At 43.5% G+C, this 135,481-nt stretch overlaps 1 protein-coding gene across 1 annotated transcript; it reads left to right on the forward strand.

The window, feature by feature from the left end:
• The first annotated feature begins 32,230 nt into the window (after positions 1 to 32,230).
• Positions 32,231 to 118,598, forward strand: LOC143988773 (serotransferrin-A-like). Its single transcript, XM_077488622.1, has 17 exons — positions 32,231 to 32,398; positions 40,716 to 40,876; positions 44,719 to 44,827; positions 47,706 to 47,897; positions 50,240 to 50,378; positions 60,246 to 60,298; positions 66,380 to 66,543; positions 70,769 to 70,922; positions 74,273 to 74,421; positions 76,646 to 76,739; positions 91,931 to 91,966; positions 92,361 to 92,519; positions 98,364 to 98,499; positions 99,209 to 99,273; positions 112,537 to 112,721; positions 115,888 to 116,074; positions 118,424 to 118,598. The coding sequence occupies exons 1-17, from the start codon at positions 32,356 to 32,358 to the stop codon at positions 118,462 to 118,464; spliced, it is 2,067 nt and encodes a 688-aa protein (XP_077344748.1). The 5' UTR covers positions 32,231 to 32,355; the 3' UTR covers positions 118,465 to 118,598.
• The last annotated feature ends 16,883 nt before the right edge of the window (positions 118,599 to 135,481 follow it).

Raw genomic sequence — 135,481 nt, forward strand, 5'->3', positions numbered from 1 at the left:
AGTGTCATGTGACTTGTTAGCGTTACAAGGTCTCAGGTGCGAATGGGGAGCAGGTGTGTTAAATTTGTTGTTATCACTCTCACTCTCTCATACTGGTCACTGGAAGTTCAACATGACACCTCATGGCAAAGAACTCTCTGAGGATTTCAAAAAAATAAGAATTGTTGCTCTACATAAAGATTGCCTAGGCTAAAAGAAGATTTCCAAGACCCTGAAACTGAGTTGAAGCATGGTAGCCAAGACCATACAATGGTTTAACATACATAGTTACATAGTTAGTAAGGTTGAATAAAGACACCAGTCCATCTAGTTCAACCTGAGTGAGTGTCTACAATTGTCCCTATCCCTGTACATTGCACACTCACATCAGTCCCTACCCTCAAGGAGCCCACAATCCAAGGTCCCCATTCATATACTAGGGCCAATTTTGGACAGAAGCCAATTAACCTACCTGCATGTCTTTGGAGTGAACAAGACAGGTTCCATTCAGAATAGGCCTCGCCATGGTCGACTAAAGAAGTTGAGTGCACGTGCTCAGCATCATATCCAGAGGTTGTCTTTGGGAAGTAGATCTATGAGTGCTACCAGCATTGCTGCAGAGGTTGAAGAGGTGGGAGTCAGCCTGTCAGTGCTCAGACCATATTCCATGCACTGCATCAAATTGGTCTGCATGGCTGTCATCCCAGAAGGAAGCCTCTTCTAAAGATGATGCACAAGAAAGCCGTAAACAGTTTGCTTAAGACAAGCAGACTAAGGACATGCATTACTGGAGCCATGTCCTGTGGTCTGATGAGACCAAGATAAACTTATTTGGTTCAGAGGGTGTCAAGGGTGTGTGGTGACAACCACGTGAGGGGTCAAGCATGGTGGTAGGAATGTCATGGTCTGGGGCTACATGGGTGCTCCCGAAACTGGGGAGCTACAGTTCATTGAGGGAACCATGAATACCAACATATACTGTGACATACTGAAGCGGAGCATGATCCCCTCCCTTTGCAGACTGGGCCAAAGGGCAGTATTTCAACATGATAACGACCCCAAACACACCTTCAAGGTGACCACTGCCTTGCTAAAGAAGCTGAAGGTAAAGGTGATAGACTGGCCAAGCATGTCTCCAGACCTAAACCCTATTGAGCATCTGTGGGACATCCTCAAACGGAAGGTGGAGGAGAGCAAGGTCTCTAACATCCACCAGCTCTGTGATGTTCTCATGGAGGAGTGGAAGAGGACTCCAGTGGCAACCTGTGAAGCTCTAGTGAACTCCATGCTCAAGAGGGTTAAGGCAGTGCTGGAAAATAATGGTGGTCACACACAATATTAACACTTTTGGGCCCAATTTGGACATTTTCACTTAGGGGTATACTCTCTTTTGTTGCCAACAATTTAGAAATTAATCATCATGTGTTTGAGTTATTTTGAGGGGACAGCAAATCTACACTGTTATACAAGCTGCACACTCACTTGCTTCACATTGTAGAAAAGTGTCATTTCTTCAGTGTTGTCACATGAAAATATATAATAAAGTATTTACAAAAATGTGACAGGTGTACTCATTTGTGTGGGATACTGTTTTAACAATGTTTAAACAAAAGATATTATATTTTAAAATATTTTTTGTATGGGTGTGCCTATGAAGTCTATTTTCTTTATATGCCAAACAATTTTATATTTCCTTAGATCTGTGAACCAAATCAAAACAGGTCCTTGGAAAACCTAAGTAAGTATTTCGTAATAACTTTGGCCCAGGTATTGTCAGATAAGTAGCCCCCGTTGCCTGGGTAAAATTGCCAGCGACAGGATCACTAAGAGGCCACCTAACCTCAGCTATGGAGTCACCTTTTGTCACCCTGCTAGAAATCTGATTGTTGACTTTGTGGGAAAGAACACTTTTACTCCTGAACCCTTCATAGTTCCCTAAAGCCCCGTACACACGAGCGGACTTTTCAACATCCAAAGTCTGACGGAATGATTCCGGCAGACTATTCGATTGTGTGTGGGCTGCAACGGACTTTTGATTTGCAAAAGTCTGACAGACTTTAGAAAATGGAACATGCTTCAAATTTTTCCGACGGAACTCCGCCGGACCCAGTTCCTACCGAAAAATTCGCTCGTGTGTATGCTATTCCGACAGACTAAAACCGACGCTAGGGCAGCTATTGGCTACTGGCTATGAACTTCCTTATTCGAGTCCAGTCATACGTCATCACGTTCGAATCCGTCGGAGTTTGGTGTGATTGTGTGTGGCCAAGTCCGCTCATTCGGAAAGTCCGTCAGAACTCTGTCAGAACTCCGGCAGAACTCCTTCGGAAGTCTGTCGGACATAAGTCTGGTCGTGTGTACGCGGCATAAGGCCGCGTACACACGGGCGGACTGTCTGCCCAACTTAGTCTGCCGAAACACATTTGAGCGGACAGTCCGCTCGTGTGTGGGCTTCAGCGGACTTTTTCAGCGGACAGTCTGACGAACAAAGTCTTACGGAATTTCCGTAAGATTGTCCGTCCAAACTTGGTTTGAGCGGACAGTCCGCCCGTGTGTGTGCCAGTCCGCTGTACTTTCGAAATGAGCGGACTTTTCCCGCCCGGAGAAAAGTCTGCTCATTTCGAGCGGGTATCCAGGTAGGCGGAGCACGCGACGGAGACGTCGCGGGCCCCGCCGCCTGGTATGAACTTAAAGGGGAACCCCAACGCCGAAAAAAATCGGCGTGGGGGTGCCCCCCAAGTCCACAACAGACCCTTGTCCGAGCACGCTACCCGGCCGGCCAGGAAAGGGGGGCGAGCGAGCGCCCCCCCCTCCTGAGCCGTACCAGGCCGCGTGCCCTCAACATGGGGGGTGCCTTGGGGAAGGGGGGGCCGCGCAGCCCCCCCACCCCAAAGCACCTTGCCCCCATGTTGATGAGGACAAGGGCCTCTTCCCGACAACCCTGGCCGTTGGTTGTCGGGGTCTGCGGGCGGGGGGCTTATCGGAATCCAGGAGCCCCCTTTAATAAGGGGGCCCCCGGATACCGGCCCCCCACCCTATGTGAATGAGTATGGGGTACAATGTACCCCTACCCATTCACCTGTAAAATAAAAGTACCAAAAAAAAACACAACACACGAGATAAAATATTTTATTGCACAGCTCCGGGGGTCTTCCGTCTTCGGGGGTCTTCTCGCCGGACTCCTCCGCTATCTTCTTGTAGCTCTTTTGCTAGCGGAGGAGTCCGGCTTTCTTCCTCCCCGCCGCCGGCCTCTTCTCCCGTCTTCGGGGGTCTTGTCCCCCTCTTCGGTTCTTCTGCCGGGCCACCGCGCCTTCTTATAGCTCTTTTACAGGCGGTGGCCCGGTCTTCTGTCGCCGCTGTCGCCGCCGCCGCCGCCGCCTTCCGTTCTTCTTCTTCTTCTCCAGGAGATGTTGCCTCGACGATCTCTCCGGCCGGAATGCCAGGGCCGCGCTGCACGGCCACTTATATAGTGACAATGGGGCGGTGTCACATGGTATATGTCACATGGGTTGGTCACATGGGTTGATGTCACATGGGGACTATGACATCGTAAGGGGGCGGGGTCACCATGTGACACCAACCCATGTGACATATACCATGTGACACCGCCCTATTGTCACTATATAAGTGGCCGCGCAGCGCGGCTCTGAGAGATCGTCGAGGCAACATCTCCTGGAGAAGAAGAAGAAGAAGAACGGAAGGCGGCGGCGGCGACAGCGGCGACAGAAGACCGGGCCACCGCCTGTAAAAGAGCTATAAGAAGGCGCGGTGGCCCGGCAGAAGAACCGAAGAGGGGGACAAGACCCCCGAAGTCGGGAGAAGAGGCCGGCGGCGGGGAGGAAGAAAGCCGGACTCCTCCGCTAGCAAAAGAGCTACAAGAAGATAGCGGAGGAGTCCGGCGAGAAGACCCCCGAAGACGGAAGACCCCCGGAGCTGTGCAATAAAATATTTTATCTCGTGTGTTGTGTTTTTTTTTGGTACTTTTATTTTACAGGTGAATGGGTAGGGGTACATTGTACCCCATACTCATTCACATAGGGTGGGGGGCCGGTATCCGGGGGCCCCCTTATTAAAGGGGGCTCCCGGATTCCAATAAGCCCCCCGCCCGCAGACCCCGACAACCAACGGCCAGGGTTATCGGGAAGAGGCCCTTGTCCTCATCAACATGGGGACAAGGTGCTTTGGGGTGGGGGGGCCGCGCGGCCCCCCCTTCCCCAAGGCACCCCCCATGTTGAGGGCACGCGGCCTGGTACGGCTCAGGAGGGGGGTGCGCTCGCTCGCCCCCCTTTCCTGGCCGGCCGGGTAGCGTGCTCGGACAAGGGTCTGTTGTGGACTTGGTGGGGACCCCCACGCCGATTTTTTTCGGCGTTGGGGTTCCCCTTTAAGTCCATTCCAGGCGGCGGGGCCAGCGACGTCTCCTTCGCGGGCCCCGCCTACCTGGAGACGCGCTCGAAATGAGCGGACTTTTCTCCGCGTGTGTGGGCGAGTCCGTTCATTTCAAAAGTAGAGCGGATTGTATGGCGGACTTAGTCCGCCATATTAGTCCGCTCAAAAAGTGCCGTGTGTGGGCAAGTCCGTTCATTCAAAAGTTTGGACGGACTGTCTGTCGGATTGTCTGACGAACTTAGTTGGCCAGACAATCCGCCCGTGTGTACGCGGCCTTAGTCTACCATCCTATACAGACAGCCCCGATGAAGAGACTATTGTGCAAACCCCAAAAACGTGGTCGTTTTTTCCTGGTTTGTAATGCAATAAACACATTTGAACAACCACTAGTGTGGCCCTCCTGTTTATTACCAAATTTTAAGTCTTTTTGTGGCCCCAGTTTCATAACAGATTTCAGGTTTTTATTGCTGTCTGTGTGTTTGTTAGGGAGATTTACTTTCTCTCTTTATTCATTGTCACCAGCATTGTTAATTTCACTGTCAAATTTTCGATTTAGTTTTTAGCGATAGTCTTTTGACGAAAATGCCATTTTAGATTTAGTTGTATTTTGATCATCTTAATTGTTTTAGTTTTAGTCTTTTAGTATTTTAGTTTCCAGTACATTTTAGCCAACTTTAGTTAAGTTGTAATGCATTGTTTAAGCAATTCTCTAGAATTGCCAAACTCATTATATACTCCCTGGAGTAAAAAAATCTAATAACATGTTATTTATGGTATTAAGATTTGAACATGCACAAAAGACACAGATTTAGCCATTGTGATATATAACGTTTTTATAAATTAAACCAAACAAAAATATTGCTTTCTGACAAACAGATGTGCAAATATAGAATACAAAAAATAAAATAAAAACTGTAAACTCTATTGGCTATAATGCCATTTCACGCATTACTTGAATATAATACCAACATTAAATATTAGGGAAAAAAAAGGAAAAGCCTTTTTCTTAAATTTTCTTTCTTTCAGCAGCTTAGTAGATGATTTTGATATCAAATTTCAATTTTATTTTAGTCAGTCTTTTCACTAAAATGCCATTTTAGTTTTAATCATATTTTAGTCAACTAAAATAGTGTTAATTTAGTACATGAAAATATTTTCGAAATTAACACTGGTCACAAGGACTGAAAGTGAAAGAAAATCCAACATTTTGATTTGTAACCTGAACAGGAATATTTGAACAGGAAATCTTCTAAAAGATGTTTGTTTTGATGACAACCAACTAATTGAAATTTCCCTTCCTTTGGGAAGATTGCTTGTCACTTAAAGAGGTTGAACACCTCCGAATTTTTTTAACCCCCCCCCCCCCAAACCTGCAAGACAAAGGCATAATGAGCTAGCTCATTATGAAATAAATATTTACCTTAGGATGATGCCCTCCAGTGGCACCCGCACTACGCTCACATGGCCGACATCTTTCCCGGAGTTACTTCCAGGTTTGTGGGCTATGGTACTGTGATTGGGCCGTTCCTTCAGTGCACAAGCGCCAATGACATCGGCACCAGCATATATAGTAAATATCTCTAAAACAGTGCAAGTTTAGGAGAGTAGAGTACCTACAGGTAAGCCTTACTATAGGGTTACCTGTAGATACAATTAAAGAGGAAGACTTTACTTCCTCTTTAACCAGTCGCCGACCGCCGCACGACGATGTACGTCGACAGCATGGCACGGGCAGGCATATGGGCGTACCTGTACGTCCCTGCCTTCCCGCGGGTCGGGGGCCCGATCGGGCCCCCGCCCGGTGCCTGCGGCGGTCGGTTTTCGTCCGGGAGCGATCCGGGACGAGGGGGCGGCCATTCATTCATGGCCACCCCCTCGCGATCGCTCCCGACGAATAGAAATCCCCCGTGACATCACTTCCTCTCCTGTAATGTAAACACAGGAGAGGAAGTGATGTATTCTCTCCTCCGTGTCGGTATTTTTCGTTCCGACACGGAGGAGAGCGGATCGGTGAGTTGCACCAACACTCTACACACACAGTAGAACATGCCAGGCACACTCACACCCCCCCGATCACCCCCCCAATTACCCCTGCCCCCCAGTCACAGTGACACCAATGTCATTTTTTATTTTTTTTGCATTGGTGTCATTTGTGACTGTAATAACTGTTAGGGCAGTTAGGGTTAGCCCCCTTTAGTTCTAATGTACCCCCCTAACCCCCCCAATAAAGGTTTAACCCCGTGATCACCCCCCGTCGCCAGTGTCACTAAGGCTGGGTTCACATTGCAGCGGTTTATGAGAACGAATGTGATTCGCACCGCACTGCAGTGCAAATCACATCCGATCTCTGTGCGATTCGAGTTCAGCCATTCGCCGCACCCGCCACACCCGCCGCAAATTCGCACGGGACCCTTTTTTTGGCCCGCAGCAGAATCGGATCGCATGGGTGTTCACACCATGCGATCCGAGTTTGCAGATCGCACTGCGATATGCGAACTGATCTGGGGGTGTCAGTAACATTTCACTGACACTCCCAGCAGTTCGCATAGGGCAGTGTGAACTGCCGCCGGGAGGCATGCGATGCGGGAACCCGCCGCGGATTTGTGGCGTTTCCGCATCACTCCAGTGTGAACCCAGCCTAATAAGCGATCATTTTTCTGATCGCCGTATTAGTGTCACAGGTGACGCTAGTTAGGCCGGTAGGTATTTAGGTTCGCCGCAGCTTTTTATAGCGCCAGGGACCCCCATATACTACCGCATAAAGCCCCCTGATTGCCCCCTAGTTAACCCTTTCACCAGTGATCACCATATAACTGTTACAGGTGACGCTGGTTGGTTAGTTATTTTTTTATAGTTTCAGGGCACCCGCCATTTATTACCTAATAAAGGTTTAACCCCCTGATCACCCGGCGGGTGTCATTTGTGACTAATAACTGTTAGGGCAGTTAGGGTTAGCCCCCTTTAGTTCTAAGGTACCCCCTAACCCCCCCAATAAAGGTTTAACCCCGTGATCACCCCCCGTCGCCAGTGTCACTAAGGCTGGGTTCACATTGCAGCGGTTTATGAGAACGGATGTGATTCGCACCGCACTGCAGTTCAAATCACATCCGATCTCTGTGCGATTCGAGTTCAGCTATACAGATAGTATGGCTGAATTCGTGTCGCACCCGCCGCACCCGCCGCAAACTCGCACGGGACCCTTTTTTTGGTCCGCAGCAGAATTGGATCGCATGGGTGTTCACACCATGCGATCCAAGTTTGCAGATCGCACTGCGATATGCGAACTGATCTGGGGGTGTCATTAACATTTCACTGACACTCCCAGCAGTTCGCATAGGGCAGTGTGAACTGCCGCCGGGAGGCATGCGATGCGGGAACCCGCCGCGCATTCGTGGCGTTCCCGCATCGCTCCAGTGTGAACCCAGCCTAATAAGCGATCGTTTTTCTGATCGCTGTATTAGTGTCACAGGTGACGCTAGTTAGGCAGGTAGGTATTTAGGTTCGCCGCAGCTTTTTATAGCGCCAGGGACCCCCATATACTACCGCATAAAGCCCCCTGATTGCCCCCTAGTTAACCCTTTCACCAGTGATCACCATATAACTGTTACAGGTGACGCTGGTTGGTTAGTTATTTTTTTATAGTTTCAGGGCACCCGCCATTTATTACCTAGTCTCACTAGTGTACCCCTAAATTTAGGGGTGTCTACTTTCCAAAATGGGGTCATTTGGGGGGGGGTTGTGTCATCTTGGCATTTTATGGCCTTCAAAACTGTAACGCCCTTAGAAAGCCTGAAGGCGGTGCTTGGTTTTCGGGGCCCCGTACGCGGCTAGGCTCCCAAAAAGTCCCACATATGTGGTATCCCCGTACTCAGGAGAAGCAGCAGAATTTATTTTGGGGTGTTATTTCACATATGCCCATGGCATGCGTGAGCAATATATCATTTAGTGACAACTTTGTGAAAAAAAAAAAAAAAAAAAAAGTTTGTAATTTTCCCGCAACTTGTGGCAAAATATAAAATATTCCATGGACTCAACATGCCTCTCAGCAAATAGCTTGGGGTGTCTACTTTCTAAAATGGGGTCATTTGTGGGGGTTTTGTGCCATCTTGGCATTTTATGGCCTTCAAAACTGTAATAGGTAGTGAGAAGTGAACTCAAAAATTTACGCCCTTAGAAAGCCTGAAGGCGGTGCTTGGTTTTCGGGGCCCCGTACGCGGCTAGGCTCCCAAAAAGTCCCACATATGTGGTATCCCCGTACTCAGGAGAAGCAGCAGAATTTATTTTGGGGTGTCATTTCACATATGCCCATGGCATGCATGAGCAATATATCATTTAGTGACAACTTTGTGAAAAAAAAAAAAAAAAAAAAAAGTTTGTAATTTTCCCGCAACTTGTGGCAAAATATAAAATATTCCATGAACTCAACATGCCTCTCAGCAAATAGCTTGGGGTGTCTACTTTCTAAAATGGGGTCATTTGTGGGGGTTTTGTGCCATCTTGGCATTTTATGGCCTTCAAAACTGTAATAGGTAGTGAGAAGTGAACTCAAAAATTGACGCCCTTAGAAAGCCTGAAGGCGGTGCTTGGTTTTCGGGGCCCCGTACGCGGCTAGGCTCCCAAAAAGTCCCACATATGTGGTATCCCCGTACTCAGGAGAAGCAGCAGAATTTATTTTGGGGTGTCATTTCACATATGCCCATAGCATGTGTGAGCAATATATCATTTAGTGACAACTTTGTGTAAAAAAAAAAAAAAATTTTTTTTTGTCATTATTCAATCGCTTGAGGCAAAAAAATAAAATATTCAATGGGCTCAACATGCCTCTTATCAATTTCCTTAGGGGGTCTACTTTCCAAAATGGGGTCATTTGGGGGGGTTTTGTACTGCCCTGCCAATTTAGCACCTCAAGAAATGAGATAGGCAGTCGTAAACTAAAAGCTGCGTAAATTCCAGAAAACGTACCTTAGTTTGTAGATGTGACAACTTTTGCGCAAACCAATAAATATACAATTATTGACTTTTTTTTTACCAAAGACATGTGGCTGAATACATTTTGGCCTAAATGTATGACTAAAATTGAGTTTATTGGATTTTTCTAATAACAAAAAGTAGAAAATATCATTTTTTTTCAAAATTTGCGGTCTTTTTACGTTTATATCGCAAAAAATAAAAATCACAGAGGCAATCAAATACCATCAAAAGAAAGCTCTATTTGTGGGAAGAAAAGGACGCAAATTTTGTTTGGGTACAACATTGCATGACCGCGCAATTACCAGTTAAAGCAGCGCAGTGCCAAAGTGTAAAAAGACCTCTGGTCATTTACCAGCAAAATGGTCCGGTCTGAAGGTGGTTAAGCTGGGTACACACTACGTTTTTTTTTCTTCATGCAATTCAGCGGGTGGCACAAATTTTTTCCAGCATGCATGTCCGACAGAAGTCGGGCGAATGGCCAGCTTCTATTGAAAAGACCGACATACACACAGGCATGTTGTGTATACACTGTTGTGTATACAGGGCAGGAAGTAAAGTATATCAACCCAATGAAACACAGATTGACAAAAAAACCTGAGAGGCATTTAAAACCATTGCTTACTCAATTCATCAATTAAAATTTATTAAACTATGTAAAAATTGTATTATTTTTTTTAAATTCCTGCCCTTTTGCTTCTATAGTCACCCTAAAATTGTGATAGTAGGGGTGTGTGTCTGATTTTAGTAAATTTGCATGTTCACAACCCTGAGCTTGATGTGTACATTTTGCTTTCTTTTAGTAAATCTGCTTTTCCAATAAAAACATCCTCGTTAGAGACCATAAAGTTTTAGTAATCCAGGCCCATAGATAGGTGGATTATGATTGCATATACAGTACGTTTTTATACACTATGTCAAAGATCAATTGTAGCTACATTCATTTGTCCTGCAATGTGTTTTAAATATAATAAAATTGATAAATTATGCACTAGATATGCTACATTATCAATATTCAATATTTATTTAAAAAAAAAACACAATTACTACTCACACACAGTACAATAAAACTACAGTTAGGCTGCGTTCACACCTGAGCGTAGCGTCTTTAAGCGCTTTTCCATTGTTTTTTGTCAGATTTTGGTGCGTTTTTGCGCGTTTGCATGCAGCGTTTTTGGGCTCTGCCGGGTTTTTTTTATTAGACAATATCTAGCCATTTGTTGCTAGGTATTTCAGCTTTTTTAGCTTTTCCATTAGCTTTTATTTCTTCTTTAATTATTATTCATTTATTATAATGTTTTTACGTTAAGGTAGGGGGTTCCAGTTCAATTTAGGTTAGGGTTAGGATTAGGAGTTGGAATTAGGGTTATTCATTTTTATTTTATTTATTTATTATTTTATTATTATTATTATTATTATTATTATTATTATACTAATAACAATCAATGAATACATGTAAAATAAATAAAAAACATGAATAAAAAATAAATGAATTCAATAAATTAATACTAAGTAAAAATAAATAAATTAACTCTTACCCCTTAAAAAATAAAATAATAATAAATAACTAAACACCCTAACCCTAACACAAAACAAATTATTATTATTATTATTCATAATGTATTTTTTTTGTTGAGTTTGGGTGTTATAATAATAATAATAATAATAATAATAATAATAATGCATTTAATATTTTTTTAAGGTTAGAGGTTAATTATTATTTATGAATGTATTATTACATATTATTCCTTTATTTTACTTATTTAAGATGATTTTTAGTTATTTGTGTATTTATTTTACATTTATTTATTCATATATTATTACTATTTAATTTTTAATTTTTTTTCTTTTGAGCAGAAAATCGCTCAGAAACATGCAAAAACATGCAAATGGTGCGTTTCTATTAATTTACATGGGAATACAAACGCGCCAAAGACACCCAAATGTGCCTGCTTCTAGCAACAAAAAAATCTCCAGAACTTGTTTGAGCTTTATGCGTTTGGCTTCAGGCGACTTGGAGAGGAGATGTTCAACATTTACATCCGCCCACTCCTCCAAATCATCAGATGCTCAGACCTCTGCTTCCACTCGTACGCTGATGACACGCAACTTTATTTCCGTATCACTGGACAAAGATCACCACCAACAACTAGAAAATTGCCTCAATTCAATAGAAGACTGGATGACCACCAATTCCCTCAAACTCAATGAATCAAAGACAGAGCTTCTTATCCTACACCCAAATCATTATTCCGTAACCAAAACCTCCTGGACACCACCCACCATCTTTGGGCAGACCATCTTCCCTAAAACCAAGGACAAGAGTCTCGGGGTTATTTTAGACTCACAAATGTCAATGGATGCACAAAGATGAGCAGTAGTCAGTGGATCTCACCATCTGCTACGCATGCTACGCAGGCTCATCCCTTTTATCCCAAAGAATGACAAAGCAGTGGTAGTTGGAACAGTCATTAATTGACGACTGGACTACGCAAACTCACTTTACATAGGATTACCACAATATCACAATATCTTGCGCGATTACAACTTATCCAAAACACGGCGGCAAGGCTGATAACAGGAAAAAAACCCTGGGAATCAATCTCTCCTTCCCTGAGGTACCTACATTGGCTAACAATAAACAATCGGATCACATTCAAGACCCTTTGCCTTACCCACAAATGCGTACATAGAGACGCTCCTCAATACCTAGCTGAGAAAATAAATCATTACACACCAAATCGCAGTCTTCGATCAGCCAAGAAAAACCTCCTCCTCGTGCCCAAATCCCGGTACAAATCTAAGGGGATCGGAGATTCGCTGTCCAAGGACCTCGGCTATGGAATGCTCTACCAACCAACATTCGCCTGGAAGAAAACCACCTGGCTTTTAGGAAAAAACCTCAAGACCTTCCTCTTCTAGCTGATGATCAAAGCTCTTCACAGTGCCTTGAGGCGATTCAGTTCGCGTTGTGGGCTATACAAATATCTCATTCATTCATTCATTCATTCATGTGAACCATCTCCTTAAAGAATAATTGATTTTTTCTCCTCCAGCGTTTTTGAGCTTCAAGCTTCAAGCAGATAATTGCTCAGGTGTGAATGGGGCCTAAGTAAAAAAGTTTCAAGACAAACATATCAAAGTTAATCTATTCACTTAAAGCATATGTAAACATTTTTTTTTTTTTAAACAAACATGTCATACTTATCTCCTCTGTTCAGTTGGTTTTACACAGAGTGGCCTGATCCTCCTCTTCTGGGGTCCCTCAGCAGCATTGCTGGCTTCTCCTCTTGAGTGCTCCCGTGTCCTGTTGCCGCGCCCATTGACATAGGCAGCAGGACTCGGCTCCGCCGCCCTAATCCTGTGTCATTTGATTTAATTGACAGCAGCTGGAACCAATGGCTGTGCTTCTATTAATCTATCCAATCAGGTCCCGAGACACTGGCAGGAGTGGGTGGGGTTCTCCTTGTTAAAGTGGGCTTCCAGATTCCGATAAGCCCCCCCGTCCGCATACCCCCACAACCACCAGGCAAGGATTGTGGGGATGAGGCCCTTGTCCCCATCAATATGGGGACAAGGTTTTTTTGGGATCAGACCCCAAAGCACCCTCCCTTTGTTGAGGCCATGTAGCCTAAAACGGTTCAGGAAGGAGGGCACTCTTTCGCCCCCCCCCCCTCTTTTCCTGCCAGGTTGCATGCTCAGATAAGGGTCTGGTATGGATTTTGTGGGGGACTCCTATGCCATTTTTTTGTTAATTTTGTTGAAGGGTTCCAGTTAAAATCCATACCAGACCTAAAGGGTCTGGTATGTATTTTGGGGGGACCACTACGCCATTTTTTTTTTATTTGGTGCAGGGTTCCCCTTCATTTCCATACCAGGCCTGAAGGGCCTGGTGTGGATTTTGGGGGTTTTCCTCACGCAATTTTTTTTATTTATTTTTGGTTTGGGGTACCCCTTAATATTCATACCAGACCCAAAGGGCCTGGTAATGGACTGGGGGGAACCCATGCCGTTTTTTTCAATGAGTTTTATCTATATTGCCGAGACCCGGCAATTCATTACAGCCATGATCAGTTTTAAATGACAATTTTTCCTTTAGAAATGTCATTTTGCTGTGGTACTGTTCTAAACATGGGAAAAATGCGCCACTTTACAGGCATACTATAGACACCCCCCAGGCATGATATTTAAAGGAATATTTCATTTTTTATTGTTTCACTTTAAGCATTAAAACAAATCACTGCTCCCTAAAAAAGTCAGTTTTAAAAAAAATAATTGCATTGATATATGTCCCCTGGGGCAGGACCCGGGTCCCCAAACACTTTTTATGGCAATAACTTGCATATAAGCCTTTAAAAATTAGCACTTTTGATTTTCCATGTTTGTGTCCCATAGACTTTATGGTGTTCATGTGTTCGTCCGCTTTTTTTGCCTGGGGGGGGGGGGGGATTTTGGGTGTTCGGCACTCATCCTTATTACTAACACTGCAAAATATAACAGATTCCCATGGCACCTGGTTGTTAGGGGGCCGGCATTCGCCAGCATCTTAACAACCATGATTCATCACACCTCCCATTCAGCTATCAGTTGGGGATTCCCCGCTAACAAATGAATGGAACAAATTAGCCCCATAGGGCTCAGGAGGAGTGACCCTTTTCTTTTCATCCTTTTTGGTTACTACCGTCATCTACGTGTTTGTTTCCTTTTTTCTTTCTCTTCCTTTTTCCTTTTCTCCTGTGGAACCCCATCTAACTTTGTTTGCATGTGCTTTCTTTTGCTGCCTCCAAAAGGCCTTACTGGATTTATTCTAAAAGATGATGTCATGCAATCTGCAGTTCTTGTAAATGTTGTCTCATTGTAGCAACAATACTGCTGGGATTTTTTGAACTTTTTTTGTCATACGCATTTTTTCAGCCATTAGCATACAAATTGATGTCACTGATTTGTTATGTGCAAATATTATTGAAAAAAAGTGCAAAAGAGACGTATCAGCTCCCGTTGTGGGCTGCTATCGATCTACTTGAAGTAGACCCCATCCTAATCTCCTCTTTACCCTGGCTCCCACCAAAACACCGCCCTACGATTACGGGGCCCTGTATGCTTCACACTTTGCTAGTCAGGGACTCAGTGAAGTATTCTGCAGGGTTGGCTTCTCCCCATCTCCCGCTGCTGCGACTCCTTCGTTGCCCTCTTTTCCCCCTGGGTCTTGATAACTCAGCACAATTCAATTGGTGGACCCTAAATGGTTTTGCAGATGTTCATTCACTACTTACTCCTACTAGAATACTATCATTCGCAGCTCTGTGCTCGTCTCACGATATACCTTTAAGGGAGCATTTTAGATATCTCCAGATCCGTCACTTCCTCCAAAGCCTTATCAAATCCCAGGATCTGTAGATCCAGGCCTCACTCTCCTGGTCTGATATCTTTAATATATTCAGCCTCGATCTCCATGAAGAAACCCCCGGTGCGATCCCATCATCTGCAGTGGGAGAGGGAATTGGGGAAGAGGCTTGATCTGGAGGACTGGCAGGCAATGACCCTGGCCTTATCCAAATGCTCATGCAATGTCACGATCCTGGAGAATGCCTACAAGGTCCTGTACCGGTGGCACTATACCCCGACACGCTTAGCCCGCTTTGTCCCCACCTGTTCCTCTCTCAGTTTCAGGGGGTGTGACCAGGAAGGCACTATGGCCCATATTTGGTGGATGTGCCCGAGAGTGTGCAGACTATGAGTCAGGGTTTACACGTTACTTCGCAGTCTACTCTGTGTAAACCTAAAGAAAGATCAGTTCGAGGCTCTTCTTGGTAAATCAATCTCAGTACTACTACGCCCCGAACGGCAACTGGCGCAGCATCTTTTTATCGCAACTAAGCTGACAATAGCGTGAGCATGGAGAACCCCGGCCCTTAGCTTTGAGGCAGTCAAAAACCGACTGAACGATGCTATGGTCAATGAAAAATTATCTTCTGTTCTCTCCGACACTCATACCAAATTTCTTAGAGTCTGGCAACCCTGGATTGAGTACCACCATTCTCCCAGATTTAATGTCACTTTGTTGTCACTGTAGGAGCTTGGCAGGGCACACCCCGTAGGCCCGTCCTCCTCTTCCTTTCCCCCCCTCCTCTTTCCGACTTCCCCCTCTTCTCTCCTGACCCCGCTAATCCTCTTTGGCTTTCCACACCATATATCCCTTCCCATCTACTCTTTACCCTTTACATTTCTCCTTTTTCCTTCCCTCTTCTTTCATCTCTCCACTTTTCTAGATATGATTACTATAGGCTTCTTGCATACTGCAGGCCAAGTTTGTGTTACAGTTATGTGAAACCCAGGGTCTGTTCGGATCCAGGGAATGTGTACATGGTTAGATGACAATCTGCTTGAATTATACTCCACTGTGAATTACCTGTACTGAAACCTTAATGTAATGTATGTATTGGCTCATAAACTTGTTACTTTACAATAAAAATCTTTGTAAAAGAAAAAAAGTGCAAAAAAACTATGTGACCAAGGATGGATAACTGATATCTCTGACCAAATGTGGATATGGCCATATTTGGGTTGGTCAAAAGACATGCTCATATTATTTGGTCTATGACCATGGCCATATTTGGTGAATGATTTTGACCCACACAAGCTAACATCCCCTGTAGATTTGTGTATATTTCAGTTGTCAGACAGGTATCTGTCATTCAGAGAGGTGAAACGATGGTTGCGCTTCACACGTCTCTGCATGTTTTCTCTTTCAGTGGGAATCAGGCATCGTTGATCGTGATTGGTGCAGATCTACGTCACTGGACGACGTGATTGATTTGCATCATGTGACTTGGGAGTGATGGGATTATGGAAGTTTTTTGTTTTTTTTGTTTAGGATTTGTCAAATGTGTATGTCTTTATTTAATTTTATTTTTTATTTTTTTGTGAATAAGTATGCAAACTATATACTCATTACTCAGTAACCATACTCTTTCACATAAGTGGGTGGTGGATATCTGGGGTCCCCTTATTTTAAAGGAAGCCTCCAGATTCCAAAAAAAAACAAAACACTCCAGATCTGCAAAGATGTAATCTTATGTCAGGCTAAACTAGAGAGCCCTTTATGAAGCTGAATTCCCAGGATAAAGGGCACAGACCATGTGGCGACTAACTGGAGCCACCTTGAATAATCCTGACCCTCTACTTCAGGTCCTGTAGCATGGTGCATATAGCCTTTGGGCCTGTGATAGCATCCTCTAATGTGAGTGGTAGCTGAAGCCTAGGAATAGATGTTGTCAGGGAGCATGTCTGAATGGGCAAAGCTATAGAGGGGAAATTGGCAGTTTACTAATGGAAGGACCTTGTCACCCCAGACTCTTATCTGGGGGTCCTGTGCCTCGGATAGTCTAAGGCTTAGAGACTAAGTATACATTTGGAAGTGGTACCAATTCTGTGGTGCTCCCAAGGTGTGAAATAAAAGGGAGGATGGATAAAATTTGTGAGTTGTGCTCTGCAGTGGGCGGGGAGAGTTTTCAGAGAGGTGATCCAAGTCACATAAAAGGTTAAGGGCTTCCTGCCTGTGTTTATTTGGTCAGCATACACAGTAACAGAAAGGATTCCGGCACTAGGGTATAAAACACAGTCCCAAAACAAAAGTCCAGCAAAAACAAATGCAAGGCTTCTTGGCTAATAAATAGACCCCACCAGGTCTACTCCAGTCCTGCAGGCATGTTCCCTCACAGCCTGCTTGTCTCCATTCACAGTACTCACCTGATTAACCCAGTGAAATCCAATTATACCCCAGGTGGGAAGCAATGTGTGGCCAGTGCTTAACCCCTAGCATCCTGCTAAAGACCTTTTATTCCACCCATTTACCTTATGAACCACTGACAGGGGCTGTATGTCACAACTGGAAAGACTGCTACAGAATGTTTTTTGATGCTTTTGGCATTCCGAGCCAAGATTCTGATAGTATGTCAAGTGTAATATGTCATGAGAAGAACCATGAAGTTGCAGTAACATGCTGAATATTAGTGTGGACAGTCCTTTATTTCAAGTGTTAGGTCTCTTACTGGAGAATATGTGAGTGGGCCTCTGGCCGGGAGAAATATGACCAGGATGATGACTGCATAACAGGTTTATGGCTGGTGTATCCAAGAGGAAGCGGGGCAGGACTTGGCACCAATACCTGCCCAGTCCAGATCCCCTACACTCAGACTTCCTCATCCATGAGCCAGGGATGTAAGGGAATAGGCTTAGATTAGAGTTTGGTATGGATTCTGTGGGAAACCTTACATCATTTTTTTGTGTGAGCGTTCCCCTTTAAAAAACATACCAGACCTGGTATAGGTATGGGACCACAATGCCTCTTTCTTATATTTCATTCTTTCTTGGGTTTTCCTATTAAAATCCATAATAGACCCTCATCAAGGATACGGATTCTGATATAGATTTTGAGTGGGAATTGAGTGCCATAGGCACTATTTTCTATAGATAATGGGGTACCACCACCACCATTCCTGTTGAACTGATAGAGCAAGCAGAAGGAAGGGGATTGTGGACAGGAAGGGTGATTGGTGTGGCAGGGCTGCATTATTTTAACCGATCCCCTGTGGCTCCCCTGCAGAGGCTGAAATCAGACTTATCCTCCTCTCTCACCTGCAGGTTTTCTGCTGCTGCAGGAGGGTGGCAGGGGATCAGTTCCAGAAAATGAACCCCTTTCTGCTCATGATCCCAATTCCCTCTGCTGCTCGGGTCCCCTTATGTGCCCCTTTCCCCCTTAATGCTGTCAACTTCCCCTCCTCCTCCACAGAGGGATCGTTTCAGAATGGAGAGCCTCTTATTTTTCTGAATGAATTCTTTCATAACTGTAGCATAGGAAACTGTGCTTCAGTTAATATATTTCAGTTTGTGAATGAACAGGAGCCTCTGTAAAATGTGTTTCCTGGTAATTCATCTGCAGTGCAGCTGAAGCTGCAGAGAAAGACTTGGGGATCTCTCTTCAATTCATGTTTAGATGCCTGATGGCATTGTGAAACAAAAATGTAAAAGTTGTAAGGGCTTAATCACACAGGTACTCTGGTCATGTGAATACCGTAAGTGGTTTGCTTGTATGGCTGGAGCCGTCTGTTACTCTATGGAGATGCAGCAGCTGTACGAACACAGCTGTGAGTTATAATTTGACAGGTGTGGGTGAGTGGCCATGAATATACACTGTTTGTTTTTGGGGTTGTACACCTGCCCCCACACACCTGTCAGTTAGGACCAGTGGTGTTCATACCACTAGGTTGTTCCCTCTATGGGCTGGAGCTGTCTACCATAGGATGCCTGTAGACAGCTCCAGCCACGTTAAAAAAAAGATTCACAATGTACAGGCCACAGCACCCATGTGAATGAGCCCCAAGACCTCAATAGCAGACAGAGGGGGAGATTTACTAAAACTGGTGCACTAAGAGTCTGGTGCAGCTGTGCATAGTAACTAATCAGCTTGTAGGTTTTAGCCTAAGTTCACACTGATGCGGGTTTTAAATCGTGCGAGTTCAGCTGATTTCAATCTCGCATGTCAGTCCAACTTCAGAAGCGATTTCAGAGACATCTGCACGGGTTCCTGCACAGATGTCTATTGAAATTGCCCCCAAGGTCCCCAAAAGTAGTGCAGGAACTATTTCTGGGAATCGGTGCAGCGTCGCAAAATCAGCGCCACACCGATTCGGACAGTGCTGTTGCCGGCAATGTCAAAACCCCATGTGAGCATGGGCTTATTGTCAAAGCTTCATTGAACAAGCTGAAGTTAGAAAATGATTAGTTATTATGCACAGCTGCACCGGATTCTTTGCGCACCACTTTTAGTAAATTTCCCACCACAGAGTTTTATTTATTAACTCAATTCTGTTTTATCTTTTAGATTTAGCATTGATTGTGTAAGTTATGTTGTGTTTGTGCCTGCTAATAATGATTTTAGTGTATTCTTAGGGAAAATATCACTGTGATATTTTCAGGGTCGGGTAGCTTTGGATACACCCCTGCATTTGACTAACAGCTATGAGTCTGCTGCAGCTGCTAACATCACATTCCAAATTGCAGAGGCCAACAGCAATCTCAGTGCTTGTGGTTTATTACACAATGGAGGTTTAAAATGCTTAAAATAAATAATAAAATATGCTCTTATAAATGTATTGTAATATATTTGTCGAAATGAATGGCCTAGCAGCTGGGTCTTTTGAGGTAAATAGATGGACATTATGTATTTATTATACATATTGACACATTGTAGTTTATTTGTACCATCTATGACACTAACACACACACTGTGTTTTTTTTCCATATCCAGTATAATGTATGTGGTGAGGGATTGTATATAAGCATTATATTGTACCCAGTTATGTGAACATTTTATAACAAGCATTAAAATTCACTGGAAATGGAAGGTGGAAATTATACCATTTGTATAAGGCCTGATGCACACTTATGCAGGTTGCAGTTTGATAATTCCAGGTGCATTTTGCGTTTTTCAATACATGTTTTTGATCCATTGCAGTCTATGGAACCAAGAACCAGAAAAATGTCTATAAAATGCACAGATGTGAACTACATCCATAGCAAACCATGTTAAATGGACTGTAGTGTGTTTCTGCAAAACTGAAAATGCTGTACAGCCTCATACACATGATCAGACTTTCCGCTAACAAAACCGTGTTATTTTGTCCAAAGGTTCTTGGCTCAAACTTGTCTTGCACACACACGGTTACACAAATGTTGGCCAACAATTACAAACATAGTGACGTACTACGTTGTTTTTCAGCTCTTTAGCGCCACCCTTTGCGCTCCTTCTGCTAATTTCATGTTAGTAGAAGTTTGGTGAAGTTTAGTGCTTTTCAGTATGCACTTTTCATTTCGTGCTCTTTAGTTTGTTTCTGAACGGCCGTTTGTCAACCATGTTGCGGAATCGGAGGAGATAACCTGTTATTTATTATTAGCTTTGGAGTTATTGCTTTGACATTATTTTTTTGGTTGAATAATGATTTGATTTGGTATATTTTCTATATTTTTGAATGCATAGAATGCACTTTTTGGTTAAGTTCTATTGGCAGATAGCATGTCTATTTTTTTTTAATGCACAATAAAAAAACTTGTGTAGAATAACACTTGGCTGTGTGTTTTACTTCAATTGACAGTTTGGGAGTAGGCAGTTACATTTTAAAAAATACAATGTAAAATTGACAAGGGACACCAATATAGTTGTATCTATGATCTTATAAACTACGGAATAATGGTGTTGTGGTAACTTGCACAAATAAAAAAAAAATAATAATAACTTTATTCTTGATATCACTAGAAAAAAAAAAGCCTTTGAAAATTTGTTTGCAATAACTCCATCAGTATCACTAGAAATGCAGCTTCATTATTATCCCATTAAAGGAGAAGAGAATTGTGCGCTGCATTTGGAGATTTCATAATTTTCCACGTCAGGAATGTTTATTCTCCATTCTACAAACGCTAGTTTACAAGACCGACGGACTTGTGTACACACGATTGGAAAAACACACATTTGTTGGTGTAAAATTTGAAAATATGATAGCCAACATTTGTTGGTAGAAAGTCTGAAACAATTTTCCGATGGAGCATACACACAGTCGGATTTTCCACCAACAGCCTGATATCCAACTTTTTCTGTTGGAAAGTCAGATCGTGTGTACAGGGCTTTAAACAAGCATAGGTGTGAATCAGGCCTAAGTGTGGCTTCTGTTATTGTTAATAGTAATTGGGCATTGCAGATTGCAGTGTAAAGTGCAGAAGTTCTTCCTAATATTATATTAATCAGTATTAGTTATTAACAATACTGGTCTGTACAAGCAGCACAGCAGTACTTATTTATTTGAAATGTGGTTTCACATGCTCATTAATGAGAACATGAAGAAATGTCCCCATTAATATTGGCTAATTTAAAGATTTGCGAAACCAGGGAATCATCCTTCCCTTCTGCCAAAAGGACAAACTGCTTGAGTGTTTGCACAGAGAAACGTCATAATGGGTAAAATATTAACAGGCAGTGGTGGGCTGAGGAAAGGAGACATTAGTGTGTTATATACAACAGAAAGTTATAGGAACTTTAAAAAGATTTTAAAATCCATGAACCTCTTCATTTTTAAAACAGGTTACATAAAAATATCTAATTTTGTTCTCAAACTGATTTGTGGCTTGGAATCAGACATCCTACCAGACTCAATTCATCTTGTAGAGCCCACATCTTTTCATGGCAGAATCACCATGCAGATTGAAAATACATTTTGAAATAACATCAACACGTAAACTCCAGAGAGATTAGAGATTTTCCTTTTTCATTGTTCCCCTCACCCTAACTAAAGTACCCCCCCTTTAAAAAAAATCCCGCGCCGTAGACAGCGGTGCCCGTCTTCGGGCAAATATCTCTTAAACCGTATAGGTTTGGGAGATATTTCTTGGACCTACAGGTAAGCCTTGTACCTGTAGGTCAAAGTGGTTTGTAAGGGTTTACAACCACTTTAAGGAGCAAGGCCAGGAAGCCAGGCACGGTGTTCTTAACAGCCGATGACTCGTCAGCTGTCAGTGAGTTTGCCTGCTGGCAGCTGATAAATAAAATAAAAAAATGCCCCCTCTACAGTCCATACCAGGCCATTCGGGGCCCCAGAGCACCCACCTCACATGTTGAGGGCATGTGGCCTGGTATGGTTCAGGAGGGGGGCATTCACTCGTCCCCCCCTTTCCTGACTTGCCTGGCTGCATGCCTGGATAAGGGTCTGGTATGGATTTTGGACATTTTTTAAAACATGTTGGCACGGTGTTCCCCTCCAAATCTATACCAGACCTGGAGGAGCTGTAATGTATTTTTTTAATAGCCGAGTGCCGGCAATTGTAACCACAAGTTTTTTTTCTGAAGCATGTTTTAAAGCATGTTTTATGCATGCTAAAGATGCACCACTTTACAGGCACATTAAGGTACCCCCCCCCCCCCCCGCACTATATTTAAAGGAATTTTTCATTTTTATTGTTGCACTTGAAGCATAATTAAAATTACTGCTCCTGAAAAACTATTGTTTTTTAAAAAAATGTGTGCATTGTATGGGGGTCCAGGTACTGTCCTGGAGGTACTCCTCCAGGGCAGTACCTGGACCCCCATACCCCTTTTATGGTCAATTACTTGCATACAAGCCTTCAAAATGGGGACTTTTGGATTTTTCGGCTCCCATAGATTTCAATGGGGATCGCCGTTTGGGTTAGAACATTTCCCCTGTTCAGGAGTTATGCTGCGGGTGTTTGGCTCATGTCTATTTGAGTCTAGTCTGTATTGTGGTGCAAATCAGGGGTTGTATAAAAGACAGGCTGGGCTCACAGCAAATGGTTAGAAAGAGGCTGACTGTCATGCTGCCCAAAAAGGACTGGTGGCACAGCATTGAGAAAGCTGGGGACAGTATTGGGGTGTGGAGAGGGTAAGTAAAGTGGGGCATTTATTTTTAATATAGTAGGGGGTGGCACAAAATTGTAAAAAAAGGAAAATTGGAGTTCAATTTTAACACTTTATTCAATATTAGTATGGAAATGGTATAATTTCTGTGCCAACCCGAAGAGTGAGAAGCCAACACAACAATGAGACTAATTGTGTTGTTGTTTTAGATATTCAATATTAGTGATTAAGTTTAGTTTTTTAACATTAAAAAATTCAGGCTTTGTTTATCAGATTAAATGTCTAAACCAGTTCCAACTCTTTATACTCTCAATGAAGGCAGGTCTGGGGTGTTCCTCCACATTGCTAAGTTTGAAGCCACAAGCTGATCAGTTCTGCCAAAATATAAAACAAAATCCTTTAATTAAATTCATGTAAAAACAATGCAAGGCAGATACCGAAAACACGTTCCTCCAAATAATCTAGAGGTAGCTGGTTTCTGTACCTGCTTTCAATTGCTTTAAAGGATTAAAATAAATACATTTGTTTTGTTTTCTGGTTTCTTTATTTAGAAGTCCAGTCAAATACTATCTAAGCTCAAACCTGTTCTCACTCCCATTCTAAGTCCTATACTAACTACCCTGTAAAAGAAAAATGTATATACTTTTTTAAAGGCGCTTTGGTTCATTCACATGATCTCCCCAGTGGCCGGTTTCCATGAAGAAAAGAGATTTCCAACAATTGTTGCAATGCCTATGCGTGACATCACCCATAGACTTCCTATGGGGCATCCATTGCTGGCTGTACTTACTTTACACTGAAGCTGGCACTGGGAGCTGATCACATGATGGGACCAGAGAGCCCTCACAATAGGTAAGTATACACATATTTTCATTACAGGATAGTTAGTATAGGGCTCAGAATGGGGTGGGTGCAGGTTTAAGCTTAGATATTATTTGGCTGGACTTCTAGTTTATCCCACCCTAGCGGTAATCCCGAGTCTGGCTCGGGGTAGGAATATACTGATAGGGGCGGTAACCCCGAGCCAGACTCGGGATGGCTTCGCTCGATGCAGGGGAGGACACAGGGAGAGTTACTCCCCTTGTCCCCTGGATCCAGCGATGTCCGCCGCGCTGTGTGATCGAGCCGTCCTGCGCTCGATTCACAGTGCCGAATGCCGCCGAGCTCCGTTCCCTGCGGCGTTACGGCGTACGGGAGCGGAGAACGCCCCGTACGCCGGGGCGTTCTTACAGATTACAGTGCTGTATTAAAAAATACACACCCCCTTTGTCCCTAGTGGTCTGTGCAATGCCCTGCATGCACTTTTATATTATAAATACTGTTTTTTACTGCCTGGAGTTTGGAGATTGTCCATAGCAACCAAAAAGTGTAAATTTTTCAGTGTTTTAGGATTTGATTACATTATTGAATCATTTTTATTATTCTTTATTATATTATAAACTTTATCATACCCGGGATGTCTGCTAGACTCTGGTTTGAACAGACTTAAGAGCGTTATTCCTAAGAATTACAGGACTACAAAATAAAAGCCAGATTTCCGTGCAAAATAATTGTACCGCTTTCAGCACCTAATTCTAGACTGAATCATACCGCCAGGGAGGGTAATTTATCAGGGACCAAGCATAATTGCTCCTCATGCTTTCAGTCCCAGCACCAAACAAAACTTTCCTAGCAGTTTAGGTCCAAATGTACCCAAAAGCCCATTTGTGCAGGATTTTTACATATTCACAAGGCTAGCACAAAAGCTCTAATTTCCTCGGTTTATAACCATATGAGATTGTGGCTGTGCTAGTAGCCTGTACGTGTCATAGGGACAAGAGTGGATTATGAAATTCTTTCTGTATACATTCTGATGTTGTGCAAGAACAAAATATTGTAGCTTACCAGTTCTTAGTCATGCTGGCTACATTAGTTTTCTTTTTGCAGGCTAAGAATTTTTCCAGCAAGCACTAAAGCATCTGTTGATCCTGCTAGAAATGCAGAGAAATACCAGGGATAAAAATGACAGGAGACAGCTTTGTACAATTCAGGCGCCCGGCACCCGAAAAGGTGCTGGACACCTGAATAGGGGGTGCCAGCAGTGGCCATGGATAGATTTATGTAATGCATGAACCTATCCATAAGTAATATAGGGGGGTGACACCCGTGCACCCTTAATGAATGGGCCGGCACTGAATGTATACATCACTTGTAATGGGAATAGTGCATGACAGGTCCTCTTTACAGTGAGATCTGGGGTCAATAGGTCCCCAGATCTCACCTCTAGGCTGGGAAAATAAAAAGATTATCCTGGCTTCCCAGCCACGGTGGCGGCATTTTTTCAAATGCAGAGGCCAGGCGTGACGTCATAACATTGCGCCTGGCCTCCGAACAATCATAGAGATTTTGTGGACCATCTGACCCGCCAGAAATCTCTATGGTTATCATCCGGTGCTGGTCGGTTCCTTCTCCAGTTCACCGATGGCAGGGGTGAGCCGGAAGAAGCACTGGTGGGCGGCGGGAGGGAGGGGACGTACCCCCCACACTGCCTGTAAGAACAATCAAGTGGCCACTATGATTGTTCTTATGGTGAAGGGAATCGCTGGCTGAAAAAGAAGATATCTGAATGATGCCTGTAACTGCAGACATCGTTCAGATATCATCGCTTAAAGTCAACAACATCATATGACGTTGGGAGGGTGGGAAGCGTTTAAAGTTCATGCACGTGTAAAGCCAGGCATCCTGATACTTTTGGTAATATAGTGTAGCTAGCAAGGAAGATATTTTTCAGTGGAGCTTACAGGAAATGACAGGTGCTCTGCATTTCTGGCAGGCTCAACAGGTATTTTCTATAGTTGCTGAAAATGTAGCTTGACAAAAAAAAGAAAACTAGTGCAGCCACCACATCTGTATGGTGAAATATATTGCATTTGTGTTCCTGTTTTTAGTTATCCATTAAAGTATATCCAAACCCCAAAACAAAATTGTACTATATTGCAGTATACCAATCTAAAGTTCAACTTTAAATTTGATGCCCATTCGTTTTCTTTGTTTACACACTTGTTATCTAAAGCCTCATACACACGGTCGTATTTTCCACAGACAAAACCTCAGACTTTTGCCCTAATCTTGTCTTGCATATAAACGGCACACAATTGTCGGTCAACAAGCAGGAACGTAGTGACATACTAAGTGGTTTTTCAGCTCTTTAACGCCACCCTTTGGGCTCCTTCAGCTAATTTCATGTTAGTAGAAGTTTGGTGAGTGTTGATTCACGCTTTTCATTTCCCGCTTTTCAGTTAATTTCTGAACGGGCGTTCGTCAACCAGCCATGTTGCAGATAATGTGTTATTTTTTATTGGCCTTTGACCTTTTTGCTTTGACCAAAGTCCAGTCCAGGAACAGGAGGAGGAGGATTTCTTAGACCAAAAATTGGTTGCTTTATTAATTGTGACCAATTATGTCATATGCCTTTGCTGCGGGAGCTCCAGAAAAATAATCCGGATGTTTTTCGGAATTATCTCCAGATGACAGACCCCTGCTTTCACCAACTCTTGGCATTGTTGACCCCCTATATTAAGAAGCAGGACATATGCATGAGGCTTTTATTTTATTTTTTGGTTGAATAATGATTTGATTTGGTATATTTTCTATATTTTTGGATGCATAGAATGCCCTTTTTGGTTAAGTTCTATTGGCAGATAGCATGTCTAATTGTATTTGTTTTCTTTTTTTAATGCACAATAAAATTCAATAAAATCTTTCATCTTAAAAACTACAGGATAATAGTATTGTGCTAACTTGCAAAAAACAAAACAAAAAAAAAAAAAAAACAACAAGCATAATAATATTATTCTTGATATCACTAGAAAAAAAAAACCTTTGAAAATTTGTTTGAAATAACTCCATCAGTATCACCAGTAAAGCAGCTTCATTATTATCCCATTAACCACTTAAAGTAGAAGTAAACCCATGGATTTAAACAGTTAAAAAAAAAAGGCATGCCAGGAATGCTAACTGCACATTGGCTGTGCTCTCAGCCAAACTATCAAACCATCCAATGGTGTCATAACGAATCACATGTGCAGCACCATAGCAGTTGAAGATTAAACAGAGGCAAAGATGGCAGCTTCCTTGGCTGAAGACGATAGGGGAGTTTACTTCCACTTTAAGGACCGCCTCACGCCGATATACATTGGCAGAATGGCACGGCTGGGCACAAGCACGTACCTGTACATTGCTTTTTAAGTGCCCAGCCGTGGGTTGGGAGCGCGCCGCCAGCTGGGTGCTCCATGACCGTGGCCACGGGACCAGCCGACCCGATCTCCACTGGTGTCCCGCGATCGGGTCACAGAGATGAAGAACGAGGAGAGGTCTGTGTAAACAAACCTCTCCCCATGCTTCCCTGTGTGGCTGTCACCGATCATCTCTTCCCTTTTATAGGGAAGGATGATCAGTGACGTCACATGACGTCACATGCAAGGCCACGCCCCCTACAATAAATAAACCACATAACGTCATACATAACACCTACACTGCCTCCTAGTGGTTAACTCCTTCACTGCCAGTGCCATTTACACAGGAATCAGTGCATTTAAATAGCACTGATTGCTGTATAAATGACAATGGTTCCAAAAATGTGTCAAAAATGTCCGATGTGTCCACCATAATGTCGCAGTCACAATAAAAATCGCTGATCGCCACCATTACTAGTAAAAAAAAAAAAATATTAATAAAAATGCTATAAAGCTATCCCCTATTTTGTAAACGCTATAACTTTTGTGCAAACCAATCAATAATCTCTAATTGCGATTTTTTTTTACCAAAAATATGTAGAAGAATACATATCGGCCTAAACTGAGGAAAAAAATATTGAATTTTTTTCAAAATTGTCACTCTATTTTTGTTAATAGCGCAAAAAATAAAAACCACAGAGGTGATCAAATACCACCAAAAGAAAGCTCAATTTGTGGGAAAAAAAAGGACGGAAATTTTGTTTTGGAGCCACATTCGCATGACCGCGCAATTATCAGTTAAAGCGACGCAGTGCCGAATTGCAAAAAGGGGCTTGGTCCTTTGGCTGCAAATTGGTCCGGGGCTTAAGTTGGTAAAGAAGAAGAGAAATGTGCACTGCATTTCAAGATTTCATAATTTGTCGTGTCACAAATGTTAATTCTCCATTAGGAACGCCAGTTTACAAGACCGACCTTGCTTCCGAGCATGTGCATTTCTACTTTGGACTTTTGTACAGACATGCTCGGAAAATCAGCGAATCTCCATTTGTCTGCGGAAAATTTTAAAGCCTGTCATCCAACATTTGTCCACGGAAAATCCAACAATAATTATCTGATGGAGCGTAAAAACGGTCTGATTTTCCACCAACAGCTTGTCATCACACATTTTCTGTCCGAAAACCTGACCGTGTGTACATGGCTTTAGGCCACTTTTATAAAGGCTGTCCAATCAGGTTCACCTGTCTGTTTTTCAGCCCTATGGAGTGGCAGATGTCAGCGGTGACATGTCCGCTGGAATCCGCCGCTATCTGATCCGGTCCTGTCCACCAAATCCAGACGGATGGTGGTCCTATTTACCATCCGTCTTACAGATCGGATGGGATGGGATGAAAATGGAAACACGGTACTTTTTGATCTGATCTCCCCTTAGAGGAGAACAAGACTCTGAAGGGTCTGTCTCTGCAGAGTGAGTAGAGATGGACCTGTCATCTGCCAGCTCAGCGGGGATCAACGGAGCAATCCCTGCTGAGCAAGCAGAGTCCATCAAATGGATCTGCCCCATGTGAAAGGGGCCTTAGGGTGACTGCACTCTGTGGAGGAGCTTAACAATACAACCCTTGCACATCAGCATTGTGAACCTGTGAAAAGCGTAGTGTTAAATGCACAAGCAAATTTAGATGGACTTGACTTCCAAGTTAAAGCCGAACTCCAGCTAACACTTTTTTAAGCAGCGACAGCAATAGTTTTTTTCTTTTTTAGGATAAAGATTTTACATAACTGAATCAAAGCTGACCAATGTAAGCACGTCTGTCAGCGTTAAATGGTTTGTCTCAACCCTCTTACTGATTTTGCTATACAGTTTGTTAAAGGAAGTTGAAAAATAAAAGGACCTCCAGGCTGGATCACCAGGTGAAAATAATATACTAAAGCCTAGTAAAAAAACAAATGCAGCCACCATGTTTAACCACTTACCGACCAGCCACTGTCGGTTTACGGCGGCAGATCAGCACGTTCCCGTAAATCAATGTAGGTGTACGTCGGCTCCTTTAAGGATGGCTGGGAACTCGATGCTGGTGGCTGGCGGCCGCAATGTCCAACGAACCCCTCCCCCCTCGTGGTCGCAGGAACGACAGCCAGAATAGGGTCTGTCAATGTAAACAGACAGATCCCGATAGGAGAGTTAGAGAGAGATTTGCTGTTCCTAGTAATTAGGAACAGCGATCTTTCCCCTCCTCCAGTCAGCCCAGCCCCCATACAGTTAGAAACACTCCCAGGGAACACACTTAATCCCTCTATCGCCCCCCAGTGTTAACCCCTTCCCTGTCAGTGACATTTATACAGTAATCAGTGGCTATTTTTAGCTCTGATCACTGTATAAATGTTAATGATCCCAAAAAAGTGTCAAAAGTGTCCGATCTGTCTGCCGCAATGTCACAGTAAAAATCGTAGATCACCACCATTACTCATAAAAAAAATAATAAAAATAGATCCCCTATTTTGTAGATGGATATACATACATATTGGCCTAAACTGATGAAGAAATTTGTTTATTTATTTATTTTTTGGGGGATATTTACTATAGCAACATTTTTAAATTGTCACTTTATGTTTATAACGGCAAAAATAAGAACCACAGAGGTGATCAAATACCACCAAAAGAAAGCTCTATTTGTGGGGAAAAAAGGACCCTGGAAAGCATTGCACCAGCGATCAGCAGATCACTAATGCCATGCAGATCTCCTGCAGACTGTCAGTGTATCTGTGTGCTTGTACATACCATACTAATACTCCCTGAGCTTTGGTTCACATTGATGTCAAATCACATGCCAAATCGGTGGCCATTTCTGGCAATGGCACTGTCCAGATCAGTGCAGCGCCGCATCTGCAGCGCTGCACCGATTCTCAAAAGTAGTTTCTGTACTACTTTTGCTGATCTTGGGGTTCAATTTCCATTGACATCTGTGCAGAAACCCTGAAATACATGTTCGCTGAACTCGCATGATTTCATTCTCGCAGTCAGTGTGAACCAGGGCTAAAGAGGAGACTTAACTACCGCAGCTGTGGTTGTTCATTGATAACTACAAGCCAACAGCTGCTAAGGATGTCGGGACTTGTAGTTCATTCAGACACACAGAGCTGTGTGTCTGAATGACATAGCAATGTGGGCGTAGCCCCTCACGGCCACCCTGTTTTCAGTGACAGCTAGTAAAGGGAACTTCTCCCCGTACTGCTGCCACAGGGAGGGGAGCAGCGGGTGGCAGCTGCAGCACTGAGAACATGTTCCATGTTCCACCCTAAAATCGGATAGAACATGGAACATGTTCCCAAAAGTGAACTTATCCTTTAAGGATTAGAAAGCTGCAATATATGACATGTTTGTTTTTGGGTTTAGGTGCGTGTTAAGAAGGTTTGTAATACTGAACACAAATTAATGATGATAGATGCTTATTAATATTACAGACAACTGTTAACTGCATAACAGGTGGTTTATACAAACATAGTCAAATTGTAGGCTGGCGCTACTTACCAGAACACTGCCATTTTAAGTGTAACTATGATATTTATGAAGGTTGATCATTTGATCTAATGTTGAAAACATCTAATATCCTAGTGGTTGTGGTTGGAGACATTTTTGGTTATTATAAATGGTTGCAACCATTGATAAAATTGAGGACCTAATATTTAAAAACATGTTGTAATGAACTATTTTGTTTTTGTCCATAAGTGTATACTGTATGTATATTACTACATCACATGGTTGATACCCTAAGCTTTTTTAGCAGTTAATTCTTGTTATAATAATCTTTAAAACCTGGGTATCCTAATCTTGCAATTGATTAGGGTTATTTATAATCTGGCATTTGTATTGACAGTGGGATATTTTTTTTCTGGATGACTATGATCTTCTGTTTACACAGTATAACCACTTACGGACAACCGCATGCCGATATAAGTCCTAGGCTGCCATAACCCTGGTATCCTCTTCTTTGGCTGGCAGTCCGCTTTCTGATAATAGTGGTTTCTGTGGCGGATTCGCCGCAAGATCACTTTTATTGGTGGCGGGAGAGGGCCCTTACTGGAGCCATCGGCAGGGCGATCAGATCCTCTCACGTCAGTGGTATGGAGACGAGTGAGGGGAAGATGGCATCCACCCGTCTCTATACAATTGCAGGGCGGAAGCGATGTCAAAATGTCACTTCCGTCCATAGCTCTTAAAGAGCAATTTTTTTATTTATTTTTTTAATTACAACATTTTATTTTATTTCTTTTTTATTTCATTTTAGTGTGAATATGAAATCTGAGGTCTTTTTGACCTCAGATCTCATATTTGAGAGGTCCTGTCATGCTATTTTTTTATTACAAGGGATGTTTACATTCCTTGTAATAAGAATAAAAGTGATACTTTTTTTTTTCAAACATGCCCCGTCTCGCCGAGCATACGTGAGTAGCGCCCGCATATGAAAACGGTGTTCAAACCACAGATGGGAGGTATCACTGCGATCTGTAGAGTGAGAGCAATAATTCTAGCCTCAGACCTCCTTTGTAACTCAAAACATGCAACCTTTAGAATTTTTTAAATGTCGCCTATGGAGATTTTTAAGGGTAAAAGTTTGTCGCCATTTCACAAGCGGGTGCAATTTTGAAGTGTGACATGTTGAGTATCAATTTACTTGGCATAACATTATCTTTCACAATATAAAAAAATTGGGCTAACTTTATTGTTGTCTTATTTTTTAATGCTAAAAGTGTATTTTTTCCAAACAAAAGTACGCTTGTAAGACCGCTGCGCAAATACGGTGTGACAGAAAGTATTGCAACAACCGCCGTTTTATTCTTTAGGGTGTTAGAAAAAAATTTATAATGTTTGGGGGTTCTAAGTAATTTTCTAGCAAAAAAAATATGTTTTTAAACAACAAATCTAAAAAGAGGCTCAGTCCTTAAGTGGATAATAATGTTATGAGATATTTTAAACAATTTGGACTTTGTTAGAAAGGACTTAGTGTGTGTTGTGTGTCCACTCCTATAATAAAACAATGGAGCCCATTATTGGGACGCATGCAAAGCAGAGAAAATCTCTGACCTGTGTCTATGCCAAAGTTATAGCTGGGAATTTCCCTTCTCTTCCCCGTGCTTAATATCCTAATTAAAAGCAAGAGTTCATTCGGTGATTCAAAGAATTTTGAGAAGATGTGTGCCAATACTTCAAATCTGTCTCCAGGAATTACGGGGCAAGGAGGTGGCTGATATTGAGTAACACTATTAGGTAAACATTACAGCAACATGGATTTTGTCCACTCAGCTCCCCTGCTCTTGTATAAAAAGCCAGAGATCTTGTTCGTTATTCCTCCACAAACTGAAGTCTGACCGTTTGGGAGATCTGCAGTGACCATGGCTTCTGCATTACAACTTATTCTTTGTCTGGGGATGGCGGGTAAGCGAAAGACATCTTTTACTTGCAAAAAGATGTTACAATTTTAATCTGTGCTTTTTTTTTTTTTAACAGAAACGTTTTACAGAAAATATAAACTGACTTGCGGGAAACATTTTTTAATGTTGGCGTTATAACAATTTTAAATGCTATTTAAATATACAGTATATATGAGTGTTCGTACAAAGGTCCTTCTAGATTTTTCCATATGGGTATAACTGAGGCTTAAAGAATAATTGAGGGATTTTATAAAAATTGTACTGACAGACATCAGAAAACAGAGTTCCATAGTTAAAGGTAATGTAAAGAGTTATGGGGTTCCATTATTTGATGTACATTCTGGAATTTGGAGACTGCATTTATTATCAGGCAGTACTCAGGGCATCAGAGCTTTGATTGTCAGAGAGGCACGCTTAGACAAAATGATATGGTAGACCTGTGCACCTTGGTATTTCAGATCATTTATGGACAGATTAAACTGCGCCTCTTTTTTTTAAAATGTTCTTAACTTCTGGATAGAGTGGGCAGGGTGATCCCACCATTCAAGTTTTTATTGCTGTCCAAGTTCCCAGTGGGGAGATTTACCCTTCTGTTCATACTAGTGACCATTATCAAATAAAGTGAGATGAAAGCCAACATTTTAGAGTGGTCACAGGAACAAGAAATTAGATCTTCCAAAGAGGATACTGGTTCTAGGAATGACAGCTTAAGACAGAATTCCCATCACTTTGTAAGATTTCCACTAACTTTCTGTTGCCTCTCTGGGACAGGAAATTAAAGAAATTTTTACTTAATGTTGAGCAGACCAAAAAAAAAAATTGGTTGGGAGTTTTAACTCTTTCCTACTCTATCCATAAATATTTTGGCTTTTTAAAGATAAGTTTGTACTTTACTTTTACGCCTTTATAAATGACATTGTGAATGCCTGGCAAACACATAGTAAACATGTTTCAACTGCACCATACACACAATTCGATTTTCTGCAGATTTTTGTCTTCAGATTTACCAAAACCATGTAGTGCAAGGACCTGCCTGATTGCATACAAATTGAAACTCTTACACACGACCGGACTTTCCGGCAGACTAGGTCCGAAGGGATTAGTCCGTCGGAAAATCCGATTGCGTGTGGGCTAGTCCAATCGTTTTTCGAAAAATAAATCAGACGGACCTAGAAATAGAACATGTTTCAAATCTATCCGACGGACTCAATTCCGACGGACCAGTGGCGGCCCGCCCATAGGGGGCGCCCGGCGCCGCCCCCCCCTCTCCCTAAAAAAAAAAAAAAGTTAAAAAAAAAAAAAAAAAACGGGCCCTTTAAGACATTTATAAAAAAAAAAATGTCATTTAACAATTTGACATAGTGTACTGTGGCGCCGGTCACAGTGCACTATGAGAAGCGCCACGTCGATGCAATCACAAGATTGCATCCATGGCGCTTCATTTGCGGGTTAAAAACCCGCCTTGCGGCGCACTGAAGAACGCCGACTAGCTTCCGCCCGTAAAATCACTGTGATTCTACGGGCGGGAGCATTGTCATTCTTAGACAGGCAGTCACTTCCGGCTTTCGGCTGCTTCACAAAACCCGGAAGTGACGTCGGATACCGGCCCCCCCACCCTATGTGAATGAGTATGGGGTACAATGTACCCCTACCCATTCACCTGTGAAAAAAAGTACAAAAAAAAACACAACACAGGGTTAAAATATTTTATTGCACAGCTCCGGGGGTCTTCCGTCTTCGGGGGTCATCTCGCCGGACTCCTCCGCTATCTTCTTGTAGCTCTTTTGCTAGCGGAGGAGCCCGGCTTTCTTCCTCGCCGCCGGCCTCTTCTTCCGACTTCGGGGGTCTTGTCTTCGGTTCTTCTGCCGGGCCACCGCGCCTTCTTATAGCTCTTTTACAGGCGGTGGCCTGGTCTTCTATCGCCGCCGCCGCCCGTTCTTCTTCTTCTTCTCCTTCTTCTCCAGGAGATGTTGCCTCGACGATCTCCCTGGCCGGAATGCCAGGGACGCGCTGCGCTGCCACTTATATAGGGACAATGGGGCGGTGTCACATGGGTTGATGTCACATGGGTTGGTCACATAGGTTGATGTCACAGTCGCCATGTGACATCAACCCATGTGACCAACCCATGTGACATCAACCCATGTGACACCGCCCCATTGTCCCTATATAAGTGGCAGCGCAGCGCGTCCCTGGCATTCCGGCCAGGGAGATCGTCGAGGCAAAATCTCCTGGAGAAGAAGGAGGAGAAGAAGAAGAAGAAGAAGAACGGGCGGCGGCGACAGAAGACCGGGCCACCGCCTGTAAAAGAGCTATAAGAAGGCGCGGTGGCCCGGCAGAAGAACCGAAGAGGGGGACAAGACCCCCGAAGTCAGGAGAAGAGGCCGGCAGCGAGGAAGAAAGTCGGGCTCCTCCGCTAGCAAAAGAGCTACAAGAAGATAGCGGAGGAGTCCGGTCCAGAAGACCCCCAAAGACGGAAGACCCCCGGAGCTGTGCAATAAAATATTTTAACCCTGTGTTGTGTTTTTTTTGTACTTTTTTTTCACAGGTGAATGGGTAGGGGTACATTGTACCCCATACTCATTCACATAGGGTGGGGGGCCGGTATCCGGGGCCCCCTTATTAAAGGGGGCTCCCGGATTCCGATAAGCCCCCCGCCCGCAGACCCCGACAACCAACGGCCAGGGTTGTCGGGAAGAGGCCCTTGTCCTCATCAACATGGGGACAAGGTGCTTTGGGGTGGGGGTGCCGCACGTCCCCCTCCCCCAAGGCACCCCCCCATGTTGAGGGCACACGGCCTGGTATGGCTCAGGAGGGAGGGGGCCGCCCGCTCGTCCCCACCCCCTTTCCTGGCCGGCCGGGTAGCGTGCTCGGATAAGGGTCTGGTGTGGATCTGGGGGGACCCCCACTCCGTTTTTTCGGTGTAGGGGGTTCCCCTTGGAATCCATACCAGACCTAAGGGCCTGGTATGCCCTCGGAGGGGGGAACCCACGCCAATTTTTTTTTCAGATTACATAAGGGGCGTGTTTTATGAGAAGTGGGAGGGGCCAAAATGATGGGCGGGGTCATGATGGGCGGGGTCTGGCGCCCCCCCATCCAAAAACTTCACCAGCCGCCACTGCGACGGACTAAAATCATGATAAAACGTTTGTCTGTGTGCTGGTCCGACGGACCAAATGTGACACAAGGGAAGCTATTGGCTACTGGCTATTGAACTTCCTTGTTTAGTCCCGTTTACGTCATCACGTTCAAAACAAACAGACTTACAAACGGACTTAGTCCGTTCATGTGTGGGCAAGTCCATTCGTTCAGAAAGTGTGTCGGAACTCCGCCGAAAGTCCATCGGGAAGACCGTCGGACCTAGTCTGCCAGAAAGTCCGGTAATGTGTATGCGACATTAAGGTTTGACCTTATATTATATGGTTTTGGTAAATCTGAAGACAAAAATCTGCAGAAAGTCTAATAGTGTGTATGGGCTTTAGGCTGAGTTCACACTATGTGCGACGCAGGGAACATCGGGAAGTCCGGTGCGCTCCTGTTCACTGTTTCGGATCTGGATTCGATCAGAATTTTTGCCTGAGTTTGGACCAGAGATGCATTGGACCCTTCTGCTGTGTGCTCTGCGGCCACCCTGGAGATATGTGAACCAGCTCCATTGAGATGTGATGCAAACTAAATGCGGGTAAACCCGCATCCAATTTGTATCAGTGTGAACCCAGCCTCTATTAGCTGAGTATTAATCGTGCGCTGGAAGCTTTTTGTTGCAGAGAATACAGCCTTACTTTAATGGAGAAATACATTGCATGTCTTTTATCATAGAACAGGAAGAGAACACAAACGAGTACATTGAGCATATATAGACAATACATCCTGTTATATCATAAAATATAAGAACTATAATACTGTATGAACTATAATATTTACTTTAATACCACAGCACCACCTGCTGCATTGATCGGTATAATGCATACAGTATTGTCAGTTTATTAACAACTTTACATTACATGCTGTTGTTCTTTAAATAGCCTCAAGTGATTGTGAACGATCACATTGTAAAGCAACCCATTCAATTTAACATAGAAACGAAAGCCAAAACATTTTTGTGTAGATATAAAAAAAAATTGTAAATACCTTTTTTCCTTTTTTTATAATTGATCATGGGGGAGGAGAAACAGCAGCACACTGAGCTTCCCAGTGAATGGTTGTGCAGCAGGGGCATGTTAGGAGGACAAGTCTGATCATTGGCAGAGAGCAGGCTGAATTCCCAGTATAGCTAGAGAACTGACCTTGCTGTGTCCTCCTGCTTAGTGTGGTCAGTTTTAATAGAAAATCAGAGGGACTGGCAGGATCACCAGGGATTTCACACAAAGGAAGCAATACAAAGAGAATGGGATACTTTCTCATACAAGTACATGGCAAAGCAGGCACATATCAGAACAATCAAGTGTTGGGTTAATAATTGAAACACTTTAAATATATCTAAACAGGCCTAGTACTCTAACCTTTATAATTAAAAGTGGCATTAAACTCAAAAAAACTAAAATGTATTAAATTGCAGCATACCAGTTTTTAGTTGTGGTGGCTGCATTGGTTCTCTCTTTTAGAATTGTTTCCTTTATTTCACCTGATGATGCAGCCAGTAAGTTATTTCTCAACATCCTTTAACAGACCAAGGTGGTTATTTACGAAAGGCAAATCCACTTTGCACTGAAAGTGCACTTGGAAGTGCAGTCGCTCTAAATCTAAGGGGTAGATCTAAAATGAGGGGAAGCTCTGATGATTTTATCATCCAATCATGTGCAAGCTAAAATGCTGTTTTTTATTTTACTTCCAAGTGCACCTTCAGTGGACTTTCAAGTGCACTTGCAGTGCAAAGTGGATTTGCCTTTAGTAAATAACCCCCCAAGTGTTGCTTACAACGATTAGATTTTATTAATTTATGTAAAACCTTCATCCCAAACTGAAAAATCTGTTCAGCTCTAATTTATTAGTGAATTCTATCTAAATCTGTTAGCTCATCTAATGCTACCCTCTCGTAATCCTGACAATACTGATGCCCAAATGTGCCTCCGTTGCTCCTCCATCCAGAGTGCAGACACCCTAATACAGGAAATTTGTAGGTGGCTTGCCCACCTGGTGAAATTAAAGGGAAAATAAGAAAAAAGAAAACTAGTGCAGTCACCACATTTTAAGGATGGGTAAGCTGCAATATAATACATTTTGTTTTTTGGGTTTAGTCCTTTTGCTACCACCAACATATGGCATATGTCTACAGCATTGGGGGTTTTATACACACTCCCAGCTGCTGTAGCAATGTGTGTAAATCTGACAAGCCAACTGTTGGCTGTCTTTAGTGTATGTTTAAAGTGGTTGTAAACCCCTTACAATCACTTTAACCTGCAGGTAAGCCTAGATTAACGCTTACCTGTAGGCGCAAGAAATATCTCCCATTCCTAAAAGTTTTAGGAAATATTTGGAAGAATATGGCACCGATGTCTACGGGTGCAGGCACACTGAGAGTGTCGTTTTTAACGGCGATCATGCCGTTAGTGGCGGCATCAGCAAGCATGTGCGAGAATGACACCATCGTGGGAAGCCACTCCGGGTATCATGGCGGCGATGGAGGTGGTGACTGAGGACTGCTGCGGGGGGCTTCTATCTCAGGTAAGTAATTGATAATGAGCTAGTATGCTATACATACTAGCTCATTATGCGTTTGCCTTGCAGGGTGTCTTTTTATATTTTTTTTCCTAAGAGGCTTTACTTCCTTTTTAAAGGAAATATTGTGCAACCCATTGCACTAATACCGTATGATATAACAAATTGTAATTACCACCATTTTATTCTTCAGGGTCTTTGCTTTTGCAAAATATATAATGTTTGGGTCGGGTGTTAAGTAATCTTCAAGAATAAAATAATTTTTTAAATGTGCGCAAAAACCACTCTGGTGGTGAAAGGGTGAATAGCGCTTTAAGACCTTTCCCCTTGATTTCGAAGTATTAAAGCCAGACACTGCCAAGAGGTCAGTGATGACAACCTCCATATTAGCCTCAGTACAGTCTCCCTTTGATCTTTGTTAGCTAAAAAGTTTACACACAGCAGCATGTATTGCAAAATTTAGTTCACTTGATGGCTCAGCAATTATCACCAGAATATGATTATACTGACATTGGTCTGTGCATTGGACAGCATATAGTGGTGTGTCACTGACACCCCGAATGAACTTTGTTAGGAAGTATGAATATAGTGTAATGAATATTCTAGGTGGTTTGAAGACGGGGTTTTTATTTTCTTGAAAGTAAAGTGATAGGACATGCAGTTGTATATTAGGTTTATGATTAGACACAAAAATCTTGCAACTTATCTCATGCTATAAAAACACTGAACATCAACATGGACAAAAATTGCCTTTCCTATTTTGTTCTAATTAAACATTCACGGTCTATATTTGAAGTACAGTCCTGTTGAGGTTGGGGAAATAATATTTTTTTAATCACTGTTATTAAGAGTGTAAAATCAAAAAAGAGAATACTTAGTGGATGTGTGTATATTTTCTTAATTTATGAGTGGTACCAAAAAAAATGCCAACATGATCTCTTTTTTTTAAAAGGCGAGTAAATATGAAATGCTTAATTTTAATATTTATCATTTTTTTAAACTAGAGTGTAGAGCTTTAGCTTCCGTTCACACTGGAGCGACTTGTCATGCGATTTGACAAGTCAAATTGCATGACAAGTCTCATCCTATTGCTGACAATCACACTGTTCACACTTTGCGGTCCTGTATTGATTTGAAAAGGTAGTGCATGCACTACTTTTGGTGATTTCAGGTGCAACTTTAATAGATATCTGTGCATGAAGCGACACAGATGTCTTCAAAGTCACAGTGAGGTGCAGCTTTGAAATAGTGCGATTTCAGATGAAGTCACACGATTTTAAAGGCACAGTCAATGTGAACAGGGGCTTAGGCTTCTTTTCACATAAGTTTCCCTATCTACTTATTGTTTGTGAAAAACCACTTTGTTTACAGGCTTCATAGCTCAAGCTGCAGTTTACAGACAAAGGTGAATTACCATATGATATCCATTATGATATGGTTTAGTCTGAACTTTTAGGTGGACAAAGAAAGCCAAAAGACAAGCAGTCACTGGTGTGCTGTCTGTGCTCAGGAAATCCTTTGCCATGTGTTAAATGTTTATTTGTATAACAAAAATAGAATGCATGCAAATAATAAGGCCACTTACACACGGGACAGTGGGGAATCTGTCCACTGATCCTCCTCTATAGGCAGTCTGATGGAAAAGGACCACCTGTCCTTTACACCCGACTGCCATCAAATCGAATCCACCAGATGGTTGGGGAGAGGATGGCACCCACTGCTCGATAGAGGGCAATGGATGGTCCAATTGGGTCCACCTAAAAAACAGACAGGAGGACCCGATAGGGCTTTTTCACATTGGTGGACCAAACACAAAACACAGGTAACAGAAGAATGAGTGACCCAAAACCTTTTTATGTATGCAAAAAGTTTAGGCCATCAACTACCAATCTGTTTCTTCTCTTTAGTTTTAGTCAATTTTCTTTATAGACTTTTAGGCTCCATTCACATTAGTGTGATTTGTTAGGCCAATTTGGACATCAAAGTTGCATGACAAGTCGTTCCCCATATTTTCCAATGATAACCATTCATATATGTATGACTTAAAGTCCCAGCAACTTCAAAGTAGTTAATGCACTACTTTGGTCCGATTTTCATGCAACTTGAGGGCCAAAGATTTAAATGTTAGCCCTCAAAGGTTGCATGAAAGTCATACCTGAATGTTATACAGTGCAACAGTTGTCCATTGTCATTGATCAAAGCCAAAGTCGTATACAAGTTGCACACATCCAAAGTTGCGTCAGTGTTGTATCAAAGTTACACCAAAGTTGCACTCCAAAGTCTTGCAACTTTGGAGTCGTACAAGTTTGAATGGAGCCTTAAAAAAGATAAATAGTAAAAACACAATCCTGCTAACTTCTTCTGACATTTTGTGCCCCCACTGGGGCTCAATTACAGAGACTAAGCCCTAATGCATCAGGGGAAGGTTTAGTGTCTTCACCTCTAACGTTATGTTATTGGGAAGAAACAGATAAGTGACAGCCTAACCTTTTTGTGTACATGGATTGTGGAAGGAGGGCACACCCGAGATTGGCTGGCACCCCCAGCTGGTGTGTGTGTGTCTGGTGAGTGGTGAAGATTAAGCAGAATCACAAGTTTGTAGACAAAACCATTGTAGTTTTTTCTTTTCTGAAGCCATTATCATCCATTGTGTCTTCATACAGCCCTGTGCCTCGCAACTCCAGTAAACAACGTCCGCTGGTGTGTAAAATCCGAGATTGAGCTGAAAAAATGCAAAGATGTGAGCCAAACCTGTGGAGGTGATCAGGGAACCCTCAGCTGTGTTCTCAAAAGCAGCGTTGATGAATGCCTCAAAGCAATTTCAGTAAGTTAATTTTGAAGATTTGGTGAAAGACTTCCTAAATCATGTAAATGAAAAGAAAATCCAAATTAAAAAAAAGCAGGGGTACTCACGCCACGTACTTCCATTCACTTGCCTCTAGGGAGCATAAAAGAGCAACTGACATTTCTGAAAAAACTTGTTGCTTTATTAAGGGTTCTGTTTATACAGAGATGAAATAAAACATTATTTTAAATCTTCACTGAAATTTCCGTCGCACAAAATTTGAGATCTGGTTCTCATTTTTTCCGACAACAAAATCCGTTGTCGGAGATTCCAATCGCGTGTAGACAATACCGACGCACAAAGTGCCATGCATGATCCGAATCAAGAAGAAGAGGAGCACTGGCTATTGAAATTCATTTTCCTGGGCTTGTCATATGTGTTGTACGTCACCGCGTTCTTGACGTTCGGAATTTCCGACCAACTTTGTGTGACCGTGTGTATGCAAGACAAGTTTGAGCCAACATCTGTTGGAAAAAATCCCATGGATTTTGTTGTCGGAATGTGCAATCGTGTGTACGCGACATTACTCTGCTTTCTTTAGACGGGAAAAGGTTGGCTAAATCTGACAGTATCACTTAAAGGGATTCTTGAAATGATACATTAAGAAGTAGATCGAGATTCATCCATTCCCGTTCATGATACATCAGTCTAACAATTGACTTTTCGTGAACGGATTTGTTGGAAAGTTTTGCAGCGCTGGTCAATGTATTCTAATAAGAGAGGAGTCCTGCTGTCAGAATACATTGATACAGTTGGGGGAATCGGTACAGTATTTTCGTTCAGCCCGCTGGCTGAGCGTAGGAAAACTGAGCCATGTGTGGCCAACTTAACTCTTTGAATTTGTGTGTACTTTAAAACAACTAACAAGCTTAATAATTTTATATTTGAAGTGATACTACACCTTAAATAAAAAATAAAAAAACAACACATAGTGCTGTAACGTTTAGCGCTTATTTCGCTTGCAGGTCCATTTTTCTTTTAACTCTGTGACTGCTTTTTCAAAGTCAATACATGAGTAGATTTAATATGCTCATGTATCTCTTTCACCAGATAGCTTAAAGTGTTACTAAACCCAGTAATATGAAAATAGTTCACCTGCCCCCCCCCCTCCCCCCCAGCTTACAAATCTTTTTTTTATATTAAAATACTGCCACTATATACCTTTTTTTCTGATCTGTATATCGCGATTACATGACAAACTGCAGAGTTTCTCCAGTGCTGAGAGTTCAGGTGGGTGGAGATTTCCACTATAGCCTGTATACGCCCACATGTGTGATGCCAATATCATGTGACCTGACTATCTCTGAGAACAAGTAACAGTTCTCTCCAGCATAAAAGACACAACTGAGCATGTGCAGGTTGGCTATTGCCTGCATGTTAGCTGGCCTTCCCAAGCTAGATATTTCAGGGAGGGAAGGATCTGTGCATACAGGATCAAACAGCCTTTTTCCACAATGAAGATGATTAACCCCTTAAGTTCCACAGTGAGTATAACAAGCATGCTATGCTGCATATACAAACAGATTTTACTGTTGTGGGTTTAGTAACACTTTAACTTCCTTATGCTGCACCAATTTGGAAGGATACACCCAGGTGACTTTTAAGCCTTTCCCCTCCCCCCAACCACTCTTGTTCCCCCACCTGCCCCCCTCTTACCCAGTTCTTCCTTTTTACCCTCTTTTCTCACTTTTTATTTATTATTTCTCTCCTTGGTTTCTCTAACTGGTTTCTAGTTAATACGATCATTGTTCATGAGTCCCTTTTGTACTGAACAATTAAGATTTAAAGGGTTATAGAGAGCTATGTTGTGATTTGATGCTTGACCTCTCATGCATTTAAGCATTTTTCTCCACAAACAATACTACTTTACTTACTCTGGAACATGAAAGGAACAGCGTGAGATCCTAACTCAATGTTTTATTAATATATGTGAAAGATAAGTGAAATTACTGCGCTTACCCAAGCATAAATTGAAGTAGCCAACATAAAAATCAACAAAATTTAGGGAATGGAAACAAAACTTAGCGCTAGAAGTGCGAATAAACATATAAAAGTGCAGTATGTCATACAGTGATATGAAACACATAAGGTTAAAACATATAAAGTACTGAATGCAAAAATGCAAATTACAAAAGCCACAACCAGTGATGAATGTGAGTCACTGTATAATAAAAATGAGTTCAAATGGGATTGATAGCCAAAAACATGAGCACAGTCCACTCTTAAAGCAGAAAAAGTATTCAAAAGTGGGAGGAAAACAGCCGTGACCACACACAGAACACCAGGGATGGTGCGTCCTCCACCCGGGATGAGGGGTAAATACTCTTACCGGATGTAGTGGACTCACATGCCAGCGGTAGTGGGTCGATCACGCTAAGAATGGCAGAACATGGAACTCTGGTAGACCCTGGAACTCCCATGGAAGAGGATGAGACTGGAACTCTGATGTAGATCAATCAGTGTGCAGGCAATGAGTGCAGAACGCTCTCATTCAGAGGAATATGGGGATTATTGAAAGAAAAATGCCTCCATATGGTGTAGATCAAAACGGATGGGTTTATTTAAAAGTACAAACATCAATTCATAGATACAAAAATTGTGATCACAAGATAAAATGATAAAAGCAATGTGGGAAGCTAAAAGGCAAGACCGATGCGTTTCATCCCAATGGACTTCAACTATTATAACTGCCCACTACTGTTCACTTCCCCTTTACTATACCAATACTAGTAGGCTGCAATAATCAATAAGACTGCATATGTCTTCCTAGGGGTACAAATTGTACTGCCAGTGAACAGCGATACTGGACTGGGATACCGTCCTCTATCCAGGACTTTTTTTCAGCTGGACTTGGTGGAACTCAGTTCCACCACCTCTGGCTCAGGTTCTCTGCCAACCACTATCAAGTGTAAACACGGACGTCACCTACAGTGGAGGTACTAGGGCTGGGTGCTTCAGCTTAATACAGCAACAAAAGTAAGATATGTGGACGATGGTGGAGCTTTTAAGGAAGAGGGGTTGCATGGAGAGGCCAGAGCTGAAGGTGGGTGAAAGTGAGATGTGGATGGGGGATGCAGAGGTAAGCGACTGTGGAAGAAGGCTGAACTCTGCACTCTTTGTAGTGCACCCCCAAACTCTGCACTCTGTATGTGATGCACTCCTGGTGTTTAATGCCCCTTAAGACTCTCTCACTGTTAGTGAAAATTAATCACACTATTAACCCACTGTGTGATGAGGTTTGGAGGGTGTGTGTGTGTGTGGGGGGGGGGGAGGGGGGTTTGGGGGGCTGTGATTGAGTTCCTGCACCTATTTTCTGAGGAAAAAAAGCCCTGCCTCTATCTTTTATACCAAAAACTAATATTCTGTGGTAGAGGGCTGTGGTTTCATGGCCTGAAGACTCCCTTTTTTGTCAGAATAAACCTATCATTGAGGACATTGCACTACATGGATTGAGGGGAGACAATTACACAACCGAGTCCTGAGTCTCATATGTTAGGGCTCTTTTTTCTTTTTCTGCAGCTTTTTTTTTGCTTGTCAGTTCTCAAAAAGAAAAAAACTGGAAAGGTAGAATTATATTATAAAATAAATTCATTGTACCGGTTGAATAGAGAAAGCTTCTGGCATATTAATCTGTGGGGTTTGTTTGAGTCTACCAGCCCCTGTCTAGTTCATAGCATTATATTTAAAAACATTACATTTTGCAAAATCTGTTTATAGCTTTGGACAACATAGGTCAAATATAAGTAAAGTTAGAAACCATTTAGGTACCATTATGATTTTATGCAATTTTTAGTTTGCCACTGAAAGTGCTTCTTTTTCAGGAAGACACAGCGGATGCAATTTGTTTGGATGCTGGAGAAGTTTACAAAGGTTCCTTGAAGCCTTACAACTTGAGACCAGTTGCTGCTGAAAACTATGGCACGGAGAAAGGTAAATTGATCCAAACACTTGAAAAAAATGATGTCAATCATGCAGGCTGCAGGCTACAGGCTACATAAGAGAAACTTGGTTCTCTACTGAATGTTATAGGATAGTATATGCCAGTGAAGAATCCCTTCAAACATGGTGAAAACATACCAACTTAATGCAGAGGGCATCTTGGCTGGACCTAACTAAGGCAGAATTGCCAATCATTGTGTGCAGGTACTGCACAGACCATCAAGAGAAAGCAATGACATATACCAGTGATGGCAAACCTTGGCACCCCAGATATTTTAGAACTACATTTCCCATGATGCTCATGCACTCTGCAGTGTAGTTGAACATCATGGGAAATACAGTTCCAAAACATATGGGGTGCCAAGGTTCGCCATCACTGGTATATGCCATTGCTTTCTCTTAATGGTCTGTGCAATACCTGCATACAATGATTGGCAATTCTGCCTTAGTTAGGTCCAGCCAAGATGCCATCTGCATTACGTTGGTATGTTTTCACTATGTTTGAAGGGATTCTTCCGCTATTCATAAACAATTTTTTGAAAAACCTGCCCCTAGGTTCCCTAGCATATGATTATGATTAGTCTGATTATATAATTCACTACATTTAGGATGATTAAAAGCGACTCAACGTGTAAGGTGCAATAAAACATGTTTCTAAATGCAGGACCTTACCAACTGAAATATGATTGGTTAAGACAGAAAATACATTTCTGGACCACTGAATTGTAACTTGTGTATTGTTTTTGGTTTTTTTGCATTCTACATATTGGTATCTATGACAGAGTTTTTTTGGTATAGAATGACCTCACAATTGCATCTTACCTATATGGTGCAAGGTGTGTTTTTAAATTAACATTTTAAGAGCAACACATAAAAAATTTTAGAGCAAATTTGCATTAATGTTACAAATAAGGCACTACATTGTGTGGAATGGTACTTGTGTTACTGCATTGGGGTGGTAGATCGTAATTTCTATTTTGAATTGGTATATAACACATTTTTTTTGAAGCACTGCATTTTCTGAATGCTATATACATTCAAATTCTATATAATAAAATAAAATATTCTATATACATGTAGCACCCTCTACTTACAAGTAGGTTCTAGATCAGTGTTTCTCAACTCCAGTCCTCAAGGCAGCACCAACAGGTCATGTTTTCAGGTTTTTTCATCATTTTGCATAGGTGATTTGATCAGTTTCACTGCCTTAGTAATTACCACAGCTGTTTCATCTGAGAGAAATCCTGAAAACATGACCTGTTGAGGCGCCTTGAGGACTGGAGTTGAGAAAGACTGTTCTAGATTAGTATTTTTCTAGTTGCAGGTAAATTTAGCCGCAGAAAACTTGCGCGATGACGTGAACGGCACGTACGACGGGACGAGAGATTCGAAGTCCTATACACTGCAATGCAACCTTCGGCGTGTAAATCCTTTCTGAGCATGCGCGGAACTTAGTTTGACGAACAAGCCTACACATGAGCGGACTGTCCGCTCAAACCAAGTTTCAGCGGACAGTCTTACGGAAATTCCGAAAAACTTTGTTCGTCAGAGTGTCCGCTGAAACTGTCCGCTGAAGCCCACACACGAGCGGACTGTCCGCTGAAACACTGTTCAGCGGACAAAGTTGGACGAACAGTCCGCCCGTGTGTACGCGGCCTAATGCTTGTTTACTTTAGCATCTCCCCATTCTTCCTCCCTGTGAGACGAGCGCGGGTATCCCCGCTAACCGACTCATGGAGGTGCCAACTGGTGGGCGTGTGCACCAGCGTGCACGTGCCATTCTGCCAACATTCTTTGGCGCGCGCCGGTCTGGAAGTGGTTAACATGGTGAATGGGAGGTCGGCAGCAGGGTGATTGGCAGATTGCTATAACCAACTCAGCAGCCCTTACGAGGGTACCGCTACATACATTATATCAGGGATATCCAATTAGTGGACCTCCAGCTGTTGCAGAACTACAAGTCCCATGAAGCATAGCAAGATTCTGACACCCACAAACATGACACCCAGAGGCAGAGGCATGATGGGACTTGTAGTTTTGCAACAGCTGGAGGTCCGCTAATTGCATATCCCTGCATTATATTATACTAGCCAATTGTAGAAGCCAATGAGATTGCTATGAATATCACAAAAATACAAAGAATCTATGTAAACAATTATATTTTCAATAGGAGCTCCAGATAGCCTGTGCTAGGCTGTTTATTTAGGAACGTGAATGTTCAATTTTCAAAGTGTGCATTAAAAATACATGTTCTGGTTTTATCTTATGTCACTATTAGGGCTCATTCACATGGGCATACTATATGTACGCCTGTGTGCCTTTGTGTGTGACAATGCTGCCAGCTGTGTCCCAATAGCAATTAACTGAAGGACCTGCATGTAGATACAGAAACAAAACCTGTGAATCCTGTGCAGCCATTAATGGCCCTACATACGGGTGTACGCATAGGTACACCCATGTGAGTGAGCCCTTAATGGGAATATATAGTTCTTTTTACATACATATGTAAAAAAGGTCAGTAAGTAGTGCAAACAGTGCTGTCAATGTCTGCAAATGTGTTGTTTCTGTGGGTAGTTTATAAGGGTATGGGACAAATATACACCCCCCCTTTGGTGGACACTTTTGTATACAATAGCAACTATATTTAGGTGCAAACAAAAAAAATCAATAACATTGATGAAACTCAAAAAATGTGCCTTTTAGAACTATGTAGCACTTTCTTTTTAAGTAATATAGGCCCTATATGCTCATTGATGGCCATAAAAAAAAAATACAATATACACCCTAAATGCAAAGAAAGGGGGAAAAAAAATCACTGTTATTGGTTTCATGTGTATAGATAAAATTTGCAAATTAATTTTCATTTCAGAACCAGATACGTGTTACTATGCAGTGGCTCTGGTAAAGGAGTCAAGTACTTTCATGTTTAAGGACCTTAAGGGCAAGAGGACTTGTCACACTGCAGTCGGAAGGGCAGCGGGTTGGACTTCACCGGTTGGAAGTCTCATCTCACAGGGAGATGTTAAATGGGAGGGACCTGAGAACCAGCCTGTTGAGAAAGGTAAACGCTCTTTCTTTACCTACATGTCTTCAAATAAATAGTCTTCTTCATTTCACAACTTTTCTTTATTTACACCATTATCCTGATTAGGCCAAGAGAGAAAATAGGTCATGGATATATTCATAATTCCTGCTCCCTAAACCTATTGTCTTGTGCTACCCTCACCCCCCCCCCCCCCCCCATCTCATCTAACCTTAGCATCACACTAATGCCCCATACACATGGTCAGATTTCCCGACGGAAAATGTGCAATTGGATCATGTTGTCCGAAAATCCGATCGTGTGTGGGCTTCATCAGACTTTTTCCGTCTATTTTTCTGACGCACAAAGTTTGAGAGCAGGATCTAAAATTTTCCGACAACAAAATCTGATTGTTTAAATTCCAATTGTGTGTAGACAATTCCGATGGACATGGTCAAGCATGCTAAGAATAAGCTAAGAGACAAAAGCTATTGGCTACTGGGCCGTTTATACTCCCGACGTACGTGTTTGACGTCACCTCCATTTTCTGGCGACCTTGTGTATGCAAGACAAGTTTGGCCCAAAATCCGTCTGAAAAAATCAGACGGATGTTGTGATCGGAATGTCCCACCGTGTGTACAGGTCATTAGAATATAAATGTTATAGCTACTCAAACTGGGTCATTACACCTAGAATAAACCAACAGAAGAGTAAGGAAAGCTGTTACCTGACTCTGCTAACAGTTTGCAGGGACAGCAACGATAACAACCTGGGTAAAATTGCTTTGACAAGCGGTAGTGTGAGACCTTTTATTATTCATAGGAATGTTTTATGGATAGGCAGTAACATGATGTATGGGAAGCTGTATCCTGCTCTGGCATCTCTGGCCTTACCTAGGCCATGGGCTTTGTTGGCTGTGTGGAAATAAAGCTCTGGAATTCATCTGGTTAGAATGTAATATTTTGTTGTACAGTGTATGTTAAAAGGTACATTTTAAGTAAAGAACTTTGAAGCAAAATTAGGGTCACAGCTCATCAATGCACCCTGCTCAGTGCCCATCTGCAGTCTCTAAATTGCACATCAATGTACCTTGCTCAGTGCCCATCTGCAGCCATTAAATTGACCAACAATGCAGCCTGTTCAGTGCCCATCTGCAGTGCAGCCTTACCTTTCCCATTATTGTAGCCTTGCCAGTGTTGTATTATCCCTGCTGTCTCCGAGGGAAGAGGAGGAGCGAGCGCCGCTAAATTCAGTCACTCACAGCCACGCTTCCTAGCCCTGCTCATATGATAGACAGGTCAGTGGCCAGGAGGTGTGGCTGTGAGTAACGGAGAGCCAGGTACACAGGAGATTGTGGCTCTATGTAATTCAGCGGCGCTCGCTCCTCTTCCCTCAGAGACAGCAGGGATCGGTGTATAACACTCACCCACAATGTTATATGCCGATAAATACGGTAATTGTAATACATTCGCAAATATATATGGAAAGCACAACTGCCTGGTCCCTTTGTGTAGGGTGGTACCTAACTCTAGTGTACGAGAGTCTCCATACTGGAGTAAATACAGCAATGGATACATTTAGGTAAGGTATGCCTGGAGGCAGCCCATTCCTGTGTGGTGTGGTTAGGACCACATTACACAGAAGGGCCTTGATGAGGCATTATGATTTCCACATATACAGTACTTGTAAATGTGAAACTGAAACCTCTATTAATGTAAATTGTTAGACTGTGTTTTTTTCTCTGGCTAGTTGCCAGGAAAAACTTTTGTTTTGTTTGTTCTTTGTGAAGTCCTTCCATGTGCCCCCTACTTTAAAACTTTGTTATAAACTAAAGTTGGGCACACAGCCAAGACAGCCAAGGCAGCTGATTGGAGGAAAGGCACCCCCCCCCCCCCCCCACCACTACACATAGGTAGAGACTTTCAGCTCTCTCCGTTGTATCGCCCAGAGCTGTGCTAATCTATTCATAGCTACCTTCCCTGACTCCAAACTCCGGCTGCTCTTATCATAATGTGACCGAAACTTGTCAGGCTGATAACAGAGGAACGAAGAAAGAGACAGCTACTAGACACAGGGCTTTGGAGAGAGACAAGAAAACACTGCAGATCTACGCGCACAGCTCAAATTCCATGTATCTGGTTTACATCCACTTTAAAGCATTTAAAAGTAACCTGTATTTTTTTCAAACACAATGATATTTAGGAGAAATTCAGGTTTGATACATTTTCCTACACGATTTTATAAAGGTTGAAAGGTTCTCTTCACTGAAGTATAGTATATTACTTTTTTTAAGACTGCTTGCTAAGTAAGGTGGGGTGGATTTTCCTTGAAATGTCTATACATAGAGTTCTAATGCTTAACATGACATTTCTTGTTTTCAGCTTATGCAGCATTTGTTTCTGGTGGCTGTGCTCCTGGAGCCAAAGACCCAACTCTGTGTAAGAATTGTAAAGGAAAGCAAGATAAAAAGTGCAAGGCATCTGAACTTGAGCCATATTATGGCTACGCTGGAGCCCGCTTGTGAGTATACTGTAACCTTTGCCATCCGATTCACCTAGAGTTCTCAGCTGAAATTGTGGACAGTCATCACTCAATATTATAAAAATTAAGGCTTTCCATAAAAAATGCCACTGGTTATAAACCCTCAAGTGATGTCCTTTCAATGAATGGATTTCTCCATCCACACAAAATTAATAAAGGAATCCCCCTGCTGGGACATTGTCCCAGTTGTACCTTCCAAATTGCTATCCACCTATGACCAGCTTTACTTAGAACACATTGATAAATGAAGCCAATCTGTTAGTACAGACAATCTGAAAAAATAAACCCAAATCCTTAGCTACTGTATCTGTATTTCCACTGGTCCCTGGTAAACAAGATATTTAACTGTTATTAACCAGTACCTTAGCTATGTCTGTTGAGTTGAGTAGTGGTACTGTCAGGCCTGTTAATGCAATTGGCACTGTGGTGCATTGCTCGAAAATAGCGCAAGTGCACTTTTCTTTGGGCTGAGGCTTGTTGAAGAGAGTGCTGGGCATCATTCAGTCCAAAAGACTGATAACATCTTGTGCAGAGAGGAGATACTGCGCTGTGGGGGACATTAAAAAAAAAGATGGCTTTGCTGATCCATTCAAGGGAATGAGCTGTCTAAAAGACCAGTGAGCATAAGTGGACATTAGTTAAAGCAGTTTCATTGTACTGTAGGGCCACCCTGGAGGTTTGTAAATGTCATTAATTCTGGGTTGCTAACTAGAAATGACCCACAAATCTTCCATAATGCTTGTTCACATCTGGACAAATAATTGAAGACATGTGCCTTCCAGGCAGGAGTGGACAGGCACACCATCAAAACAGTTCATGGTCTCCTGGGATGTGCAGGTGGTCTGAATCCAGGTTCAGCACCAGCTGCATACCTAGAAATATCTAGCATTACCAAGAATGCCTAGCAATGTAAGCAAAAGTGTCATTGGCTATATATGGGCAATGATGTCACCTCTAGCCCCACCCCTTCCCTGTTATATGGCTAGTGGCACCCTTGGTATCAGTCATGTGCGCCGGGTTGTTGGGTTGGTGAGTCAGTGGGTGGTAGACATATTGATTGCTGATTAATTTATGCCATATACCTTCACATGGAGGGGAGGGCAGTATCTGGGGGCCCACCAACATGGGGGGCAAGGTGCATTCCCGGGGGTCTCCGCTTGCAAGGCACCCTATATGTGGAGGGCATGTGACCTGGTCTGGTTCAGGAGGGGAAGCGTAAGCATTCCTAACTGGACAGCCAGGCTGCATGCTTGGATTAAGGGTCTAGTGTGGATTTTTTTTTTGCATGAGGTACACCTTTAAAATCAATATCAGATGCCAAAGGTCTGGTATGTGTTTTGGGGGGGAACCCTACACAATTTTTTTTTAATCTTGCTGTAGAATGTACTACAGCAAAAGCAACATTTACAAAGAAAGAAAATGACACAGTTTAAATTGCTGGTAAATGACATTTAATTCAAAAACAACCAAAAAACAGCACACAGACCCCTCCAAACTACATAAGCCTTGTACACATGGTTAGACGATTGAGCTTCTGATTTTTGTCAAAGGGGCATGTGCCAGGATCTTGTCTTGCATACTAACTATCCGCAAATTGTCGTTTGACAAACACAAACGTAGAGACGTACTATGAGAGTATAAGGAGGAAGTTAATTTCTCAAGCGCCACCCTTTGGGCCCCTTCTGCTAATTTCATGTTAGTAGAAGTTTGGTGAGCATTGATTCGCGATTTTCAGATCGTACAAAACAAATGCCTTTTACAATACATTTGGCATAACTGCATGCAAATCAGCTTCATTATTATCCCATTAAAGAAGATGGGAATTTTGACACTTCATCAATTGCCGTGTCACGAATGTTAATTCTAGATTACGAATGGTAGTTTACAAGACTAAGCTCTTCCCAGTCGTTCTTTGATTCCGAGCCTGCGTGGTTGTACTTTTCAACTTTTATGTGGCAGATTTGTGTACTGACCATCCGAAAATCAGATGTGGAGCTGTGGTTCACCAAAAATTTACTAGCCTGACATCCAACATTTGTTGTCCGAAAATTGGAAAACAATTGTCGAAAGGAGCGTACTAACGGTAAAAAGTTCGGACAACAGCCTGTCAAACGACAATCCCCTTCTGATTTTTGTACCGTGTGTACAAGGCTTTAGAGGGTAGCTGGCAGTGAAATGTTTTGTTTCCATTGTAAATGTCAGTTCTGCTGTAGAACTTTCTGTACAACACAGTAAAGGGCCCATCACAGCCATGGCAGGCATTATTTAAAGGTATTGGGTATTTTTAATGTTTCACTTTAACCACCTCAATACAGTGCACTTACACCCCTCTTACTGACCAGACCAATTTTCAGCTTTCAGCACTCTCACAGTTTGAATGACAATTACCCAGTCATGCAACATTGCACCCATATGAAACTTGCGTCCTTTTTTCCACACAAATAGAGCTTTCTTTTAGTGGTATTTAATCACTAGTGGGTTTTTTATTTTTTGTGCTATAAATTAAAAAAGAATTAAATTTTGTGAAAAAATACCTTTTCCTTTGTTTCTGTCATAAAATTTTTCTAATTAGTAATTTTTCTTCATAAATTTTGGCCAAAATTTATACTGCTACATATCTTTGGTAAAAATAACCCACATTAGTGTATATTATTTGGTCTTTGTGAAAGTTATACAGTCTACAAACTATGGTGTCAATCACTGAAAATTGATCACATCTGATCAGGCCTTCAGTACATCAGGTGTATCTCATTTCTTGAGACACTAACAAGTCAGGAAAGTACAAATACCCCCCCAAATGACCCCTTTTCGGGAAGTAGACATTCCAAAGTATTAAGTAAGTAGCATGGTGAGTTTTTTTAAGCTGAAAATTTTTCCCACAATTCTTTGCAAAATGAAGATTTTTTTTGATTTTTTTTTTTTACAAAATTGTCATATTATCAGGTTATTTCTCACACACAGCATATGCATACAACAAATTACACCCCAAAATACATTCTGCTACTCCTCCCGAGTATGGCGATACCACATGTGTAGGACTTTTACACAGCCTGGCCACATACAGAGGACGAACATTGAAGTAGTAACTTCAGGCGTTTTAGGAGCATAAACGACACATCTCATTTCATTCCTACCCATCACACTTTTGAAGGTCCTGAAGCACCAGGACAGTGAAATTACCCACAAAATGACCCCATTTTGGAAAGCAAACACCCCAACTTATATTCTATGAGGCATGGGCTGCAAATAAAAACTCTGGTACTCTGATGGGCTGCAGATAGGTACTCTGGTACTCTGATGTGCTGGTGACAAGTACTTGAGTACTCTGATGGCCTGGTGACAGGTGCTCGGGTACTTGATGGCCTGGTGACAGGTACTCGGGTACTCTGATGGCCTGGTGACAGGTACTCGGGTACTCTGATGGCCTGGTGACAGGTTCTCTCATGGCCTGGTGACAGGTACTTGAGTACTCTGATGGCCTGGTGACAAGTACTTGAGTACTCTGATGGCCTGGTGACAGGTACTGGGGTACTCTGAGGGCCTGGTGACAGGTACTCGGGTACTCTGATGGCCTGGTGACAGGTTCTCTGATGGCCTGGTGACTGGTATTTGGGTACTCTGAAGGGCGGTGATAGGTACTCAGGTACTCATATGGGCTGTGACAGGTACTCGGGTACTCAGATGAACTGTGACAGGTATTCAGGTACTCAGATTAACTGGGACAGGTACTCGGATACTCAGATGAACTGGGACAGGTACTCGGGTACTCAGATGAACTGTGACAGTTACTCGGGTTCTCAGATGGACTGGGACAGGTACTCGGGTACTCTGATGGGCTGTGGCAGGTACTCGGATACTCTGATGGGCTGTGACAGGTACTTGGGTACTTTGATGGGCTGTGACAGGTACTTGGGTACTCTGATGGACTGTGACAGGTACTCGGGTACTCGGATGAACTGTGACAGGGACTCGTATTGACTGTGACAGGTACTTGGGTATTCTCTGATGGGCTGTGACAGGTACTCGGGTACTCAGATGGACTGTGACAGGTACTCGGGTACTTGGATGGACTGTGACATGTACTAGGGTACTCTGATGGACTGTGACAGTTACACGGATACTCTGATGGACTGTGACAGGTACTTGGGTACTTTGATGGCCTGGCGACAAGTACTTGAGTACTCTGATGGCCTGGTGACAGGTACTGGGGTACTCTGATGGCCTGGTGACAGGTACTCGGGTACTCTGATGGCCTGGTGACAGGTTCTCTGTTGGCCTGGTGACTGGTATTTGGGTACTCTGAAGGGCGGTGATAGGTACTCAGGTACTCATATGGGCTGTGACAGGTACTCGGGTACTCAGATGAACTGTGACAGGTATTCAGGTACTCAGATGAACTGGGACGGGTACTCGGATACTCAGATGAACTGGGACAGGTACTTGGGTACTCAGATGAACTGTGACAGGTACTCGGATTGACTGTGACAGGTACTCGGGTATTCTCTGATGGGCTGTGACAGGTACTCGGGTACTCAGATGGACTGTGACAGGTACTCGGGTACTTGGATGGACTGTGACATGTACTAGGGTACTCTGATGGACTGTGACAGTTACACGGATACTCTGATGGACTGTGACAGGTACTTGGGTACTTTGATGGACTGTGACAGGTACTTGGATACTCTGATGGACTGTGAGTGACAGGTACTATGATGGGTGGTGACAGATCCTCTTTATGGGGGGGGGGGCAATCAGTGTGATTTGTGTGTACTGTAAGTGGTAACGAGATGTTAACGCAATCTCCTCCTCACACACGATTGGTGTGTGAGCAGGAGAACCCGGTAACATCTCGTTACCGCGGTTTGTTTACATTTAGTGATCGGCTGTGAAAGGATCACAGCTGATCACGTAGGATCACGGGAACACGCTGCTACCAACGTGCACGCGCAGCGAGCTCACGCCGTGCACAGTGGGGGTGTAACCATCTGTAATCAGCCGTGACTTCATCACGGCCGATCACGTGGTAAACAGCCATGTCCAATGGCTGTTCACCCCCCTCGGTGGTGAGCGGTGTCTCCATGACAGGCCGCCACCGAAGGAACAGGGATGCGCGTGCACGATTAAACGGGAGGACGTCATATGACGGCCTCCTGCCACAATAGGTGCATCATTTGATGGCCGGCGGTCGGCAACCAGTTAAGCATTAAAAAATGACTACTCCTGACCAAATAGAATTTCATTTTTTTGTTTGTTTTTGCATTGGTACACATTCCCTGGTGCAATGCTCCCCCATCCCACATGCTATTTTTGACACCCTCTTGCCTATTGGCTCAAAAAATATGCTTTTTTTTAACAGACAATAATGGTCTTTTTTACTTTGACAGATTCAAACTCTATTAATTTCAATGGGGGTCGGGTTCTGCATATAAAGTTTGCCAAACCTTGCTCAAATCAAACTTATTGCAGTTCAGTTCGTCCCCTCCAATCTTGAATAGAGATTTTTTTTCTCCATCCTCTATGGAATTCTCTGCCAGTCTTACAGTATATGACTTTAAATCTTTAAATCTTTGGATCTGCCATTGAAAGTTTTTTTTTTCAATTTGCTATTTATTGCACATGACCTCTTGTCCTGTGGTATAGTAGTAAAGAAGAAATGGCTGCATCTTGATAGAGTCCAAATTCCGTTTATTAGTCACCAAAAATGACACCAGGAGACACCAACACAGTGAACTGCAAGAGATCCAACATAAGGAATTCTGCACCAATTCATTTTTGATGAAGAATCAGTCGATCACGATTAAATCAATTGCTGCTTCACCTACATAGCCCCTACAAATGTAAGTCCATGAAGAGGCATTAGATTTATTCTTTATTAACTTTAGTGTTTAGTGCTGCTTCGATGTTGTTTGTCCATTAAGAGCAATTGAAGGGTAACATGCTCCAACAATAAAGTTTGCTGAGATCCAGATCTGCCTTCCTGTCAATGGAATCCTTGAAGGACACTGCATTCTCCATAGAAAGGTTGACATGATGACCTAATCTTATAACTGATTTGTCCACCAAGGAAAAAGTGTTCAGGTTAGAGGCTACTTCGTTATTGAAGGGGTAGAGCTCTGAAGGCCTATTATTAAGTATATACAGATAAATGACAACCACCCCAATCTATAACTTGTTTTTACAGTAAGGTGAACGTGGAAGGGGCTTTGCACATTACAAACAATAGACACTTTCCCAGCACACATACCAGCTACCCTGCAACAAAACCAAATTAGCACAACAACAGAGGTTTTAGTTGCATAAATTACACTATTATTAGGCAGAGTTTGTTCTAGTTTTTTGCACTATTCCAAAGTAAATTCCTTTATCTCTTCCATGTATGGAACCCAGATGCTGAACTTTTTAGGGATAATAGTTTCTCATGTTTGTTAGTACACCTTCAATGGTATTCCCCTATTGAATGGCCCCCTGCATTACCATTAGCCGCTGACAGGTCACTGTGGTCAGGGCTGGAAGTGCACCCTGATACCTTAGAGTTGGCATGAGCTGTGTGGATGGTTTGTTTCATTCTTTAATAGAGTAATTGATGGATTGCTTGATAATTGAGACTACATCTGTGGTTGTTGTCTCCTGCTCTTGGGTAGCCTCCAGTAGTAGTATTTTGCAGACCACAGACCCAGCAAGTATTTTTATCTTGATATCTATAGCAAGAGTAGAATCCCGAGTCTGAACAACAAGACTTAAGGTCTTGGTAAAGCAGATCTGGTTTCCTGTTCATTATGCCTGGTCCATAACATGATCTTTGCAAAGGAGTTGTAAGATCATAACATTGTTAGGAATAAGTAAAGTCCTCAATCTTCTCTTTTATTTTTTACACAGCCCTTACTTCAGAGGAGTGGCTATATCTTTTATGTCGGTGCTATCTAACATGTTGACTGGAGTGGAAATAAAAAGGTGTAAGCAAGCATACCAACCGGTAGTCACTTACCCAAATTAAGTATAGGGGGTAAGTGAGAGAGTGGCAGAGATCAGGGGACCACTAATGAGGGTTCTTACTGACAGCAGCACGATTGGTTCCTTTCACTTTCAGTAGAACCAGTGGGGCCCTCTACAGCCCACCACACAGGGCCACCCCCCCCCCCCCCCATTCCCACAAACAATGAGGCTGTATCAATTACTTAACATATGCCAAGGTTGCTTCACTGCTTCACTGGGGTGGACTGGCTATCTGGGCCCTCATGGGTAAAACAAGAAACTGAGCCCCTGCATGGTGTGTAACCTGTCATGGCAAATAGTGGGGTAGCTACTAACTGAGCCTTGCAAAGAGAACCACAGTGAAAATTGAATGTGGCTATGAAAAGTTGCATAAACCTGAGCCTACGCACAGTACACAATGAATTCATTTGGCACGGTCCTTGTACCCCCAAAATACTTTGTAATTATAGATGGAAATGAACATATCATGAACATATCCACAGACCATTGGTTGCTTACTTACAAAAGCAGAAACATGTCCAATGACCAAATCAGTACTATACTGACAACCAGAAACCTGAAGGTGTCGTAGGGTCACTTGTAAAGAAAAACACTGGGTTGTAAAATAATAGCATGTTTCTGTGGCCTATTACAGCCCACAGTCCATGCAGTTAACTTACAGGCAGTGTTAGTGAGAGCCTATCAAAGTCTTGCCCATTCCCTTTGACTGTGCTGTGCTGGACAGCGGTCAGCCAGCCTTGGGGACTGAGCCATAAGATACTACCACTGATGGGCTGTAACCGGTTTGATAGATAGGCTCATGACCTCTTTGCTTACAGGCAGCTCTTGTTGAGTCGGGCCTCCCCACTGGCCCGATAGGGCCCAATATAAGAGGGCTGATCGTAACACCCAATTGGCAGCGCTGGCCAACATACTGCTTTAAAGTGGAACTTCAGTCATTTTTTCATCTTTCCTTCAATTGAACATTCTGCCCTTGCTGTGTTATCATTGGAATCAAAACTGTAATTTGGTGACAGAAAATACCTTATTCTGTATACTTCTTCTTTCTCAGCTTCTAAAATGCCTAGGCGTATGATGCTGTTTCCTGCATTGCACTGACTCCCGGGAGAGAAACATCAGATCTCCCAGCAGTGCTCATTTCTTCTTATCTTTTCGTTCACTCAGCGAGAGTTAGCTGGCAGAGGAGGGGGCGGGGACAAGGACAGGAGGGGGCAGGGACAATGAGTGGAGGGGCGGGGAGACGCAGAAGAGCGGAAGACAACTGAGGATGGCTACAGGGATGGAGGGGGTTGGATAAGGGCGGGGATAGGAGGAGACTGAAAGGATTCGTGTGCTTTCAGAGGAGTAGAATTTCATCCAGTCTAGTGAAAGGAAGAGTTATCTCTTTTTTATGTGGAGATTTCAGCCCTGTACACCTATTACACCCCGGGCCACTCTGCACAATCTCCCCTGGATAAATTCACATTCCTTATCTCATCTGCATAGGAGATCATTTCTCTGGGATTGGGCCCCACCTCCAGGCAGCTCTCTGCAGTCCCCTGACACAGAGCATCTCCCAATTGTCGCAGATTTTGAGGGACTGTCCCTGATTTGGAGCAATGTCCCTCTGATGTTTGTGCTTTGCACATCTAAGGCCTCATGCACACTGGATGTTTTTAATGCTGCTCCTAGGGGCGTCTGGCATTTTTTTGTATGCCTTATGCATGCATGTTAGCCTATGGGGTTGATTTACTAAAGTCAAAAAGACTGTGCACTTTGCAAAGTGCTCCAAACCCTTATGTGTCCATGCACACATTGGGGGTTATTTACAAAAAGGCAAATCCACTTTGCACTGCAAGTGCACTTGGAAGTGCAGTCGCTCTAAATCTAAGGGTTAGATCTGAAATGAGGGGAAGCTCTGCTGATTTTATCATCCAATCATGTGCAAGCTAAAATGTTGTTTTTTATTTTTCTTGCATGTCCCCCTCGGATCTACAGTGACTGCACTTCCAAGTGCACCTTCAGTGGACTTTTAAGTGCACTTGCAGTGCAAAGTGGATTTTCCTTTAGTAAATAACCCCCCAAGTGTTGCTTACAATGATAAGCTTTTATTAATTTATGTAAGACCTTCATCCCAAACTGAAAAATCTGTTCAGCTCTAATTTATTAGTGAATTATATCTAAATCTGATAGCTCATCTAATGTGCACTTGAAAGTGCAGTCGCTCTAAATCTAAGAGGGAGATCTGAAATGAGTGGAAGCTCTGCTGATTTTATCATCCAATCATGTGCAAGCTAAAATGCTGTTTTTTTATTTTTCTTGTATGTCCTCCTCGCATCTACAGCAACTTTACTTCCAAGTGCACTTGCAGTGCAAAGTGGCTTTTCCATTAGTAAATAAACCCCATAGATATTTAGAGTTTAGAGGTTTAAAAAAAACCCACAACCAGCATGTCCAGGAGGAGCGTAGTGTTGATAGAAATTATGCTTGATCCCTTTAAATGCACGTTATTGCTAGGTACATTTAGCGCTAGAGCATTATTTAATTTCAGTGGCCAGAACTAATTATTATTATGACCAATTAAATTAATTAATGCCCAAGCACTTGAAGCGCCTAAACCCAGTACATATGTTTACAAGCGTCAAGCATTTTTTTTCTGCCAAAACACTGCTGCTAGGAGGAAAGGAGTCTAGGAGAGATAGCAAAATATCCAGTGTATAAGAAGCTTAAGGATTGGTAAGCTGCAATATATTACATTTTTGTTTTTGGGTTTAAATACTCTTTAACACAGAACACACAATTCCAGAATACATTTACAATTCGTGAAACACGGTTACAATTGTATCTAAGCAACCTTTTATTTTCTTTGTGCAGATGTTTGAAAGAGGATAGCGGTGAAGTGGCATTTGTGAAGCATGTATTACCAGGTAATTCAAATATATTTACCATAGCCATACAAAGCCTAAACCTACTCCCATTCCCATTTTAATTCCCTGTACACATGACCGGTTTTCCCGTCGGAATGAACTCTGAAGGTTTTTCCGACGGAATTTCGCTCAAGCTGTCTTGCATACACACGATCATACCAAATTCTGACCACCAAGAACACAGTGACGTACAACCTGTACAACGGCACTATAAAAAGGAAGTTCAATAGCCAGTGCGCCACCCTTTTGGCTCCTTCTGCTAATCTCATGTTTATCTCGTGTTAGTAGAAGTTTTGTTAGAGATGATTCGCGCTTTTTTATATATGGAGATCACTAGAAAATAATTTTTAAATAATCCAAAAAAATGGGGGTCTTGATGAAATTAAAAAAAAAAAAGATGACTATAAAAAAATAATTCTAAACATTATTATGGAGATCTGGCTTTTAAAAAATAAAAGATCACGAGAAATAATAAAGAAATACGTTTGTGAGAACTATGTGTGAATATGAGCAGCAAAACAACTTCATTCTTCTAGCATTATAAAGCACAAAAGAATGTGCTGCATTAAAAGATCACAGAATTAGCAGCGTGAGGAATGTGCTATCTCCATTACGCGCGCTAGTTTTACCACACCGATTGCTTCTGTCTCATACTTGCTTCAGAGCATGTGTAATTTTTGGTTCGTCGGAACAGCATACAGACGAGCGGTTTTTCAGATAGGAATTGGTTCCGTCTGAAAAATATAGAACATGTTCTCTATCTAAGTCCGTCTGAATTTCAACATAAAAAGTCCGATGGGGCATACACACGGTCAGAATATACGATGAAAAGATTACGTCTGACTTTTTCTGTCAGAAATTCCGACCATGTATACGTTGCATAAATCTATTCTAACTACCCGGTAGAGCAAAGACTTACCTATTATGGGGGCGCTCCAGTCCGGTCACATGATCTCACCACTCACAAGGAGAGACCATGACCAATCTTTATTACAGGAAGCTCCTGCACAAAGATTAGAATAAAAATACACATGCTTCTTGCATTTAGACAATATTTGCTTTTCCCAGAGTTCAGCTTTAATAATTGTATGTTTGGTTTTATAGTAATAGTTGCAGTTTGTAACAATAATTCTGATGATGGTATTCATGTTACTGTATATTGTGTGAGTTAGACACGTGCACTGCTGAAAAATTTGTTTGTTTTTCCTTTAATTCGTTTTTGTTTTTTTGTTTTTTCTTTTTTCGGGTCATTCGTTATAATCGCAATTCATCAATTCGTCAATTAGTAAATTTGTAAATTAGAAAATCCAAAAATAAGAAAGAAAGTCAGAAAATTTGAAAATCTGAAAACAAGATCGAAAATCCGAAAAGTCTAAATAATAACTAACTAATAATAACTAATTATTAAATTATAGGTATTGGAGCTTTCTTTAAAATTTGGCTATTAGTGAATGTAACAAATACAAATTTATCCAAAGTTACGAATTATCCAAAATAATGTATGCTGCATCTAAACAAATGTAACGGAACAAATTAATAATAAATAATAATAATATAAAGTCTTTATTATTATTGTTATTTATTATTATTCATTTGTTACATTCCATTTGTTTAGATATGGCATTTGTTATTTCGGATAATTCGTAACTTCGGAAAATTTGTATTCGTTACATTCACTAACAGACAAATTTGGAAATTCCAATACCTATAATTTAATAGTTAGTTATTATTTTCGAATTTTCAAATTTACATATTTTTGAATATTCAAAAATTTGTTAAACGTGTTTTTCGTAAATTTTTCTAAATTAGTTAAAAAATGAATTCGGAACTAAACAAATTGCACATGTCTTGTGTGAGTACATATAGAGCTTGGAAAATGAAAATATGAGATGTACTAAGCTGTTGAGGTTAGGTAAGGATTTACAGAAGCAGATTAGTTATGCATAATGCATTTAATTGACCCCCAACAATCCCTTTAAACTGAAAAAGGAAGCTAGAATGGGTTGTACACATGCCACCGCTGTGATGCTTTGCAGCTGTAGAAAAATGATCCCCCTGTCACCTTTGGCGAGCATTACTGCTGCAAAATGTGACTCATTCAAGTGTCTGTCCTGCAACTGTGTGCAATGCACATGGTTGTGGTGGGGTTGTGCAGTATTTACGGGGTTACCACAGGTAGTAATTAGATGACATATCGCCTCTTCACCGCCTTCCAAACGCCTCCGAAAAGTGATCCACTGCAGATTACTTTTCAGAGGGGTGCCAAGGGCTCTGACTATCTTTTGGCTGCTGTAAACTTTTAGTTAAATAATGTGAGAAATTCTACGTGCTACCCAGTGGCGGCCCATGCATAGAGGGCATAAGGGCACCGCCTCCCCTGTCCATGTGTCCGACCCCCTGATCTACATATCAGTGGCACCAGACCATGGATTCCAATGTGGCGGGATTTTTTTTAAGCACCTGATTAGAGCCAGAGACTCTAATAGGACTCAAAAAAGGGTCGGCTCGGAGAGCAGAGCATTGCGCTCCGAGCCCACCCAGCTGTGTGAGGATAAGCTAATGAATTTTCGCTATTATCACACTAAAGTTCCTCCCCGCCAGTGAGACCTGTTTCCCGATTGGCCAAAGAGTCAGTGGATCCAATTGGATGCCTAGCGCTTTGGCAGAAGAAGCTGGAGGAGTGGACTCTGGAGCCACCATGGCTGCTGCCCGCCCTCCAGGAGAGGAGGAGAGGACACCACAACCCCACCATAAGAGCGGGTAAGTGCCGGACCGCCCCTGGGGGGTTGTTTGCCTGCTGCCCCATAAGAAGAACCCACCAGCCTCGACTGGTGCTACCTCTTTAGATAGGCAACTGGGTAATTCTATAATTTAAATTTAAGCAGCTGCTCCCATCTGTTTCATGTGCCCCAGCTATGCAAATGAAAAATGTGTATTTTAAATGTGGCACTTTAAAATACACATTTTTCATTTGTAAACTTTTATTATTTCAACTGGTGCAAGTGGTTGTACTCTACAAATAAGCTGTTACTTAGTGAAACACATCAGAGGAAGAAGCTTAATTGGTCTTCCTTGCACCTAGTGGAATACAATGTAATAAAAAAAAAACCTGTGCTAAGAGGCTGAGCCAGCTGCCAGTCAGTCATCTGTGTGGATCCAAACAGTAAAGTTGGGATCCCTCCAGAGTCTGGACTTAAAAACTATTGGAAGTCAGTGGCAATCATGCTGTGTTATTGCATACTAATAAATTTTTCTGTTATTGACACATAAAGCACGGGAGGGAACATCCCTATTGTTTTATAGCAGCAGCTGCCAGTCCAGAAGGGGCGCAGGGAGGTCGCCCCCCTAATCTCCAAGCGCTGGCTCCTAATTTCCATGAGGGATGCCTAGATTTGTACAAGTTTTTTTTTTTTAAAAGCACATGATTAGAGCCTACGGCTCTAATTGGCTTCAAAAAGGTTGGGTTCGGGGTGCAGAGCATTTTCCTTCCACTTCACAATTATGTGCCACTTTGTGTCGATCACATAAAACGCCAATAAAATCCATTTATGTTTTTGGTAACATGACAAAATGTGGAAAATTTCAAGGGGTATGAATACTTTTTCAAGGCACTGTAACACAATAATTACAGCCACGCTGGTTACAGTGAGACAAGCTAAATTTATCTAAGAAAAACACACACAGCTCCATTGAACACAGGGAGCCAGCACTAAATCTAACTAATCCTAGCACCTATCTAGGCGGTGCTACACAAACATGTCCTGAAACATCTCCGCTCGAAAGGCCCTGCAATACCCCACTTAACGTTGTCACCAATAGTATTGGGAAACAATTTTTTACATTTTTGATCTGTTGCTTCCATTGCCTAGGAAATTTCAGGGTATTTTATCACAGTTACGTGATAGTTTAGGTTTTTGGGATGTGCAAAGAGAGATCGTACATATAATTTAATTAGGTAATGACAGATACAGATAACAAATGTAATTATATTAAAAAATATAACAAGAATACTTAACTAGAGATGCTGTTTCTGCTACGGGTCCCTCCATTGTATTTGGTGTGGCACATATGATCAGAATCAGACACATGCATGATGGCAGCTCTGACAATAATTCCAAGTTTTAGCTGTAGTATATATAGGACTTGAATGTAAGTGTAGCACCCTGGTCTTGAACAAGGATGCTGTCAAATCTAGTTTGCTAGGTGGTAACCAACCTGGCCAATTGTTAGGGGATCTCCTGATTCTTTTCCAAACTCTGAGTTTGATGCACCTCTCTCCTCCACTTGGAATATGAGTGGATAGATTGTTATAGCCAATTGGCAAGGGTTTCCTTGGGCCCTATAGCCTGCTGGGAGAGCCTATTTATTTGGGAGAAGTCAGGTGATCGGGGGGTTGTGTGCCACCTGGGCGGCTGTCTGGGTGGACATGTATTGAAAGCTCCTGGCTGCTAAGCCAGAAGCCTGAGGTCTATTCGGGAGTTCCCTTGTTGCTAGGGAGCCTGAAGCCTACCCAGGATAAGAAGGAGCAGCGTGGGGTTGGGGCTTCGTGTTGGAAGCCTAACTAAGTTGCATGGGTTCTACCAGCTGGAGAACACCTCTTTGTCGAAGGTGAAGGGACAAAGTTTCTAATGGAGGACAATTCCTGTTGCCAAAGTCAAAGCTTGAACAAAGGTCAGAGGTAAAGGGGAAACTGTCGCCCTCAAGGGACAATGCTGCTTTATCAGAGGCAAGAGTTCAGAGTCTGAGAGAGTACCAGAGCAGCCTTGTTCACAAACTGGGGACAGTGAAGAAGTTGGGAAAGTCTCAGTGGAAGTCAAGCTAGGGACTCAGCAGGATAGCAGGGGTGACGCAAGAGAGTTCAGCAGTTGTGCTGAAGAGCCAAATAAGGGACCCAGCAGGTCAGCATGGGGGCCCTCTGAAGATACAGCTGTTGGCTGTGTGAATTTCAAGGGACCCTATGGCAGTGGGAGTCCAAGAAGTCTTTTAAGAGAGACCGTGAGTTTAAGTTCATAAAGCTACAGCAGGAGGCTGTGAGATAGAGGTTAGGTCCTACACATCGGGGATACCAAGATGAAGTCAACATACAAGTTCTTTGAGCCTATAGCTCCTAGCTTTGAGTCTGCTAAGTGGTTTTGCACCTGCCCTAACCTCCCTTTCCCCAGTTCTTTAAGAGAAAATAAATCTCTTTTGTTCTGCATCATCAAAGTGCCTGGTGCCCAACTTAATCTACATTATTCTGCACCCACTATGCCTAGTGACCCACACTGAGAATGGATGTTAGCGCTCCCTGACCCTGAAATCCACCATCATCTCTTCAGAGGTCAGGGGGCCATGGCTACATAAGGAAATTATCAACTCCTCTTCTTGTGAGCAACATGACCTTTTAAGGTCAGGTTGTAATAACATTCCTTTGGTATGAAGTCAGACAAGATAACCAGGATATTAGAGGCTTTCTTAGATATTATGAGTCAACTTTAATAAGGAAATCTGAAATATGCAATTACCCCATGAGAGGATTAGTGGCCCACACACATGCCTTTCAGTCTGCTGCTTTGGCAAGGGCTTATGATACCACCTCCATTGTCTGTGAAAAAGCCTACTAGCATGTTTGGCTTTGCTCCTTCTACAGGACAAGTGCTCAACCACTGCCATGGTGCTAATCTGTTGTCCCAATGCAGCTGGACATCCCCTGTTGCTGTCATGTCACAATGAAGTGGAGGAACTGCGTGATATACCAAAGAGATATTAGCATTTCAGCTTTCACAGAGGCCCAATACATACACTAGCTGTAGATAGTCCATATATTCTAGTGTTTCCCTCATGGATAGTTTCTATGGCTACATATTTGTTTCAGTCTACATCACTGTGCTGGTGACCAACGCCCAAGCACAGGCTACTCCCACCCTGCAGTTGTTGGATGTTGTAGCACTTATGCGTCTTTGTTTTTTTTTGTAATGTTCTGCTAGCTCTCTGTGATATACAAAGTAATAAACATGCATTTATAAAATCAACAAAACACTGGTACAGCAATTTATTTACTGCTTAAGAAATTAACAACTGTACATCTATGTTCATCTGCAGAGGAATTCCGTAAAGGTTATGCGCTGTTGTGCCTGGACAATACTAGGAAGCCAGTTGAAAAGTACAAGGAATGTTTCTGGACAAGAATACCAGCACATGCTGTGGTGACTGTGGACAGGGAAGAGAAAATCAAATCTGTCACTCAGTTCCTTGAGGAAGCACAGGTAAATGCCTTTTTTCCTTCCTTAAATATACAGCTTATATATACAGCTTTTCTGAGTCTATTCCTAGGTAAGAGCAGGAAGCAGCTTGTATCTACAGCAGTGATGTTATCGAGTAACCTATGTTGAGAAAAAGGCAATCCTCTGGGGGATTAATATATATTGCAAGGATTTTAACAAATTTTGTGACCGATTTTTACCTGTTTCTGCTCTGCAGTTAGTTTTAATTTTTCAGGCTATTCTCTCTGTTTTCATCTAGTCATCTGGCCAGTAACACACCTCCTGTGCAGAATTGTCAGTCTGAGGGGAGTGAGTGTTAGATGGACTAGCAAATTAGCTACAAATACACTAACAAATTGGAGTCAAACTTCAGATAAATTAAAATTAAATAGTTTGTCTCATCTCTAACTGAAAGAGGGCGTGTTCTGTTGAAAAAATAACAGACTTACTGGCTGGATAACCTGATGAAAATAAGGGAAAGAAAGCCTAAAAAAGAAAACGAATGCAGCCATCACATCTAAGAACTGGTAAACTGAAACATAATAATTGTTTTCTTTTGGGTTTAATGTGGCTGTAAAGCACACCCAACTACCATGCTTTGGTTCCAAATAAGGATGCTTTTCATGGAAACGATTTTGGCAGGTTGTCAAAGTTTAGCTCAGAAAACAGAAGAGTCAGGTTCCTAATAATAACAGAAAAAGTGAACAAGACAGGTGTACAGGGAAGGAGTTTTGTGGCTAATAAAGGTGTCACAGTTCCATACCTTATGTGAGAGAACCACTGCTCCAGGTAAGTCCACAAATCCAAGAAAACAGCCCCTCTGCTTCACGAATAAAAGGCATTTGAATTTATCTTGGAGTGCGGCTGTCCAGAGTTCTTCAATTTTTTGAAACAGTTCCATACCTCACAACTTTTAGAGATGGGAATGAGGGACACTTATTAGCAAAGGTAGTTAGATATAGGACACACCCCCTGCCACACCCCTTAAAAGAGATTTATACAAAAAAATGTTTTTTTTACCACTGCTATTCTTTTATATTGGCTTTTGAAATTTACAAATGCAGCAATTTAGAAATTGGATGAACGGTTTAGCACTGGGAAACACTTTTTAAGGCATAAAAATGTTCATTTTTTATATACAGTTATATAGATTAGACCACAATGAGGAACAAATGAGGAGGAAAGAGGGACCCTCAGAGGGACTTTGTTCCAAATCAAGGACAGTCCCTTGAAATCAGGGACAGTTGGGAGCTAAGCAGTTCATGTTACCACAAGCGGTACAGGACTCTTGCACAGCCCCGATGTGTCTGATCTTCACAAGAATCACTGATAGTGCAGATGTTGAGCTGGTAACATACCAATATAGGCAAGGCAGATGCTGAAGCAATGGATAGAGAAATCTTAGATGGGTGGTCAGAGCAAATAATTAATATTAGAGACCATAAGCAGTTAATCTGGACTAGGGATGAGCCGAACACCCCCCTGTTTGGTTCGCACCAGAACCTGCGAACAGACCTAAACTTCGTGTGAACTTTAGAACCCTATTTAAGTCTATGGGACTCGAACGTTCACAATCTAAAGTGCTCATTTTAAAGGGTAATATGCAGGTTACTGTCCTAAAAAGTGTTTGGGGACCCGGGTCCTGCCCCAGGGGACATGTCTCAATGCAAAAAAAAGTTTTAAAAATGGCCGTTTTTTCAGGAGCAGGGATTTTAATAATGATTAAAGTGAAACAATAAAAGTGTAATATTCCCCCCTCCCTCCTGAACCGTACCAGGCCACATACCCTCAACATTGGGAGGATGCTTTGGGGGTCTGTGACCCCTCAAAGCACCTTGTCCCCATGTTGATGAGGACAAGGGCCTCATCCTCACAACCCTGGCCGTTGGTTGTGAGGGTCTGCGGGCGGGGGGCTTATCAGAATCTGGAAGCCCCCTTTAACAAGGGGACCCCCAGATCCCGCCCCCCCCTGTTTGAAATGGTAAGGGGGTACAAAAGTACCCCTACCATTTCACAAAGAAAGTGTCAAAATGGTTAAATAAGACAAACACACTTTTGAAAAATTCCTTTATTAAAAATAAAAAAATAAAAAAAAGATTCCAGCGGTGCTAATCCACTCTTGCTATCAAGCGACGGGTCTCCGGGGTCCAGCGATGGATGATCATATCCAGCGACGGGGGATCTCTCAGTCCAGTGCTGTCCATACATCCTTCTTCTGTCTCCACTCCGGAGACACTGCAGAGATCCCAGCGCTGACGTTTCTTATATTAGGAGGGCGGGGCCACCCGTCACCTGACCCCGCCCCTCTGACGCTGGAGAGGGAAACCAGGGGTTCCCCAGTGACGTGTGGGTGACCCCGCCCCCTCTGATGTAACGCAGGTTTCCGTTATATCAGAGGGGGCGGGGTCACCCACACGTCACTGGGGAACCCCTGGCTTCCCTCTCCAGCGTCAGAGGGGCGGGGTCAGGTGACGGGTGGCCCCGCCCTCCTAATATAAGAAACGTCAGCGCTGGGATCTCTGCAGTGTCTCCGGAGTGGAGACAGAAGAAGGATGTATGGACAGCGCTGGACTGAGAGATCCCCCGTCGCTGGATATGATCATCCATCGCTGGACCCCGGAGACCCGTCGCTTGATAGCAAGAGTGGATTAGCACCGCTGGAATCTTTTTTTTATTTTTTTATTCTTAATAAAGGAATTTTTCAAAAGTGTGTTTGTCTTATTTAACCATTTTGACACTTTCTTTGTGAAATGGTAGGGGTACTTTTGTACCCCCTTACCATTTCAAACAGGGGGGGGGGCGGGATCTGGGGGTCCCCTTGTTAAAGGGGGCTTCCAGATTCTGATAAGCCCCCCGCCCGCAGACCCTCACAACCAACGGCCAGGGTTGTGAGGATGAGGCCCTTGTCCTCATCAACATGGGGACAAGGTGCTTTGAGGGGTCACAGACCCCCAAAGCATCCTCCCAATGTTGAGGGTATGTGGCCTGGTACGGTTCAGGAGGGAGGGGGGGCCGCTCTCTCGTCCCCCCCTCTTTTCCTGCGGCCTGCCAGGTTGCGTGCTCGGATAAAGGGTCTGATATGGATTTTTAGGGGGACCCCCACGTCAATTTTTTTTTATTTGATGCGGGGTTCCCCTTAATATCCATATCAGACCTGAAGGGTCTGGTTATGGATATTTAGGGGGACCCCCACGTCAATTTTTTTTTAATTTGACACGGGGTTCCCCTTAATATCCATGTCAGACCTGAAGGGCCTGGTAATTGAATTTAGGGGAACACCCACGCTTTTTTTTTTTTATCAATGAATGAATGAATTGTCGGCTAATACAGAGAACACTCATTGAGTGTTCTCTGTATTACGGGACCCGACAATAGCCGCAAGTGATTTTAAAAGACTTTTTTTCCTGCACAAATGACACTTTGTGCAGGGACAGTTCTAAGCACCAGAAACATGCGCCCCTTCACAGGCATACTATAGATACCCCCCAGCTACGAAATTTAAAGGAATATTACACTTTTATTGTTTCACTTTAATCATTATTAAAATCACTGCTCCTGAAAAAACGTCCGTTTTTAAAACTTTTTTTTGCATTGATCCATGTCCCCTGGGGCAGGACCCGGGTCCCCAAACACTTTTTAGGACAGTAACCTGCATATTACCCTTTAAAATTAGCACTTTAGATTTCTCCCATAGACTTGTATAGGGTGTTCCGGCTTTTCAAATTTGCTGCGAACAGCCCAAATTGTTCACTGTTCGCTGAACAGGCGAACAGGCAATGTTCGAGTAGAACATAAGTTCGACTCGAACTCGAAGCTCATCCCTAATCTGGACCAGTGCAGACAAGCAGAGCCTGTAAGATACCCAGATAATCTACAGAGTAATCCAGAGTATATGGAAGTCAGGCTAAACATGCAAAGGCTGGAAGCCCTGGCTTCACTCTAAAATATTTTAAGAAGTTCAAATATGGAGGATGCAGCACAGCTGCAGTGCATGTGATAGTTCATAAATTGGCTGTGGAGAACAAAATTCAGCAACACTAAATCTCCTATAAACTCCAGGAGAGAAGGAAGAGCTAGTTGTCCACAAGCTGTGACCCAGGTCAGTCATGGCTGGATTGTTACAGGTATTGACTTTTACTTTTTAGACTTCAAAATGGCTGACAGGATTAGTCTTAACATATGTATGTGTACAGTAACCAAAATTACTGTCCATTTCTGTTTATTCTAGAAAAAGTCTGAATGCAAATTGTTCAGTTCTCCTCATGGACATGATCTGATGTTCAAAGACTCTGCAACTAGCATCATTACTCTTCCCAAGGAAATGGACACCTACCTGTTTTTGGGACCAGCATTCACAAGCGCCAGTAAAGCCTTGAGTAATGGTACGTGGCCCACATGTCTCATTTATAATTTACATATTCTCTGTTAACAACAGAAAAACAGAACCAAAAGATTTAAAAAAAAACTACATTGGGGGTACAAGTAAAATATTCATTCATGAACCAATTACCTAAAGTTTATATAAAATAAAGCCTAAAGGATCAATCCGCCCTCAAATTGATATTTCCATTTTCTGTAGATTCCATTTTTTAATTCCTGAAACATTCCTTATATCTAACTGCTGTCTTTGGCTTTAAGATGTGACCAGTTGCTATTGCTGCCATAAGTTTGAGGTCACACTATGCTTTGCATTAGAGAACATGCATTAATGCAGTGTGTTATCGCTTGTTAAAGTGCAAGTGTCTTAAAGTGGATGTAAACCCTCACATATACCCAGTGAAGTGAACAGCCACAGATGATACACATAGATGAAACAAATCTCCCTAAATAAGTTTTACATGTATATCTTCTATCTTCATCTTTATATACTGTTTATAAAGTGCACAGATTTTGTCTTTCTGGTTAGCACTGCAGTGAAGCCTGGGCATACATCCAAGACAGCTGATTGGAGGAAAGGCACACACCCCTTCTCCTCATAGGTAGAGACTTTCAGTTCTGTTTGTTGAATAGTTCAGGGCTCTGCTAATCTATGTATAGCATCCTCCCAAACACAAAACTCAGGCTGCTTTTATCACATGTGATGGAGAACTTGTCAGGAGTTCTCATGGTGATAACAGAAGAAGGAGCAGAAGACAGCTACTGGACATAGTGCTTTGAAGAGAGATAACAAAACACTGCAGATATATGTGCCCAGCTCAAATTTCATGAATTGGGTTTAGATCCACTTTAAGGCAGGCCATTCAATCTTTACTTTAGTGCATCATAAATCAGGTATGATTTTTTTTTTAATGTATCGTACTACAAAGCATAAATTAGACAAATGTGATAAATGAAACTTGTCAGAAATGGTAATATCTACAATAATGTTTTATTACTACTGTATGTAAATAGCAAAATTAATTTGGGTTATTATCAAACACCAATTTTAATGATAAAAAAACTCTTATCCTAAAATAGAACTACAGGAAACAATTTTTTTTTTACCCCTGTCAGGTTTCTTGTTTTCGCCATCTGTGTCTTATTTCGAAGATTTCCCTTCACTTCCTGTCCCATAGCCTAACAGGAAGTGAGAGGAAATCCCTGTAAATTAGGAGAATTCCTTAGGACCCCCAGGTCACCAGAACTAGTTGTCCCCACTGGAAGATTTGCCCTCTATTACTTTTATGGGGACAACCCAAAATTTTGATTTTTTTTTTTTTTTACATTTCACTCTCAATGATAATGGTAAACATAACAAATCAAGAAGGTGACTCTCCTTAAAGCGGAGCTCCACCCTAAAATGAAAATTCCGCTCATCAGAACCCTCTCCCCCTCTGGCACCCTTCAGGGGGGAGGGGGGTGCAGATACCTGTATAATACAGGTATCTGCACCCACTTCCAGGCATAGATAGCCGCAGATTCTGCGGCTTTTACGCCACTTCCTGTCCCTCCCCCCGCTGTCTGCTGGGAAACACACGGGTCCCAGAGACAGCAGGGACTATTCGTATTGTGCAGCATGACTCGCGCAGTGTGCATTAGGGAACCGGGAAGTGAAGCCGCAAGGCTTCACTTCCTGATTCCCATACCGAAGATGGTGGCAGCAGCACCCGAGAGCCGAGCAACAGTTCGGCTTTGGGTGCGACATCATGGGCACGCTGGACAGGTGAGTGTCCTTATTTAAAAAGTCAGCAGCTGCAGTATTTGTAGCTGCTGACTTTAAAAAAAATATATTTTCGGGGGAACTCCCGCTTTAACGGGGGCACAGACAGTAATTAAAACTGACTTTTTTTTTTAACAAGAAAAAATGTTTATTAATTTTTTACAATACAAGCGATGCATATACACAGTTGTTCACAGAAGTTTGTTACATGAATTGTCACAGGATGAATGGGCTGCATGTTTAAGCAGGAGAAAGATGCACAGAGAAGTTACATCACATTAGGAAATGTGTTTGGAGGTAGTAGATTCCAGCAGTACTTAATAAGGAAGTCCGGGGGGGGGGGGGGAGGGAGGGGCGGGGGAAGGCAGGATACATGGCGGTAAAAGAAAGGGGGGAGCCGGATGGGAGGGGAAGAGGAAGAGGGGGGATTAAAACTGACTTTAAGTCAATTGTCTCCATGAACAAATAATATTCAAAAACCTCCAAAAAGAATGCAGTGGTTTACTTGAAGTGTTTACGGAATTGGTATGATGCAGCAAATAGAGTTGTCAGAGCATTCCAACATGGCCATATCCATGTTGTTATAAGAGTGCTCAGCAGGGTTCAAAGAGGAGAAACTTTGGGGCTAAAAATACTTCTGCAATATGTTATATACAATAGTTATTACTGGGGCAGTGGTTGAGGTTTCCTTTGGCGGGTCATAGGTTTTCATTAAAGTGTTACTAAACCCAGGGCCCTGCATTGACTATATCTGGTCTCCCACAGTACACAGAACAAGAAAATGCAATTATTTTAGTAAATATAAACTGCTAAATACCTTTTCTCATCAGCAGTATATAGCAGGCTTGTGACTTCTATCAGTGTCTGGTTAAAGCTTGTAGGAGGAGTTTTCATTCTCCCATGATTGTCCTATGAGGCTGCGGGACCCCTCACCCTCTGTCTGAACAGTGCTGATTGGCCCTGTGCTGATCACATGCATTCTCCCAAGAAAGAAAAAAAATCTCTAGCAATACACACCAACTTGAGCATGTGCAGCTTGCCCCCAAGGCTCTGTTCTATAAACAGATAGATTGGGGACAGTGGAAGAAGAGAGAAGACAGGATCAAACAGCCTTTTTACACAATGCAGAGGATTACCCTTAGGTTCCACAGAGAGTATAACAACCATGCTGATTTTACTATTGTGGGTTTAGTAACACCTTAAAGTGGAAGTAAACTCCCCTATCGTTTTCAGCCAAGGAAGCTGCCATCTTTGCCTATGTTTAATCTTTAACTGCTATGGTGCTGCACATGTGATTCGATATGACACCAGCCATTGGATGGTTTGATAGTTTGGCTGAGAGCACAGCCAATGTGCAGTTAGCATTCCCGGCATGCCTTTTTTAACTGTTTAAATCGATGGGTTTACTTCCACTTTAAGGATGTTCTCCCATCTCTACATTTCAAAATGTGAACATTTTTACGTGTTTCAAAAGCGACCCTGTCATGTGTACAGCACCACTCGTAAAAAACTAAGCTGAACCTAAGCTGCACATTGCTAGCAGTAATAAGTGCTATTGAACTCTAAATACAATTTCCATCACTTTTAATGCAGAGTTGGAGCCACCATCAGATAAATCAATCCGCTGGTGTACACAGGGCACAGAGGAGAAGAATAAATGTGACAATTGGAGTGTTGCAAGCGAAGGAAGCATTGAATGCATTGAGGCTTCCAATGCAGAAGAATGCATTACAAAAGTTCTGGTGAGTGAGACATTTCTAGAATGAATAAGAACACAAGTTGGGATTTATGCTGGAATAGGCCTATTTCAATTACAAAACCCTTGAAGCATTCCCTGCTGCTTATTCACTACAATTTTAACTATTCTATGAAACTATCCAGTCCAGTATCTCAACACACAAAACGATCAAATATGGCCATATTGTTACTGATTTGTGTGTTGATACACTGGAGCACAGTGTACACTCAGAGCATTTGTAATTACTGTCAAAAGCTGTCAAACATGTTGGATTTGCATTGTTTTGGGGAAGGAACACCAAAGATAAAAGTGAAATAATTGAACATTAGTAAAGTGGAGCTTATGTAGACTTGCTAGGATAGGGGATCAAAATGGATGAATAGTATAGAAATATATAAGATCAGAACAGGAAAATTGAAAACCCCAGTAAAATAGAAATATAGGGAGGAAATAGGTAACCCAAATCCTTAACAAAAATTTGTCAGCGCAGAGTAATTCCAAGTCCCTATGACATTATGCAGAACATTTAGTGGCAATTTTGTCATGTATGGAGTTCTCTATTAAGCTGCCTAAGAGCACCCTTTATCTTCTTCTGTAAGAATTACAGCCATGAATGTGCAATAACATTCTCAAATACTAATTTCCTTTAAACTGCTCCTGGGGTCTAAGAGGGTAGTGGAATCTTGAACAGTATTTGGAAATTGACATCTTAGCTAGGAGTTTATACTATATATGTGTAAGGTATGTACATTGTTATAATGCAGTGACATGACAGTATTTGGTTTGGTTTGGTTAGTGAAAGGCTAAGTACAAAAAAAATAGCAAAAGCTATCAGTAGTGTGCGACACTCACACAGTTTGGTCATGTATTAGGAACTTATTCCAGGGTGTTAATGCATTGAACAACTTGGAATGCTGAGAAAGGTAGAGGCTGGGAAGACAGACAATAAGCAGCTGAATTACCTCTTTTACTCCAGAAGTAAAGCTTCCACTTACCTAAAAGAAACCATTTTTGTTCCAACACTAAACTTACATCCCCATACTGATCAATGAAAATGATCGTTTTAGGTGTGACGGTGCTAAATACACTATATGTGCGAGTGTTTGTGTGTGTGTGTGTGTGTGTGTGTGTGTGTGTATATATATATATATATATATATATATATATATATATATTTGCACTGAAGCTTGCTTTAGACAGCCACTGTCACATTTATGTTGAATGTTTATCATTGTCACCATACATATCACCGCAAAATAGTTTTCAGCTTTAAGTAGCAAAAACACACACACATTTTAAAGTGTGCAAAGCAACTCTCCAGGGTAAAGGTAATGTCCCTAAATTCCTCTTCAGAGCAACACTTACATTTAAACATATAATACTATGTACCAATTGGATTTCAATTTCCTTGATCGTGACTTATTTTTTTACATATTTTCATGGTCATTAAACACAATTCATATAAATTAATATACATATAAAAGCAAAATGCAAATGTATTACCCTAAGGTAAAATTGTAAATCATGTAAAAAAAGGTTAAAACATTTTAATATTTGACACTATTTGCTGGGTACAGAGCTCAATCACTTTCACACTGGAGCATTTTTCAGGCACTTTTGGGCTAAAAATAGCGCCTGTAAAGCGCCTGAAAAACACCTCCCCTGCAGCCTCAGTGTGAGAGCCTGAGTGCTTTCACACTGCGGCAGTGCGCTTGCAGGATGCTAGAAAAAGTGTAGACACCGCTCCTGCCCATTGAAATTAATAGGCAGTGCTGCCAAAGTGCCTGAAAAGCGCTTTGGTAGCAGTGCTTTTCGGGCGCATTTAACCCTTTCTTCATCCACGAGTGGGGGTTAAAAGCTTCCCGCTAGCGGCCGAAAAGCGCAGTTAAAATGACGGTAAAGCGCCGCTGAAACTAGCGGCACTTTACCGCTAACGCCCGACACGGCCCAGTGTGAAAGGGCTCTCAGTACAGGGATGATGTTATTGCTATTTATATCTTTTTGAAATAATATTAAAGACTCTCTAAAATGAAAGAAGTAGATATGTACAGTATATGCTATTATTCTTATGTTCATGCCCACTACAAGAGTTTCTTATGCTTGTAAGTAGGTGTTGCGTGTCTGTCTGTGCATACGTGCGTATGCCAAACCTTCAGTTGGCTCCCCTATTTTATTAGGACATTATTGTGCTGGTGTGATGTTTTGCTTTTGTGTATTACATTTTGCAGAAAGGCGAAGCTGATGCTGTTGCTCTTGATGGTGGATACCTATATACAGCAGGAGCATGTGGATTAGTCCCAGCAATGCAAGAGATTTATGATGGTAAGACAAAAAGATATTACAACACTAACATAGTAGTATAGTTAGTGATAATATACAAAGTCATTACAAGCATGGCTACCGCATACTCCACCTTGTAAACACTGTCTGACCTTTTGAATAAGCAGCACTTGCTAGTTGCTTACTTGTTTATTAGCAAGTACGAACTTCTAGAGAAAACCTGTACTGAGTGGAATACATTGCCTGCAGTTGTTGACATTCCCTACCTTTCCACACATTCCTTCATTTTTTTTTTTTACATTAATAGTGTTGCAAAAAGCCGCACCATTTGTATTGTCTGAACTTATAAGGCTTCCCTCATTTAACTACCTTAAAGTGCATCCTTCTTTCTTAAATGATAGATGAGTTCACAGTTTCAACTAACTGCACTATCCTCTTGACTTACTGTAGAAACATGAAAGTTGTAGCTAGACCCCCTGGATATTTGCCAGGTCCTAGGCCCCTACACAGGCAGTTTTATGGGTGATTTAAAAAATAATGAAGATGACCGCGCCAGGATGGTAGCAAAACTCTTAACCCAGCCTGCTGGAACCTCAATCAAAGTAGAAATATATAAAAGACAGCACTGTACACGGGTGAATTAGTGATAAAAAAAATAATATATATATACTGTGATAAAGTCTAATATTATCCTTATTGAAGCCCCTTTATACAGTATCTCACAAAAGAGAGTACACCCCTCACATTTTTGTAAATATTTTATTATATCTTTTCATGTGACAACACTGAAGAAATTACACTTTGCTACAATGTAAAGTATTGAGTGTACAGCTTGTATAACAGTGTAAATTTTCTGTCCCCTCAAAATAACTCAACACACAGCCATTAATGTCTAAACTGCTGGCAACAGAAGTGAGTACACCCCTAAGTGAAAATGTCCAAATTGGGCCCAATTAGCCATTTTCCCTCCTAGTGTCATGTGACTCGTTAGTGTTACAAGGTCTCAAGTGTGAATAGGGAGCATGTGTGTTAAATTTGGTTTTATCGCTCCCACTCTCTTTTGTGAGATACTGTATATTAACAAAATTGCAGTGCTAATGATGTTCAAAAAAAGACTTTGTATCAAAAACAAAACAAAAACACAAAACAAAAAGTGACAAGTGGCAATAATCCAATATACAAGTGTGTAGTTCTGTGAAAAAAACATATATCAAAAACAAAAAATATGTTCAAACTCGATAATGTGTCACAAAAGCGTGTCAATAGTCCAGCAGTTCATATCAAATCACAAGGAAAAATACAATAACTGTATTTTCTACCACGCAAGGTTGTATCATCTACGGGATGGGGAAAGACTTAAAAAGTCTGCATTATGAACATATAGTCCAAAGTTCCAGAAGGGTGAGTAGCAGAAAGTCAGTAATTGCATAAAAATTATGTATTTAGAAAAGAGACTTCTGATAGGGGTGTCGTTTTTTTTTTAGGGGGAGTCCATAGCCTGGGTGGTTTACCACAGGGAGAGTAGCTGGCACTGGCAAGGCAGCACGCTGAAGGGTAGAAGAACCTCTGAGAGAAATATAAAAAGAACAAGCAGTGCCAATCTGAGTGCAGCAGTATTTAAAACACGCTTAATCAAATGGTAATGCACTTACTCAAAGTAAGCTAAAAGCAGGCACATCTAGTAATATCAGATGGAGAATGATTCCAGCATCATTCCACTGAGACCAGGAGCTCCTCGAGTGATGACTTCCTCCTGCGCTCTGCAGTCTAAGCCCAGGACACTGAGTGCTCATTCTTTGGATCCCTGTCATCCATCTGATATTACTAGATATGCCTGCTTTTATCTTACTTTGAGTAAGTGCATTACCATTTGATTAAATGTGATTAACCACTTAAGGATTGCCTCCTGCACATAGACGTCGGCAGAATAGCATGACTGGGCACAAGCACGTACCTGTACGTTGCTCTTTAAGTGCCCAGCCGTGGGTCGGGAGTGACCCGGTCCTGAGCTCCATGACCATCGCCGCAGGACCAGCAGACCCGATCGCCGCTGGTGTCCCGCGATCGGGTCACAGAGCTGAAGAATGAGGAGAGGTCTGTGTAAACAAACCTCTCCTTGTGCTTCCTACTGAGCCTGTCACTGAACGTATGTTCCCTTTACCAAAAATATGTAGAAGAATACGTATCGGCCTAAACTGAGGAAAAAAAAAAAAATTATATTTTTTTGGGGGATATTTATTATAGCAAAATGTAAAAAAATAGATTTTTTTTCAAAATTGTCGCTCTATTTTTGTTTATAGCGCAAAAAATAAAAACCACAGAGGTGATCAAATACCACCAAAAGAACGCTCTATTTGTGGGAAAAAAAGGACGCCAATTTTGTTTGGGAGCCAAGTGGCACGACCGCGCAATTGTCAGACGCAGTGCCGAATTGCAAAAAAGGGCCAGGTCCTTTGGCTGCAAATTGGTCTGGGGCTTAAGTGATTAAATACTGCTGCGCTCAGATTGACGCTGCTTGTTCTTTTTATATCCATATCAAATCACACATACTGTATAGCAAATTCCATGTGTGATCTCAGAGGACGTCCAAGTGCAACGTGACAATTTAATTCTCTCTTCTTATATACTACCACCACACCAAGTGAATTATCCGCCCACGCTTATGATCGAAATCACTCACCAACAATAGTGGCTGGTAATATATGAACCAACAAATGGGTGTTTTACCTTATAGGGCACAATCTTCTCTAATGGCTCTTCTCTGCACTCTTCCACTGATCTCAAGCGAGATCTCCAGAGAGGTGAAACCCAGTATAGGAAAGAAAGCTTGACATAACATAAAATCCTTTAAAACATATCTCCAATTTATTAAAATCATGATACACTCACATTTGGAATTGTCTCCACCGACACCGGTTTGCGAGCATAAAATAATTTAAGCGTCAGCTCTGAATCTTCTGATACCGCGAGCAAACACCCAATCAAACGTGTTGACAACACCTCTAAACCTCCAAAAGTGCCACTTCCCCGGTACAGACATCCAGTGACGAAACATGCATAGGCCCGGGGTTTGGGGGTGTTGTCATCATGTTAGATCAGGTATTGGAAGATTCTGAGCTGACCTGTACATGGTTTTATACTTGCAAACCTCTGTCAGTGGAAACACTTCCAAATATGAGTGTATTGTGATTTTAATAAATTGTTTTTATGCTATGCTGAGTTTTCTTTCCTATATTGGGTTTCAATTCTCTGGAGATATCGCTTGATATATGTGGAAGAGTGCAGAGAAGATCCATTAGAGATTTGCAGATGATTGTGCCCTATAAGGGAAAATGCCCATTTACTGGTTCATATATTACCAACCATTCTTGTTGGCGAGTGATTTTGCTCATAAGTGGTGGCAGATAATTCACTTGATGCGGTGGTAATATATAAGTAAAGAGAAGTAAATTGTCAAGTGGAACTTGGACATCCTCTGAGAACATGGAACACAGAATTTGCTATATGTGTGATTTGATATGAACTGTTGGACTATTGAGATATTTTTGTGAAGCATTAACGAGTTTGAGTATATTTTTTGTTTTCTTCACAGAACCACACTTGTATATTGGATTATTGCCATTTTGTAACTTTTTGTTTTGTGTTTTTGTTTTGTTTATGATACAAAGTCTTTTTTTAAACAACATTAGCACTGCAAGTTTATTAATATATAATAGGGTTTAATAAGGATAATATTAGAATTTAACACATTATATACTGCATATATATATATTTTGCACACAGCCATGTACAGCGCTGTCTTTTTTATATATTTTTACTTGTGGGTGTTTTAGTCTTGGTTGGTTGTCTGTGGGGCCAATGACTTCAATTGTGTGAGTTACAGACCCAGAACTTCATATTTCACTCTGCTGCTTCATGCTTGTTCTTTTTAAATTACTCTATAAGTATTGATGCTAAAGACAGCCAGGCAACTGACATTTTAAAAATGAGATCAGCAATGACAGCCCACATATTTCTCTCGTTTTCCTCTTAAGTGGAACTAAACTATTTCAATCAACTATTTTTAATCCCTATGCTGCTTAGTAAATTGGAGAAATTTGTATGTGAGGCTAGTGGACTTTAACCTCCCTGGCGGTATGATTATGTCAGATTTGTGATGCTCAAAGCGGTAACGTGTTTTGCATGGAAATTTGGCGTTTTATATTGTAGGCCTGTAATTCTTAGAAATAACTCACTTAAATCTGTCCAAACAAGAGTCTAGTAGACATCCGGGTATGATAAAGTTTGAAACACTAAATCATATAATAAATAACTATAAATAATTATAAGAAATAATAATAATATAATAATAATACATTTTATTCAATAATGTAATCAAATAAAAAACACTGAAATTTGCTCAGTTGCAGAATTATCACTGTCGTTACTTTCAGTGTTTGATGACGAATTTCCCCACAAATCACTATCACTCAATTCTGCGAGTGATTCTAATTTATTATCGCTGTTTTCTAGCTGGTCTAAAACTGCTTTTGATGTAAAGGGACACTTTTTGGTTGCTATGAACAATCTAATGTTTCCAGGAAGATAGAACAGTATTTATGATATAAAACTGCATGCAGGGCACTAGACAAAGCACTAGGGACAAAAGGGAGGTGAAATAATGAGATACAGTAATGTAATCTGTAAGATTACAGTGTACTGTATGTGTGGTACCGTAACAACTTAAAATACACACCAGTATAAAACAAGTAGATGTTATTGACTTAACATCAACATGTTAAAACATACATATTTGTTTAAAATATATATTTGTCTGTTCATTCATGGGAGGGTACAACTAACAAAAAATGTCAGTACTAGTTCATCCTATATCAGTTAAATAGTAAGCTAATAGACTATAGGGAGAACTGGTACTGCCATGTTTTGTTAGTTGTACCCTCCCCTGAATGAATACACAAATATATATTTTAAACAAATATGTATGTTTTAACATGTTGATGTTAATTCAATCAAATCTGCTTGTTTTATACTTTTGTGTATTTTAAATTGTTACGGTACCATTAACGTCCACTAGCCTCAAATACAAATGTCTCCAATCTCATAGGATGTAGGTACCCATTTCTAATATTATTAAACTTTTGGCACTCCGATTAAATAGTCTTAGTAAATATAGACAGGAAGGTATATTATATTTACTTGTGTTAAACTTTTTTTTTTCTTCAGTTGTGTTCAGTTTTCTGTCCTAGGCTAAACGGATGTCATACATCCCATATGTCTTCATGGATATTTTGTTTTCTGTCATTTGCAGGAGGGGAGGAGGGGTTTCTCAGCTATGTATGGCCTCCTGTCTGCATGCCTGAGCTAAGGGCAGATGGAATCCAGAAAGCAAATGCTGCATGAAACATCTGCTCTTCAACAAGATAGCCATGGCTATAGATACTGTCTGTGTGTGTAAGGGGGGGTGGGTTCTAAGTGATTTATGAGCAAATTAAATCATGGACGCCTAGATGGATGGGTGAGTTTGCTTTCAATATGAAGAAAAGAATGAAATAGCATTTTCGGTTTGTGGTGCTCAGATACAGTTTAGTTCCACTTTAAGTGCAGTACACCAGTAGTTCCTGTGAGGTATGTGTAGCACTAACCCCTGAAGGAGCTGCTGATTAGATTGGGCTTGCACTCTACCAAGAAACCCCACTAACTTGATTCAATCCCCTTGTCACAGCTGCGGTGAAATGTAATACAGTACAATTTAAAACAATGCAAAGTACCTGTATTATACCCTCAGGATCCACTGGCTTCACCTGGTGGGAAGAAACAGTACGCCACACAATTGGATACTTAATCAGAAATATCTTTACTGCAAAATATTTACACAGGTGATTACAGGAATTGTGCTGTCATCCCAACTTAGAAGGACAGCACAATATATTTCAATATAACACAATACAAAGGGTATATATATATATATATATATATATATATATATATATATATATATATATATATATATATATAGCGATACCCTCACTTAAGAGGGCCGCAAGTTTGGTTTGGGTCCTGAGCACAGCTCCGCCAACCCCCCGGCAATCTGCACTACCCACTTTGGCACAGTTAGTATCTAGCAATACACATTAAATCACTTATACTCTAAATATGTGCGTGTGCGTGGGTGGATAACTCAAGCTCATAGACAATCCTTGAAAGTATATAACTGACTTTACTTATTGTTTTTATAAAAGGAATAACATGAATCAAACATTTGGATTGCAACACATAAACAGGTCCCTGCAGTAACCAGTGATAAAGAAACAGAGTAGTCAGCATAATAAAGTATTTCTATGCAACTCTAGTGCTGCCCTTTTTCAGCTACTTCCCCGCATGGGTAAACTAACACCCAGCACTCTCTACCTATGCAGTCAGGCCTGACTGATCTAGATGGAAGTCCAGTAAAACAATATTCGCTAGCAATCTTTCGGTGGTGCACTTGAAGAACAACTTTGTAATCCAAACGTATAATAAAGATAAAGCATCTGTCTTTAAACAGCTCTCACCACCCGGACAAGTCCAAGTCCGGTTTCTCTGCCTTTTCATCTAGGAACAGGAATCCACCGACCTCCGAGTCTTCAATCCTTCTGGTGTACTGCAGCAAAGATGAGAAAATGTCTCTCAGGTGCAGCTAAGCTGGCAGAGGGCTCTTTGGAAAAGAGCACAAGGCCCAGGCTTTAGGCCTTGTGCCTCAGCAGTTCAGCACAGATCTCCTCTTGCTTGAAGAGAGGGGGGTGTCCAAAGAGGAAGAACTAGGCCTCTCCTACTCCTTATATTTCCTCCCCCATAAGTCTCTGGGGCATAACTCAAAGCATCCTGGGAACCAGCGGGGTTCTGGGAACAGTAGTTTTATAGTTCTTAAAGAGACCCCCGCTACACACTCCCCCCACTTAAACTCTTTGGTCCCCAAAGATAAACTTTTAACACATATCCTGTACCAATTTTGAAAGTGCTGAGTATGATGTTGGTACAGGGAATTTCCACCAGAACTCAGAGGTGGGATTCCCTGTCCCACAGGTCACACTGACATGAGTGGCCTGCCTAACTGTGCCAGAGAGTGAGCTGGGGTTGCCCTCCACCAAATGGTCAGTGGAAGGATTAGAGCGTTCAGCACTTCTTCTAGCAGTCACAACAGAGTCCTCAGAGCTCTCCCCCATTTGAGAGTAGGTTAGCTTCTTGGGGGGTCTCACAACTCGGCGAGCTCTCTGTTCTCTTGGGACTTCAGGCTCTGGCGCCACAGGCTCTACTTCAGGAACACATTCTGACAGCATCACTGGTTCTGGAACATCGGTTCCTTCCTCTTCTGAGTAAATGCTGGGGATATCTTCCCAGCCTTCAGGCACACCACTAGATGGAATGAACTCTGTAGCTTCTGGGTTCAGTGTCCCATCCTGTGTATCCTTAGTAGGTGGGAGATCTATGGCAGAATTTCCTGGAGTTGATGAAGGCCACAGCCACTCAAGCTCTCCTCTTCCACCTTCACCTCGTTGGGTATCTTGTCCATCTCTAACCCGGGAGGTCTGAGACCGAGTGCTAGGTCCCGGGGTATCCAGAATGGAAACAGATTCAGGTGGACTTCTCACTGGAGGTATTCTGACTGCTTCAGTAAGCGGGAGCAAATGATTCCTGTGCCAAGTCTTCAAGGGCCCCACTTTCCCCTCTGGTTTTAGCTTATACACAGGCAATCCAGGTAGCTTTCTGCAAATGACATAGGGCTCCGATCTCCATCTATCAGCAAGCTTGTGCTTCCCAGGGATCCCCAGATTGCGTAGCAGTACACAGTCCCCAGGCTGCAGGTCTTGCACTCGAACCTTCAGATCGAAGTTCCTCTTGTTGCGGGCTCCCCTTTGGTCCGAGGCCGCCTGAGCTCGTTCATGGGCCACTTTCAAATTGTGTCTAAGTCGATCCACATATCCCTTGTGGGAGGTAGCAGAGGCATGGTCTAGGGCAGTGATGGCGAACCTTGGCACCCCAGATGTTTTGGAACTACATTTCCCACGATGCTCATGCACGCTGCAGTGTAGTGGAGCATCATGGGAAATGTAGTTCCAAAACATCTGGGGTGCCAAGGTTCGCCATCACTGGTCTAGGGAAATGCCAAAGGCCAGATCCACCGGCAATCTTGCTTCCCTCCCAAACAGGAGCCGGTAGGGGGAGTAACCCGTCACATCACTTGTGGTGCAGTTGTAAGCGTGCACCAAAGCTGATATGTGTTGGCTCCAGTGTTGCTTCTTCTCTGTCTCTAGAGTTCCAAGCATGTTTAGTAAGGTCCGATTAAACCTCTCAGGTTGGGCATCTCCTTGTGGATGATAAGGTGTAGTCCTGGTCTTCTCTACTCCCAATGAGTCCAGTAGATTCCGGATCAGACGACTCTCAAAGTCCCTTCCTTGGTCTGAGTGGATTCTCTGTGGTAATCCATAGTGGACAAAGTATTTTTCCATGAGCACCTTGGCCACAGTGGAGGCCTTTTGGTCTTTGGTGGGGAAAGCCTGGGCATAACGGGTGAAATGATCGGTTATCACCAGAACATTTCCCAATCCACTCAAATCGGGTTCGAGGCAGAGAAAGTCAATGCACACCAGATCCATTGGACCCTGACTCTGTAGGTGGCCCATTGGGGTAGCTTGATGGGGTAGAGTCTTCCTCTGGATGCATCGAACGGCAATATTCCTCCACTTCTGCCCTCATACAGGGCCAATAGAACCGGCTTCTGACAAGCTGGAAAGTTCTCTCCGCCCCTAGATGGCCATGCTGGTCATGTAAGGCAATTAGTACCGTCTCTCGGTGCTTCTCTGGGAGAAACAACTGCCACTTATCTTCTGAGTTATCAGAGGGGCCCCTTCGGTAGACCACTCCCTGATGTACTTGTAGCTTATCCAACTCTTTCCTCAGCAGGCGAGCCTCCTTGGAAGGGTGATGTCGAAGTCCCTCTGGATTCTCGTTCTCCAAAGCTTCAAGGACCAATCTCCCCATGGGGTCTTCCAATTGGTCATAGCTCAGCTCCTTTCTGGACAGCTTTGGCAGGAGTTCCTCTGCTAGTTGAATTACCCCACAGTAGGGTTGAGGGACTCCCACTGCGGTGACTCCTATCTCCTCTGCTCTGGAGCCCCCTCTTGCTTGAAACTCAGCATCCTGACAGAGTGCTCGCACTCCTTCCGGTGCTACCTGAGTCCAGTCTTCCCAGTCATCGACCATGACATGAGATCTTCGGGACAGGGCATCTGCATCCCTATTTCCAGCCCCTGGTCTGTATTTTAGACTGAAGTTGAATCCGGATAATGCAGCCAACCATCTGTGTCCGGTTGCATCTAACTTTGCAGTAGTGAAGAGGTAGGTCAGAGGATTGTTATCTGTCTTTACGGTAAACTCCGCCCCATAGAGATAGTCCTTCAGTTTGTCTACTACTGCCCATTTGAGGGCCAAGAACTCCAATTTATGAGTGGGGTAGTTCTTCTCCGAGGGAGTCAGGCTCCGGCTCACATAGGCCACTGGTCGCAGCTGCTCTTCATACTCTTGATAGAGCACTCCGCCTAGGCCCTCATGACTGGCATCGACATGTAGCTCATATGGTCTGGTGGGGTCAGCATAGGCCAGGACTGGGGCCGTGGTAAGGCTCCTCTTCAAGGTTCGGAAAGCCTCTTCACACCTTGGGTTCCACTGATCTTGAACCGACTCACCGGCCCTCCTAGGTCCCAAGCCATCCTCTTCTCCTTCAGTCTTGAGCAATTCGTTCAGTGGCTTGGCAATCCGGGCAAACCCATTCACAAATCTTCTATAATAGGAGCAGAACCCCAGGAAAGATCTGAGCTCTGTGACTGTTGCCGGTCTTGGCCAAGAGGTAACTGCCTCCAACTTCTCAGGGTCTGTAGCCACTCCCTTTTCAGACACTATGTGTCCCAGATAGTTCACAGAGGATTGGTAAAACCGGCACTTCTCGGGAGAAAGCTTGAGTCCCTCTTTGCTGAGTCTTCTCAACACCTTCTCCAACCTGGCCTCATGTTCTTCCAAAGTCTTCCCGAAGACAATGACATCGTCCAAGTACACAAGGACTTCTATGAGGTTCATGTCTCCAACGGTCTTCTCCATGAGGCGTTGAAAGGTAGCAGGGGCTCCAGACAGGCCCTGAGGCATTCTGTTGAATTCAAAGAATCCCACTGGGGTTATGAAAGCTGTCTTCTCTCGGTCTTCCTGGTGCATGGGGATTTGGTAGTACCCACTCTTGAGGTCCATTACACTGAACCACTTAGCACCAGCCAAACTCTGTAGGGCATCCTCTATTCTCGGTGTGGTATACTGGTCAGGGATGGTCCTCCTGTTGAGAGTCCTGTAGTCGATACAAAGCCTCAACGACCCATTCTTCTTTCTGACCACCACTATGGGGGAGGCATAGGGACTTCTAGACTCCCGAATCACACCAGTCTTCTTCAACTCCGCAAGCTGCTCCCTCAGATCCTCCAGGTCAGCTAGAGGGACCCGCCTAACCCTTTCCCTGAAGGGTTTGTCTTCTTGGAGGCGGATTCGGTGGGTGGCACTCCTGGCACATCCCACATCAAACTCATCCTTTGAGAAAATCCTCTCCCATCTAGTCAGCTGGGCCTTGGCTCTCTCCTTCAAGGCTCCAGGTAGGTCCGGGTTCTCCATGGAAAGTTTTTCCCAAACATCTCCTCCTGCACCCGTTCCTTTTACTTCTGACCAGCTGACTGGGGCCGCAGGACTCACTTGCCCCAACAGCATTCTGGCAGGGATCTCTATGGGTCTCTCCGTAGGGTTTCTCACACTCACTGGGACTCTTCCTCGAGCCTTCTTCAGGGCCTTGATTGAAATCACTTCCGGTATCACTTCCAGGCCGGAGTGATCCTCCCTTGGATCGGATTCCAGCATGACAAAGGGGCCAGGCTGCTCCCAGGTAAGCTTCACCGTGGCCCTGAGGCAGGCTACCTCTCCGGGCTGCAGCACCACTCCCTCTCTCCCAAGTCTCCACACCTTCCCTATCCCCTCTCCTGGGGTCTTCTGCTCTAGGACCAACCGTTGGTAGGCTGTCTTCAGCATGGGATGGATATTGGGATCTTGATGGTTACTCGTCTCCATTAGAGGGGTCAGAAGTCTTCGCACCAGATCCGTATTGGTCCCTATGATGAGGGACATCTTGCTGGCCCCGGGCGGTCTAGGACACACAATTGCCAGGGTGTCAAACACCTCTGTTTTCCCCGCCACAGATGGATCGAAGGTCAGCTTTATGGGCAGGTAACCATCGTAGGGGAAACTCTGAGTTCCCAGGCCCCATATCTCCAGCTCTTCTATCTTCTGTATAGGCAAATGGCTCAAGTGCCTATCATAGAAGTCTCTGTACAACAAAGTCACTTGAGCTCCAGTGTCCAGGAGGGCCTTCGTGTAGACTCCTTCCACCTGGATGGAGACAGTGGGGGACGGGCCGACCAATTCTTCTGGGAAGGGCCGGATTGAGGCCACCCTCTTCTGGGGACCCGTCTTCATCCAGTTGGTTTTTGACTTTACTCTTTTTCGAGCCTGGTATGCATTGACCCTCCCCACAGTAATGGGAGTACGAACCCGCTGAGGGATGTTATTGTCTCTTATTTGTAGACATTCCTTCTGAGGGGTCTGGTTTTCTCTCTCTCTCTTCCTTCTATTCAGTTTGGAGTTCACTGAAAGACATGGGCACCCGGTTGACTCCCTCACCGGGGCCCTCTGAAGTTTCCCGCCGGCTGGCGGTTATCCATCTTCTTCTTCTTGGGACTGGAACATCTACTGGCGAAGTGGCCACTGCCCCCGCAGTTGTAGCATAGCATCTCTTCTCGGTCTCGAGTGGGGCTTGGTGTTGGTGTATCTGGAAACAACTCCTTTCTAGGACTTGGTTTCTCGGCTCCCCCTTGACCTTTCGCCATCATAGCAGTCAACATCTCCATCACCTGGGACATCTGTAACTTCAAAGTGTCCAGCTCCTTATCTCTAGCGGGAGTCATGGCCGGTGTAACTATTGCTACCGGTTGGTTGACGGGCGCGTTGAGATCTTCTTCCCTTTTCTCTTCCAGTAGGGCCTCTTCCTCTCTGATCATTCGGATGAGGTCAGTGTACTCCAGACTCTTCCCATCCTGTCGGGCACGCAGTGTCCATGCAATAGGATCCATGGGTTGAGCTCCCCTCAGTACCTGTTGAGTACGGGCCTCATCTACTTTTCCTGGGCTGATCCCCTTCTTTAGGATCATCTTATGCAAGATTTTATCTAAACGTCCCATGTAGTCTGATAGTTTTTCACCTCTCTTCTGGTAGCAATGCTCTAACTGATAAGCAAGCTCAGAGATTTTCTCTGTCCCACCAAACACAGTCTGTAGTACATCTAGGTACTCCTGCGCATTACAGTCTGTCCTGCTCATCTTCAGGTTGCGTACGGCCTCTAGAGCAGGCCCCTTTAGACTTTCCACAATCCTCTGCTTCTTTCTGCGCTCTGGAACTTCCCATTCCTCTAGTGCCTGAGTTGCGCTATCTAACCAATCTTCAAATCCCTCTTCTTCCGAAGGTACAGGTTTCCTCCCTGAAAACATCCGGAGTTTTCTGTACCCCGACATCGGGTAATCTGTGGGATCCTTCTTGCACTGGGCCACAATCTCCCCCAGAACAGCACACAGTTCTGCGCTAAGGGTGGCCGGTGCTGATCTGAGACTCTCGGGTGAGGTACGGGCCGCAGCCTGCGGTGATCCCGTTGGCGATGGCTCCTCCTTTGTTGCGTGCGCCAACCTATAGGATCTGTTGTCTTGTGTCCGTACACGGTTGCGCTTGCAAGCCTCCGGCATCCCATCCCAGTATTCCACTAGCGCATACTGATATAAGATGTCTGGGTCTGATTTTATCTCCATCACGCATGGTTCATGGTCTGGGGACACTGACTTCATTAACTCCTCTACGGTCTCTGTCGACCATTTCTCCCCTGGGAGGCTAATGACCACTGACTGACTTGGGTCGGCCTTAGCCGCTTCACACCACGCTCTGACTCCCTGTGGGTCCATGCCGGTACCTCTGGCGTGTTCACCGCTGTCTCAGAAATCCCAGATTTACGAGCCCCCACGTATAGCGATACCCTCACTTAAGAGGGCCGCAAGTTTGGTTTGGGTCCTGAGCACAGCTCCGCCAACCCCCCGGCAATCTGCACTACCCACTTTGGCACAGTTAGTATCTAGCAATACACATTAAATCACTTATACTCTAAATATGTGCGTGTGCGTGGGTGGATAACTCAAGCTCATAGACAATCCTTGGAAGTATATAACTGACTTTACTTATTGTTTTTATAAAAGGAATAACATGAATCAAACATTTGGATTGCAACACATAAACAGGTCCCTGCAGTAACCAGTGATAAAGATAAACAGAGTAGTCAGCATAATAAAGTATTTCTATGCAACTCTAGTGCTGCCCTTTTTCAGCTACTTCCCCGCATGGGTAAACTAACACCCAGCACTCTCTACCTATGCAGTCAGGCCTGACTAATCTAGATGGAAGTCCAGTAAAACAATATTCGCTAGCAATCTTTCGGTGGTGCACTTGAAGAACAACTTTGTAATCCAAACGTATAATAAAGATAAAGCATCTGTCTTTAAACAGCTCTCACCACCCGGACAAGTCCAAGTCCGGTTTCTCTGCCTTTTCGTCTAGGAACAGGAATCCACCGACCTCCGAGTCTTCAATCCTTCTGGTGTACTGCAGCAAAGATTAGAAAATGTCTCTCAGGTGCAGCTAAGCTGGCAGAGGGCTCTTTGGAAAAGAGCACAAGGCCCAGGCTTTAGGCCTTGTGCCTCAGCAGTTCAGCACAGATCTCCTCTTGCTTGAAGAGAGGGGGGTGTCCAAAGAGGAAGAACTAGGCCTCTCCCCCTCCTTATATTTCCTCCCCCATAAGTCTCTGGGGCATAACTCAAAGCATCCTGGGAACTAGCGGGGTTCTGGGAACAGTAGTTTTATAGTTCTTAAAGAGACCCCGCTACATATATATATATATATATATATATATATATATATATATATATATATATATATATATATATATATATATATATATACCTGATAACCTGGGAGCTCCCTCTGCTTTAAATGCTATACGTGAGGCCTCACTTAAAGTACTTTTATCTGGGGTCTTCTTTTCTTCGCTAGCTAAAGTCACTCCTTTGTATTTGTAATCCAAAGTTCATGGAGGATTAAGCTGAAATGCTCCTGATGTAACTCCAGTATCTTATTTACTAACGCTTGATGCACCAAGATAGATAGGCCTCAAGCCTGCTCAGTGTTAGTTGCTCTGCTGTGCCTCCATGGAACTACAGGTTCCAGTGAGGCCTGTATGTGAGTCTAACTGTGTGCAAAAGTTAACAAACGGTGGGCCACAACACGCTCACCAACTGGATCAGAGTTTCCGCGTGATCACTTTGGTCCCGTGACTGTAGCTTGCCTTTCCATCAGCTGGGCCAGACGCTCTGTATTGCTCTGCTGAATCAATCCGGCTCTCCGATTCTCCGCTGAGTGTCTTTGGACCTTCTCAATTCGGCTACCGTCTTTCAGGCTCCTTCAGGTCACCTCACAAACAAACAGGCTGGCACTCTGCAATGGCTGTCGGCTGCTGTCTCCGCACTGCATAAAAGAGTGTTCATGGGTAGGTCACACAGACTCCTGGGTAAAAAGGTCAACCTCCAGAATCCAAACAGTCACTTCCTGTACAAGTCTTTAGGTTGTTCTGAGGTAATAATCAACAGGCGCGTTACCCATATTTGGTCACTAGATGGTTCTGGTATGAAACCACAGTAATGCCCATAAACCTTACATTAAAGCATACATAACCGCATCAATAGGCAAGGATGTCAGCGCTACATATGTCTACAAGTGATTACTAGTAAACAAGGCTGTATATCTGGACTCTGAAGTCTTAGTTGACCATTGCACAATAAAGTGACATTTTTAGGCTTAACAACTGATTATAATCTAACAGGTTATTAAAACACACATATCCATATATATGAATGTATGTATTTAATAACTGTTTACTGTTTCTGTTGTTATCCTCAGTTATTTGTAGAAAGCAAATAGAGGAAAGGGTTTATGTTGGGGAAATATCAAATTTGTATTTCTGATTTCATGTAACAGAATGTACTTGCTTTAACTTATGTGTCTTCTTTTTCATCTATCAACAGCTGAAGCGTGCAAACAAAAAAAACAAAATATAAAAGGTAATCTTCTTATACTTAAGCCTTGAGTTTGATTTCTAATGTGTAGGTGTGGAAGCTCCAGTGTGCAGATAGAGGTCACCAGCCAACACCATAAGTAGACAGGCATAAAACCCGAGATGACTGCTATTCTACCTAATCACAGCAGAAAGATGTACATTATTTTTAAAAAGAATCTGCATCTTTGCAGAATAGTCTAATTTTCATTGTATAATTGAAAGACTGTACAGTATATATTCCTTATTTTATGGCACATATGAAGTGGTTACACTGTTCTGAGATACTGTTTTTCTACATTATATGTATTTATATGTGTTTTTTTGTGTTATGAAAGCAAAAGAAATGCAACTACTTTTGAAAAGTAGAACTAATAATGTCTTGTTTGCTCTCCATCAAGGCACATATCGCGCTGTTGCAGTCGTAAAAAAGAAGGACAAGGAGATCACATTTAAAAATCTACGAGGCGTTAAGTCTTGCCACACAGCTTATGGACGCACTGCTGGCTATAATATTCCTGTTGGTTTAATTCACCAGCAAACTGGAGTTTGTGATTTGTGTAAGTTAGTATTTACACAGGTTGAACTGGTTGGATTTTAGTGTCTTTATTGAACCTTACCAACTGTGTGTGTCTGTGTGTTTATGTCACTACAATTTTTTTATATTCATATGCATTGTGTACATCTAAGAAACAAATCTAAAAGTGTTCTGAATTTATCTGCACTCCCCACTGACACCACTAACTGTGGAAGGAAGTTCCGCATCCTTAATGCTCTAGCAGTACTAAGAACCCCTTACACAATTTAAGATTGAACTGTTTCTCATTCAAATTCATTGTGTTTCCATGTGTCTTCTTTAGAAACCTTAGATTAAATAATTGTCTCCCAAAGCTAGAGTCACCATTTACAGATTTGTATACCATGATAATACCCCCTCTGTAATTGGCTCTTCATTTTAAATTTTAAAGTAGTCATTCCTCATAACTGAGGTCCCCCAGCCCCCTTATCAGCTTTGTTACCCATCCATGGACTTTCTCCATTTCAGGGACTTCCTCAAGATTGGTTACCAAAACTGGACAGCTTACTCAAGATGTAGCTGACACAGGGTTTTGTAAAGTGTAGAATTATAGTTTTATCTCTTGAGCAAATAACCTTTCTTTCAATGCATGCTAATAGTCTTCTAGTCTATTTCTGATTCTGTGATTTACTAGGATCCCCAGATCTTTTTCTATCGTTGATTCCCACAGAGGTTTTCTCTCTGGTGAGTAACTTGCATTCATATTTTTAGCTCCCAAGTGAATTACTTTTAATTTTTCGGTACTAAAGTGGTTGCAAGGTCAGAAGGTTTTTTTATCTTAATGCATTCTATGCATTAAGATAAAAAGCTTTCTGTGTGCAGCAGCCCCCCTCAGCCCTCCTAATACTTACCTGAGCCCATCTCTATCCAGTGATGTCCACAAGTCCCTCAGCAGTCTGGGACATTCCCTCCTGATTTGCTGAGACAAAGTCAGTTAACCAATCAGAAGACAAAGGGGCGGGGCCAAACAGCAGCTCTATGTGTGACTGGACACACGGGAGCTGCAGCTCGGCTTGGGTGCCCCATATAGCAAGCTGCTGCTGTAGAGGCACTAAACAGGAGGGAGGGGCAGCAAAGAAGGACCTGACAAGAGGATGATCCGGTCTGCTCTGTGCATATCCACTGCATAGAGCAGGTAAGTATGATATGTTTGTTATTTAAAAATAAATAAAAATAAAGAAGACTTTGCAATCACATTGAGTGAGTGACTTGTATAGCGCTACCTATGTGAACTGAATCGCCTCAGGGCGCTTTTTCTTGCCACGATCTGCGGCTTTTGATTGTCCTTTTACCCCGTAAGGTCCTGACATGCTTACAAACACATACAACATTGACATACACATATTAAGGCCAATTTTTTTTAGACAAGGTCTAATTAACCTACCAGCATGTCTTTGGAGTGTGGGAGGAAACCCACGCAAGCACAGGGAGAACATGAAAACTCCAGGCAGATGGTGTTGTGGTCAGGATTTGAACCAGCGACCCTATTGCTGCTAGGTGAAAGTGCTAACCACTACACCACTGTGCTGCCCTTCACATTAAAACTCATGTCATATAGCTGCCCATCCCTCTATTTTAACTAGGTCTTCTTGGAAAGCTGCTATATTCTGTGAAGTTATTGCTCTGATTAGCTTTGTTAAAATCAGCAAACATTAAGATTGAACTACTTATTTCATCCTCTAAATCGTTTATGAACAAGTTACACAGTGCTAGTTGCAGAACAGATCCCTGGGAAACCTTGCTCACAACTCTAGACCATTCAGAACATATACCATTAATCACTACTCTCTGAGCATGGGGGACTGTATCATATGCCTTGACAAAAACTAGATACACTACCTCCACAGGCCTCCTCTATCCAAATTACAGCTTAACTTCTCATAGAATGTAAAAGATTGATCTAGCAAGAATCCACCAGTGTTTGAATAGGAAGGTATTTATTTAAAGAATTCTGATGGAAGACCTTTTCAGATAAGGTCTTAAAATATAGAATAGATGTATGGAAGTGTCAGATCATCTTTTATGTCCTTGTATGGTCACAACCATTGTTAAAATGGTTGGGGTAATAAGTAACTACCGTATTTTTCGGACTATAAGGCGCACCGGATTATAAGGCGCACTAGCAACGACCGGCTGATAAAATGGATATTTCCATATATAAGGCGCATCGGACTATAAGGCGCACCGGATTATAAGGCGCACTAGCAACGACCGGCTGATAAAATGGATATTTCCATATATATAAGGCACATCGGACTATAAGGCGCACGGTCGATTTTGTGAGAAAATTTAGGCTTTTACGTGCGCCTTATAGTCCGAAGGTTAACGTCAAGAGACCGGGTGGCTTTTTCCACGAATCTCCAGCGATGTCAACAGGTCATATATAAGGCGCACCGGATTATAAGGCGCACGGTCGTTTTTGGGAGAAAATTTAGGCTTTTACGTGCGCCTTATAGTCCGAAAAATACGGTAACTTCACAGTTTTATGTAAAGTGGCCAATAAAAGGTAATTGAAGCTGGACATAATGTGCCCACTCAGCTGTGTAGGTGTGACACATGGCTGGTACTGGACTACAGTGGAGGTATAATAAAAGGCCATTGCTAAGGCACTGTTTTCCTTTCATTATTTTTATGAGTTATTGAATTCTGTAATGTATCAATTATTGATTTCCGGAATATTAATGGAAATCTTACATTTGTTTTTATTAAGTTTTATATCATTAATGTTATCAGTAAAGTTGTGGGCAGTATAATTCTAATGGCTCCCCATTTAATTCAGTCCAATATAGGAAATGTTACCTGTAAAATTTAGGGAAATGGTGGTTGCCTTTTATAAAGTTGACTGTTTATTTGTCTACACAGTAAAAACGAAAGGGATCACATTGCATCTCCCCCCCACACGCTCCTCAGGTAGCATCACCTTCCCGATGCTCCATTTGGCCAAACAGGGAAAAAAAATGATATTTTGTTGGGGTTTCTTAACAAAGTCTCTCTTGTTCCAACTTGAACTCAGATTGAGCTGTACACACTGACTTTACACACTTTTCAATTCCAGATGGTGTGATTGCACATTTACTAAAAGAGTATACTTGTCTTATTATTGGACCAGGTACCAGTGACATCAATATAGGCAGAGGCACTGGATTTCCCCCATCACAAAGGTTAGGCATAATATGCTGGTGAGGTCCAAGATAGTCTCAAGGGCAATAAAGCAGCTGAACCCTGTAAACCTTTTCCTTAAAAAGCACATTCAGTGGAGGGCTAGAATACATTAGTTAGGGCCAGTTGACACACATGCAGTTCTATGTGGTGCAATTTTAGCTCATTCATTTTTGAATAGGCAGAAAATTGCACCTCACCAGACCAAATATAGTGCATGCACATGATGCACTACTTTTGGAAACTCACTGCAACTGCATTGCATGGTCCTTCTGCACTTTACAACCTGAATTTGGAGTGTCATTAAAGTGGTTATTAATTCTCTACAGTATAACCATACAATCTCCTCTGTAAAATGACATTATGTGTCCCAGTGTCTGTGTTATATAAAAAAGATGCAGATTTCTACCTTATATCAGAGCGTCTCCTGACACTCACATGACTCCTCGGCTCTCTCCTCTCCCCGGCTCACATCTATAGCGGGAGAGGCCGAGAACTCCCACTGATATCAGCCGGGGAGGAGGGGAGGAGAGAGGAGAGCGAGCAGAGTAGTCACATGAGCGCTGGGAGATGCTCTGATATAAGGTAGAAATCAGCATATTTTTTATATAACAAAGATACTGGGACACATAAGGTTATTTTACAGAGGGGATTGTATGGTTATATTGTAGTTTTGATAGTAGCAGGAGGGGAGGGCTGGGGAGCGGAAGGAGCTGACAGGCAGGGAGGGGGGGGGGGGGGCAGAGAGGAGAGTTGTGGATGACAGAGGCACATAAACCAAGGTGTCAGGGCTCAGCAGCCATGATAAACCATGGTAATTTTACAGGGGGGAGGGCATAGCCAGGCAGGATCAGCCAGGATTTTTTAGTTTATACAAGGGGCTAAATAACACAGCACAAGGACTGCTTTAAGGGAACAGGGTCTATTATTATATTTTTTTTACAGCAACAAACGCTGTACCACTGTTTCGGCGGCACAGTGGTGTAGTGGGTAGCACTCTTACCTAGCAGTAAAAAGGGTTGCTGGTTCGATTCCTAACCACAACACTACCTGCCTGGAGTTTGCATGTTCTCCCTGTGCTTGTGTGGGTTTCCTGCGGGTACTCTAGTTTCCTTCCACACGCCAAAGACATGTAGGTTGGTTAATTGGCTTCTGTCCAAAATTGGCCCTAGTATAAGAATGGGGACCTTGGATTGTGGGCTCCTTGAGGGTAGGGACTGATGTGAGTGTGCAATGTACAGGGATAGAGACAATTGTAGACACTCACTCAGGATGGACTGGTGTCTTTATTCAACCTTACTAACTATGTAACTATGTAACCACTTCAGTCCCAGAAGGTTTTACCCCCTTCATGGTCAGGCCTTTTTTTTTGCATTATGGTACTGCGTTGATTTAACTGACAATTGCGCCATCGTGCGCAGCTGTACCCAAATAAAATTGATGTCCTTTTTTCCCCACAAATAGAGGTTTCTTTTGGTGGTATTTGATCACCTCCTGTGTTTTTTATTTTTTTTTTGCACTATAAACAAAAAAAAGCAGCAATTTTGAGTAAAAAACATTTTTTTTACTTTCTGCTATAAAACATTCCCAATAAAAAAAAAAAACGAATTTCTTCATCAGTTTATGCCAATATGTATTCTGCTACATATTTTTGGTAAAAAAAATCCCAATAAGCGTTTATTGATTGTTTTGTGCAAAAGTTATTGTGTCTACAAACTATGGTTTTGATATATGGCATTTTTATTTATTTATTTTTTTACCAGTAATGGCAGCGATCAGTGATTTATAGCAGGACTGCGACACTGTGGCGGACAAATCTGACCCAAATGAAAAAGTGTCATTTGGGGACCAGCGACACTAATACAGTGATCAATGCTAAGAAAATGCACTGATCCCTATATAAATGACACTGGCAGGGAAGGGGTTAACACTAGGGGGGGGGGGGGCGATCAAGGGGTTAAGTGTGCCCTAGGGATGTGCTTTCTTACTGTAGGGGGAATGTTACACTGGAGGAAAACAGAGATCGTGTTTCAGCTTAGCTGAAACAGAAGATCGATCTTTTCCTCACTGACAGATCAAAGGTGTGGCTTGTTTACATAGGCACAGCGCTATTCTGTGTCTCCTGTGAACAATCAGCAGGTCATGTCCTGCATCCTGTTCCCAAACACAGTGAGAGCTTTGCTCCAGCGGCTAGCCCGTGCCCACTACACCGATTAAACAAAATCACACACAGGCACATGATTTTGCGCAGCCGCGCTGCCCTGCCACAGTATATGTACAGTGGGCAGTCTGGAAGCGGTTAACTTAATATTGACACCTGCTGCAGATCGCAACTGCAATGTGTTTTGAATGTGGTGCGGCAAACGCACACGGAATGTGAGTTTCCTGCAACGCTTTCTGGTGTGAACTGGCCTTTATAACATAAAAGGGAAGGAAGAACAGCTCACATAACCAAAACCTGAAAGTGGTAGTAAACCACTGTAGAGAAAAAAAAAACACCTGTAAGACAATGCCATAATGTGCTAGCATGCATCCCATACTAGCACATTATGAAATACTTACCTTAGAGCGCAGCCCTTCCATTGGCACTGGGTCACTGCTGGGGGGGGGGGGGGGCTCTTTTTATTGTCCTACAAACATGTTGACACTCATTTTTTTTTTTTTACAGCAACCTTCTTCAAGGAGAGCTGTATTCCTGGAGCCGATGTTAATTCCAACCTCTGCAGTCTGTGTGCTGGAAATGAAAAAACAAAATGCCTTCCAAATAGCAAAGAGCCATATTATGGTTATGAAGGTGCTCTCAGGTAATGGAATGAAGGATTATTGCCGTGATATAGTTTCACTGTAAACCAAATAGTAAAGCAGGATTTGTCAATGACAGTTTGTTTTAGGTTAGAAAAGGCAATTAAAGGAAAAAAATGAAATAAATTGAATACAAAAAATAAAAATCAATTGTAAGATTTAATTAAAGCTATGATTATATATATATATATATATATATATATATATATATATATATATATATATATAATCAGTATATATACACACACTCTCTGGTCATCAAAGAGCTTATATATGCATTTAATATTATGGACAGGACAGTCTTCAAGTGAAGATAATATATATATAACTTTAGGAGATCCCTGAAAATTATTTAGGGAAGCCTATCCCACACCCACCTAAGAACTATACCCAAGCCACCCTCATCAGACCGTCCCCCACAGCTATTACTTTAGTACCCCCCCTTTTAGAATGTAAGCTAAATGAGCAGGACCCTCCTGTCCCTTCTGTACTGAATAATCGTAATTGTGCTGTCCCCCCTCTACATTGTAAAGCACTGCGCAAACTGTTGGCGCTATATAATCCTGTATAATAATAATAATAATAATTATGAATTTACATTATATATATATATATATATATATATATATATATATATATATATATATATATATATACTCTATGATAAAGATGTACAATTACTTTAATACATGCATACTCTGTTTTGTTCAGGTGTCTCATTGAGAAAGGACAAGTAGGTTTTATGAAGCACACCACTGTTGATGAACTCATTGAAAGTAAGTAAAATGTTACTTTCTACATCTGTAGCCCTAGAAGGAACATGCTCCAAAACAGCCCAAATCTTCCCCTTTAGGGCCGGTTCACACAGGGGGCGACACAAGGCGACACGACCTGCCGCGACCTCAGCGGCGACTTGCAAATGACTTCTGTATAGAAGTCAATGCAAGTCGCCCGAGGTCGCCCAAAAGTAGTACAGGAACCTTTTTTCTAAGTCGGAGTGACTCGAGTCGCTCCTCTTAGAATGGTTCCGTAGTACAGAACGGGGGCGACTTGTCAGGTCGCGGCACGGCAAGTCGTGTCGCCTCGTGTCGCCCCTTGTGTGAACCAGCCCTTATGGTTCAACCTATTACCTCATGAGAGGTATGAAAGTTATGACTCTGTATGTTCCAAGAGTTAACATTAGATTTTTTTATATTTAACCAGCCAGTTTCAGAAGAATTTTCTATTGTCAGTTCATTATCCTGCATTTTTACAGAAATTTGGATCTGACCAAGCAGCAGGGCAATCTGATAATAATTTCCAACCTTCCTGATTGAAATCACCACCTATAGGAGACAATCTATTGCAGTCATCTTTATTCTATACTAAGGTGACCAGACGTCCCGGACCAAGTCTGTGCCTCCTGGTTTTGTCCCCGGCAGGGGCAGCACCAGGTGGGTATTTGCGTTTGCTTAAGCACCCCCAAAATTCAGATGCCACTACTTGAATAGATCACAATTTTACCTGCACACCTTGCCTATTGATGGCAAAAGGCTGGAGAATTTTTTTTTTCCTGTGGAGGGATACAGCTGGTCCGGCCGCAGAAGTCAATAATCTTTAATTAGACCCAGCAGCCTGATTTCAGAGACTGATTGATATACAGCCTCTCTGCTGCTTCCTTAGCAAATGAGAAAGCATTGTATCAGCCCCTTTCCTCAGCCCGCCTGATTTGACTTCTAAGCTAAGCTGTATCAGGAGGAGGTGATGGCAGATCGATAAGAGGGGGACAGGAGAGGAGTGGAGAGAACACAACCTGCTATGGAGGATGGATTACAAAAGACAGACGGATAATTTCTCAGCTTCTGCAGTGAGCCCATGAAGAAACAGCTTCTGCCAGAAATGAGAGCAAAGGCTGCTTTCACAGTGTATGATACTGAAAGTTAGAAAAGCAGCACCAGGACAGGATGTCTGTGTGTTCTATCCCTTCTTCCCTTCATCCATCCATCCATCCCCACCTCTGTCCATCCATCCCTCCTTCTATCCATCCCTGTATCCTTTTATCCATTCATCCCTTCCTCCATCCCTCCCTTCCTACTTCCTTCCATCCATCTATCCATCCCTCCTTCCATCTCTACAACCATCCATCCCTCCCTCCATCCATCCCTCTCACCTTCATCCATCCCTCTCTCTAGCCTCTATCCACCCCTCTTTCCATCATCCATCTCCCTCCCTCTATCCATCCCTCTATCTAACCATCCATCCAACCATCCATCCCTTCCTCCCTCCCTCCAACCATCCATCCATCCATCCCTCCTGTGTAAATCGCTCCTTCCATCTATCCATCCATCTCTCCCTCGATCCCTCTCTCCCTTCCTCTATCCATCCCTCCCTGCATCTATCCCTCCCTCCCTCCTTCATCCATCCTTCCCTCTAGCCTCCATCCCTACATCTGCCATCCATCCATCCCTCCTCCCATCCACCCATCTCCCTCCATTCACCCATCCCTCCATCCATCCATCCCCATTCACACCAGACGTGATTTTCAGGTGCTTTAGCACTATAAATAGAACCTGTAAAGTGCCTGAAAAATGCCTCTGTAATCCCAGTGTGAAAGTCAGAGTGCTTTCACACTGGGGCGCTGCCCAGTAGTGGCCGAAAAGCGCCTCTAAAACATCGGTAAAGTGTCGCTAAAACATGGGACAAGGCGCAAACACTCTGGAAGGACTTGAGGCCAGTGTGAAAAACCCCCAAAAATTGGAACATGCTCAGAGAGGAGGAATTGGTGTGGACAAAGAAAATAGGGGAAGTTGGGCGTAAGTACAGGAAGGGGGAGGCCAGCAAAACAGGGCAAAGGGGCCCCCACAAGGGTACAAAACAACACTTCTGCCCTTGCCAAAGCTGTCGGTTTTTGATGTAGGCAACAAAACTGACACACAGCGATCAGAGAAGGTAGCATCCTCAGCCAGAACGCCGCTCGCAGAGGGTGTGTATTTTGAAACCAGTTCCCCGGTGCGAAAAGCCCCAAAAAGCGCCCAAGAGAAGGCCACTTGGAAAAGAAGGGTCTCGAATGGGGGAAAAGCAAACGGACAGCAACAGGGAAAGGATACCGGATAGAATAGGGAGGGAAACCACCAGGAATCGGGAGCATGTGTTGACGTCCCGCAGGACCAGACGGACAGGAAAAGCTTTATTTTTTTATTTTTTTATTTACGGGGCATGGGTCCACATGGACCACCACAGCATCATATACAAAATAAGTGTTAAAGATATAAATGGAGATACATATACGTAGGAGGTAATATATGGATAAAGACGTTCAGTTGACATTTTCCTGTGTGGTCGTTTGTTAAAGGACATGCACATCTGCCAGGCGCATCTCAACTTCTCCTTTATCTGCAGTAATCCTGTATATATTCTAAGGTAGATTTTAACCTCTACACGGTTGACTCTTATGTCTGTCAGCAATAATACAGGTTGCTATGGTCCAGCGGGCCCCATCCCCTCACATTTTCTAGTCAAGTAAGATTAAGGTATGGAGAAGAGAAAGAAGGTTTAAACAGTGCTCCGAGCCAATAGGAGCAAGAAGGGAGAGACCTTAGAAGGCAAGGAGAGTGAGTGTAGGAGGGTATGAAATGGGGGGGTGGGGGGGAGGGGAAGGTTCAGGACTGGATTTACAGAACATCTCAATGTAAATAGTCATGTCTGTTTTTAGTAAGTCATTGGGAGTTATGGAGTTATAGTCTGATGTGATTCTCTGAGTGATTGTTCCTCCTCTGAGTATTTAAACACATTCCATAGTTGGCATGTTTTGGAGTATGTCTCCTCCCTGTTTTGACTGGTAAGTACCGCATTTATCGGCGTATAACACGCACTTTTTTCCCCTTAAAACCAGGGGAAAATCGTGGGTGCGTGTTATACGACGATCCCCTGCTGATTGTCAGCTCTTCTGCCTTTTCTGCCGGTCTCGGCAGCTTTCGTGCTGAAAGACGCTGAGAATGGCAAAAAGCCACCGAGAACAGCCGAGTGCAACCGAAAATAGCAGAGAACTACCGAGCGCCACCAAGATACACAGGAAATCTGCTCTGTATCTCAGCAGCGCCATTTTTATACGGAAAGCCTGCAAAAGAAACTGACAAGGCTGCAAATGACTGACAAGGCTGCAATGGAAGACTGCAAATGACTGGGAAGGCTGCAATTGACATGCAAGGCTGCAATGGAAGGCTGCTAATGACATGCAAGGCTGCAATGGAAGGCTGCTAATGACATGCAAGGCTGCAATGGAAGGCTGCTAATGACATGCAAGGCTGCAATGGAAGGCTTCAAATGACATGCAAGGCTGCAATGGAAGGCTGCAAATGACATGCAAGGCTGCAATGGAAGGCTGCAAATGACTGACAAGTCTGCAAATGATTGATAAGGCTGCAATGCAAGGCTGCAAATGACACTGACAAGGCTGCATTGATGGGTATTTAAATTTAAGTTTTTTTCCTTAAACTTCCCTCCTAAAAGTTTTTTTCTTTAAAATTCCAACCTAAACTTGGGGTGCGTGTTATACGCTGATAAATACGGTATAAGGTCTTCCATTTTGTTAATATCGTCTACTTTTTTGAGCCATAGGTCTTTGGTCGGTGGAGTTGTTGTTTTCCAGCTGAGAGGAATGTAAGCCTTGGCTGCATCTACTAAATGACGCACTACAGACCTCTTGTAGATCCGTGCAGGGGTGTCATTTATGTGTAGGAGGAAGTATGCCGGGTTATTTGGGACAGTTTGACCAAAAGATGTGCAAAATAGTCCCTCTTTCTTCCCGACAGCGACAGCATAAGTCCGACGTCGTTGGGAAGATTTGATTTAGCACTGCTGGGGTTCTGTACCCTCATGTGAGGATCTTGTAATTGGTTTCTTGAATTTTGGTGCAAATGGATGATTTGTATGTGAATGTTAGGATATGTTGTTTATTCCTGTTGGTAAAATTGCGGTTCAGGTCTTTCTCCCATTTGTCCAGGCATGGGAGTTGGAAGTCATCCAGTGGTGTGATTAGTATGTTGTATGTAAGGGAGAGTGTATGTAAGATGTCCAGATTCTGAGCATAGTTTTTCCAGAGTCGTAAGAGATTGGCTTGTAGTGCTAGGAGGGGTCATGGTATTGAGAAAGTGGGACAGTTGTAGGGCTCTCAGGAAGTCCAGTCTGTATTGGCTTGAGGGATCTAGGAACTCCGCTATTGTTCTCCAGCATCCTATGGTGCTGAAGTGGGGAGGCTTGGTGTATCCCCGATTCCCTCGGGGCCTGGAACTTCACGTCTCGCATGCCCGGGACAAAACGAGGGGTGCCCAAGATTGGGCGGAGTGGTGAATTGCAGGAGAATAGGGAGGTTTTGGAGATCAGTTGTGCGCAGATTTTGATGGTGTTACCTATCAGAGGGTGTAGTTTAATGGCCGATGGTATGTCTACGTGGCACCATGGAGTCCCCTGTACGGGGACTTCACACTGGGCTTGTACTAATTGCGTCCAGAGTTTGGTCACCCCATGTAGGCACCAGTCAATCAGTCTGCTTAGATGTGTCGCGTGATAGTAGGTACCGATGTCTGGCATTGCCAGACCACCGTATTGTTTGGGAAGGGATAATATTTTCTTGTGTAGTCTGGGTTTTTTCCCTGCCCAGAGAAATGTAGTGAATGTTGAGTGCACATGTTTGAAATAAGTCGTGGGGATCTGTAAAGGGAGAGCCTGTAGCAGGTATAAGAATTTGGGAAGGATTGTCATTTTGAGCATGTTACAGCGACCAAACCAAGAGTGTAGGCCACTGTCCCATTGTTTGAGCAGAGTCTGGACTCTTTTTAGTAGAGGTGGGAAATTAATATTAAACAGATGAGAGATTTGAGGGTTATTATGTTCCTAAATATTTCAATGCGGTGTCTGTCCATTTTAAATTAAAGCTGGCTTGAAGGTGTGCGAGTTGCGTTAGTGGTATGCCAATGCCCATCGACTCTAATTTATTGAAGTTAATCTTTAAATTGGAGAGTTTCCCATAAATTTCAAATTCACGCAAAAGGTTACTGAGGGAAGTAATAGGGTTTGTTATTGAGAACAGCATGTCATCAGCATATGCGGATACTTTATACTGTGAGTTGGCAAGTTCTATTCCAGTGACTTCTGGGTTTAGTCGTATATGACACAGGAATGGTTCTAAGGACAGCGTGAACAATAGGGGCGAGAGTGGGCAGCCCTGTCTAGTCCCGTTGGTGATCGGGAATGGTTCTGAGATTACACCATTTGCCCTAACTCTGGCTGATGGGTTCAAGTATGCAGCTGAAATCCAGTTTAGCATTTTATTGCCTATGCCTATATGTTGTAATGTAGTAAACATGAATTGCCAGCTCACTCGGTCAAATGCCTTTTCGGCGCCTGTAACGAGGAATATGCATGGTATTTTAGGGTTGTTGGCAATATGCAGCAGATTTAGGACTTTTGTGGTGTTGTCCCTAGCTTCTCTGGTTGGGACTAAACCAACCTGATCTAGATGTATTATGTAGGGTAGATGTTGTTGTAAGGCTATAATTTTGGTGAAAAGTTTGAGGTCCATGTTCAATAAGGATATGGGACAGTAGCTCCCGCAATATGCTGGGTCTTTACCTAGAACTAGGTAGGTTTGTACCCAAACTAAGAGTGTTAAACAGGTCAACTATGTGGTTTCCTAGAGAGGGAAGCAAAATCCTGTAGTATGTCGTGGTGAGCCCATCACTCCTTTTGGAGTTCTGACAGAGAGATGGGTTCTTCCAATATTTCTTTATCCTTAGGTGGTAAAGTGGGCATGAGGGAGGAGGTTATGTATTCTGAGGTTGATTCTCGGGATGGCAGCGGTGTGTTGAGGTTGTATAGGGAGTTGTAGAAAGTTCTGAACTCCTGTGAGATTTGTTGGGGCAAAGAAGTTTTTGGGCCAGTGGGGGGGACTATATGTGGAATGTATGATGCCATTTTCTATGTTCGCAGAAACTGAGCTAGTAACCTACCACACTTATTCCCCGACAAACCTGGAGTGCTGCTTTGGCTTTGAAATGTAGCAGGTCAGTGATCTGCTTGCGGGTGGTGTCCAGCTCAGCCCCCATTTGCACGGATGGGGATTGTTTATGTCTTGTCTCAAGGTCCTGTAATTTATGAAGCAGAGCACTCAGTTTTTCTGTCTTCTGTCGTTTGAGTCGGGAGCCGTGTTTGATGAGTACCCCCCAAATCATAGCCTTGTGGGCTTCCCAAACCACCCCCGGATCACTTTCAAGTGTGGCGTTAAGGCTGAAGTATTGGTAAATTTCTTTTATAACATCTGACAGTACCTCTGGGTTCTGTAGTAAACTTCCATTTAGTCTCCATGGTTGTCTCTGAGCTTTGTGGATATCTGTTATAGCGTACCGTAGGGTTATTGGGGCATGGTCTGACCATGTAATGGATCCTATTGTGGTGTCTTTGACTGCTTTAAGTGTCTGTAAAGGAATTAGGAAGTAGTCAACACATGAGTATATCTGGTGCAGTTTAGAGTAGTATGTATAGTCCTGTTCCCCGGGATGAAAGAGACGCCACACGTCTATCATTTGTGATGTATGTAAAGTGTTGGAGAATTTTTTGCGCAAGCCTCGTGAAGACGAGGACAGGCCGGAGGATGTATTCTCCTTCAGCGTTAGGGGGATGTTAAGATCCCCACCAATGATAAGTTGTCCTTTTGCACATTTTGAAAGTTGTTCTGTTTTTTCAGGAATGCATCTTGGTGAACATTTGGGGTGTAATGGTTAGCAAAAGTAAATTTCACTTCTCCAATACTCCCTTTGAGAAATAAGTAGTGTCCCTCTTTGTCAGACATTGTGTCTATATATGTCCAGGGTATTCTAGCTGAGATCAGAATGGAGACACCTCTAGACTTGGCCTCTGTGTATGTGGAGTGAAACACTACAGGGTAGTACCTGTTTTTGAGTATTGGTAGTGTATTCTCTCTTTAAAATGAGTCTCCTGTAGTATAATGATGTCAGCTTTCATACGACGCATGTCATGAAGCAGCATTCACCTCTTTTCCGGTGTATTCAGACCTTTCGTGTTTAGTGAGATTATATTCAGCTCATCCATGGTGTGGAGGGGGGAAGGATGTTAGACCAGGCAAGCGAGCCTGAGTGAGGGGGGAATTAGGTTAAGAAAAGAGGAAGTTAACACAGGTTGCGCAACCTCATATAGATAAGGGTACTATTTTAGCTATCCAGCTAAAGCACGCTCCAGTTAGAACACTGGGAATTGAGCACAGACCTAGTTGGGTTGGTGGACAGACAGGGCCAAGAGGCGAGCTCCCGGGACCCTTTCCCCACCCCGGCTAATGTAACTGTTGTTTTTGTACCGGGGTAACTCAAGCAAGCTTAGATTGAGAATGAGTAACAGATAGTAAGGCATTAAAGAACATAAACTTCAAAAAAGAAAAATATTAGGCAGACAAAGCAATACAATGGAACAATTGTAACTGATGTTCTGGATACAGCACATAACCCTGACCAAGAATCTATGCATGTAAGCACGACCATCCACCCTCCTTCTCAATAATGCAGAGGCTTGTAAAGGCATCCACTCAGGCCCGAGATCGTATCGACAACCCCTGCTCCTGGGGGCGTGACAACAGGCTGTGAGATCCATTTTGGGACCCCACCCATGACTACACCTGCGGCCCCCAACCAGCACCCCCCCGAATGGCAGAGTAAACCCCACTCCCCCTTGGAAATCAGATGCGGATGTTGTGACCGTTGGGTTAGTGCCATGTGGACAGGACCCAATGCCCATGATGAGGCGCTGGGAACACCCTGGAGATCATCTGAGGCAGGGTAAACTCCTTGTGTTATTTCCTGTGACACAACTTGTATGGCGTTCAACCAGATCGGCAGGGTCCCCCCTGCCACCCAAGTGCGTAAGAACAGCACCCCCTCATCATTCAAAGATCCATAGGGGAACACAGTTGTACAGAGAACAGGGGGGCGTATATACTCGCCATGCAACCAAGGCCAGGGAGGGGGAGGCAAGTCATCATCATCTTGGCCCGAGTCCCCGGAAGTTTGCGGGACACTGTTCCAAGGTATGCACCCTGGCCTGGCAGATACACAACAGTCTAAGGACCATTCCGCCCATGACAGGGAGACCCCCAAGGTCACACCTCCCCAACCATGACCTGCAGAGGGTGTGGAGAGGAACCCCAGCAATAATCCGGACGGGGAGTGGGGGGGCTCAACCGGGCGGTAGGAATGCTGGCTAGTACAGTAATTTGGCTTGGGACCAAACCATCACCACTGCTCCGCAGCTATGAAATCCCCGCTGAGCCTTGCATTAGTGTTCTGGTAGAGGGACCAGCAGGACAAACCCCCGGGGACACAAAAAAGGGGGGGGGGGGGTCGGGGGACCGTCAGGAACCCCACCCCCGATGGCCCCAGACCGGAATCTGAGAGAGTCTGGATGCAGCGTTTAGGCTCTGCGGAGCCACCATCAGGGGTTGTGGGCATTTGTACGTCTAGGCATGTTCTCGGTCAGGACGCTTGTCACAGAGTCTACTCACGTTGTTCCTCTCCTTCCTGGTGCGGCGCGAGGTCTCATCCTGCCTCTCTGTTGGCGGGGCTGCAGCTGTCCTCTGTAAGTGGAGGGACCTGATCTGCCGGCAGGGCGAGGGAGTATTTGAAGCCAATCTGGAACGGGGGATTGACTCCAAGCCAAGAAACTGGAAAAGTCCAGGGAGGTCTGCTGGTGTTTGCACAGTGTAAGCAGTCCCGTCCTAACTGAAGGTTTTACCGCTAGTGGGTATCCTCAGCGGTATGTATATCCTTTCTGTTTAGCCAAATCCAGGACGAGTTTTAGCATGGCCCTACGCCTCAGGGTTGCCCTGGAGAGATCCGGAAGGATTATGATGTGTGTGCTGTCCACCTCTATTTCCCCCTGCTCCCAAGCTCCGCGGAGAATGGCGTCTTTCTGAGGGTAGTGCAGCAGTCTGCAAACAACATCTCGTGGCTGTCCCGGGTCCGTTGGTCTAGGACCTAGAGCTCTGCGAGCCCTGTCAATATCAATCGGGCTAGAGGGGTCCACCAGGATGGTGCGGAAGATTTCTCGCACTTTTTCTCCTAGGTCTTCTGCTTCTATAGCTTCCGTTAAACCTCGGAGCTGCAAATTATTACGGCAGCTCCGGTCATCTGCGTCTTCCAGATGGAGTTGGAGGGCTATAGCGATATCCCGCTGGTGGTCTCGATCCCTCTCCAGCTCTGACAAACGAGCCTCCAGGGTGGAGAAGGAGGCCTCCCCTGTGGACACTCTTTCAGCGAAAGCGTTGACATCATCCCTCACCTCCTGGATGTCGCGCCTATGTGCTTCTTCCAGGCAGAGGATAAGTGAATCTATATCGGTCCTTGTAGGTAAGGCCGGAATGAGTGTCCATATATACTTCTCCGCCTGGCTAGGGCCCAGGGACTGCGTGAAGGAAGCCATGATAGACTGTGATGTCTCGGTTGTGCTCGGGGGGGAAAAGAACGGTGCAGCAGGGGGGATCAAGAAGGGGTTGCCACTCGCCTTGTTCTTGGGCCTCTGGGGGAGTCCCACGTGTAATGCCTTGTGGTGCCGCTGCTCTAGCTCCGGTGGAGTTCCGCTGGTGGGATCGGAAATATCGATGTATATCACCGGAGGGCAGGCTGGAATGGGTCTCACGGGTAACGGCTCTCGTTATCGGGTGCATTCCAGTTAGATATCGCAATTATGCCAGGAATGTAAGGCTGGGGCCTGTCAAGAAACACAGCTTCACATGGCCATGTCTAGGCCACGCCCCCAGGAAAAGCTTTCATGATGTCTCCCCCCCCCCCCCCCAAGGAGCTGAAACCAGAAGGACAAAACAGATATAGTCAATGAAATCGTGGAACCAGAAGAACCTTTTTGTAGCAAATAAACAAGATAAGAAAATAAAGCCACGCTTCTTTCCTGTGAAGACGAGGTAGAAATCTCACCGCCCAACACCTGGATCCATTCGTCTCACACGCGACAGTACGATGCCCACTTCCGTGGGGACAGCGACGCTGGACGAGGTCTAGCAAACATTGAAAGCAAGGTTCCACAAGTAGGCCAGACAGGGGAGGCCCTCCAGGGAAGCCGACTGGGCCAGGGCACAGAAGCAATCGAGCTGTAAATGAGAGAGAGCATCAGCGACATCGTTAGCAGTTCCAGGGACATGCCTAGCTCTAAAGCATACATTAAACTGCAGGCATTTTGGAACCAAAAAACGCAGTAACAATATGACCGGAAGGGATCTAGCAGACTGTTGGTTGACCACCTGCACCACGCTCATGTCATTAGACCAAAAAAACACCTGGTGATTGCACAAACCACGGTCCAACCATCCCTCAAGATCCAGGCCTCTCTATGAAGGAGGTACCTGGTCTAGCCAGGGAAGCATCTCTGAGACAATCACTGGTGTCCTCTGGCTTAGAAATGTCCGGCTTGGCCCCCAAGCATCCCCGCAAAGTGAGCGCTCGTGCTTGAAACGGCACACGGTGTACCACTTGCAGTGGTTCTCATTGAATAGCCAGCATAAACCTTTTTTGGGGGCAGCCGATGCTCCAGAGAGAGCGCAGCTGGGGACTGAGAGGACGAAGACCTTTGTTGGCACATGAGCAATAACCACAGACTACCGCCCTGACAATCAAAGCGAAACTTTTTCTTGACGCCATTTTTTGACGAAACTGGGTGTCATAGTGGAACCCAACACTGACCCTCGTAAACTTTGTAGGCACCTCAAATAAGATTAAGATAGCAAAAGAGTGATGCAGCCAACTCCAGAAAATTATTACAAAACACTCCAGTGTAAGCACAGAACCCCTGCAGCCAGTTCCGGAACGTCCAAGGAAGGTGTTTGGATTTGTCAAGCTGCGCCGCAACGTCAACCCGACGAGATTTTTCAATCGTCTCTGTCGGGAGGGACTAGAGCGAGAAAATCAATAAATTTGCGACACCATATCCTATCCTTGACGTCTTCCGACAGGTGCATGCCAGTAGGAGAAACCGCCCACAAAGCGCCACCCACGAAACAGCCCGAACTACATGCCAAACCCGACACACCCATGCGAGACAGGAACGATTTTACGACCGTAAAAATGTGTTTGTCCAGTAGGCCCAATAAAGCAGCATCACTGGACCTACTCCAAATCAAATCACAATCATACTCACTGATGCGCTGAGGTGCAGCCAAAGAAGGGCGACCAGCAGCAGGTCCAGGACAAACCCCCAGTGTAGGATTGTCCATGGGAGGAGCCGGCAGAGGACCGCGACATTCATCTCCTTGAGGAATGTTGGTGAATGGCGAGGGCAGGAGGATGCTGACGGAAGGAGAGGTCCAGGGGTGGAGGTCCGGCCACCGACCCTGATGAGCCTGGGGGGCTGAGGACAGCAGCTGAGCAGCATCTAGAGCAACCAGAGACCCCAGGTGGAGGACTCGTGGCAGGTGCAGCCCACATCCCGGGTATGGTTTGTGCATCTCCCACCCTGCTGGGCACAGGGAGATGGTGCCGAGCAGCAGGAAGGGGCAAGTCCGTGGCAGCAGGCATCAGATGGGAATCTCCTGCCCTGCCAGGGAGATGGTGCAGGGTGGCAGACCGGGGCAAGGCTGTGGTGGCGGACATCTGATAGGAATCTCCCTCAGGGAGATATGGGTAGGCAGGGGTCAGAGGCAAGGGGTGAGAGGCAGCTACAGCTCTGCCATCCCGCACCCAGCCATATGCAGGGGGATGCGGATGAGTAGGTGACATCTGAGAGGCAGTGTGCACTGGTGCCAAGTTCAAATCTCCCGCCCAGCTGGGCGCAGGGAGAGATGCTGGTAGGGACAGGTCAGCTCCTGCCTGGCCGGGCGCAGGAGGAGGAAGAAGGGTGACCAAAGCAATGGCTCTGGGCTGGCTTGCCTGTTGTCTAGACTGGTATGCTCTTAGTACGACCCCCGCTCCGCCAAGCGCCGGCAGAGTGAAGGCGGAACCAGGGACAAAAACTGCTGAGTGGAAAGCGCCGTGGCTCTCGCCTGAGCTGACAAGCGGGCATTTGCAGGCTGAAAAGAAGCTGGCAGAGCTCAGGCCGACTGCCACAGGACTCTGGGGCTCTGAGAGCAAGCCAGGCGAGAGTAGTCCTGACCCTCGGAGTGCACAGGTGGGAGGGGACCTGCCGGAAAGAACTCCAGTGGCGGCAGGCAGCAGGGACAGGGAAACAGAAGCTCTGGAGGAGCAGGGGGATGGCAGAAGTGTAGGAAGCCCTAGAAGGAATGGGGCGCAGGCGGGGATGGTACGTATCCTGACCCTGGAAGCTAAAGGTCCCGCAGGTGGTCGTGGAGCCGGGGGGGAGATATCTCAGTGGAGAGGAGGGAGAAAAGCCAGTCAGCCTGACTTTGGAGTGCCAGCTCATGGACCCTGGCCAACAGGCGGTCAGTGTCTATGGTAGAGGGTGCAGGGTCCACGGCAGCTCTTGGAGGCAATTATTTCGAAAGACCCAGAATTCCCTGGGGCACACGTTCCTTGAGCTCAGGCCCATCCCATATGTTTCCACCAATCCTCACCATCCACCCTTTTGTCTGGCACCTGGCCATGCCCCCATCAGTCAAGGCTCTCTTTCCATAGGGGGGGCTTAAGAGGCCTTCATCCTCTGAGCACCCGTGGGGGAAACTATCAGAAAACATACATACATACACACACACATATATATATATATATATATATATATATATATACACATATACACACACACAAAATATATTTATCATTTGTTTGCATTTTTATATTTCATCTTTTATTTATATGAAGATGTTGTGCACATTTTACCAGATTTTGATTAGAGATTTAGATATATTTATGAAGTTTATGGTGAAGCGCCACTACCTTTACAATTTTTTTTGCCATATTTGAGAAGTTTTTTTAAGGGGCAGTTATCACTATAGTTGAGTTAATAGGGCGCCATCACCTGTTTTGTTTGCTAATTTGTTACATATTGTTATACCTATGAAGAGTGGCAATGAAATAACTGAGATTCATTTTTCTGTCTAGATGAAAAATCTCCAGCATGGGCAAAAGGTGTGAAGAAAGATGATTTAGAACTATTGTGTCCAGATGGCTCTCGCAAACCTATCGCTGAATATGAAAGCTGCAATCTCGCAGAAGTACCAGCCCATGCTGTTGTCACCAACCCAAACAGAAAAGAAGTAGTTGTAAAAATTCTCAAAAAGCAGCAGGTAAACCCCTTTCATGCACTTTCTTTCCACATTTAAAAATTGGGATTTTTGTTTGACCAAAATCCCTTTATAGTAGTTTTCCTACACTTAATTAAACAGTGGAAACCCTGCTATACAGGAAAGCAATATCATTTAATGGATTCCAATACTAGTAAGGTGTTGTCTTTTTCAGCCTAAGGCTGGCCATACATGGTTCAAATCTCCGCTGGTTCAGCAGGAACCGGCTGGAATTCAAACCGTTAATGGGCAGGCTGAATGTACCAAGTTGATTGATCTATCAACTTGGGTACAACTAGCCTGCCAGATTCTCTTATGATTACCGCTAGCGGCTGCTATAGCCACTAGTGATAATCGCTGTCTTCTCCCGGCAAGAACAGCTTCCCCTGCCCTCCACCAGGAGCAGACAAAAGCTCAGCAGGACCATCCATGTTGATGGGGGAATCGGTTGCAATAAGGAAATTTGCACCATGTATGGCCGGCCTAAGCAGCATCTCTGTGGTTTGGGGTCAATGCCATGAGTTCTGATTGGCTGACGGAAACAGTTCATGGGGAAGTTTCCTAACCCTGGACATTATTCTCCACTGTAGGGTTTGCCACATTTTACTGGGAGAATTAATGGTTTTGTGTTAGTTTTTTTCTGTCTTATAGCCAGGATTAAAAAATAACATTTACTGTAAAGAGTCTTGTGTCATAAAGTCAGAGGGCACTCCTTAGTTACTGATAAGTGAGAGAGACAGACTGTGACTCAACCCTTATCTTCTCTTGAGTCTTCTGCTAGGTACATTTAAATATAAACACGGGGGTGTATTAAAAAAAAAAAAGGACTCCATTTCGCTGTTATATACCTAAATACTAGGGACCACATGCAGTAATTTCCATGTTAAATCAATGAAAATTTTTCAACCAGCACAGGAGATCACCTAATAACATATTGTTTGCCCCATTTGTATAGAACATTTACTAAGCCAACAGAGTTGCCTGAAATAGCACAGCTACTGCTATGGCAAGGAAAGTTAACTCTGTATTACAGGTTTATTTGTAAAACACAGATTTTATATGTACAATTATATATACACACACACACACACACATTTATAAAAAAACTAGTTTAAAAACATAGAAAATTAAAGGATCCATTCACAAGTTTTTAACCACATGGTAAATCGCAAGTGGAAGAGTGGTGTGTTGCAGTGCCCTTACCCTTAGTTATAAATGATACACACAACATACTATTTTAGAGTAGTTGGCAATATATGAGGTGCAGCACAGACTGGAGTACTGGAGAATCTGGTGCAGCTGTGCATGGTAGACAGTCAGCTTATAACTTGTTCAATTAGGCTTAAAGTGGTGGGCCAGCAAAAAAATAAAAATAAATTAAAGTCAGCAGCTACAAACACTGTAGCTGCTGACTTTTAATAAGCACTTACCTTTCTAGGGTGCCCACGATGTCAGACGCCCGAGGCCAACCCGTCCCTCAGCTCTCGGGTCCCGGCGCCGCTATTCAAAGTAAGGGAAACAGGCAGTGGAGCCTTGCGGCTTCACTGCCCATTTCCTACTGTGCATGCACGAGTCGCACAGCACTTGAAGGGGTTGCGCTGTGTTATGGGACACACACAGTTCCCACAACACACCACGTCCCATTCACCAGAAGACAATATGCGAGAACACAGAAGATCACTGAGGAATAGGAAGAGGCAGAATAGGACGATCTGCCTAGCAACAGCCATTTCTGGTAAGTGCAAATTTTAATTTTATTTTTTTGGAGCCTTTTTATGCTTTTTTTTTTTTTTTTTTTTTTTTTTTAGAGTGGACCTCCCCTTTAAGCTGATTGGTTTCTATGCAGAACTGCACCAGCCTTTGCATGCTTCAGTTTAAGAAATCCCCCCCCCCCCCTATGTCTGTACTGCCTTATCTGCATTAAGATTTAAAAAAAACTCCCCACTACCTAATCCACCTGCCTCCATCCATAAACACTTTCCTCACTTTCAGTCACCGATTTAGCATTGTCCCAGCTTCAGCACTGCTCCCCTCACTTCCTGCTTTCATAAGAGAAATTGAGAGCACTGGGAGCTATAGGTTGCTGCTGCTGTCAGTCAAACTCCTGTGAGGAGGGAGTAGGGGCATAGCTCACTGGCTCTGTGTGTGTCTATGGGTGCCCCCTTAGCACCAGGCTTGCTGAGGGGGCACCCGGAGGAAGGAGGAGCCAGAGGAGGACTGAAAAAAGGTGGTAAGGGACCACTCTGTGCAATATCATTGCACAGCGCAGGCAAGTATAACATTTGTTTCAATTTTATTTTAAAAAAAATACTTTATTATCACATTAAATGGCGCTGCATTAACTCCAGATAATTTATTTTGATTAGTCCCTAACCTGGTGTGTGATTGTAATATGCAGCCAATCTGAGGGTTCTCGAAATGCACATGAAAATCTCAGAACTCCTTGATTGGCCACTAACAGACTAGAGTCTTAAACTGGAAAATACAGCTCATTCGGATGTCACTTAAGAGAAGCATAAAAGCAGTGTTTGCACACAGCAGCCATTGTCTGTGGCCAAAAAATCTGGTTTTGATAGTAGAAATTACAGCACTCTGCTCAGGAGGAAACTCTGATTGGGATAAGGAAGTACAGATTTGCATGACATCAAAAAAAATTCCAGGACATTTGACATGTCTGCATTACCTGTAACAGGGATACTTACTGGTGTACTGCAGGTAAGCATGGCAGCCTGAACTCTCACAAGTGTGCACAGAAGGCCAAAAGTACCATCACTTCATTTTAAGCCAATCAATGGAAATTGCCACCAGAGAACAAGAACTGTATTGACAATTAAATAAATAGATTACAAGGTAACATTACACAGATCAGCAAAGCACAAAATAACATAAAATAAACAATACGCTAAGAATAAAAAAAATAAAAAAACAATGATATTACAGATTAAGGGTATATCAACAGCAAATCATTTTATTTTAATTTTTTTACATTGTGATTGAAATGTTGTTCTGTAGTAGTTTGATGTTGCTATCAGATGCAGTTTGAGATTACGCTAAAAAAAACATTTTACCATGCTTCCTGTTTTTAATTCTCTGGTAAATGTACAATATAAGGCAGGACTGTAGATAAGTACTCCAAGGTATTCAACAATCTCTTTGTCCTTAACTGTAGGAACAATTCGGAAAGAACATAGACCCGAAACCACAGTTTGAAATGTTTGTCTCAGATAAGAAAAAAGACCAATTATTTAAGGACTCTACACAATGTCTGGCTGAGGTGAAAGAGAGCACAATGAATGATTATCTGGGCAAACCATATGCTGATGCTATTGAAAATCTTAACAAATGTGGAAAATCAGGTAAAATTAATTGTAAGGGTGAGATGCCTACTCTCCCAACTATAATTGAAATAAATATATATATTGAAAAAAATTATTTTAGACTTTATATAAAACCTTCCTTTTTTATTTGAAATATATATATATATATATATATATATATATATATATATATATATATATATATATATATATAGGCATACATTTCTCAAACCTCACCCCTCCCCCAATGAAAGACGTCAGCACATCTTAATTACAAAGTTTGATATCTTCACCTTGTCTTCATTGGATGGAGCAGATATTGCTTCAAATAATTATGCCATCACTTAGTGAACTTCCCATGATCTAAATTGACCTTCTTAGAGATAGAATCATAAAATTCCAGTATGATGTAGTGAGACAAATGCCTCTGTATGTCTGTGACCCCCTTTTCAACCACTTGCCCAGTATCACTTCCAATGCTACCAAGATTGAACGTGTTTTGTGAGAATTTTTGAATTACATCTAGAGAGACTATTTTTTTTTTAAACTTGGGTATGAAATGTTGAGTCAGCTTCCCAAACCGCCCTGAAAGTTTGATACAAAGCTTCTCGATTATTCCACACTTACAGTATACAACATAATGACAAGCCACATTATTCTCTTTTGTTATATATTTTATTATTCCTTTGAATAGAAATATATTCATTATCCTAAATAGAGTTCCTACAAATCATTTCTTGTCGTAGTCTAATCAGATGAATGGTGTATAATATATATATATATATATATATATATATATATTATACATGCATACTATATAATATGTTTCAGTTTATTAGGAACAAACAATTAAAGGCAACTAAACAGACATTCCAACTAAACAACATACCTTGAGACTGTAACCAAAAAGCGAAGGTTTAAAAGATTTACTATGTTATGTGGAACATGTTAGTTTTACCTAACCCTGAAAAATCTAAAATCTTAGCTGAGAACATCCCATGTGTGCAAGTCATCAAACTCATGCCCCTGAGATGGTGTTACAATGGCACCCTATTCTCACATTAAAGTGGTTGTAAAGTCAGAAGTTTTTTTTATCTTAAATAGGAAGTAAACTTCCTCTGCATACATTTACAGTACCTATAGGTAAGCCTATAATAAGGCTTACCTATAGGTAGTGAAAATATCTCCTAAAAGTGTATGGTTTGGGAGATATTTAGTAGATATGCAGCCAGTGACATCACTGGAACATGCACTCTGAAGGAACTGGCACAGGTGCCGTTCCTTACGAGCTCAGTGCCGTGGATGGCCGCTTCCGCGCACATGCACGGGAGTGACATAATCATGGCCCCAGCCAAACCCAGTAGAAACTCCAGGAAAAATGTCAGCCAACTCAGTGGTGTGCGGGCACTGCTGAGAGAGCTTAGTTCTAAGGTGCCTATTACATAATGAGCTAGTATGCATTGTATACTAGCTCATTATGCCTTTCTCTTACAGCCTTTTTTTTTCTTTTCTTTTTTAAAATGGGTTTACAACCTCTTTAATGCATTCTATGCATCAAGATAAAAAGTATTCTGTTTGTAGCATCCCAGCACCTCCTCATACATACCTGAGCCCCCTCTCTGTCCAGCAATGTCCACTAGTGTCTCGGCCTTCTGAGATTCTCCCTCTGATTGGCTGAGAAAGCAGCGGTGCCATTGGCTCCCACTGGTGCCAAAGTCAGTTAGCCAATGGGGAAAGAGGGAGGAGGGGCCTGGCCACGGCTCCGTGTCTGAATGGACACAGGGAGCTGTGACTCAGGTGCCCCCATAGAAAGCTGCTTGCTGTGGGGGCACTCGACAGGAGGGAGGAACCAGAAGCACAGAAGAGGCACCTGAGAAGAGGAGGATCAGGCTGCTCTTTGCAAATCCACTGCAACAAAGCAGGTAAGTATAACGTGTTTGTTATTTTTAGAGAAAGAAAACAAGACTTTACAATCACTCTCAGCACTTCTATTCTGATTTCTGCACCACTGGAGGCTGTCCACCACTTGAGAAAATCTGGAAAAGGTAAATATGAAAAACATAAAATACAGCCAGGGGAACTTCCAAGGTAACGGGGCTACCAGTAAAGAGCCTTTACATTATGATTTTTATTAAAGTGTTAAATTACAACAAAAGATGTTTGCAGATATTTTAGCCAGAAACCTTTGATCCAGTCTGTAAAGGTCTTGAAACGCCAACGACGTTGGTGGAAGAATGTTGTCAATAAATGAGCCTAGTAACATGTAGTAGTTCTTTGTATATTTTCACAAGTCTTTTAATGAAGAAAATTATTTTTCATTTATAAGGAGTCACAGAATAATGATAACATACCCCAAATGCCATAAATATTATCTTTTCTTTCTATTAGGTCTGCTGGAGGCCTGCACATTCCACACATGCAAGCTGTAATGATGGACCAAACCAAAGGGTTTCCATTGTTTCCTTCCACTTATCTTCTTGTTTATTCATAATAAAATATGTATTCAACTCCCTTTACACTGACGTGTTGCCTTCAATCTCTCAATAAATATTTTCAGTTATAACGTGGATTTTTTTGTTATTCTTTTGATTTAGTCATCACAATTCAATTTCAAAGGTCAACACAGAGGACTTCAGAGGCACATATACAGTATATTTTTATTCCATATAATCTATCACGTTCGATTAACTCCCAAAAGATGAAATAACTATAATAGCACAAATAAATCATAATGATTCACTTCAATACAGGGTATTTTTACTTTCTTACTGCGCAGGCCAATTTCCAGCACTGTCATACTTTGAATGACATTTGTGTGGTCATGCTACACTGTACTCAAATTACATTTTTATTATTTTTTTCACACACATATAGATTTCTTTTGGTGGCATTTAATCACCACTGGGGGTATTTTTGCTAAATAAACGGAAAAAAAAAGACTGATAATGTTGGGAAAAAATTTTATTTTCTTTGTTTCGGTTTTAATTGTTTGCAAATAAATAATCTGTCTTCCTAAATTTAGGCCAAAATGTTTTCTTCTACATTTTTTGGTGAAAATAACCCAAAATCAGTGTATATTTAGTCTGTAGAATCCATAAACTATGGTATATATCTGAAAATTGATCAATCCTGATGTACTGATGGCCTATCTCATTTCTTGAGGCCTCAAAATGCCAGCATCCCTGGATAAAATGTACCAAGTCAAACTACACCCCATTACTCAATAAGATTAAATCTGAAATAAAGAAAATATCAACATGACCGTTATTCTGGATGGGAAGGATAAATATGATAAAAATGGCCATACTGCCGAAAATAGTATATAAATTTAAAATGATACCAATAGCACTCTCCCAGAATTTCCTAATAATTTTTACATAAAATTATCATAAAATATGTATGTCAGGATAAGAAACCAAGGATACAGTATGTGTTTTTAAGTAGAAATAAAATGCACGGGGGACGGGGCAGAACCTGACATAAAAACATATTATGACGCCATGATACTAAGACGGATGATAGAATGGACAAACACAAAAAATGCAAAAAGATGTTTAATGCCCTGAACACACTGCGGATTTTCCATCGGAAAAAACTTGGATGGTTTTTCCGACGGAATTCTGCTCAAGCTTGGCTTGCATACACACGGTCACACAAAAGTTCTCTGAACTTTCGACCGTCAAGAATGCAGTGATATACAACACTATGAAGAGCTGAGAAAATGAAGTTCCATGCTTCAGAGCATGCGTCAAATTGTTTCCGAGCATGCGTAAGAATTTTGCATGTCGGAATTGGTACAGACGATCAGAATTTCCGACCGAAAAACTGAGAACCCACTCTCAATCTTTTGCTGGCGGGAATTCCGAACAGACACATGGTCAGAATTTCTGACCAAAAGCTCACATCGGACTTTTGCTGGTGGGATTTCAGATCATGTGTACGGGGCATTAGTATGAAAAACACACAATTAGATAAAAATATATGTATATATAAAAAAAACCCAAAACACTACATAGAGACACCACCCACCCTTACCGCCATGCCATCCCCGCAGATCGGGTCACCCTCCCGGTAGTGGATGTGGTCGTGGCAATGCATATATTAATAATGGTTCCATGCAGGGTCAACCTTTTGGTGGTAGGACGCAAGGCCATTATATGACCAATAATGATGTCTTTCCACCTCTTCATGGCCCTGATCCAGGATTTTATTCTGGCTATGGATATGGCCATGACTATGGACCTGGGCACAATCATTACGGTAGGCGTGGACCTGAATTTCAACAGTCTGGCCCTATGGGGATGGCTGATGGGAGAAATTAGTTTGAATATAATGTCAGTACTTCCAACCATTTCTACCCATTACGTGATATGGAGGGTCCACAGGCCGATTATAGGCCTATAGGAGGGGGGGGGGGGGCTTGACCAATGTGCCCCAATACCTCATATCTAAGGGCCCTGTGGAATCTGCTAGTCCTGGCCCATCTAGTCAGGATCAGCAACACTGGGGTTCTCACAAACCCAGTCAGAGCGTCAAAAGGTCAGTAGACCAAAGAGAAGATCTAGAGGGGGGAGGCGACTATGAGCTATAAAGGAAAAAACCACAGCGAGTGATGGGATATTCAATCTGAGTACAGCGGTTTTGACAGATTCTGAGAAACTCCTATTAAATAAGGGTCTGAAGTATGAGCCCCCTCGTAGGTTGAATACGTTTCAGACTTACATGGATGTGCATAAATTCGTATGTAGGCTGAATATTAAGAGGTATGTGGCTTCTAAGCCTATTTATACAGAAGTGTCCTCACCTAATGAATTTCTTCATTCTGGCCATTCAAATACCTCACTATTTAATCCCCCCGGATCTTTGACCCCTGCCTTAAAAGTATTTAGGATGTAGTATTGAGAGATTTGGATTCAATGCCCCTTAAAAGGTAAAATCTAATAAAGAACTAGTGTCTGGTCTTAACCCCTTATATGAGAATAAGGAGATAGTTATTAGACCGGCAGATAAAGGGGGGGGGTCATAATTTTGGATAGGAAGGACTATTTGAAGGAAATGTATAAGATTCTTGATGATCGGGAGACCTATACTTCGATCAGATCTGACCCTAAGACTGTATATAAAGATGAATTAGAGATCTTGGTCCAGAGGTGGTTCGAGCAGGGCATCCTAAGTGGTAAGGAAAAATCATATTTGGTACCTAAAGCACCTCTTACCTCAGTGATTTATTATCTACCGAAAATTCATAAACACCCTACCTGCACCCCAGGACGCCCTATTGTGAGCAGGTATATAGATTTCTACCTACAACCATTGGTCACCAAAATGCCTTCACATATCAAAGATTTATGCCATGTGATTAATTTACTGGCTGATTACATCCCAGGGCCAGAGTGGTGGTTAGTGATGGCGGATGTCACATCGTTGTATATGGTGATACCGCATGATCAGGGGCTATTTGCAGTTGAATATTTCCTGAGAAGAGACTCTGAGTTATTCGATGAGCAGATCTGTTTTTTGATGGAGTTGCTCCAGTTTGCGGCATCACAGAACTACTTCTGGTTTGGCGGTCGATTTTATAAACAAGATAGAGGGGGCGCCATGGGGGCTAAATATGCCCCCAGTTTGGCGAACCTCTTTATGGCTCTTTGGGAGGAGGATGTCGTCTATGCCCACAGGAAACCTCAGGTGAAGCTGTGGGCAAGGTATACAGACGACATCCTCCTCCTATGGGATAGTAGTCAAGGTGATTTGGACATCTTTATGAGTGAACTAAATGTCAACAATAGGGGGATTTTTTTGAAATATGAGGCTAGTCAGAGATACATTTTTTGGATCTCAAAATAGGGGTTAAGGATGATCAGTTTTCTACTGCAACCTTTTTCAAGAGCACTGATCGTAACGCTTACATACCGATGGATAGCTGCCATCATGAGGCTTGGTTACGATCGGTGCCCAAAAGTCAATATATGCACCTGAGGCGTAATTGCTCTGATTATGGGGAATTTTTGCTCTAGGCTGATATTTTGACTAAATGTTTTTTGGGGAAGGGTTACTCAGAGGCCTCCCTTACCAAGACCTTGGAGGAAGTGTCATTACTGGATAGAGGTGATCTCCATGAAGTCAAAGCCTCTAATGATAATAGGATACGCTCTACCCCTTTCATTACTACCTACTCCATTCAACATAGGAATGTTGCAATGGAGTAGGTAGTAGTGATGGACGAACGTTTCGCCCGGCGGTCGTTTCGCGGCGAATTTCCGACTTTCGCCGTCCGCGGGTTCGAACGCCTTTTTCCGTCGTTCGCCCCGGCGGACTTACGTGTTTAATGTATACAAGAACTTTAACCTTTCGTGACACGTTTATCATGTGTTACAGGACAACCAATTGAGACATGACAGCTCATGGACACTTGGACATTCCCCCTAACCTATAAATACACCCGATCCGGTGGCCATTTTACATTCTTTCTTCTGTCACTGTAGGGAAAGGATCCTGTGTGGAGTAGGGACAGAGAAAACGCTAGCTATTTGGTACACAAAAGTTCTTTTCAGGACTGGTATAGGTGTTAGGTCAGCAGCCTGAGTTTCTTTTGTCAGTTTAGATAAAGGGACAGAGCGCTGTATGCTGCTATTTTAGGGACAGCTCAGCCAGATTAGTCTTTCTTCATCATCATCATCATCATCATCATTAGCTGTTACTATCAGGTCCACAAAAGAGCTGTTCCAGCTAATCGTTCCAGCCTACTCTTTTTTGCCAATTTGTATAGGGACAGGCAGGAAGCAGTGTGTCAGGCAGTGAGGATAATTTTAAAGACTTGCTGTTACTATTAGTTCCACAAAGGTTCTTTTCAGGACTGGTATCAGTGGTACGGTAATAGGCTTGTACACGTATAATATTCTTTCTTCCAAATATAGAAAGAATATTATACTTGACTGCTGCCCTTCTGCTGCAGTCTGCTAATCATTCACAACTCACTTGTTCCACAAAGCTCTTTATCAGGACTGGTAACTTGGTCTGTCTAGGGTGCTACGGTACATAGGCTTGGGTGCGGTACAGTCTGCTGTTCTGTAAGGACCGCTATCGGTCCACAATACATAGGGTTGCCGTGCACTACTGCTGACCGCTGCCCTATACTGCAGCAGTCCTTCAGCGGTATAGGGACTGACGCACAGTCTGCTAAACACTAATACACAACCTGCTTGGTCCACAAAAGTTCTTATAAGGACTGGTAACTTGGTATAGGGTGCTACGGTACATAGGCCTGAGTGCGTTACAGTCTGCTGTTCTGTAAGGACCGCTATCGGTCCACAATACATAGGGTTGCCGTGCACTACTGCTGACCGCTGCCCTATACTGCAGCAGTCCTTCAGCGGTATAGGGACTGACGCACAGTCTGCTAAACACTAATACACAACCTGCTTGGTCCACAAAAGTTCTTATAAGGACTGGTAACTTGGTATAGGGTGCTACGGTACATAGGCCTGAGTGCAGTACAGTCTGCTGTTCTGTAAGGACCGCTATCGGTCCACAATACATAGGGTTGCCGTGCACTACTGCTGACCGCTGCCCTATACTGCAGCAGTCCTTCATTGGTATAGGGACTGACGTACAGTCTGCTAATCACTAACACACAACCTGCTTGGTCCACAAAAGTTCTTATAAGGACTGGTAACTTGGTATAGGGTGCTACGGTACATAGGCCTGAGTGCAGTACAGTCTGCTGTTCTGTAAGGACCGCTATCGGTCCACAATACATAGGGTTGCCGTGCACTACTGCTGACCGCTGCCCTATACTGCAGCAGTCCTTCATTGGTATAGGGACTGACGTACAGTCTGCTAATCACTAACACACAACCTGCTTGGTCCACAAAAGTTCTTATAAGGACTGGTAACTTGGTATAGGGTGCTACGGTACATAGGCCTGAGTGCGTTACAGTCTGCTGTTCTGTAAGGACCGCTATCGGTCCACAATACATAGGGTTGCCGTGCACTACTGCTGACCGCTGCCCTATACTGCAGCAGTCCTTCAGCGGTATAGGGACTGACGCACAGTCTGCTAAACACTAACACACAACCTGCTTGGTCCACAAAAGTTTTTATAAGGACTGGTAACTTGGTATAGGGTGCTACGGTACATAGGCCTGAGTGCAGTACAGTCTGCTGTTCTGTAAGGACCGCTATCGGTCCACAATACATAGGGTTGCCGTGCACTACTGCTGACCGCTGCCCTATACTGCAGCAGTCCTTCATTGGTATAGGGACTGACGTACAGTCTGCTAATCACTAACACACAACCTGCTTGGTCCACAAAAGTTCTTATAAGGACTGGTAACTTGGTATAGGGTGCTACGGTACATAGGCCTGAGTGCGTTACAGTCTGCTGTTCTGTAAGGACCGCTATCGGTCCACAATACATAGGGTTGCCGTGCACTACTGCTGACCGCTGCCCTATACTGCAGCAGTCCTTCATTGGTATAGGGACTGACGTACAGTCTGCTAATCACTAACACACAACCTGCTTGGTCCACAAAAGTTCTTATAAGGACTGGTAACTTGGTATAGGGTGCTACGGTACATAGGCCTGAGTGCGTTACAGTCTGCTGTTCTGTAAGGACCGCTATCGGTCCACAATACATAGGGTTGCCGTGCACTACTGCTGACCGCTGCCCTATACTGCAGCAGTCCTTCAGCGGTATAGGGACTGACGCACAGTCTGCTAATCACTAACACACAACCTGCTTGGTCCACAAAAGTTCTTATAAGGACTGGTAACTTGGTATAGGGTGCTACGGTACATAGGCCTGAGTGCGTTACAGTCTGCTGTTCTGTAAGGACCGCTATCGGTCCACAATACATAGGGTTGCCGTGCACTACTGCTGACCGCTGCCCTATACTGCAGCAGTCCTTCAGCGGTATAGGGACTGACGCACAGTCTGCTAATCACTAACACACAACCTGCTTGGTCCACAAAAGTTCTTATAAGGACTGGTAACTTGGTATAGGGTGCTACGGTACATAGGCCTGAGTGCGTTACAGTCTGCTGTTCTGTAAGGACCGCTATCGGTCCACAATACATAGGGTTGCCGTGCACTACTGCTGACCGCTGCCCTATACTGCAGCAGTCCTTCAGCGGTATAGGGACTGACGCACAGTCTGCTAATCACTAACACACAACCTGCTTGGTCCACAAAAGTTCTTATAAGGACTGGTAACTTGGTATAGGGTGCTACGGTACATAGGCCTGAGTGCGTTACAGTCTGCTGTTCTGTAAGGACCGCTATCGGTCCACAATACATAGGGTTGCCGTGCACTACTGCTGACCGCTGCCCTATACTGCAGCAGTCCTTCAGCGGTATAGGGACTGACGCACAGTCTGCTAAACACTAACACACAACCTGCTTGGTCCACAAAAGTTTTTATAAGGACTGGTAACTTGGTATAGGGTGCTACGGTACATAGGCCTGAGTGCAGTACAGTCTGCTGTTCTGTAAGGACCGCTATCGGTCCACAATACATAGGGTTGCCGTGCACTACTGCTGACCGCTGCCCTATACTGCAGCAGTCCTTCATTGGTATAGGGACTGACGTACAGTCTGCTAATCACTAACACACAACCTGCTTGGTCCACAAAAGTTCTTATAAGGACTGGTAACTTGGTATAGGGTGCTACGGTACATAGGCCTGAGTGCGTTACAGTCTGCTGTTCTGTAAGGACCGCTATCGGTCCACAATACATAGGGTTGCCGTGCACTACTGCTGACCGCTGCCCTATACTGCAGCAGTCCTTCATTGGTATAGGGACTGACGTACAGTCTGCTAATCACTAACACACAACCTGCTTGGTCCACAAAAGTTCTTATAAGGACTGGTAACTTGGTATAGGGTGCTACGGTACATAGGCCTGAGTGCGTTACAGTCTGCTGTTCTGTAAGGACCGCTATCGGTCCACAATACATAGGGTTGCCGTGCACTACTGCTGACCGCTGCCCTATACTGCAGCAGTCCTTCAGCGGTATAGGGACTGACGCACAGTCTGCTAATCACTAACACACAACCTGCTTGGTCCACAAAAGTTCTTATAAGGACTGGTAACTTGGTATAGGGTGCTACGGTACATAGGCCTGAGTGCGTTACAGTCTGCTGTTCTGTAAGGACCGCTATCGGTCCACAATACATAGGGTTGCCGTGCACTACTGCTGACCGCTGCCCTATACTGCAGCAGTCCTTCAGCGGTATAGGGACTGACGCACAGTCTGCTAATCACTAACACACAACCTGCTTGGTCCACAAAAGTTCTTATAAGGACTGGTAACTTGGTATAGGGTGCTACGGTACATAGGCCTGAGTGCGTTACAGTCTGCTGTTCTGTAAGGACCGCTATCGGTCCACAATACATAGGGTTGCCGTGCACTACTGCTGACCGCTGCCCTATACTGCAGCAGTCCTTCAGCGGTATAGGGACTGACGCACAGTCTGCTAATCACTAACACACAACCTGCTTGGTCCACAAAAGTTCTTATAAGGACTGGTAACTTGGTATAGGGTGCTACGGTACATAGGCCTGAGTGCGTTACAGTCTGCTGTTCTGTAAGGACCGCTATCGGTCCACAATACATAGGGTTGCCGTGCACTACTGCTGACCGCTGCCCTATACTGCAGCAGTCCTTCAGCGGTATAGGGACTGACGCACAGTCTGCTAAACACTAACACACAACCTGCTTGGTCCACAAAAGTTTTTATAAGGACTGGTAACTTGGTATAGGGTGCTACGGTACATAGGCCTGAGTGCAGTACAGTCTGCTGTTCTGTAAGGACCGCTATCGGTCCACAATACATAGGGTTGCCGTGCACTACTGCTGACCGCTGCCCTATACTGCAGCAGTCCTTCATTGGTATAGGGACTGACGTACAGTCTGCTAATCACTAACACACAACCTGCTTGGTCCACAAAAGTTCTTATAAGGACTGGTAACTTGGTATAGGGTGCTACGGTACATAGGCCTGAGTGCGTTACAGTCTGCTGTTCTGTAAGGACCGCTATCGGTCCACAATACATAGGGTTGACGTGCACTACTGCTGACCGCTGCCCTATACTGCAGCAGTCCTTCAGCGGTATAGGGACTAAGAGTTTTGTCACAGGGTGATTTAAAAAATGACAGGCAGAGGAAGAGGCAGGCCCTTCCGCACGGGTGGTAGGGGTAGGGCAGGAGCAACAGCCTTGAGCCAAAGTGGGAAGTTGCAGAAGGTGCGTTCAATTACTTTAAAGGACGCACCAGACTTGGTTGAGTGGCTCACTCAGCCTTATTCTTCTGCACCCTCCTCATCCTCTCGATCTGCACCCTCTTCTTCACTCTCTGCTATGTGCACCCCCAAAGACACTACCACCAACAACACCACCACCACCACATACCTTCCGCTTGAGTGCAAATGGGGGCCTTCATGCTCCAGTGTTTTAATAGGGACCCCCGTATAAAAAGCATGAGGGTCAAGGACCAGTACTGGGTGGCAACGTACTTAGATCCCCGGTACAAACACAAAATGGCGGAAATGTTACCGCCGTCGCAGAGGGCTGTCAGAATGCAGCACTTCCAGGCCTTGCTTCGAGAAATGCTGCATTCTGCTTTTGCGTGCGCTGGCAGAGGAGCAATTCCCACTCCCAGAGAAGGATTTGCGGGTACCAATCCAACAGCGCCTGCAAGAAGAGGCCGGTTTGAAGATGTGTTGGTGACTTCGGATATGAGGTCATTCTTTCAGCCGACCCATCGACAGGTGTCATCCGGATCCAGCATCAGGGAACGCCTAGACCGTCAGGTGTCCGACTACATTGGGTTAACGGCCGATGTGGACGCTCTGAGGAGTGATGAACCCCTAGACTACTGGGTGGGCAGGCTTGACCTCTGGCCAGAGCTTGCCCAATTTGCAATCGAACTGTTGGCTTGCCCCTCATCCAGTGTCCTGTCCGAAAGGACGTTCAGCGCAGCAGGGGGGATTGTGACCGATAAGCGTACTCGCCTAGCTCACGACAGTGTTAACTACCTCACATTTCTAAAAATGAATGAGGCATGGATCTCGGAGGAATTCAACACATGTGATCAGTAGACCATGTATATGTCTATAAACAATTTTTGGAATCAAGCACACAGACCTTCTTAATTCATTTGGCTCACTTCCCTGACCCAAAAAAGCACACCATACTATATGCCCCTACCCTCCTCTTTGAAGAGGTTGAGCGGTGTCATATTTCTACTGTGGCTGCTTATTATGAGGGGTTCCCACCATCCCTGTGCTGTGCTGACTTCCTCCTGGGTGTTCTTATTATGAGGGGCTCCCACCATCCCTGTGCTGTGCTGACTTCCTCCTGGGGGTTCTTATTATGAGGGGATCACACCATCCCTGTGCTGTGCTGACTTCCTCCTGGGGCTGCTTACGGTGCTGCTGTCAGCGCTGTATGTCACGGAGCTGCTGTCAGCGCTGTATGTCACGGAGCTGCTGTCAGCGCTGTATGTCACGGAGCTGCTGTCAGCGCTGTATGTCACGGAGCTGCTGTCAGCGCTGTATGTCACGGAGCTGCTGTCAGCGCTGTATGTCACGGAGCTGCTGTCAGCGCTGTATGTCACGGTGCTGCTGTCAGCGCTGTATGTCACGGAGCTGCTGTCAGCGCTGTATGTCACGGAGCTGCTGTCAGTGCTGTATGTCACGGAGCTGCTGTCAGCGCTGTATGTCACGGAGCTGCTGTCAGCGCTGTATGTCACGGAGCTGCTGTCAGCGCTGTATGTCACGGTGCTGCTGTCAGCGCTGTATGTCACGGAGCTGCTGTCAGCGCTGTATGTCACGGAGCTGCTGTCAGTGCTGTATGTCACGGAGCTGCTGTCAGCGCTGTATGTCACGGAGCTGCTGTCAGCGCTGTATGTCACGGAGCTGCTGTCAGCGCTGTATGTCACGGTGCTGCTGTCAGCGCTGTATGTCACGGAGCTGCTGTCAGCGCTGTATGTCACGGAGCTGCTGTCAGCGCTGTATGTCACGGTGCTGCTGTCAGCGCTGTATGTCACGGAGCTGCTGTCAGCGCTGTATGTCACGGAGCTGCTGTCAGCGCTGTATGTCACGGAGCTGCTGTCAGCGCTGTATGTCACGGAGCTGCTGTCAGCGCTGTATGTCACGGTGCTGCTGTCAGCGCTGTATGTCACGGAGCTGCTGTCAGCGCTGTATGTCACGGAGCTGCTGTCAGTGCTGTATGTCACGGAGCTGCTGTCAGCGCTGTATGTCACGGAGCTGCTGTCAGCGCTGTATGTCACGGAGCTGCTGTCAGCGCTGTATGTCACGGAGCTGCTGTCAGCGCTGTATGTCACGGAGCTGCTGTCAGCGCTGTATGTCACGGAGCTGCTGTCAGCGCTGTATGTCACGGAGCTGCTGTCAGCGCTGTATGTCACGGAGCTGCTGTCAGCGCTGTATGTCACGGAGCTGCTGTCAGCGCTGTATGTCACGGAGCTGCTGTCAGCGCTGTATGTCACGGAGCTGCTGTCAGCGCTGTATGTCACGGTGCTGATGTCAGTGCTCTGTATTACGGTGCTGCTGTCAGTGCTCTGTATCTCCTGCACCCTCTTGTTTGCCTACCCTGGTCCCTGACCTTCCCTCTCCTCCATTGCCTTCATTAGCTCCATAGTCCTGAATTGTCAGAACAATTTCCCAAATAAAAAAAAAATGCTTGTAGTTATCGATCCCAAATTCACCTCATACATGTATTATGCTATTGTCCAGGTGGTGGGACTACGTGCTACCCCCTAATAATTACCCCGTGGCCGCAAATTCGACCTAAAGGTTTGCGAAATTCGCCTCCCATTGAAGTCAATGGAGCCCGCGGCGAACGGTCGTTTTCGCGAACGTTTGTGTCCGTTCGCGTTTCGCGTTCGCGAAACGTCCCGTCGGAAGTTCGTCCATCACTAGTAGGTAGTAATGTTATTAAGAAACATTGGCACATTCTTACAAATGACCAAACTTTATGTAGTGTTCTTCCTGTGAAACCACAGGTGATTTATAAGGGAGCTCCTTCCCTTAGAAATCAAGTAGCTCCAAATGTACTCGACCCTCTCCTTATTAAGAAAAGGTTTTTTGAAAATCTGACGGGCTTTTATCAGTGTAGGAGGTGCAGGGTTTGCTCTTTGAGTGGGTGTACACACAGAAGGACCCATAAGTTTGTCTCCTCGAGTAATTTGGTGGAGTTTGAAATCAAACCATTTATCACATGCTCAACAGAGGGGGTGGTCTACCTACTTCAATGTCCATGTGGACTACAGTATGTGGGTAAGACCAAGCGCCCTCTCTCTGTCAGATTAAACGAGCATGTGACAAATATTTTGACTGGTTTCCTCGAACATCCAGTCTCCAGACATTACCGTGAGGTCCACAACCGGAATCCTGCTAAGACCATTTTTCTAGGGATTGATAGGTACACCCCCCATTGGAGGGGTGGATCCCTAGTACATGGTATCTCAAGGCTGGAGATGTCATGGGTGCACAAACTTTTCACCCCCTACGGGTTAAATGTAGAGGTGGATTTGAATGCTTTTATTGAAAACTCATAGGTATTGCTCCTTTTTATTGTAAACTCTATGTGAACCCTGAGTGACATATCTGTAGTTGTTTTTTTAATTAATTATTTCTTTGATGTTTGGAGGTATCCCCCCTTATGCAGGTGCTATTTGGAGATATCCTCCCCCTATATGTGGGTGATTTTTATTATCCCCTTTTTTTTATTTTTATTTTTACTATATATATATATATATATATATATATATATATATATATATATATATATATATATATATATATATATTTTGTTATCACTCTTCAGTATTGGTATCTTTTCTATTATTGTATGCAGGGTTATTTTTAAAATCTGTCAGATTTGTTCCTGCGATAAGAATTTTTAGCCATTTATTAAATCAATTGTCACTGGTGGCATATAAATGGAGGTTAAACCAATGTATTTATATGGAGATACTTAATATTTCTGTTCCTTTTTCTGCCACTAGATGGCACAATGGGATTGCTAACTTGTGGTGCCCCTCTGAGGCCGTGTGACCTTGGATATTGGGAACTATATTGATAACCTTTTTAGTTTTGAGATTTCAATTTATTTCATTCCAGATTAGGTGTATAGGATTTGTTACATTAATTCTTATTTTTTGTTCTCCAGTTTTAATTTATTTTTTATATATTTCATCATCCAGGATTTGTGTTTTGGCTATTTCCTGGTTGAGTGGTGATCAAGCTCTGGCACTTGGGTTCACAATGAGGCAAGGTTTTGTTTTCTTATTTAAGCGATGAGACAGTGTGTCGCCTGTTCCCTTGACAACGTCTATGTGAGACGAAACATATGTCGGGTGGTTGATGCGCTGACGTCATCGCTGTGCACCGCTGAGTCCGAATGGGTGATTGCTAGCTGGCTGGCTATTTTTTATGAGACACTAATTTATCTGCTACTTATTGTAAGTACAATCTTTTTATTCTTATTCAATTTAATCTACTGTTGCTGCAGGCTGCAACGAGAGCCGATTTTCTTGAGATACTGTATATAGACAGACACACTCATGCCACTACTTACCTGCCCATTTCTTCTCTCACAATGAATACACATGCATCTCTACAGTCTCCTGTTATCTCCACCCTCATCCAGCCCCCTCCAGCTCTGCAGCTATCCTTGGCTCTCTTGTGACTCATCCCTCCTCCACTCTCCTGCCCCCTCCCAAACTCCCATGACAGTGAAGAGATAGCTGTGCATGATGTCTAATCTCTAATGTCTAATGTCTAGGCTAATTACCAGACAAGAAAGTGGAAGTGGGCTGTATAAGGTATTTACTGGCAGAAAGAAAAAAATTTACTATCCAAAGTTAGGCAAGCCATACATTTTGAAAGATTTCTCTTTAGAAAATCTTCTCTAAGACTTTTTGTTTGAATTTCACACCATTAGTGGGCTACTAATAGTGCAAAATTCGAACGAAAGATAATTCTAAGATAAGAATGCGTAGAGATTTGAAAGACTATTTTAACCCTATAAGACCATATCCATTTTTGGTGGATTTTTGGGAGAACTTTGACTATTTTTTGCCTTTATATTTTTTGCTTTTATTTTAAATACTTCTTGGACTTTAGCACTAGCATGTTATTTTTGTTTTATACAAACTAGTCTAGCACTGGTCCTGGTTGGGCTGGAGCATACAGAGCTGCTGGGGAAGCTGAAGAAATCACTGTTAAGCCAAGCATTGAGTGTAAGAGGCCGTCTTGTGAAGACCTGTCGGCTGAAGGTGTGCAAGAGTTGCCGGCCATCACAGCTGCACCTGCAAAAGAAAAGGGGTCCCCCCATCGCTGAACACTCATTGCTTCGTGGATTGCTACATGAGACCTGGGTGAGAGGGTCCCTAACCCACACATCATCATATTCAGTTACAATCGGTTGCTGCCATTCAGGTTCTGCAAGTTCAAATACATTCTTCAGTATGGGCCTTTACAAATGACACATGTGCCAATGCCTTTTATTGCTGCAGACAGTCATCCTCCATCTTCTATCATGATCCCTGCCTGCAGGTTACTGAACTGAGTTAACCCTACTGCTCCCTGCTACAAAGAACCATGTCTTTGTAGATGCAACCAATGTTAATTTCATAGATGAAAATATTTTTGCCAGCTGCATGTTTTCAGTGACGAAAATTTAATGAAAATAAAATGAAGTCAATTGATGAAAACTATGACAAAATCAATTCCATCATCAACAAATGAAAACAGAACCAAACAGTGAGGGAGTTTACCCACCCAGACTTCTGCTTTCCTTGGAGCTCCGCCTATCTGTTAAAGCCCCAGCCACCTGACTCTATTAGCAAGCTCCCATCAATCCTTTCCCTTTCCTATGCAGTTCCACACATATTACACTCATTCTCACTATCTCTTTGGTGCCCTCTGCTGGCCTTTTCTAAATTGGCAACACAATTCCATCCTCCGCCTATAATAATAATAGCACATTCAAATGTAAACATATATTGCACTACCACATAAGTAGGGGTAGGGGCAGACTGACCACTCGGGCACTGCCCGAGGGTCCAGGCCACATCAGGGTTGGCAGCCTCAGTAAAATAGGGAAAGATTGTAAAAATCTATGTTTTTTTACATCTGTCTCTCAAATGTCTGACACCGACATCATTTTGATGTAAAATTCCAGAGGCTATAGCTGCTCTGCCCCTCCACTACCTCCTCAGCCAATGGCAACACAGTGTACATGCCCCCTTCCCTGCACGGCTTCTTTGACTGCAGAGCAGGAGATGCCTACATCTGGAGGAGGGGAGAGGAAGGCGGGGACACAGCCTGCAGTGTGGGATGGGCTACAGGCAGGGTCGGTGCTACCACTAGACAAACTGTTTTGGGGCCACTTGTGTTTCTACTCTCTTCTCTCTGCAGCGAGCAACTAAGTCTCAGCATTAGCAGGCAGCCACTGCTCTGTTCGCTCATAGTGTCAGAGGCGCAGCAAAGGATTTTGTCTGTGTCCCGACTCCCGAATGAATGGAAACAAGCAAAGGGTGCCACTCTGGGGGCTCTGCTGTAGGGTGCCACTCTGGAGGCTCTGCCGTAGGGTGAGATTCTGATGTAAGGGGGGACTGATTCTGCGGACTGTGATTATTTATGAATTTGGTGTAAGGTACAATTTGCTGTACATAGAACTGACCAGTTTAGTGTGTAGTATAGTGGGCAGTGTAGTGTAGTTTAGCATGTAGTGTATTGGGCAGTAGGGATGAGCTCAGGCTTGTTCTCATGGTCCACGTGCTGAGCCCGCTAGGAAGTCGGCGCAACACTGCGCTAATCACAGGCAGTAAGACATTGCCCCGATGCTTGGCTGCAGAGATCGGGAAATGTCTCACTGCCTGTGATTAGCGCAGTGCTGCGCCGAATTCCTGGTGGGCTGAGCACGTGGACCATGCGAACACCTGAGCTCATTCCTAGTGGGCAGTTTAGTGTGTAGTGTAGTTTAGTGTGTAATGTAGTGGGCTGTTTAGTGTGTAGTGTAGTGTAGTGGACAGTGTAGAGTGTAGAGTGTAGTATAGTGGTCAGGTTAGGAAGGGAAGGGACTCAGGGGAGTGCTAAAAGTCTTCAGGTTAGGGGGCGCAAATTAAACTAAACTAAAGGCAGACTTAGGCCGCGTACACACGCGCGGACTGTTTGCCCAACCTTGTTCGTCAAACAGTTTCGGCAAACAGTCCGCTCAAAATTTGCATGAGCGGACTTGCCCACACACGGCACTTTTTGAGCGGACTGTTTCAGCAAACTGTTTGCCAAACAGTTCGCTCAACTTTTGAAATGAACGGACTCGCCCACGTAAGGCGGAGGCAAATCCGCCCATTTCGAGCGCGTGTACAGGTAGGCGGGGCCCGCGAAGGAGACGTCGCGGGCTCCGCCGCCTGGAATGGGACTTAAAGGGGAACCCCAACGCCGAAAAAAAATCGGCGTGGGGTCCCCCCAAAGTCCACAACAGACCCTTGTCCGAGCACGCTACCCGGACGGCCAGGAAAGGGGGGCGAGCGAGCGCGCCCCCCCTCCTGAGCCGTACCAGGCCGCGTGCCCTCAACATGGGGGGGTGCCTTGGGGAAGGGGGGCCGCGCGGCCCCCCCACCCCAAAGCACCTTGTCCCCATGTTGATGAGGACAAGGGCCTCTTCCCGACAACCCTGGCCGTTGGTTGTCGGGGTCTGCGGGCGGGGGGCTTATCGGAATCCGGGAGCCCCCTTTAAGAAGGGGGCCCCCGGATACCGGCCCCCCACCCTATGTGAATGAGTATGGGGTACAATGTACCCCTACCCATTCACCTGTGAAATAAAGTACAAAAAAAAAACACAACACAGGGAAAAATATTTTATTGCACAGCTCCGGGGGTCTTCTCGCGGGACTCCTCCGCTATCTTCTTGTAGCTCTTTTGCTAGCGGAGGAGTCTGGCTTTCTTCCTCCCCGCCGCCGGCCTCTTCTCCCAACTTCGGGGGTCTTGTCCCCCTCTTCGGTTCTTCTGCCGGGCCACCGCGCCTTCTTGTAGCTCTTTTACAGGCGGTGGCCCGGTCTTCTTCTTCTTCTTCTTCTTCTTCTTCTTCTTCTTCTTCTTCTTCTTCTTCTTCTTCTTCTTCTTCTTCTTCTTCTTCTTCTTCTTCTTCTTCTTCTTCTTCTTCTTCTTCTTCTTCTTCTTCTTCTTCTTCTTCTTCTTCTCTTCTTTCTTCTTCTTCTTCTTCTTCTTCTTCTTCTTCTTCTTCTTCTTCTTCTTCTTCTTCTTCTTCTTCTTCTTCTTCTTCTTCTTCTTCTTCTTCTTCTTCTTCTTCTTCTTCTTCTTCTTCTTCTTCTTCTTCTTCTTCTTCTTCTTCTTTCTTCTTCTTCTCTTCTTCCTTCTTCTTCTTTCTTCTTCTTCTTCTTCTTATCTTCT

Source organism: Lithobates pipiens, unplaced genomic scaffold, assembly GCF_037356315.1.
Source record: "Lithobates pipiens isolate NorthernLeopardFrog02 unplaced genomic scaffold, aLitPip1_a1.2 Scaffold_18, whole genome shotgun sequence".
In the NCBI taxonomy this organism is placed as follows: Eukaryota; Metazoa; Chordata; class Amphibia; order Anura; family Ranidae; genus Lithobates; species Lithobates pipiens.

What these genes read in the sequence shown, in the direction of transcription:
- LOC143988773 (XM_077488622.1), top strand. Translation starts at nt 32,356, where the DNA reads ATGGCTTCTGCATTACAACTTATTCTTTGTCTGGGGATGGCGG. An exon ending in GGTTATGAAGGTGCTCTCAG is followed by an intron (nt 98,500 to 99,208) that starts GTAATGGAATGA and finishes TGTTTTGTTCAG; the next exon opens with GTGTCTCATTGAGAAAGGAC. An exon ending in TGTTGATGAACTCATTGAAA is followed by an intron (nt 99,274 to 112,536) that starts GTAAGTAAAATG and finishes TTTTCTGTCTAG; the next exon opens with ATGAAAAATCTCCAGCATGG.